Source organism: Triturus cristatus, chromosome 8 (assembly GCF_964204655.1).
Source record: "Triturus cristatus chromosome 8, aTriCri1.1, whole genome shotgun sequence".
In the NCBI taxonomy this organism is placed as follows: domain Eukaryota; kingdom Metazoa; phylum Chordata; class Amphibia; order Caudata; family Salamandridae; genus Triturus; species Triturus cristatus.
Genome location: NC_140591.1, coordinates 350,400,022 through 350,544,200, shown reverse-complemented (window position 1 = coordinate 350,544,200; position 144,179 = coordinate 350,400,022).

The window sequence follows — 144,179 nt, the reverse complement described above, 5'->3', positions numbered from 1 at the left end:
AGCCCCATTCAAATCAACTCTGTGAAACACAATGCTGGCAATGAGGAAGGCATTTGCCGAAACGCGTCTGCCAGGTGTTTTATTTTGTGACTTTGTACCAGTCTCTGAGTGGTGAATAAAGCTTTCCTGGAGAGGTCCCGAGCATGTGTCAGACCCGTTTCTATGGTAGAGGCGGGATTGGTTCCGGATATTGTTGCAGCGGTCGGCGCTGCATTACTGACACGCCTCTCGTTCTGGAGCACCGCCAATTAGCCGACAAGCTGTTTGGGGAAAGTGCTGAATGCACACGGCGGCGCCCCCCTGGCCGAGACAAGGATTGAGGTATCGGGGAGAGAGCAGCAAATTATTGCTGAACGGACACCTCCAGGCGAATATTATTACCATTGATGACGCGGCAACAGAGAGTGGGCGGCCTCACAGCTGACACAGTCAGTGCATTACTAAATGCGCAAACCGGTTACTGAACCTACGTTCGCTGAACGGGACTGCCTACATGCCCTGTTTGATGTGAGTTTTCGGATGTCACTTGACGGCAGGGGCTTTAGAAACGTCAGCACAATCGAATACCATACTGCAGATAGAGACTTTACCAGCAAGCTCTCTGATTGGATGTACGAGCACCAATAGGAAAACATCTAACAGTATGAAAAAGACCCATTCAAATCAACTCTGTGAAACACAATGCTGGCAATGAGGAAGGCATTCGCCGAAACACGTCTGCCAGGTGTGTTATTTTGTGACTTTGTACCAGTCTCTGAGTGGTGAATAAAGCTTTCCTGGAGAGGTCCCGAGCATGTGTCAGACCCGTTTCTATGGTAGAGGCGGGATTGGTTCCGGATATTGTTGCAGCGGTCGGCGCTGCATTACTGACACGCCTCTCGTTCTGGAGCACCGCCGATTAGCCGACAAGCTGTTTGGGGAAAGTGCTGAATGCACACGGCGGCGCCCCCCTGGCCGAGACAAGGATTGAGGTATCGGGGAGAGAGCAGCAAATTATTGCTGAACGGGACACCTCCAGGCGAATATTATCACCATTGATGACCCCGCAACAGGGAGTGGGCGGCCTCACAGCTGACACAGTCAGTGCATTACTAAATGCGCGAACCGGTTACTGAACCTACGTTCGCTGAACGGGACTGCCTACATGCCCTGTTTGATGTGAGTTTTCGGATGTCACTTGAAGGCAGGGGCTTTAAAAACGTCAGCACAATCGAATACCATACTGCAGATAGAGACTTTACCAGCAAGCTCTCTGATTGGATGTACAAGCACCAATAGGATAACATCTAACAGTATGAAAAAGCCCCATTCAAATCAACTCTGTGAAACACAATGCAAGCAATGAGGAAGGCATTTGCCGAAACGCGTCTGCCAGGTGTTTTATTTTGTGACTTTGTACCAGTCTCTGAGTGGTGAATAAGGCTTTCCTGGAGAGGTCCCGAGCAGTAGATAGTTATAGTTAGGACCTATTTTCCATTGGAAATCCGCAACATTCTATTCCCAATAAGTCTGGCGCCGATTGACGAATCTTCGCGAAATTTTCCAAACTTTTGGCAAGCTCTGCTCCGCTCCTACCCTGAAAGTTTTGTGGTGATTCGTCAAGCGGGGGCCGAGAACACAGGGGGTCCCTAAACACGGTTTCCCCATGCAATTTCCCATAGGATCTGTTGTCGCAGCTACAGCCCGAACTGCTGAACAGAATTACACCAAATTTTGCAAAGAGGTAGTCCTCAGTTCAGACTCATGCCTTTTGCATAAATGGTGTGACTCCGTTCAGTAGTTCCTGAGAAAATTAGGGTAAAAAAGTTAGTGATATCTATGGCCAGGGAGGATCCCCGCACCCTCCCCGAACCCTCCCGAGCATGAGCTGAATGCTAATTGGCTGCCAACACTCTGAATCAGGAAGTGTTTGCAGCCATCTTGTGCCTCGGTAGAACCGAGGCACAGGAAAACCACAAAAAAAAGGCGTAAAACGCGACAAAGGGGCAGGGTAGAAACACCCTGACCCCCTAGGCCTGCTCAGGGGGTCCCACAAGGACCCCCAAGGCCCCCCCCAAAAATATTTTTTTTTTAAATCGCGGGATGCGCGCATCCCGCTGACGGAAAAAAAACGAAGCGCGGGCACCCACGATTCGTTTTTATTTAGCCCCCGGGGGGGCCAACTGTCGGGGACAATATCTTTATCATAATGGGGGGCCCAGAGGGGCTCCCCAGCCCCGGGGACTGCCAACCCCCGGGGCTTTAATTTAATGTATGCGGGGGGGCTCATGGCTCCCCCACATCCCCGTGGACCGCCATCCCCCGGGGCTTGTTTGTTTAAAAATAAAAAAACCTGTGTGGGGGGGCTTGAGCTGCCCCACACGCCCCGGGGACCGCCACCTCCCCGGGGCACTAATTATTTAAAATAGGGGAGACCCCCAAGCCCCGGGGACCACCACCCCCTGGGCTTAAAATTAAGTGGGAGGGGGGCTGCGCGGTCCCCCTCCTGGAGCCAAAGATGGCCCTGGGGACCGCCAACCCCCAGGGCCGGGTCCTGCAGTGTCCCGGGGTTCCCACCCCCGGGACACTGCAGTTTGCAATGGCAGGGCGGGAGCTGCTTTGCTTCATTGAAGCGAGAGAAGGGAAACCTGCTCTCGCTTCAATGAAGCAAAGACGATTGCTTTTCCACATGGGGAGCAGCATGTTAGCTGCTCCCCATGTGGAAAAGAAATGCCGGCTCCCGCAGGAAGCGGGGAGCCGGCTGGACCGTGGGGGGATTGGGACCCCCCTACGGTCCCCAACGAGATGGCCAGGCCCCGGGGATGAGGTCCCTGGGGCCAGTAGTGGCCCGGGTGGGGGGCCACGTGGCCCCCTCCTAAAAATAAATAAATAAAAAAACAGCCCCGGGGGATGGGGTCCCCGGGGTCAAAAGGGGACACAGGAGGGGGGCAAGGCAGCCCCCTCTAAAAAACAAAACATTTTAAAAAAGGCCATGCCCCGGGGGATGGGGTTCCTGGGGCAAATTATGGCCTCGGGAGGGGGGCCACGCGGCTCCCCTTCTTAAAAAGAATTGTTTTTTTTAAACGGGATTGGGAGGAGGCCACGCCCCCTCCTTTCATCAACACATCACTGACTCATCACTGCAAACGCGCCCCCTGGCGCGTTTGCAGAGGGGGAACGAATTCCCCTTCAATACGGGGGGGTCCCTGGGTGCCAACTAGCCCACTAGTAACCTCCAGTATGCGCCAGGGGGCTGCGTTGCAGAGAGGTGTAATGAGGCCACGCCCCTTTTTACACCTCTCTGCAACGCAGCTCCCTGGCGCTTACTGGAGGTACCTGGTGGACTAGTTGGCTGCCAGGGGACCTCAGGATTGAAGAGGAATTAATTCGCCAACTTAAAACTTAAAACTTAAAACGCGCCACGGGAAGACTCAAAGCAAGACAAAGATCTAATAAATCCAAAGCCCATGGGAACCAGAAGAAGGGGGTGCTACAGGAAAGGACAACAATAATGGATATATCAATGGTAAATAAAACTATTGTAAATCTATCTTCAAGATCGCTAAGTGAGGCTGAGAAATCAACTCTTTGTTTAGGTTTGTCTTTTTGTCCAACAGAACTCTTCAATTATACAAACACCAGAGTTGACATATTTAAGTTTATACGAAAACTTAAACCTAGAAAATGGCATAATGTATATAGCAAGAAAAACAACGATGACATACAAGTAGAATCATATGCACCCAAGTTAACAGTAGGGGACTTAGAGACACTGCACACTGTCTATGAGTTAGGAGAGATACCTGCTGTTAGAGAACTTGAAAGAAATTTACAAGAACGTGATGATATCATTATGGATAGGGCAGCATGTACATCTTTTAGGCCCAAATCTGTCTTCTTGCCAGTGATGCCCCATGATGCAATTGATACGTTTCATGAGGTTGTGACTAAAGAATTAATAAAACACAAACACAAACAGACTAGAAACAACTTTATTCATTCTAACTTATCCAAAACACAACGTAACTTTATTGTTTCTCTAGCTGAAGACAGGGATGTAATCATCAGACCCTCTGACAAAGGGGGCAATATTGTGTTATGGGGGAGAGGAATGTACATTGATGAAGCAACCAAACAATTGGATGACACAACTTTTTACTGTTGAAGCAATACCAGTGAATAACATTTCAGTATAACAGATACATGGGACAAACTCACAAAGTGGCAAAGGGAAGGGTTAGTTACATGGCAAGAATATTGTTATCTTAAGAAAGATTAACCTAAATTTCTCATTTTATATCTGTTACCAAAATTACACAAAAATCCCACTATACCACCAGGGAGACCCATTGTTTCCTCTATGGGTAGTATTAATGAAAATCTATCCAAATATATTGACTTCTTCCTTAGTGAATACGTGACATCTCTACCATCATACATTAAGGATACAAAAGATTTCCTTAATAAAATGGACAAAATTGTATGGGAACAGGGTTTGATTCTCATTATCATGGATGTGAGTTCCCTCTACACTATAATAGATCACGATCAGGGAATTCAAGCGTGTTTCCATTTTCTCCAACAGAGAGATATCTCATATTTGGAGCACACGCACATGGTTGCAGAGATGATGAAGATTTGTCTTAAGAACAATATTTTCTTGTTCAACAACGATCTCTACAGGCAGGTGCGTGGCACCGCGATGGGTTCAAGTTTCGCGCCAAGTTCGCGAACCTCTTTCTTGGCAAGTGGGAGGAGGAGATTCGCAGTGAACACAATTTCACTAAATTCTTCAGTCTAGTCAAAGTATGGTTCCGTTACATTGATGATCTTTTTGTTATATGGAGAGGATCAGAAGAAGAGGCTAAGACCTTCATTGAACAACTTAACAACAATCCATACAACATCAAACTCACATCAACAATGAGTTATGTTGATATCGAATTTCTTGATACCCAGGTAACCATATGTGGAGGGAGACTAACCACAAGTCTCCATAGGAAAACAACAGCAGGAAACAGCTTACTTCATGCCCTCAGTGCTCATCCTGAGGCACTCAAATGGAGAATACCCTACGGTGAGTTACTGAGGGCAAAAAGAAACTGCAGTACCACAGAATCATTCGAACTTGAACAAAACAGAATGATTACCAGATTCAAAGATCGAGGTTACCCATTGTGGGTATTGAATAAAGCGATCAATAAAGTCAAAGATATCAATAGGGCTGACATCCTGGGAGATAAGGAGATCACTCCTTCCAAAGAAGTGGAATCCAGAATGATTACCACTTTCAATAAAGATTCGAAAAAAATACGCAAGCTGTTAGCTGATAATTGGAACATACTCAAATCTGATCCAATTATTGGCCCACAAATTGATGATCGGCCGAAAATAACCTATCGCAGAGGCAGAAACCTCAGAGATATTCTCATCAAAGGGGATATATCTGAAACCAGCAGCCACAATGTCCACAATTTGAAAGGTTTTTTCCCTTGTGGACATTGTAGAGCGTGCAGAACTAGCAAGATGGTGAAAGATATAACAGTACCTGGAAAAAGAAACTATACCATCACACAGTTTCTAACATGCAGTACCAACTTTGTTATATATGTACTCGAGTGCTCCTGCAAATTAAGATATGTGGGGAGTACCGTATGTATGGTCAAAAAAAGAGTACAGGAACACCTTAGGGCCATCACAAATGGGGATTTACATTATCCTATTGCCCGCCATTTTCAAGAAAAACATCAGTCAAACAATGCTCTATTGAAATGTTATGCCATCGAACAGGTCAATATGGGCAAAAGGGGTGGCAATAGAGAACTAACTTTGAGAAATAAAGAATCAAAATGGATTATGGAATTAGAAACCCCGTTCCCCGGGGGGCCATAATTTAGATGAAGAATTGGCAACTCACCTTCATGATTACTGAAAAATTTATGAACTTTGCAATTGAAGTGAAATGCAAACTTTTTTTGTCGTGTCTATTTTTCTGAACTGTGTGTAAGATTAAAAAGATAAACAATGTATATATCTTTTAACAAGGTTTTTTAACTTGTTTTGTTACAGGGATCAAGAAGGGACTCCCAAACTGTTTGGCTCGAAAAAGCTTATGGGTTCTCTTTCATCCCTGCTTATTTATAAGAGAAGTGACTTTCTCTTGAATTTGGTGTTGGCACTTATTTACACATTTTCTTTATGGATATAATTTAAAAAAAAATCTTTACATAATGTTTTCACTTTATACTTAGCAAATGCACATTGCAGAGTTATTTGAACATGATTATAGATCAGGAACTAACAAATGCGAGGAAGGGCATACAAAATGCTTCTCTGTGACCAGGTTAAATCAATAAGGGGGATATAAGGCACTAGTCCACATTCACCCAAACTGAGTTGATGTTAATATCAAATATCCTCTTGAACTTTTAACCATCTTTCATGAAATTATGTTTATGTCGTGTCATTTATTACGCACTAGTCGCAAATATAACGTGTTTTCGATTCATGAATTATGTGACACAGGATTACAGCCAATACAACAATTGTGTCAAAATAATGATATATAATAGTATGAACTATGTATTTGCCTTTCATAGCACAAGTTTACAATAATCTTATTATAAGAAAACAGAACTTGCTAGTTCCATTATGTAGTGACCATTCCAAGATGGCGCTCGTTTTGTTTGGTCATTTTGACTAAAAAAGCTGCAAGTGCATCGTCTATGTTTTGTATGGTTTATTTATACACGTTTGTTCGTCAGTATAACTATCGTGTGAACAAGACACCAGTGGGTGTTGAAACGCGTTACGAAGAATAAAGAAATTTGGCAATTCTCTGTATCCTGAGTGCGCTTTTTACTTCAACTTGGATTGTGATATTGATTTCCGGCGTTGGGGTACCTGCCGGCAATGCGCCACCCGACTATGGGATTAACCCCGGAAGGACCCTAAGATTCTTGAATATATATATATATATATATATATATATATATATATATATATATATATATATATATATATATATATATATATACATATATGTTCAAAGACTTCTCCCACCAGCCTTGAAGATCCTCCAACTGCCAAGGAAGTAAGTACACGAGCCTGCATATAGTGCAAATTATTTATTCAATGCCCAGAGCGACGGCCATAACGTTTCGGCTCCGTGGAGCCTTGTTCACATGACAGGATATATATATACATATATATATATATATATATATATATATGGACCAATGGACTAATCCTGCTTCCCCAGAACCAACCAACGAAGTTGACACGGACACGAGGCTGTAAGACTATGGCTTCTTTAATGGATCAGGTCACACTCAACCCGGGGACACGAGAGACGCATTTCTTTGTCAATCTGAATAGCGCCCTCTTGCAGTAAGTATATATCGTGTGATTCCCTCTAAGGACAATAGTAAATACTGAAAAAATACTTTCAAGTAAAATACATGAATATATGCAAATGTACACAATATACTGGTTTCGCAGCTATTATGGCCGGTAAGCAACATCTAACTATATATGCTGGGCACAGTGCTAAAACCACATAATGTGATTTCACCTAGACATTCAAAGCATAAGTACAAACAAATGCAAAGTAAAACTGCATAACATCGGCCTTTAAAGGAACATTCAACTATAAATACCTGCGGCGCTAATCACTCGTGATATTATGCCATTGTCTTCAATACTTAATATGTAGTTACAATTAAAAACGAACGACGCTACCACAAGACATGGCATTAGTTTGGCTCAAATGTTGCTTTGCCCTCTAAAGACAATAGTAACTACTGAAAAAATACTTTCAAGTAAAATACATGAATATATGCAAATGTACACAATATGCTGGTTTCGCAGCTATTATGGCCGGTAAAACAACATCTAACTATATATGCTGGACACACTGCTCGATTTATATATTATCTACTCGCGGTCGCCAGTAGATAGTTATAGTTAGGACCGTGTTTCCATAGGAAATCCGCAACATTCTATTTGGAATAACTTTGGCGCCGATTGACGAATCCTCGCGAAATTCTCAAAATAGGTGGGGCGCTCCGCTCCGCTCCTACCCTGAAAGTCTCGGGGGGATTCGTCAAGCGGGGGCTGAGAAAAGGGGGGTCCCAAAATGCGTTTTCCCCATGCATTTTTCCATAGGACCTTTAGTCCGCGCTACAGCCCGAACGGCTGAACAGAATTACTTGAAATTTGGCAGAGAGGTAGCCCTCAGGTCAGGGATGTGCCTTTTGAAGGTCTCGTGTAAATCTGTTCAGTATTTCCTGAGAAAATACCATTTAAATCAATATATATATCCATGGGCGCGCTCCGAGCGCGTACCGTAAGCTTACCGTACGCGCACACTGCCGTGCGCGAGCGCGATTCTGATTGGTTGTTAGATCTCAGTAAACATTCGAATCGGTCGAAACCAGGAAGTGTCGGCCGCCATTTTGTCTCTCGCAGTCTGAGGGGGTGAAAAACAAAGGTGGAGAACGTGAAAAGGGGGCAGAGTGGACAGTTCCTGACCCCCTAGCCTTTGTCAGGGGGTCCCAGAAGGACCCCCAGGGGCAAAAATTAATTTTAATTTTTTTCAAAAAATCGCCGAATGCACGTAGCATGCGCGTACGGCGTAAACGGAAAAATCCAATGAAATTCCCCCGTTATAGTTAGTGCAGGCAACTATAACTCACGCGACCGCAATCCTCTGTTGATGCTAATACTGTATCTTTAGCTATACATATATTACAAATATTTATTTTTCATAAAGACACATATGTCATCAGTGATGTAATATCTGACGTCATCAGCAGAGGATTGGGGTCGCGTGAGTTATAGTTGCCTGCACTAACTATAACGGGGGAATTTCATTGGTTTTTTACGAGTGAAATGTCCAGCTAACTATAACATGTGTGAAACCTATGGTTTTTTCAGTGAATTTGCAAGGTTTTTTAAATGCTAATTCCTAACTATAACGTGTGTGAAACCTATGGTTTTTTCAGTGAATATATATATATATATATATATATATATATATATATATATATATATGTATATATATATATATATATATATCTCAACATACCTGGTAGCACCAAAGGAGGGAGTCCACAGGAAGCTCTTGTAGGTCAATTTCTTTAATTATCGACCACCTGCCAGCTAGCACCTCACCAGACAACAGGCATCAGAAATCTTTCACCAGATGCGTTTCAGGAATCATTTTCCTTTCCTCAGTGGCAATACAGCAAGAATGAAAGTTACATTAATCGCGCACATTTTATGTTCCAACTACCTGCCTCAGTGGGCGTGGCTGTCAGCACAGCCTCATGGTTGCTGTAGTCCGCTTTCAGGTGTTCCCAAGTGGGTGCGCTTTCATTCCTCCAACTTCATACTTGAAATAAAACCCATGTGGGTTGGTGCACTATTCTAACGTGGTGCCAGCCCTGCTTTGTAGAAGTCGACTTGATCTTCATGTGAGCTGCAGCCCTGAACTGCAGCCGAACATTGCCTCCTCCCGAAATTTTCAGCTCCAGATTGGAGCCAGAACGGACCCGCTAACCAGCAGTGGGCCTCACTCCGCAGCTGTGCAAAGCCGTATTTATCCCAACATACCAGGTAGCACCAAAGGAGGGAGTCCACAGGAAGCTCTTGTAGGTCAATTTCTTTAATTATCGACCACCTGCCAGCTAGCACCTCACCAGATAACAGGCATCAGAAATCTTTCGCCAGACGCGTTTCAGGAATCATTTTCCTTTCCTCAGTGACAATACAGCAAGAATGAAAGTCACATTAATCGCGCACATTTTATGTTCCAACTACCTGCCTCAGTGGGCGTGGCTGTCAGCACAGCCTCATGGTTGCTGTAGTCCGCTTTCAAATGTTCCCAAGTGGGTGCGCTTTCATTCCTCCAACTTCATACTTGAAATAAAACCCATGTGGGTTGGTGCACTGTTCTAACGTGGTGCCAGCCCTGCTTTGTAGAAGTCGACTTGACCTTCATGTGAGCTGCAGCTCTGAACTGCAGCCGAACATTGCTTCCACCCGAAATTTTCAGCTCCAGATTGGAGCCAGAACTGACCCGCTAACCAGCAGTGGGCCTCACTCCGCGGCTGTGCAAAGCCGTATTTATCCCAACATACCAGGTAGCACCAAAGGAGGGAGTCCACAGGAAGCTCTTGTAGGTCAATTTCTTTAATTATCGACCACCTTGCCAGCTAGCACCTCACCAGACAACAGGCATCAGAAATCTTTCGCCAGACGCGCTTCAGGAATCATTTTCCTTTCCTCAGTGGCAATACAGCAAGAATGAAAGTCACATTAATCGCGCACATTTTATGTTCCAACTACCTGCCTCAGTGGGCGTGGCTGTCAGCACAGCCTCATGGTTGCTGTAGTCCGCTTTCAAGTGTTCCCAAGTGGGTGCGCTTTCATTCCTCCAACTTCATACTTGAAATAAAACCCAAGTGGGTTGGTGCACTGTTCTAACGTGGTGCCAGCCCTGCTTTGTAGAAGTCGACTTGACCTTCATGTGAGCTGCAGCCCTGAACTGCAGCCGAACATTGCTTCCTCCCGAAATTTTCAGCTCCAGATTGGAGCCAGAACGGACCCGCTAACCAGCAGTGGGCCTCACTCCGCGGCTGTGCAAAGCCGTATTTATCCCAACATACCAGGTAGCACCAAAGGAGGGAGTCCACAGGAAGCTCTTGTAGGTCAATTTCATTAATTATCGACCACCTTGCCAGCTAGCACCTCACCATACAACAGGCATCAGAAATCTTTCGCCAGACGCGCTTCAGGAATCATTTTCCTTTCCTCAGTGGCAATACAGCAAGAATGAAAGTCACATTAATCGCGCACATTTTATGTTCCAACTACCTGCCTCAGTGGGCGTGGCTGTCAGCACAGCCTCATGGTTGCTGTTGTCCGCTTTCAAGTGTTCCCAAGTGGGTGCGCTTTCATTCCTCCAACTTCATACTTGAAATAAAACCCATGTGGGTTGGTGCACTGTTCTAACGTGGTGCCAGCCCTGCTTTGTAGAAGTCGACTTGACCTTCATGTGAGCTGCAGCCCTGAACTGCAGCCGAACATTGCTTCCTCCCGAAATTTTCAGCTCCAGATTGGAGCCAGAACGGACCCGCTAACCAGCAGTGGGCCTCACTCCGCGGCTGTGCAAAGCCGTATTTATCCCAACATACCAGGTAGCACCAAAGGAGGGAGTCCACAGGAAGCTCTTGTAGGTCAATTTCTTTAATTATCGACCACCTGCCAGCTAGCACCTCACCAGACAACAGGCATCAGAAATCTTTCGCCAGGCGCGTTTCAGGAAACATTTTCCTTTCCTCAGTGACAATACAGCAAGAATGAAAGTCACATTAATCGCGCACATTTTATGTTCCAACTACCTGCCTCAGTGGGCGTGGCTGTCAGCACAGCCTCATGGTTGCTGTAGTCCGCTTTCAAATGTTCCCAAGTGGGTGCGCTTTCATTCCTCCAACTTCATACTTGAAATAAAACCCATGTGGGTTGGTGCACTGTTCTAACATGGTGCCAGCCCTGCTTTGTAGAAGTCGACTTGACCTTCATGTGAGCTGCAGCTCTGAACTGCAACCGAACATTGCTTCCTCCCGAAATTTTCAGCTCCAGATTGGAGCCAGAACTGACCCGCTAACCAGCAGTGGGCCTCACTCCGCGGCTATGCAAAGCCGTATTTATCCCAACATACCAGGTAGCACCAAAGGAGGGAGTCCACAGGAAGCTCTTGTAGGTCAATTTCTTTAATTATCGACCACCTGCCAGCAAGCACCTCACCAGACAACAGGCATCAGAAATCTTTCGCCAGACGCGTTTCAGGAATCATTTTCCTTTCCTCAGTGGAAATACAGCAAGAATGAAAGTCATATTAATCGCGCACATTTTATGTTCCAACTACCTGCCTCAGTGGGCGTGGCTGTCAGCACAGTCTCATGGTTGCTGTAGTCCACTTTCAAGTGTTCCCAAGTGGGTGCGCTTTCATTCCTCCAACTTCATACTTGAAATAAAACCCATGTGGGTTGGTGCACTGTTCTAACGTGGTGCCAGCCCTGCTTTGTAGAAGTCGCCTTGACCTTCATGTGAGCTGCAGCCCTGAACTGCAGCCGAACATTGCTTCCTCCCGAAATTTTCAGCTCCAGATTGGAGCCAGAACGGACCCGCTAACCAGCAGTGGGCCTCACTCCGCGGCTGTGCAAAGCCGTATTTATCCCAACATACCAGGTAGCACCAAAGGAGGGAGTCCACAGGAAGCTCTTGTAGGTTCAATTTCTTCAATTATCGACCACCTGCCAGCTAGCACCTCACCAGAAAACAGGCATCAGAAATCTTTTGCCAGACGCGTTTCTTGTTGTCTGGTGAGGTGCTAGCTGGCAGGTGGCCGATAATTAAAGAAATTGACCTACAAGAGCTTCCTGTGGACTCCCTCCTTTGGTGCTACCTGGTATATATATATATATATATATATATATATACATATATATATATATATATATATATATATATATATATATATATATATATATATATATATATATATATATATATATTCAACAAGGGATGAATACACGGCACACACCTCGATAAATTTCAGCTCTTTATTAGGACAAAAAGCTCTCCTCCTCCTATGCGTTTCAAACTTCCTGTTCTTGCTCACGGTAGTTTACAGAGTCCCATGTTTATTTCACTATATATACTCAGTATCTACTGGTGCCCATTATGAGGCATTGTGGTACTGCTACTTCTAAATGACAATGTAACTTTATTGTTCACATTCTTTAGGCACACACAGATATTTAACATTGTTTCAAGGCAGCATTGGACGATTTTATGCATTGTTTTTACCACTCCGTCTTAGATAAATGTAATTTAATACAACCTCTTTCCGTTTTTACTTTTCTTTGAACAGTGATGCTTGTATTGGTTATTATTCATCATCCGGCCACGATTTCGTATCAGTGCCTGTGATGAATAGTAATCATCTTTCACTCTGGGTTGGTGATCAAGGCTGAGTGCCCAAGTTCGCAATACTATTATTTAGCACCCAGTCGTCCTGTTGGTTAATAAGCAGTGTGTATCACATTGTTGCCCTAAAGCATGCAAATGCGGCTGTTTTGTTAGACCTTTTGTGGACTGAGTGTCCCACTGCGAAACTGCTAAGTGCATTTTATAGTCAATTACTATACCTTGCCTGGAAATCAATCAATTAATAAAAGATTGTTGCATTGTGGACTTAAAGGTGACTAAAGGAAGAAAATGAACTACTGGTACTAAAACCATACAATTACAATTTCAGAGACAACATTCTCATTGATGCAGCTTATAATTTACAGTTTAGATTTCGTCAATTGATCTTGTTTCTTTAGTTATAAACAAATTGTCAGTGTCCCCAGATAATATACATTTTGTTGTTCATAGGTGAACATACATTTCCTCATCCCCATTAAGACCTATGAGAATCTTTGTTTTTAGCCTGATAATTAATTTAGATTCGAGGCGTCTTAACTTGAGTGTTCTATTTCCACCCCTCTCATGTGGCTGGATAGTGGCCAGGCCAGAGTATTTCATGTTGAGCCAAGTTTTTCCTCTGTGGGTGGTCATATGTTTTGCCACGGCATATGATTTTTTTGGGTTGATAGTGGCTCGTATATGCTCTCATATCCTCTTTTTGAGTGGGCAGATTGTGCTGCCAATGTATCTTTTTCCACAATGGCACTCAATTAGATATACAACGTAGGTGCTATCACACTTTATGGTCTCTTTAATCTCAAATTTTCGCCCCTTAGGCTCTATGATTGATTTCAAATGTTGTCCTATCTTACAGGCTTTACAAACCATGCAATTCACAAACCCCTTTTGTCTTGATTGTAACCATGATTCTTGCTTTTTCATCACAAAGTGGCTGTTCACAAGTGTATTGGATAACGATGGTGCCTTCCTATATGAAACCAGTGGGTGATCTCCCACTAGATGGCCAATGTCCAGGTCTTTTTTGAGGACACTCCAATACTTGGTTACAATTTGTTTGATTTGAAAACTCTCTCTGCTGTAGGTCAAAATTAGTCACGGTATATTCCCCGATTCATCGACTCTTTGTTTGTTTTTGCATTTTCTATTATCTATCAGGGTCTCTGCCCGGGTTTTTAGTCTTGCTTTCTGTTCACCCTGATAGATGTCTCTGTGTTTGTACCCTCTTTGGAGGAATCTTTTCTAGGTTTCTTTGAATTTGATTTCCATTTCATTTGGTTCTGGGCAATTTCTTTTCACATATATATACATATATACACATTTATATTTATGATATGTATATTTATTACAGATATATATACACATATATATATATATATATATATATATATATGTTCATATATTCACTAAAATGACAAAGGTTAAAGTGACGTTCTAGGTAGGTGAAAATTTCAGTGAAAACATAACATTTGACAGTAAAAAAAACACCAATATTCACCAGTTATAGTTATCTCTAGTAACTATAACTCGTGCCCTAAGGTAACTGGGTAACTATACTTTCTGCCTCCACCATGCACAGTTTTGTCATCAATTAAATCATTGCAAATTTTGAATTGATGTTATCAATGATGTTATAGAACAAGTCATGAGTGATGTAATATGTGGGGTAATTAGCAGTGCATGGTAAGGGTACGTGTAATAGTTACCTTAGTGCATGAAGTATTTACTACAGATAACTATAACTGGTAAATTTCAGTGGATTTTTGAGTTGAAAAAGTTTTTTTTAATTGAAAAGTAATATTTTATTATCATACGTAAAGCCAACCCAGGCCCTGTGGCCAACACCTCAAAGGCAACCAACCACACGCTGCACATGGCTTTCGGACATGAGTGGCGTTCTTATTTGGCTGCAGGGCCTGGCATAAGCAAGGCCCTGCATCCAACCCCTGCAGGCAGCCCACCCACTGGAAGCAGCCAATCAATGAGAGCGTTCACCGGAGCAAGCCTAGGGCAATCAGAATACTTTGCTTTTTTTAATTGGGTTTGAGGGGCTCTCACGAGTCTCACTCAAACACAACTATCCTGATACACAAATATTTCTGATCCCTAATTTCTCTAAAACTACAGTATGGATTTACACCAGATCACAAAGCACACTTTCTCATCCAAGATTTAGCTTACTGCCAAATTTTGTGTAATTCCGTACAGCAATTTTTGCAGTAGCGCTATTCAAAAAAGTCCTTGAAAAATACATGGGTAGTTCCTTTTTGCGACGCTCTTCCTTTTTCTTTGCCTCTGCTTGACAGATCACCCCAGAATTTTCTATGCACAAACTCGGCAAACACTAGAACCTTTTTGGAAAGTTTTGTGGAAGATTCGTCAAACAGTGCCAAAGTTATCAACAAAACAATAAAAAGCACAATTCCTATAGAAACACTGACCTAACTATAACTACTTCCCTCCAGTACAGAAAAAATGGCTGAATGCGAGGGAGTCTCAAAGAGACCTTCCCTTAAGTCAAATGAAATACAAAAACCTATTTTGAGCGATGAGTACCACATTACCAGTGCCTGGTACTGGGGGATCAAGCACAGCAGCCCCTGTGGTTCAGTGTAGCAATACTAAAAGGAACAACTAAATTACAAATGTCTGGTGATAGACTAGACCCAATGGCCAACTGCCATTGTGCAGGCCATAGACACGCACAGTGGGGGTTTGCCGCCTTCAGTGGGTGGGCACAGGGCCAATCCATTGCAGCATATTCTGAAGTCTGTGCCCCGTGGGGGTTATGTATGCCACAACTGTAGTGCAGTTTAGGCACCTGGTATTGGTTAGGTGCAGTGCCTAGCTGCAGGCCAGGCCCTGTGTCCCACTGCATCGCACACAGCTAAATGCCCCAGGGAGTTGGGTACCGGGTGTCCAGAGGGGTTGTGCTGATAAAAAACTTAGAATAGGAGTAAAAAGAAAAGATATTCACTAAAAAGCAAAGGTTAAAGTCATAGTTAGTATGGTTATACCATAGCTTACATGTAAACCCCCAGAAAGTCATTGAAAAAAATAAAGGTTAAAGTGACCTTACAGTTAGGTGTTAAAATGAGATAAGAGGTGTGCCTTCTGTATTTTGCTCATAAGGACATTCCAATACACACTCTGATTTTGTCATATTTGGTACTTTTTAGCAACTATTCAGTTATATTTGAAATTTGCTGCTTCTGCAGTCATTACTCCAATTGGATGTATTTTCCAAGCTATGAGTGCTGCCATCAAATTTCACTGTATCCCCAGTTTTGTGCTTTTGTGCCACTCATTGTAACCTCTTTTAGGTTATAGCCCATCTGAATTGAAGTTCAAACCCTTTTTTCAGTCTCATGTGACAAAATAACACTTTGTACTTTCATTATGAAATATGGACAACTTAGGAGATATTGAAATACAGCCTTGATATGTAAGCCTACACTACCCACAGCTCTATTACAGAATGTGTTTGGGGGAGGAATGATGTATGTTCCTTCTTTTTGCACCCTTGGAGTTCTTTGGTATTATGCCTGAGCAGTCCCTTCTATAACATGGATCATGCCGGTGCACATCTTGCAACAAGTGAGACTATGAGGCACTGTTGCCTCATTTGCATGGGGGCAAAAACCCAAGCAAACTAGGTGACTCCTTGTCCCTGCACCCATGCTTCATTACCGATGCAGGAACAAAGACAAAGAACTGGCCAGAAGGCACGCATACGGAGCACCACATAGATGTGGCACACAATCAGTGTGTTTGTTCCCTGATGCTTCCCCTTTGATTAGTGGGACTGGGGTCCCATGGACCCAGAGTATCCCTCTGCAGACAGGTGCAGTAATACACTGTAATTGCCTGCAGGGGATATTTTTGCCCTCTTCAAAGAGCAGACAATATATCTCCAGTGAAAGCATGTTAACATCTTATTTGATTGCCTGCCTATCAGATTTCTGGGTGGGCATGGGCAGGCCTCCAGCTTTGCTTTCTTCATCCCACTCCGAATCATAGGTGCTGGTTACCTGCCTTTGACCATCAACCTCCGTTACTTGAAAGATGTTTTGCTGGCTTCCTAGTTTGTCTGGTATCTGAAGAAAAATAATACAACCAAAGCTCTGTTAGCCACCCTGGGCACAGTACACAATCTTACACATTGTTACGCTATATGAGGGTTACAGAATGGGTTCTATAGCTACATCTAGCAAGCACACCAGCGAGTCACTCCAGATCTGTATGACAGTCTGTGGTTTACTTACACAAGACATAAAAATGCTCACCATGGTCATATCTGGCTCAGATGATGGTGAAACAAACATGGATATAATAGAAGGCTACTCAGGGCTCTGGTGTGTAACAAAATGCATACATGCTGCATGCATATAATCCCTTGGCATGAAAACTGCAAGATAAGTGCATAGCATTACATGAAGAAATTACCCATCGATTTACTCTGAGGTAGTCATTCTCCGAGACAATACTATATGCATTTGAAACTTTATGAAAGTCCACAGCAGTTTACAAATCAGAAAGTTGTCAAATTATTCCTGAGAGAAAGTGACACTCTTACATTTTATAGGTATGACCTCCCTGGGAACACTTAATGAAAGATACACATTCAAGCCCTATTTCACACTGTGACCTGTAACATGAGGTTTTAATAGCCAGGTGAGATCCTACCACTGAGTAATGCCATACATTTTTAAATGGAATCAGCCAAGTATTTCAAACACTCAAAGATGGCTGCAGTGAGTGCCATCGACATCAATACTGACATTCTATGTCAGAAAAATGTGTACAGAAATGGTATCTGTAATGACTATTGTGTCCTAAATATCATTCACAAAAATATAATGTCATTGGGCGTAGATTCTCCATTACTAATTAAATTGGAGGACATTTTTAACACAATTTGTAGGACACAATATGTATATCAGACAGTATTCTCACAATTATATTGTGGTATCACTCCATGGTTATATTTATATACTTATATATAGGTCATTACATTAGTGGTGATCAAAATTGCAAATACGGTAGGCTGGTCACATTGCACATGGTGCATTTAACCTCAAATGTATGGTTAGTTGGGAGGTGTGCATATTGTGATACAAGCAGTAGCTCAAATGCTAACATATCCACCCTTCCTGCTATGAAACAATGTCAACACTGTGATTTTGTAGGTCTAAATTACTGGTATATACATTTTTTTCAAGCATTAATCTGCAATCGTTCACATTTAAATATTTTAAATTGCATTGGAGTGAATAGCACTCTCTCCCTTGGGCTCTTGCAGAGGATTGTAGCTTCAGGTACGCCACTGCTATAATCAGTGTTTGAGTAAAAAAATTATGAGTGCCGGTGCCCAAAGTGCTGCTTTGAAGTCCGCCGGCGGCTGTTTTAAATGTCAGTGAGCCGAACACCAAGGATGCATATTCATAAATCCATCTTAGGCCAGACAATCCCAGCCCCCTTATCTCAATCTTGCAGGCTCCTACTCTCTTCATTGGTGATGGTTTTTCCATCTTTCTGTTCTTCCTTTTTGCCCTCTCTTGCTCTTGGGAAATGCCTGAGAAGTAAAAAAGTTGCCCGTCCCCAAAAATGAGCGCCGTGGCAACCTTCAAATTTAGCACTAGCTAGAATCCTTTTCTGTAAAGAGATGAGAAAGAATCTTACCTTTTCTCGACCCGGAGGGACCTCTGTAGAAAGCCCAAGGCATTCACTGGAGACCACCAGCAATGGTAAGCCTAACCAGGGTTAGACTGGGACAAATATAGGTCAGTTTCAAACTTGTGAAACACCCTGTATGAGTATTTGGCAAGGTATAAAAGATTGCATACATTTCTGTTTGCTGTGGGCAAGGTTTGTCATAATGTCAAGGAAATCAACAGTGAAAATTAACCCACAAACTGCTAACATACTGGCCCACGCACTGATCGGAGAGGCCAGCCTATCTAGCACTGCCTGACTGCCCTACAGGCTAGTCGGACCCTGGCCTACTACTTTTTCACAGCCCTTGCTGGTGTAAATGTAAATGTAAATTGATACTTGTATAGCGCACTACTCACCCGCAAGGGTCTCAAGGTGCTTGTACGAATACCGCTGTGGAACCCATCCTGGCTTTCCCTGTGAGGCATCCACTCCTGGGCACCCCCAAGGTGGAGGCCAGGCATCCTTAGCGTTGTGGGGGCTGTTGTGGAGATTAAGCAAGCTATTGCCCAGAGTTGCAGAGTGGGACTCCATGATTGGAATGGCACCGAGGCAAGAATTATCAGGTCCGTGGAATTTTTGAGCCCAAGACCCACCAAGGTGGGGAATTGAACCCTGGTCCCAGGCTAGACCTCTGCATCAGGGTCTGCCGCTCTAATCATTGAGCCACACTTCTCCACTCACACTTCTGGTGTTAATCTCCAATGCCATTCTAGATCTCTATCTTTGCCTTTAAAGCAAGCTGCTGTTCCATGAAGCTGATGGACTTTTTAACAGTCAGTACCTCTACCACAACAAAGTTGGATGCCCTCTCATTCGGCTCCAGAGCCATCCTGAAGTCCAGATTTCTCCACAGAGCAGTAGGGCAGACTAGTGGGATGATGGTTGATTGTCATCACTGTCCTTTGGATTGCACAGGAATGTGTGTGATCCCATGACTGCATTGTTGAGTTCCAGTTATCATTGGTTTGTGTAAAGTCACACATTTTAGGAGTAATTGTACCACAGACTGATTATACAAGGGTCAAATTATGAAGATAGGATACATGAAAAATATATCCATGAAAATCAGTACTCTAAAAATAACATTGATAATTCAGGGATGATTTTAGAAATGAGCAGTGTAGGATATTGTGCTACTAGTTGAGAGGGTTGAAACCCTACTCAAGTACCAACCACAATCTATGTCTGGGTGAAATACGAGCATACCCCAAATGGACCTGTGCTTAACCCTCTTGTATCTTGACACACAAGCAGTGAAGCTTAACTTAGATGCAATGTGTTCATTGTTTATGCAGTAGTTCAACCAGTAATAACGTGAAAACACAACACAAGAAAAACCCACACGAATTTAGAACAAGAGAGTAGAATTTAATTAATGATTTTGAGACAAAAACAATAAAAGTCCAATAAGTAGAACCTGAGCCATGCAGTTTCAAATATATATGGTAAGTATTGCATCTAAAAGCACAAAGCGCCACTTGCAGTTATCTGGTCATGTGAGACCAGATGAAAGTCACAAGTTCAGGCCTACCGCGATGGAGTGCGGGCTGCATACAGGGACCATGTTAGTCCTGCTGAAAAGGTTACCTTCACTTTTCCTGCCTCTCCTGCTTATCTGGAGACACAAAAGACTAATGTCAAACCCTGTGTGAGTGTGCTCAGGCAGGGGCTTTGTGATGTGCAAGTGTGGTATGTGACAGCTCATCCCCCCTATCAAGTCAGAGGTGAGCCATCCTGGCAACACATATATGGCATTTTTCTCACTGTCTGGGAGAAATATACAAAGACAAACTGCCAGCTACACCTAGCCATGTGACCCATGAGACAGGCTTGAGGCACTAAATGGTTAGGACAAGAAAAATGTTTTTAAAAAGTGACATATTCTGAATTGTGACTTAAAATCCAAATTTACCATTAAAGAGGGTTTTAAATTATAATTCTTAAAACACCAAGCTCGACATTTGTACATCCTCTCAATTGAAAGTTAGCACTTATTAAATTTAATAAGGTAACTCAATGTTATCCTCTGGAAGAGGTAGGCCTTGCAGTAGTGAAAAACGAATTTGAGAGTTTTTCACTACCAGGACACGTAAAGGTTATGAGTACATGTCCAACTTTTTAAATACACTGAACCCTGCCCTATGAGCAATTTTGGGCCTACCCTAGGGGGGATATATATGTATTAAAAATGAAGGTTTAGGCCTTGGAAAAGGTTTATTTTGCCAGGTCGAAATGCAAACAAGTAAAAAAAAAGTTACAAACTGTACATAAAGGCAGCAATGGCAGGCCTGAGGCATGTTTAAAAAGGGCTACTTAAGTGGTAGCACAATCAGTGCTGCAGGTCCAGTAGAAGCATTCAATTTACAGTCCCTGGGTACATGTAATGCCAAGTACTTGCAAGTAAATCAATTGTGCCAATTGTATGTAAGCCAATTTCACCATGTTTAAAAGAGAGGGCTGGTTAACCGTGGTAAAGTGCGCAGTCCTAAAGCCAGCAAAAATGAAGTAAGCAAAGACAGGAGGATGGAGCCAAATTTATGAGTGTAAAGTTCCTTCTAGTAACTTATCAAATGTAGATGGGGTTCAAGACCACCAAGGCAGACAGCTTGCTATGGTAAAGGATATGGAAAATTTAAAAAGCATATTAGACTTGAAAAAAAGTTATTATTTTTTTATGTTAAATAATAATGTAAATTCATTTTATAAATAAGAACAAAATAAAAAGTGCTACATGGTTTCTAATTTAATTTTAAATTAAATATTTAAATAATTTAAATATATTAAATTAATTTAAAGCTATTTCCTAAAGTTTTATTTAAAAATGTAAATCTCACCTAAGGAAACATATTTATATTTGTTAAGCATTTTAATTTACAAGAAGTCATGTTTAGAATTAATTTAAATAAATCATGATAATTAAAAATAGTTAATTTACATTTATTTTCAAATAAATATGGTTATCAAAATATTCTAACCTATATTTTGTAACACTAAATTACATTAATAAACTGTTAAAAAGCTGAAATAAATGTATTTATTTTAACTCCATTTGCCATTGGGATCTATTTTAAGTCCGTCTCGATTATTTTCTATGAGAATGCTCAGTACCACTGGTTCACCATGTGTGGTGCTGGACATAATTCGGGTGCAAGGCTAGAACACATTTACAACTGTTTTGGATCCTTGGATGCAGTAACTTTAGAAGTTAAGTTTGTGTATAGCGATGGGCTTGCTCTTTTGTGGGTGGGTGTGTGTCTATCCATTACCCCATCCTTGGCCCTTTGTAGGCATCTCCTTACTCCTCCATAAATCCCTAAAACTCTCAATGTTAGTTATAGATACTTTTTCCAGCCACTCTACCTGGTCCCAACCACATTTACTACTATATAGTAACCATATAAGTGTGAGGATTACCGCATAGAAAATACAGTAGACATGGAGGTGGAGATTCCCACCTATAGGTTTGGGAACTGAATTTTGTAATAAGTAACAAGTACTATGGTAGTACTACTTTACATGCTACAAAAGCAGTTTGTGAATCGTCCCTAAATCAAGAGTTCCTCCACAACCCATTCCTCTATAGCTAGTGTGATGGAGAAGCTGAAGTCATCTCAATCGCAGATTGAACTTTATCTCCAAAAGTCTAAATGAGGAGAGTGGTATGATTGTAGTTTAGGGGTTGCCTGGAAAAGCAGGAGCTAACCCATGTGTGTTCTTTGCTAACCCTGGAAAAAAACATGCAGTTTCAGTTACCTTCAGTGGCAGTAGGGGCGCACCAGGCACAGAAATCGTTTTCTACAGTTCCCAAGCTTTTGTGCCACCCCACTATATTTTATTTATATATATTGTTTTGTGCATCACTAGGCATTTTATCCAAAGACAGAAGCCCAAATATAACCAAGCGGAAAAAATGGCCCACTATTGAAGCAGATACATAGGTACAGATTTACTAAGGATTTACACCAGCACAATAAAATACAAAGCAGTGCATGGTATTTACTATATAACGCAGAAGGTGGTAGTATTAAAACTATTTTTTCTGCAAAGCCCGATCAACTAAAATAGCTAGACAAATTTTTGCAACAAAACCTAAAGCATACTTGAAGCAGGCATGATATGTCACATTTGTTCTGCAGTGCACAGCGCACATTCAATGCACAGCATTTGTCTTGGTCTTTCTAGGCACTGGAATGGTATGGTGCCAGTGCACATTCTATTCTAGACAGAGAACACTTACCTCTGCCTCATGATGAGAGGCTGTGTGTCACACAGAGCAGCCTTGTTGGAGTGGCATCTAAGAGGTTGACAGCAGCAGCAGGCCAATCTTAGTAGATATGGATCAGCACTATTTTGTCTACCTTGTTCAACGCAGCACAGCACAGCAAATTTGGTTGCAGACCTGTATTGAGTGAAAAATCTGTGAATCTGGGTCGCAACTCCTATAGCATAAATGCAGCACCAGACCATGATGTCATGAAAAACGTCTGCCTAAGAAGGAAAACTGATAGAACTGTAAACGTAAACAATTATTACAATTAGATTAAGTGGGACCGGGATTCTATTAATTTTTTTTCAATGTAAAGATGTATTTTCCATTTACTTTCAATCTGTCGTCCACATGCAGGATGAGCTGAAAATAACCCTCTGTCACTGTATTATATTGGGAGAGAAATTTGTTATGTGATTTTAGTCAAATCAAATACAGAGAAGTCTTTTTCCAAGCTCCCCCAGTTTTGCTTTTCAAATCAAGGGGTATCGAGCTTCAAAAGGCCTAGGAGTCTTGGCCACCTGTCATGTTATTGCTCTTCATAGACCCTTCAGTTCTTCCTTTGCTTTCCAATAAGCCTAATGTTAATTTGTTTGGAGCATACTAGAGTCAATCAATCAAGTCATACTTGTAGAGCGCAACTTATCACCTGAGAGTGTATCCATGCGCAGTACTGCAGGTATCAGTCGAAGAGCAAGGTCTTCAGTCCCTTCCTAAAGTGGGTCAGCGAGGGTGAGGTGCGGAGATGGAGGGGGAGGGTGTTCCAAGATTTTGCGGCAAGGTGGGAGATGGCGCATCCTTCGTAACGGCAAATGCGTGGTATCCATGTGAGGGCAGAGTGTGAGGAGCCGAGGTTCCTGATAGATTTGTGGAAATACAGATGGGGGTTCACATATGTGGGGCTTTGGCTGCGGACGTCTTTGTAGATGTGAGTCATAAGCTTGAAATGGCATCTATTCTGGACAGGGAGCCAGTGGAGGTCCTTCATTTGCTAGGTGATGTGATTCCTCTTGGGGAGGTTGAGGCTCAAGCTGGCAGCTGCGTTCTGGATCATTTGGAGTCCTTTCATGAGTTTGGTGATGGTGCCTGCATAGAGTGCATTTCTGTAGTACAGACACCTGGTGATGAAGACCTGTGTCACCGTTTTCCTGGTGCTGATGGGGAACCACTTGAAGACTTTGCGGAGCAAGCGAAGCATGTGGAAGCAGGCTGAGGAGATGGTATTGAACTGACATTTTATGGAGAGTTCACTGTCCAGGATGATGCCGTGGTTGAGGGCGTTGTCTTTCGGTGGGTCCGACGTCCAACAGCCACCAGGAGTCATTCCAGAGGGCAGAGTGTCTGCACAAAATCAGAAATTCACTTTTGTCCATGTTGAGTTTCAGGCAGTTGTCCTTCATCCAGGCTGAGACGTTCTTCATACAGATGCAAAAGTTGGTCTTCGTCAAGACGAGTCCGCTGAAAGCAAGAGGTAGAGCTGGGTATCATCGGCTTAGGAGATGATGTTGATGTTGTGCGATCTGACAATGTCTGTGAATGGTGTCATGTAGATGTTGAAATGAGGGTTGGACTGAGGGTTGAGCCTTGGGGTACTCTTCAGAAGGTGTGCTTTTGGGTTGTGAGGTGAAGGGTGGGAGGCGGACTCTTTGGGTGCGCCCCGTGAGAAAGGATGCCATCTATAAGAGTGCGTCATCTGTAACTCCGATCTGACGTACTCGATCGATGAGTGTGTGATGGGAGATGGTGTCGAAGGCTGCGGAGAGGTATAGAAGGATCAGGGCAGCTGACTCTCCTCTGTCGAGTAGGGTGCAGAAGGCATGTGATGCGACAATCAGGGCTGTGTTGCTGCTAAGGTTGAAACCTGATTGGGAAGTTTTGGTGAGTTGGAGGTTGATTACCTTTTCCAGGACTTTATCAGGGAATGGGAGCAGTGAGATGGTGCGGTAGTTCTGGAGCTTGTTGGGGTCTGCAGAGGGTTTCTTGAGGAGAGGTCTCACCTTTGCGTGGTTCCTGGCATCGGTAAAGGTGGCTGTGGTTATGGAGGCGTTGAGGATAGTGTTGAGCTGGTGGCTGATCTTGTCTCTTCCAAGGTTGAAAATTCGGTGGGGGCATGGGTCGGTGGGTGCTCCTGATTGGATGAAGTTCATTAGAGTGGTTGTGTTTGGTGTGCTGAGTTGCTCCCAAGCAGTGAGCGCCTGAGCGGGTGGTTGGCAGTGGTGGTCGCTGGAATGCTGAGGAGGTTGGTGGGTTGGGGATCAGGGTAATTGTAGATGGTTGCTATCTTGTTGTGGAAACAGCCGGCCAGGGCGTTGCAGAGTTTCTGTGAGGAGGGCATTGGGTTTTCGGTGGCTGATGAGCAGGTGAACTCTCTGGCAATGGTGAAGAGTTCCTTAATTTGGTTGGTGCTGGTCTCGATCCTGTGAGTCAGGGCCTCCTTTTTTGCAGCTTTGGTAGTCATTGAAGGCTGACTTGAAGGTGGCAGGGTCGGTGTGGTCCTGCTGGTGTACCATCTTCTTTCCAGTTGTTTGCACCTGTGCTTCGACCTGGTGGGTGTACCAGCTGGCTCATTTAGAGGGTCTGTGCATTTTGGCTGATTTGGTGGTAGAATCTTTAGGCGGCACTGGTGATCCAGGAATTGAAGTTTTCTGCAACCTGGTCCAAGTTGGTGGTGACATTGGGCTATGTGATGCTCAGGGCGTTAGTCCATTGGTGCTGAATGACCTTAGTCCAGCTGCAGAATGGGGCACTGTGGTGATTGAGGGCAGTGTGGGGTGGACTGGCAAAGGTGAAATGTATGATGGAGTGGTCTGACCAGGTGAGTTCCGAGGTGGGACTGCATCTGATTCTGTTGATGGATGTAAAGATGGGGTCCAGCGTGTGTCCTGCTCTGTGTGTGGGTTCTGTGACCAGTTCTTTAAGGCTGATGTTGTCCATTCTTTCCAGAAGGTCAGTGGAGTTGGTGTTAGCTGTCAATGGGGTCATCAAGGTGGAAATTGAGGGCTCCCAGGAAGACATAGAGTTCTGATTCAATGGCGAGCCGGAGTTGAATTCCACAATGGCGTCACAAGAGGGGAGTTTGGTGTCCTGGCTGTCGGTATACAAGGGTGCCTTTGATGGTGGTTTTGTTGTCAGTGAGGAGCTGGAAGGTACTGTGTTCCATGCTCAGCGTTTTCATCAAAGTTGATGGTGCAGGTGATCAATTCCTTGTGTTTAATGGCTATGCCATCTCCGTGTCGATTGGTGCAGTCACTGTGTATCATCTTGTAGCCATTGGGTGTTGCCCTGGCGATGTCTGGGGCCAATGCTGAGGTGAGCCAGATCTCCATGGTGAGGGTCACTTCGGTGGCAAGGGTGGAGATGGTGCCCCAGACTTCGGTGACATGTTTGCAGAGTGATCTGCATTGATCAGAAGGCATCTGAGTTGGTCCGAGGAGATCGGAGCAACAAGGATGGCGCAGGGCTCGTTGCTGTGATGGCAGTAGGTCCTGGAGTGGAGGTAAACTGGCAGCGGATGCAGGTGAAAGGTCCAGCTGTGGAGCGGGGCAATGTGAAGCTACAGTTGTTGTTGCGTTTGGGGTCCAGGTCACGGAGGTCTGTGTATTTTGGGGAGTGTGGAGGACCAGGGTTCCTGTTTCTGGCTGCAGTCCAGGTGCAGATGGATGCAGATGGGTTTGCCTTTGCACGGCTTAATAGGTAGTCCTGGGGGTGTCAGGATTAGAAAATTGTAGGGAAAATACTGAGCCAAACAGAGCACAAAATACCAAAATAGAACAAAATAACAGCAGCTAAAAGAAACTACAATAAACCACAATAACAAAAAAGAAGAAAAGGCAAATGTAGAACAGAAAATGCAGAATAACAGTGCGCCTAACAGGTCTGAATCACCGGCTCTCGGAGCTTCATGCTAGGCAGCAGTCAGGAGGGGCTGGGCGGTAGCATTGAGGGGAGTGGCGCAGAGACCAGGGGTCAGAGGTTACTCACTGGAGGCTGTGTAGTGGCCTCCACATGTAGTCCTGGGAGATGAGAGGGGCTGTCAGGGAGGTGGGGGGGTGCTAAAAATGGCTTGAAAACAGCTGGAGCAGGCAGAGTACAAAATAACAAAATAGTACAAAATAACAGCAGCCAAAGCAAACTACCATGAACTACAATAACAAAAAATGCATACAAGGCGATCCAGAACAGAAAAAGCAGGGGGCGTGGCCGAACCACCCGTAATATGGCTGCGAATTGCTGAAGCTCTGTTCAGCATCGGAGGCTTCCGTGTAATACAGACCGCGGCATCCGCAGAAAATGATACTTTAAGAGAGAGACGGGTGCATGAACGTGGGGTGAAGAGGTATCTCTTCTTTTTTATGACTACTAGTGCTGTTTACCTCATTCTTTTTACCCCGCGTCGTGCACCTCCAATTGCGGCCACCATTTTGTCCGCACTGGAGCACGTCGGAGCTGTCTTTGCCTGCTGAGTGGCGCTGAGGAACGTGTGGCTTTTTTTATGACCTTGCAGAGGTGTGTGGCCCTACAACATTCTTTTAATATCTCTTTACTACCCACATTGTGTTAGCTGGATGCTAACAAATGGCACAAAACACTTGACTTTTGACACTTGAGTTTTGTGAGCTATTCCTACTGCAGCCTTTTGTATATTGTGCTTTTTGCCTGTCTTATCGTCCATGTTATTTATGAAAATTTTTGAATTTTCATCAGCAGTCTACCAGATGGCTTTTTTTCATACCCAATTGTCTTCACACAATGCATGTATATGGCTAACAGACAAGGTTGAATCCTTCAGACATTTGTGATGCAATTTATATAATAATACACTTAGTTCGTTCTTCAGGTTTTTGGGCCTCACCAACTATTTTGGGTTTGCGCCTATATTTTGGATATTACTTTTTGTGTGGTGCACGCTTATGGAGTCCTCTCCCGTCTCTACTTTAAAGGCTGCTACCTCATCTTCAGTCAGGCCTGCTTCTCGTAAGGATACAATTGCTTTCACCAAAAGACAGAAAAAGAATCCTGGTTTCCCTACATAGCGGCCTATTAGGATGGCGGTCGGAAATTCTCCCCGACTGCCATGGTAACAGGAAAAGACCGCGCGCACGGACCGTGGCATAACCGCCGGTCCAATTAGGATGCTCCGCAGTCGAAATCCGACCGCGGTGGTCGGATTCTGCTGATTAACATTGCGGCGGTTGCTGCTGCCAGCAGCACTGCCACGGTGTGAAAAGGAGCATGTCATGCATGTCACTGCATTGCATGGCAGGCACTGCACAGTGCCTGCCACATGGTACAGGGAAACCCCCAGTGCACCCACACCCCCCCAACACATTGGGGGGGCGCATGGGCCCCGGAGACATTCTCTGCATGCCTTTCCATGGCGGGTCCACCGCCACAAAAAGGCTGGCTACCGCCGGCATCATAATCATGCCGGCGGAGCCTGGCCCTGCACCGGCATCATTGCAGCAGTCCAGTTCCGCCCCCTAGGCATGCGTGCGGACTGGTACCGGCGGACAGGTGGCGGGCGGAGATTCTCAATGCTACGGTCGTCACCGCCATGCTAATGGGACTGGCGGTTTTCAGGGTTGCGATCGTGGGCGCATGTCCGCCGCCGGTCCGGCGATTACCACCGCCGGCCTGGCGGCGGCCATCCGTCCAACATCCTAATAGACCCCTCTACCTCTGACCTTGGAGGATCATATGGAAGAAATCAAACATTTGAAACCCTTTGTTATGGAGACTAATGTTACACTCCCAGGTATTGAGGAAAAGTGGTCTACGCTCGAGTCCAGGGTGTCTGATGTTGAACAATGATCAGTGATGTGCAAGATGCGGCCACCGAAACTGATAGTATGTCTAAGGAGATAGCGATTTTGAAGCAGCAGACTGAGGATTTGGAAAACGGGAATAGGCGGCATAATCTCCAAATTTATGGTATTCCGGGAGGAGCTGAGGGGCTGGACATGCTTGCCTTTCTTGACAAGCATGTCCCCAAGCTTGTGGGTTTTAAAGAAGGCACACACCTTAACTTGTAGCGTGTTCATCTGCTTCAAGTTCTGGCCGTCCTAGAGGAAGAATTGTTCTTTTTCTAGAATATACTGAGCTTCTGATTGTGTTGTCGGCATCTAAGCAAAGAAAACAAATGTTTTGGTCTGGTCAGAAAGTATTTATTTCTCAAGATGTGTCATGAGCAACTGCCGCTCGCCAGGAGGAGCTCTTATCTTTCCAGCCAACTTTATGATCTATGAGCGCAAGATATGGACTGGTCCACCCATATTTCTTTAAAGTCACTTATAAAGACTGAAATTTCTCTTTTGATTGCCCTGATGACCTGAGGAAGTTTATTCTCGGGCACAAGGGTGAAGCAATAGAGCTTGGGAAAACCTGAACACCTGAACTCCTGGTTTCTAGGATGCTTCTTCTGCTATGGGCCTTGATCTTCATGCTCTTTTATGAAATTTCATTTATTATATCTATAGTTTCTAGGTTTTAAATATTATGATATAATGGTAACATGTTTAATGTTAATGTTGATGCTTTATGGTTGTTCTCGTCAGTTAAATTGGTTTACTTTTTAAATATTATTGTCTAATATTCCCCTTTACAGTCATATGTTGTCTGCCCTGGACTTCCCCCATTGGTTTGATGTGTTGCTCTCCATATACCTCCCTTCTTATGCCTATTGTTACTCATTTTCCTCACGGTTAGTAAGTTGTTTTTGCTGATTTATATGTATATTACATCTCTATTGATGCTTTTCTTTCGTGTTGTCTTGTTGATCTTAGTTATATGATTGCTTGAAATGTGTTTACTTCTCTCCACGCTCTCTGTTTCTTTTTCATAGCAATGATTGTCTCCAATGATGTTTTCATACATTTTTTATAAATGTTTGCCTGTTGTCCGTCTTCAGTTTTGCGCTTCCCCACCTCCTCACTATATTCGTTTCACGAGGTATGGGTTTCCATTCTCCTCATGACTAAAGCTATTTGGCTTTTTGCCATCTTCAATATTTCAGAGACTTTGCTTTGTTCCTTATTTACTTTTCCTTTCTCCCTTTCTCCTTTCTCTCTTGCATCTTTCCTTCTGTTTTTGTTCTTGAATTTCGCTATGTTGCACAGTTTTAATTGATTTTTATGCTTGAATCATTTTATGTGTTTATATTCATGGAGAGTTTAATGCTGGTTTCATTCATTCTTTGGTTTTATTGGTTTAATACGTTTGTTAAAATAGTAAACTCCCTTAGGGTTATTTCATGGAATGTTAAGGGATTGCATAATCCTATTAAAAAGCAAAGAGTTTTGACCCATTTAGCTCGCCTTAAATGTAATATTGCTCTATTGCAGGAAACACACTTACTTGATAAAGATTTTACTAATTGCGCAAAAATTGGATTGGTCAAAGTTTCTGTTCCTCACCCCTTAACCACAAAAATGGGGTTATTATTTTGGTCCATAAATCCCTTCCCTTGATGGTTGAGAAAGTGGAAAATGATGCAGATGGTAGATGGGTTCTAATTCGTGCTATCTTACACCAAAGGCCTATTTCTATACTAAACATTTACAGACCCACAGGTATAGATGTACACTTTTGGAATCAAATGTCAGATATTTTGCGCTCCTGATCTAATGCTAATTTAATAGTTGGGGTGACCTTAATCAAATTGTTGACCCTTTCTTGGATAGGAAGTCTCAAGTTAAATGTGTTCCTAACAAAATGCAGAAAACATTTACACATTTTATTCATTCCAGGGGATTAGTGGATGCTTTGGGAATATATTCACCAGACATTTTAGAATATACCTTTTTCTTACCAACACACAAATCCCAATACAGAATTGATTACCTATTCCTTTCACCACCACTAGTTGCTTCACTTACACATGCTGAGATTGGGTCAATTCTAATTTCAGACCATGCTCCGGTTATAATGGATTTGGATCTATTGCCTGAGTTCTCTAAGCCAAACAGATAGTGGTTTAATAATAACTTATTGAAGGATAAACAATTTTTACAGAATTTGGAATGTTTTATAAAAGAGTTTTTTCTGCATAACATTACACCGGATATCCCATTGTACATTGTTTGGGATGCTTTCAAGGCTTCCACCCGTGGTCATATAATTAACTATGTTTCAATTAAAAAGAAGAAAGCGAATAAAGAGTCCTCTATTTTACTCCAGTCTATTAACAACTAGAACACTCATTGTTCACTACTAAGAATGATACTGTCTTACAGCATTTAATGAGTGCTAAATTTGAATTTAATAAAAGGTTTACTGAGAGGGCTGTCGGCACGCTGTTAAAAATCAACTCCACGTTTTTGGGGGAACGCGACAAGGCAGGCAAACTACTTGCTAATTATTTGAAAGTTACATTTCAAATGTCTAAAATTGTTAAGATTTTAGATGAGAGTGGGAATCCTCTTTTTAAAAACATAGATATTTTGAAATGCTTTACTGACTTCTATACAAATCCTTTTACACCAGACCACTTTCCCACTGACGAGGCACTGGATTCCCAGTTTCACTCTCTTCTGCCAAGACAGCAACAGGTACATGATCTTTCTTTTCTAGAGGAGCCTTTCTTGGCTGCTGACCTAAAGTCTGCTCTTAGTGCTTTACCTAAAGATAAAGCTGCGGGTCCTGATGGCTTTACTGCTGAATTCTGCTCTTGTTTTTCGTATCTTTTGTTTCCCCACTTACTTACTTACTTTGTATCAGTTTTGTCTCTCACAAAATGAAGCTAAAGGGACCTTTTTAGAAGCTATGATGTGTTTGATCCCTAAAAAAGAAAAGGAGCCCTCCTTATGGGCCAATTATAGGCCCATCTCCCTTATTGATTTAGATTGCAAGCTTTTCGCCCAGATTCTATCAATTAGGATTTCTCCTCTAATTCCTGATATGGTTGGATTTGAGCAGACTGGATTTGTCAAGGGTATACACATGAATGACAATTCTAGGCTGTTTCTGGCTATTTTACATTTGGCTTCTTCTACCAGTATGCCTATGGCTGCCGTGACTTTAGATGACGAAAAGGCCTTTGACTATGTCAATTGGAAGTTCATGATGCAGGCCTTACAATGGAATGGTTTTAGTCCAACCTCTCCTAAATATTTAAGCTTATTATATTCCTCACTGATGACGTCTGTTTTTTTAAAAGGTTCCCAATCTTCATATTTTCCCCTTTTAAGTGGTACAAGACAGGGATGTCCTCTCTTCCCATTGCTTTTTATTCTATCCTTAGAACGCTTCTTATATACTTTAAGTAATTCATCATAATTTCATGGCTTTCAACATAAAGATACTGAGATTAAGTTCTCAGTCTATGCTGCCGATGTGATCCTTTATGTCTTTCAATACGAAACATTAATCCTGGCCTTTACTAATCATATATTCTTGTACTCTAGTTTATCTGGATACAAACTGAATTTTTCAAAATCTGAAGTACTCCCTCTCAATAAATATTGTTTGAAGAGTATGTTCGATGGTACTGGGCTTAAATGATCTTCACACAGCATCAAGTGTTTGGGGATTAAATATTCTACTTCCATAGAAAAGACAATCCAGATCAACTTGAAAGAAATTCATCATAAGATTCTTCAAATCACAGAAAAAGGGTCCCCATTATATTTATCTTGGTGGGGAAGGTTACCAACTATCAAGATGATGTTTTTACCTGTCATTAATTTTTTAATGTTACCTGTTAAATTACCAGTGACATTTTTTAAGTTATTAAATACATCAATTACAGCGTTTTTATGGAATGGTAAAAAAGCGTGCATCTCTTTAATATCACTTTGTAAACCCAAGGAGTTGGGAGGTGTAAATTTCCCATATTTTCAGCAATACCATAAGGTCTTTGTTTTAAAACAGGTCCTACCTTATATAGAAGGCATAGACTCTTTACCCAATATTTGGTGCAGATTGGGATACTCACTAGTGTCACCATTTCCTTTTTATTCTTTACCATTTTTCTCGAAACCTCCAAGAACTTTCTCTGCTCCACTCATTAAGTATTCAAGTTTCCTGTCTTCCCTTATCTTCAAAAGGTCCTTATCCCTGATACAACAATTCCAGAATCCTCCATATAGCATAGCAAATCTCTCAAAATTTCGAATCAAACTATCTTTTGGAAAAATTGGGCCCTGAAGGGTATATTTCAAATCAAACAATTACTGTGTGACATAACTCCTCTTACTTTTTCGGAAATTCAAAACAAATTTGCTATTGCCTCTAGTTATGCTGTTAAATATGAGTCTCTCAGGAATGCTCCTAGGCAAGCCATCTCCACACTCACTCAGTCCCTATCTCATACAAGCTCCTTGCTTCCTGCTCCAATTGTACTTTTTTCATCTCTTAAAGCTTCATATATATATATATATCTATTCCCAACTTTCTCGCCTTGAACTTCGACCCTTATCCTGGGAAACAGACAAAGTGGACCAAATTATGCTGGTGCTATTTTTATTTAATAAAGTGCCCTGCACCAACCGCCATTACGTGTTTCGGTCTTCCAGAGACCTTGATCACATGACGCGCTTCAACTTCCTTCCAATGCATTTAAAGTGACAGTGCATGAGCCTTGTGACTGAACCAATAATAGACATAGAAGAGTCAGTGAATACATCAGCACAGATGGGCTACAGATAACGGTAATTTCATAATTGTAAAATACATATGAAAACAGCATGATATTTATCAATAAATATACATCAAATATAAAATAAATATTTTAAAAACAGATGCATAAGCTGTTAAAAAAACGTTAAATGCAAAATTGCAACTAAAATGGTAAAAGGCATGGTGGAACAACCCACATTGGTAAAATATACACTAAAAGAGTTCTTAAAAATAAAAACCCTCTCAAATGTTGACAATTTCGTTTATCCAACGCCTACCCAAATTATTGATTGTGCTTTGATGTTTAATTGATAATGCCCAAATGGGCCTTGTATGACCTTCAATGTCTAATCTCTAAAAAAGTGCATGTGCCTAATAAAGTGTCACCTAAAATATACAAATGTGCAAACGATGCAAATAATATAAAGTTAATATTAAAAACAAATGAAAAGGCAGCGACATTAGTCTTATATGTAAATGTTTGTTCACAACTTGGGAATTAAAGACAAGTATAAAAATCCTCACTAGAGTTAAGGCCATGAGGTGTTTTGCAGTCTAATTCCACTATAAATCTTGTCTCAAAGAGAGCTTCACGATCACCCCCACGTCTCATAGGCGGCATTGTATCCACCACAAAGTACCTGAGGAGACCAACATCTTTTTCATGAAGCTCTTTAAAGTGCCTGGCAATGGGATAAGTTTGATCACCATTGGTGATTGCCCTTATGTGCTGGAGAATCCTCTTGTGAACCTGCAACTTCGTGCTTCCCACGTAACGCAGGCCACAAGGACACTCCAGCACATAAACTGCAAACTCTGTTTTGCATGTTAGTTTTTTCTTAATACTGATGGGCTCATTTTTCAACGGTGTCTCGTACTCTGTCTTGTTATAATATTTACAGGCCTTGCAAGTTGCACATCTACAAAAACCCTTACTGGTGTCCAGCCAGGAACTGCTTGATCTTAACTCAGGGCTACTCTTAACCAGAGAGTTATTCATTGTCCTTGCCCTCCTGAATGTTATATTGGGAGATTTTGTTAAATTAACACCCAATAAAGGGTCATTCTTGACCAAGGTCCAATTTCTATTTACTATCTTACGGATAGCCTTATGCTGGTTGCTATAGGTCAAAATGAGTCTCAATGGTTGTTCAGATGGTAAGAGCTGCTTTGACTGAGCTTGGCAAATTAGTGCCTGCAATCTATCCATCCTACTAGTTTTTTCTATGGCTTGATTGATTTCGCCTATAGAGTAGCACCTAGCCAAAAATCTTCTACAGCTATCTTGCTGGGCTTTCTCACATTCGGAATCAGTGCTGCAAATTCTGCGAATTTGCAGCATTTCACCATAAGGGATGCTGCAAATCAAATGTGCGGGATGATGACTTGTGGCATGTAGTAATGTATTGCCGGCCGTTGGTTTCCGAACCAATCTAATTTCTAGATTGTTGCCGACAATCATTACTTCTACATCCAAGAAAAAAATGTAATCCCTGTTGAGTTGTCCACTAAAGTGCAGATTCAAGCTGTTATCGTTGATCCCCTCTATAAAATGGAGGGCACTCTCTTCAGTGCCTCTCCAAAAATAAGCATATCGTCAATGTAGCGATACCAACGTATGACATGTTCAGACAAAGTATCAGCAAAAAACACTTTGAGGACCTGTTCTTCCCAGAACCCCATATGTAAACAGGCGTAGTTTGGGGAAAAACATGTCCCCATAGCCACGCCTCTTATCTGTTGGAATACCTGATTCTGGAAAATAAAATAGTTATGTTCAAGACAAAATGCAATCGGTGCTAATAACATTTTGTTGTGTTATTGTACAGATATTGGTCGAGTGTCCAAATAGTATTTAATCGCCTTCAGTCCATCTCTGTGATTAATGCTTGTATACAAAGACGAAACATCAAGCGAAATCATGAGATAATCTGATTGCCATTTGATACTTGTCAATTTTCTCAATAAGTCACTGGTATCCTGCACATAGGAAGGCAAGCTTTTCACATGTTCCTGCAAATAGAAATCAACGTACTTTTCCAATATACTGTTACAGGCAGATATTATAGGCGCATTCGTGAGGAAGAAGCTATCCGGGAAACATCAAGATGGAGCCCCGGGACGCGGCAGCTCAGGTAAGTAATTTTTTCTTTATCTAATGATTATAGTAATTGTAAAATGAGGGAGGGAGGGAGGCGGGCGGCGCGTAGTGGGGCTACGTGAAGTGTGTGGGTGGGCGTATATTTGCCCCCACTCCGTAAAGTTTCACGTAGCCTCACTACGCGCACTACGCCCAGGGTTGTTTCCGACCTGGATCGGAATCGGCCGCTAAATGGGACACGAAAAACCATATGCAGTAGATATGGGTGAGCAGTCAAAATATTGTTTTTTTATATCGACCTACAGTAATATCGAGTTTTTAATATTGTAGGGAGAGAATATCGATGTCAAGAATATCCGTGACCAGAATATCGACCTTAAGGTAAGTAATATTGGTTTTTTTTATATCGAAGTAAGTAATATCGAAGTTAGTAATATTGAAGTAAGTAATATCGTTAGCAAAAATATCGTTGTTAATAATATCGATATTTATATTAGTGTTATGTATTTGAGTAAGTATTTTATATGTATGTTTAATATTTTTTGTAATGTATTTTAATTATTTTAAAATATATTGATTAAATGTTTAGAAATTAGTAATTTTTTTAAAGTAACTTTTGCCTTTTATTATCGGAGCGGGTTGTGGGATTATAGGGGAATAGGGTGGGACGTAATTTAATTATAATTTATCAATTAATATGCTTTATTTATTGGTATTGATTATTAATGTATTGTTAATTAATTATTAATTGGTAACTATTTTTTATTAATTGATTAATTTATCATTCTATTATTTATAAATAATTTATATTATTTTATTTATTGTTATTGTTAATTAGTTTATTGTTAATTAATTATTAATTGGTAATTACTTTTTATTACTTGATTAATTGATAATTAAATTAATTATGTTAATCGTTATGTGTAGTGGGTTGTGGGTTTATAGGGGAATAGGGTGGAAAGTAATTTAATTATAATTAATTAATTAATATTTTTTATTTATTGTTTTTGATAATTAATTTATTGTTAATTAAGTATTAATCCTTAATACATTTTGATTAATTGATTAATGTATAATTATACTAATTAAAATTAATATATTGTTATTTTTTATTTGTTGTTATTGTTAATTAATTTATTGTTAATTTATTATTAATTGGTAATTAATTGTTATTAATTGCTTAATTGACAATTACATTAATTGTGTTCTTTTTTATGTGTAGCGTGTTGTGTGTTTATGGGGGAATAAGGTGAGAAGTAATTCATTGTTATTTAAGTACATATTAACTTAATTGTATTGGTATTTATCATTAATTTTTTAGTTAATTAATTTTTAATATGTTATTTATTTTACAAAAAACATTGAATTAATAAGTATGTTAATTTAACCCCTACGCTATCCTACATTTTCCACACTGTTACATTCACTGGAGTGGGAATAGTAATTTTAACCCCTACGATACCCAGCACTTTCGCTACTGTTGCACTCACTGGAGTTGGAATAGTAATTTTAACCCCAACGCTATCCAACACTTTCCCTACTGTTGCACTCCCTGGAGTGGGACTAGTAATTTTAACCCCTACGCTATTCAACACTTTCCCTACTGTTGCACTTATTGGAGGGGGAATAGTAATTTTTACCCCTACGCTATCCAACAATTTCCCCACTGTTGCACTCCCTGGAGTGGGACTAGTAATTTTAACCCCTACGCTATTCCACACTTTCCCTACTGTTGCATTTATTGGAGGGGGAATAGTAATTTTTACCCCTACGCTACCCAACATTTTTCCTACTGTTGAACTCCCTGGAGTGGGAATAGTAATTTTAACCCCTACACTATCCAACTCTTTCTCTATTGTTGCACTCACTGGAGTGGGAATAGTAATTTTTACCCCTAAGCTATCCAATACTTTCCCTACTGTTGCACTCCCTGCAGTGGGAATAGTAATTTTAACACCTATGCTATCCAACATTTTCCCTACTGTTGCACTCACTGGAGTGGGAACGGTAATTTTTACCCCTACGCTATCCAACACTTTCCCTACTGTTGCACTCTCTGGAGTGGGAATAGTAATTTTAACCCCTGCATTATCCAACCCTTTCCCTACTGTTGCACTCACTGGAGTTGGAATAGTAATGTTTACCCCTACGCTATCCAACACTTTCCCTACTGTTGCACTCACTGGGGTGAGAATAGTAATTTTTACCCCTACCCTATCCAACATTTTCCCTACTGATACACTGTTTAGAGTTAGAATAGTAATTTTATTACCTCCGCTATCTAATTTTTTTGTATAATTTTAGGTAATGTAGTATATAATTAATATTAATACGATTAAAAATATATATATTTTTTTTTAATGTGTTATATATATATTTAATTTGTATTTATGTTATTGTTTTATGTGTATAGATGTATTTATAATGTATATGATATTCTTAAACAATTATAAGTTATTCAAATAATTATTAAAAATTATTAGTAAGTATATATATTATATATTAAATGTATATGTTTAATTTATTTTTACATTATATATATTACTTATAACATTTTTTTAAAATTTTATATTTTTGACTATGTTTCTTTTAATTATATGTATTATTTACTTTATTTTACATTATTTGTTTAACTTAAATAAAAAACGATATTTTTAACAACAATATTTTTGACATCGATATTTTTTTTCTCAATGTGTTTGTACTTACCATAATGTAGATAGGATGTCGATATTCTTGACTTCATTATTCTTGTGTCGATACATCAGTAGGCTGATATTCTGACGTTCGATATTCTGTCAGTAATTCGTAGATATGGGGCTAAAAAGGCAACGATGGACGAAAGATGTTGCGCGAGGCCTGATCCTGTTGTTTTTTCAGATCTAGCATTTGACATCTAGTACTTTGGGCATGGAGTGTTCTCTATAAAATTTGAAGCATGGCCAGCCCGCATAATAGCTTTGTTCTAGGTGCAGCATTAGTGCATGAACCGCTGCTGCCCTTGCTTCATTTGTTTTGTGCATGTCAAGCAAGATTACACTTCAGTCACCAATGATGTACCTAATCGATGCTTGATGTAAGCTTGCCATAGGTTTCGCCTTTGCTATTCAGACTGTGTGCGCCGACTGAAGATTGTGTATTAGAACGTGGACTTGTGTTAAACACTCTGCTGGGCAGTGCTGGCTGTATCAGCCTAGGTGATTGCTGGTATGTCAAGGTCACACCCCTGTCAAATGATATGACTGTCCTCGAGGTATATCATGGTAGTATCCTAATCCATATATTAGTGGTAGCTAAAATGCACATTTGTCTCCGGTTATTAACCTTGAACGTCTTGTTGTAGGGTGTTTAATGGCAATAGTACGACATCCTGTTGTGCCATTGACTCAAAGGTCCACTACTTTCTGTGAAATCATCATCAGTGTTAAAAGGAGGTGTGATGTCACTTTCTGTGGTAAGGGTTAATATGTCCTGTGATGTCAATTACCCTACCTTTGTTATTTCAGTGAAACGACGTCCACAGGTTTTTCATCCGAGTCTTGCTGTACTTACTGAATATTCTGCTTTGCCCGCATGCACCTCATGCATGGCGAATTCCTCATGACCACTCAGATACAATAAATAAACTGGGAAGAAGGGTGGCCGTTAGTGTGACTGCTGCTAATTACAAATTGAAAGCCCTGCTACTTCTGAATGTTTAACAAGCACATGTCAAATCACTACAGTAGCATCATTCAACTTTCTATTAATGTACAGGGCCAGTAGATATAATTGAACTATCATTGATTCATTTTTTGCCATACAGACTTATATTTTCTTCTTCTACATAGTATTTCCAGGTTGCTTTGTATAAAGGCTTGACATACCTCACTGATCACACACATGGCAGTCTTGGATAGCTACAATTGGAGAAAGTCTATCCTAAAATAATTGCTCACACCTACATTAACAGAAACTACAGAATCTACATTTAGTTCTAGACCTATGCCAGCCGTGACAACCAAGTGATATTGTACCAGCTACAAAATATAATGTGAACCCCCTGAAAAGACATTATATGAAGTCATACCATGGAGTGTGTGAAACAATCAGAAAGGTGTTTAACACTACAGCATTTCAAAGAGATTCCAGCCCATCCAAAAGGGATAAAGAAACAAAAAAACCTGCTTCGGCAGGAACAGTCCCTGAGAAGCTGAAAAGGCGGTGCCTCTTCAACCGTAAGGTCACATATTCATTTGGGATCAGGGTACCAAAGTTGGTGCCTTCTCTTACCCAGGGCCTAATCTGGAAGAAGCAAAAAAATGGTTGCCGCTGAGCAATATTCGTGGACAGCAGTTTGAGAGAACTATTGGGGGAATTTTTAGGTTTACCACAGTCTATGGGCCCAATTCACAGAGGTAACGTTAGACCAAAAGTCTAACTTTGCTACTTTCTGGTAATCATAAAGGTAAGTTACTACTAATAAAGTTACCTTTGTGAATACCAAAAAGCAGCAAAGTTAGACTTTTGGTCTAACTTTACCTTTGTGAATAATGAAAAGTAGTAAACTTTCACAAAAGTGTAAGTTTACCTTTGTGAACCGAGCCCTATAAAACAAAGTGCTCTCAGTTGAAAGTTATGGTGCAGATCTGTGAGGGTACTTACATTGAAAGTCACTACAGATTATTGAAAAAGATTTATTGAAGAGGGTACTGGTGGTGCCATGAGATATCTTAAATTATATGTCAGAAGGAGTTGAGATTGGATTTTTTGTAGGATTTACTTAGGCTCCACCCTTCCTCTTATGGTGAGAAGTGTGAACCACACCTGAGATATCCTTAAATAGGCTGACATTTTGAGATGTGTTAACTTTAGATCATGCAAACAGTATTCCTTGGTAAAAGTATGTAAAAATCTGGGTAGATTATACATCTAAATCCTTGGTTAGTTAAACCGCAAGGGATGTTAAAGCCTTGTTTTTAGCCACTTGTGACGAGAGAAGGGCCATGGCGGAGACATTCAAAACTAGTGTGATCATCCACTCATATGTGCTAGACAATGAAGGCTTCTAATTTTATCTATATTCAGAGACCAATAGCCATGATAGGTTCCTGTTGACATGTTTTTGCCGGGATATTGCACATTAGTAGTAGCTTTAGATTTCATGGGAGTTGCTAGCAAGTGGGACCATGTTGTCTATTCTGCTAAGTCTACTTTGTACTTTTTTGCAGAGCAAGTTTAATACAGTAGCAAGACAAGTCTCTGCAAAACCTCGGTTTACAAACACCTCTTTGAGACATCGTAGACCAGCTTGATGTTTTTAAAGAGTCTGCATCCTTTGGTTGTTTGTAGTGCTGTGGTATCTTTCATGTCTCATGCCCTAAAGATAAGGAGAATGTTATATTTTATGGATTTCATATTTTGGCTTTCTTATTGCCTTAAACATGTTTCGTCTTAGTTTTTAAATGAATTATTTTTTGAGTTTTTTGGATTTTTTATGTTTTTTTATAACTGAAATAATGATTGATGACTTGATGTTATGTTCGGTTGTTATGTGATGCTGCATTATGTTATGAAGAACGTATGACATATTATGGTAGAGACCAGTTTCTGTGCTGCAGTGAGTGCACAATGTTCCTGCTCACTTGCAAGGGGCTGCCACAGTCAGTGTGCCATAGAAGGTGATGCTCATTATTGTCTCCTGGGTGATATTGAGGTATCTTTATTGCAAGTGCCTGAACTGGATTAGGTGTAATATACCGCAGTGTCTTATAGCTGATTGTTGGTGCACCATGAGGGGCAAATATGCATGTAATCAGGCTCGACTCCTCCGTAATGGCGGAGGAGCATCACCCCACAGCCCGTGCCAGCAGACGATAAATAAAATAATGATAACGCAATGTAATTATTATTTTATTTATGCTGTCATGGCAGGGAGGAGTGGACTGGAGTGCACTCATAAGTGCGCATGTGTGTTTGTCCGGCTGTCCGAGGCTGGCCAAAGACACATGTGCACGTATGTTTATCCAACCTGGCTGTGTTACACAGCCGGGCTGGAGAAACAGCACAGACTCCAAGGCATCATCTGAGTGGCAAACGAGGCAGCTCCTACCAATGCTGGTGCCGCTCTCTTGCGAGAGCAGCACCTGGATTGGGTGTGGAGCCTGTGCCCGAGGGCCCGTTACCTTCTGGCAGTCAGTCGACGAGAGGAACAGTGAGGCAGGCGGGAGTGGAGCAGCAGGTAAGTCTTTTTTTTATACTCACATTTTATTCCCCCCATCCCCAATCTGCCTCCCTCTCTACCCTCAGCCGTCCTACCACTTTTGGAAGGCGGCAACTGCCACTGCAAGTGATTGGATTTAGAATTTTCTTATCCAGGTTGTGACTGAACCAATATTGGGTCACTGAGAAGGGCAGGCCTTCCGGGTTGAGGCTCTCACTATTTAAACCACCCGGGTCTCACAGAGGTAATCTTTCCTGAGAAGTGCTTTCTTGGGATAGGCATTTAACTCTAACAAGCATTAGGTAGATAATGCATGGCAGGGCACCGCTCCTGGGCTACCTCAAACATAGCACTTAGCCAGTAAGCTAATCAAAGTTTCCCACATACAGATTTTAGGCTTTAGGAGGAATAGAAGGGGCATGGGAGCATCTCTCAGCACAGTTCACCCCTTAGCATTATGGTGAATGCAGTTCACTTTAAAAGTTTACTTGAATTTTTGCTGAAGTGTGTCACCATAGTTGGTGCAGGTCAGTGCTGTGAATCTCTAGACCCATGTGTTTCTGGATATATTCCGTCATCAGTAGAAATAAAAAATGAAATTAATCTGGGGTTACTGAGAAAGTTGCCACAATCCTCTTGAACCAATTGAATACTGAAATTATAATTATATGTGCACTGAAGACAAACTTGCCTCAACAAATCTGTTTGGCTGGTTTGCGAGTTTACCTAGCACCTGCTTCTGCTGCAATTATCTTAATTGTTTACTAGCCTTTCTTTTGAAAAACAACTTTAAATATTAACTGAGAACAGGCTTCTTCCACCCCTGATTTTTCCATAACTTAATCACTTCCAAAGAGTATAAACTGTGCTGGAGCTCGTTTTAATAAGGACGGACTACTCAAATGCAGCCTGTGTTGGTATCCCAGAATATCTACTACACAGACTTCAGTACTTTGAAATGCAGCACACAGATAGATGTTTTGGGTCTGGAGTGGAAGGCATTCCCATGGGCTTGTCTGAACTTCACTGACTATCAGCTGCAGGAACTGGTTTGATTCAATGAAATTAACACAAATAGCTGCACTCTGTTGGATCAAGGGTTCTTTGTGAGAACCAGATACACAACAGCCTGGCTGCAGTTGGCTGTACAGAGAGAGCAAAAGTGTTACAGCAAATTTCTGATGAATAAATAATGACTATTTGGCGACATAAATAATTTGCATTTGGAATTAAATTGCTGCACTCAACATAACTGTTTCCAGAAGTTGGAAAGTTTAATACTCAACCACATCTTGATATTCAAAATATGACTGTTTTCATTAGTACAGCCTCCACTCACAGCAAAATGTGTACTGAAATACTATTGAATGCAATATGTACTGAGACTCTTTCATTTCCTTTCATAATAAGAATGCCCTAGAGGAAGTTCTCCTTCCAAAGTTACTGTTCAAGGTTCTTCCTGTTCTTCCTGCCTGAAACTCAGTGAGCCTATTCATTTCATGTCTGTCATTGATTTATATGTAAACGGATTTGCACTGTCACACCAAACACATTAGGGTGGAAGGGTTCTAATTAAAATTCATTTAGAGGGTGTTCTTAGGTATTGTTGCATTGTGTTCTGTATTATTATGTGCTAAGCCGGTGCATCATGTTGCTCACCTCATGCTGACTGTGTGATTTTTGTTGTCAGATTTTCTATAAAAGAGGGCTCATTTTGAAGTGAGTCATGTTTTATGTTCCTGATGATTTTCGAGCAGACCCATGCTAGTCTGTCTCGAGCTTAGGATTTATAATCATTTTGATATTTGCTTTGAGGCATAATTTAATATCAGACCTCTTGTTGCATTTATTTAAGCTTTAAGCTAATTCCCTATATATGAGATTATTATGATTTTGACCGAATTTTTGCCTTCTGTATAATGGATATCTTTAATAAACCTTAATGATTTCCAACTTATACCTTGCCTCAAGAGGACTTATTTAACTGACTATGCTATTTGATTTCTTGACAATCCTAATCAATTTAGGGGCACATTTCCTCATATATTCTTGAGAACAACACCCCCTGATTATTTGTAGGAGCTTTATCCTTAGATTATCTGATAAGAAAGCATAATCAAAAGGTGAAGTAGGAGGGGAAGTGTCATTCCAGCTGTATGCAGTGGGACAAAGGACAACAGCTACCCAATAGGCATATTTTGTCTAACAGTGCTACAAATATCCATGGGGCAGCCCTCTGACTGTAACCGCTTGTGACCGCCAGGGACTGCCCACACTTGGGGACACTAAAATCTCGCTTGATCTCCCCAGTTGGCATTTTTAGGAGCCTCATGGGAAAAAAATTCCTCCTACGTGCAATTGACTGAATTTGGTCGGAACTCCGTGTTACAAGAGTAACGTGAAGTTGCTAAATTCCAACATTTCCGTTGGGCGGAATGAGACATTCCCCCCACCCTTAATACAATGCAATTTTAGGTGACAAATATGCTCGTAAAATTTGCATGGGCAACATTAATACACCGCAATGAAAAATGTTGTTGCAAATAAACACTGTTTACTATAAAGAAAAATAAATATCTACTGAAATTCTCCTTCACTACGTACAACATCAAGGACCTACCACAAATGCAAAAGACACTGGGGCATATTATCAAGCATGGCGTTAAAATTATCACCGCTTTAGCGGCAGAAAACTACCGCTAAAGCGGCGATAATGGGTTTGATAATATGCCCTTGAGAATTCCAATAGAAGCCCATGTTGACACCAGAACATGGCCTTCTATAAGAATTCTGAAGGGCATATTATCAAGCCCATTATCGCCGCTTTAGCAGCAGTTTTCTGCCGCTAAAGCAGCGATAATTTTAATGCCGTTTCTTGATAATATGCCCCACAGAAAGTCTAGGAAAATAACACCAATGGCATAGAGCTATAGCTACTCTGTGCCCTCTGATACTCTTCCACATGCTGCAAATAGAAATTGTCTAGTGATACTCTCAATATTTTACAAATGTTATCTGGAAGACATTACAGCAGGTGCAGATGCTCTCAAGCTTTGAATGGTATGCTTTGTCTAAATTCTTCTCACGTCTCAAGAAATCAGCAAGCAATGAGTGATGGTTTAATTAAGTACTGACATCCTTCTCTGAATGGAGTCATTTGAATCCACATGCTTCAAAGTAAAGAAGCCCCTGACCCAGCACTACACATACTACAATGGAAAGGGTATCTAATTCTCAGTGTACGTCTGTTGTCTAGCCAGCAGCGGATTCGTGTAGGTAACAGCGGAGGGGCGGTGGGGCCAAGTAAGGGGGTATTTTGAGGGAAGATGCAGAGGGAACATTTAATAAATAAATAATTTTCCCTCTGCATCGTCCCTTGAAATCCCCCTTTAAACGGCTCCACTGCCCCACTGCTGTTACCTGCATGGACTGCGCCTGTGTCTAGCACCTATTTTCATGACTTAATGTACTTGAAATGTTTATTTGGCCAGCAGCATGATGCACCTATATTTAACATCGGCCATGCATTCAGACTTTGGATATACTGTAAGTACTGACAATTTGTACTACAAGTTCAAGTTACATGAAACACATGTTTGGGAGTTTCCAAGGATTACATTTTCTCAGTTGTTGGTGGAAATAGAATGAGAAAATCCAAAACGTTCAGAGTAATTGCATGATGTGGTCATTTACTCACATGGTGCACCGCACACTAAAATACTTTGAACAAGGTAGGGAAGTAGATGCACAATGGTTATTAAAGAAAGGCGTAGTAGTCACAAAACCTTTTTCTGGTGTAAGTGTGACAACTCTGGAAAAAGTAATAATTGACACATTTGTGAAGTATGCAATATTTACAAACATTGTGGGCATAGTAAACGACAATAAGGGATGTGGCACACACAGACTTAGAGGTCCATTAGGATGAAGGGTGGAAAAACACCCCGACCGCCATGGAAGCGGAAAACAACCGCCCGCCGGCTCCGTGCGAAAACCGGCAGCCAAATTAGCATTAACCGCCCAAAAAATCAGACCGCGGCAGTACGAGGCCCAGAATAACCACCCGTAGTGGGCGGAGATGGCCAAAATCCATCTGCGGCGGTCGGATTTGCGGCGGAAAAACAACAACCCGCCACAAGTATAGCGGAGACACCGCCCCAGAAATTAGTATACCCCCGACGGTCCCGCGGTACGTGCCACCGTCTCCTACCGCCGCTGTCGTACAATGGGATGAATGGGAGAGCCAGCGGAAGAGCTGAAGCACAGCCACCGCGGCGGACGAACCATCAAAAATATGGCGGACAAAGCCAAACCCCCACAAGAAGGCCAAAAAGTGCACACAGAAAACTAGACATGCCTCCCAAATACACAAAACACACCCCAGCAACACCCCAATTGGACACACCCACATAGCAGTGTATAAAACCAGCCCCTTCACTGATCACAATCCCTTGCAAAACACCAGGAGAGAAGGGACTCATACCCCAGCTGACAGGAGAGGCAAAGGACACAACATCACCATCCACACCACACACAGCACCACCACCACCTCCAAACCAGCACAACTAACACCCTCTGCATAACACACACAATACACAGCACAACCACAACCACCACTCACACCCCTGCACCCACAATCACTTTGCACACCACACACCATGGCCACACAGAAAATGCCCAAATTCACTGAGAGTGAGTTGAAGGTCATGGTAGAAGAGATAGTCAGAGTGGAACCACCGCTTTTTGGTAGCCTGGTCTAACAGACACCATTAGCCCCAAGGACACACATGTGGGCTAGGATAGTCCAAAGGGTCAATGCAGTAGGGACCATCCCAAGATCAAAAAAGGAGATCATGAAGCGGTGGTATGACCTGAAGAGGGTGGTCAAGGAGAGGAGGAGCAAGAACCGTGAGCTGGCTCAGAGGACTGGCGGTGGCCCTCCCATTCAACAAAAACATTTGCACAATCCGAGGAGAAGGTGCTTGCCATACTGCATCCAGAGAGTCTCACAGGAGTAGCCGGGGAAGTGGAGGCTGGTAAGTACAAACAAATGACTACCGCCACTCTGCTATGTACTGCCTTGCACAACTACAAAGCTACACCACCTAGTACACACACCATCCATCTGCACCACATACTCACAAAAACATGCCTCACAGATCCAACATTCACCCACTCCCATTCACCACAAACATAGCTAACAACATAACCATGGGGGCATGTGTACAGGCAGACAGCACTACAATAACCACCAGGCCCCCTAGCCCACACCAGAGCAAGATGGATCCCTCCCCCACCCCACCCAGGAGCAGTTGGAAGCCATTGCAGTACAACAAACAAACTTACAGGTAGTTAGCCATCTTCACAATGAGGGTGTTTGTGTTAGAGAGGGCTGCACTACTACTCCCAACATTCCCTGTGTCCCACATCTCAGCAGGATGGATCCCTTCCCCACCTTCCCAGGAGCAGTTGGAAGCCATTGCAGTACAACAAACAAACTTACAGGTAGGTAGCCATCTTCACAATGAGGGTGTTTGTGTCAGGGAGAGCTGCACTACTACTCCCACCATGCCCCCTGTCCCACACCTGAGCAGGATGGATCTCTCCCCGACTCCACCCAGGAACAGTTGGAAGCCATTGCAGTACAACAAACAAACTTACAGGTAGGTAGCCAGTACGTGCACCCACCCATTTTTACCATATTAAATGGTGCCATATGACAACACCAGCCCTCACATTGCACAAAGAGCCATACCTACCCCATTGCCAAGCACAGTGTGCACACAGGTAAGCCAAGGAAACTGTCACAACCACCAAAGTGTGACACACCAATGCACAAGTAGAAGAAAGCCTGGGCACATTCATGCACAACAACTAGTTACATGTGCATCACCATGGGGCAAGTGCAACAAGGACCATTCTCAAAATATGAAAGCATGTGTGGTTGCACAAATCAAAATATGCACATGACAGGACAAAGGGATGCAGGAGATGACAATGGCCAGTCCATGGCCAGATGTGATGTCTGCTAGGTCAGACAACTAAACCATGAGTCCACAATTAAACACATGTTGTGCCAGGCCCTAGATGGCAACAAGTCCCAGTAAACCTCAATTGGACACGGTTCGCATGGTATGACCTGACACCTCGCACCATGGACAAGTAATGCTTGTACCACTGTATCATGTCAGGGAGCACAGTACTGCACACAGTCAACAATGTGATGATATGTCAATTGTACAGTGTACAATGATAGATACCCTATAGTACATCATGCCTTGGAATGCCCTGAACAGAGTAAGCACCAGTCTTTCAAATGTCATGCCTTAGAAGCAGTACCTTGCGATATCAGAGGTGGCAATCGTGAATTGAAACTGCGGCAGGCAGAAGCACGTTGGATTTTGAGATTGCGAGCGGTTGACAAGGGTATTAATATCGAGAATGAGCTACAATACTTTTTGGGTACATAAGCACCCTTATCCTTTGACTGCTCTACCCTGCCTTATACGAGGATTTCTATAAGTTAATAACATAATACAATGGGGTTTTTGAGCACTCTTGAACAACCCTTTTGAACCTCCTTTTGTCCCTCTCTTGAGTATCTCCTCTGTATGGTAATGATATGATGATTTTATCTCTCCCTCTTTATTGCTTTTCTTAAATGAGCTTGTTCACAAGATATATGATGTTTATCGTAACACTGATTGACTTGACAATGTGAATTTACTACTCTTCAACTTACTGTGTACTTTACTCTAGTAGGATCACCTGTCTTTTTGGTTTTTACTTATGACACACTTATTTCTTTTTTCTTTCCTTTCTCTTTGTTTATATCTTTAACTCTTGTCTATGATTTCACTTAGTTTATATGGTTTATGTTACTTTGCCCTCTTTGCACCTCTTGTTTTAATTTTTACCAGTACTCTTCAATACCATATTAGATGTGCATTGACATATACAATCTGGCACACACTAGGGGTTTAATTTTTGGTCTATACGTTTCAAGAGACTTGGCTACTGTGTTGTTTCCCGCTTCGTGCTTGTACAGAATGTGTCTTTCTGATCCTGTATTAGTTAACTGGCCCGTGTCCCTCGGGGCATGCATCAATTGGTAAAAAGGAAAACATTATGGTGCCGATCACGATCCGGTAAAAACCTGGTACGAACCGTCGGACGGAGCATAATCTCCGTCCGACGCGTACCCGGTCGTCAATTTTCACAAACAAGGAATTACGATTCGCACGGGTACACCATCACCGTACGAATCGTAAAAAAGCCCGACCGAACCAAAAAACACCTACCAATGCGATCCGGGAAAGCGCCGACCTGACGTCGGGACGCTCGCAGCCAGCCATTCACGACCCAGGAATCACTATTCGCACCGACGTCACCCCGCACGGTGAATATTTTGCGGCAGCCAAAAACTGCCGGGAAATCAGGACGACGCGAACAAGGACCACCAGTACGCGACGGACAGACAGGACGACGCGAACAAGGAGGACCAGTACGTGACGGACACACAGGACGACGCCACCAAGGAGGACCCGTACGCGACAGGACGACGCGATCAAGGAGGACCCGTACGCGACAGGACGACGCGAGCAAGGAGTACCAGTACGCGACGGACAGACATGGACCCGAACCTACGAGTCATCCCTGCCCTCATAGCAGTACACCTCCTCTACAGGTTACGACGCAGACGCCGCAGAAGGTCAGAATAACTAAGGGAGGGGGGAAAGTGGGGTGGGGTGGGGGTGGCACGACCAGGGCAGGCCACAAAACAACCACATAAGTCACACACCACACATGGCCTGGACATACCTGACTCCCATGCCCTGGTCACCACGAGGGGGTGGGGGCGTGTCCTGATAAGCCAGCGACCGCCACAACGGAAGTCCGTCACCACGCGAACCGGCAACACAACCAGACAGGTACGTCCCGTACCCACGCCTGAAGAGCGTGGGTACGAGTCAGACCACGCCCACACACGTCACCCCAACAATGGCGGGACGGATCGCACCCACGTGGCAAAGGCCTGGGTACGGGCCGCACAAACATCACATAGCGTGGGGACGGATATGTACGGACCCTACCCCCAACCCGTATGCAAGGAGCGTACCCCCCAGCCCAACAGTGTAAGTACGACCCGTACCCCCACCCGCGTATGCATGGAGCGTACCCCCCAGCCCAACAGTGTAAGTACGACCCGTACCCCCACCCGCGTATGCATGGAGCGTACCCCCCATGCCAACAGTGTAAGTACGACTCGAACCCTCACCCGCGTATGCAAGGAGCGTACCCCCCAGCCCAACAGTGTAAGTACGACCCGTACCCCCACCCGCGTATGCATGGAGCGTACCCCCCATGCCAACAGTGTAAGTACGACTCGAACCCTCACCCGCGTATGCAAGGAGCGTACCCCCCAGCCCAACAGTGTAAGTACGACCCGTACCCCCACCCGCGTATGCATGGAGCGTACCCCCCAGCCCAACAGTGTAAGTACGACCCGTACCCCCACCCGCGTATGCATGGAGCGTACCCCCCATGCCAACAGTGTAAGTACGACTCGAACCCTCACCCGCGTATGCAAGGAGCGTACCCCCCAGCCCAACAGTGTAAGTACGACCCGTACCCCCACCCGCGTATGCATGGAGCGTACCCCCCAGCCCAACAGTGTAAGTACGACCCGTACCCCCACCCGCGTATGCATGGAGCATACCCCCCATGCCAACAGTGTAAGTACGACTCGAACCCTCACCCGCGTATGCAAGGAGCGTACCCCCCAGCCCAACAGTGTAAGTACGACCCGTACCCCCACCCGCGTATGCATGGAGCGTACCCCCCAGCCCAACAGTGTAAGTACGACCCGTACCCCGACCCGCGTATGCATGGAGCGTACCCCCCATGCCAACAGTGTAAGTACGACCCGTACCCCCACCCGCGTATGCAAGGAGCGTACCCCCCAGCCCAACAGTGTAAGTACGACCCGTACCCCCACCCGCGTATGCAAGGAGCGTACCCCCCAGCCCAACAGTGTTAGTACGACCCGTACCCCCACCCGCGTATGCATGGAGCGTACCCCCCATGCCAACAGTGTAAGTACGACTCGAACCCTCACCCGCGTATGCAAGGAGCGTACCCCCCAGCCCAACAGTGTAAGTACGACCCGTACCCCCACCCGCATATGCAAGGAGCGTACCCCCCAGCCCAACAGTGTAAGTACGACCCGTACCCCCACCCGCGTATGCATGGAGCGTACCCCCCATGCCAACAGTGTAAGTACGACTCGAACCCTCACCCGCGTATGCAAGGAGCATACCCCCCAGCCCAACAGTGTAAGTACGACCCGTACCCCCACCCGCGTATGCATGGAGCGTACCCCCACCACACCAGTGTAAGTAGACTCGTACCCTCACCTCGAATGCATTGAGCGTACCCCCACCGTGTATGTTCCAAGCGTACATATCCTGAAATCGGAGGTGTGTGTGCAGAGTCCACCCAGCAGTGCCCTGAGACAGGAGGGGTGTGTGCAGAGTCCTCCCAGCAGTGCCCTGAGACAGGAGGGGTGGGTGCCTATCACTCCCAGCAGTGCCCTGAGACAGGAGGGGTGTGTGCAGAGTCCTCCCAGCAGTGCCCTGAGACAGGAGGGGTGGGTGCCTATCACTCCCAGCAGTGCCCTGAGACAGGAGGGGTGTGTGCAGAGTCCTCCCAGCAGTGCCCTGAGACAGATGGGGTGGGTGCCTATCACTCCCAGCAGTGCCCTGAGACAGGAGGGGTGGGTGTGGAGTCCTCCCAGCAGTGCCCTGAGACAGGAGGGGTGTGTGCAGAGTCCTCCCAGCAGTGCCCTGAGACAGGAGGGGTGGGTGCCTATCACTCCCAGCAGTGCCCTGAGACAGGAGGGGTGTGTGCAGAGTCCTCCCAGCAGTGCCCTGAGACAGATGGGGTGGGTGCCTATCACTCCCAGCAGTGCCCTGAGACAGGAGGGGTGGGTGTGGAGTCCTCCCAGCAGTGCCCTGAGACAGGAGGGGTGTAACACATGTGTGTGAGGCCAGAATTATCCACATGCATACTGGCTACAAGGGAACATGTCCCCATGAACTCATGTCAACAGACTCCACACACAAGTACAGTGATCACCAAGGATGCCACGATTGTTGCAGGTGGACACATGGCCCTGCATGCATGGCCAAAGTAGAAGGGCTCCGTCACACACACAGCTCATGTAGACACAGCTCTGCGCTAAACATTGGGAACACCCTGCAGGGAAGAAAGCTGGGTACACAGAGGAAGGAATACACCCTGGGACAAGTGCACCATGCAGTAACTGCTTACATGAACAAAGAAAGTTAGCCAACACCTTGTGATGGCACACAGATCCCAGGGTCCCACCAATGAGCAGTACACTACTACACATCCCACACACCCAAACCCTTACACACCACCCAAAACCATGTAGCAGCCCCACCAACACCAATACCAGCATAGCAGTAGTGTGATAATGAAAATAAAATTAAGCTTTATTCAGCATGAGCACAATGTCCGTGGATCGCAGGCAGTTCAATCTTCACAAAGCCCATAGGGCAGTCAATGATTCTCAGCTGGATGGGGGACACAGTGGGATGCGTGTCCCCTACCTTGCCTGCACAGTCAAATGGCATCGTCTTCCACACTGGTGAGGGCATCAGGGGGGGGGGAAGCAACAGGCACCGCAGGGACATCAGGGCAAAGGGGCGGCGTTGTGGGTGCAGGGATGGAGGACTCCACCACAGGGGGTGGGGCAGGGCCAAAGGCGGAGGCCAGGATGGCACTACACACCTTTGCAAGGTCCTCCAGGGAGTCCCCTGCACCCGAAGGGACCTCAGGCCCCAAGGAGGGGGGGGGTCAGAGGGATGGGTCGCAGCGCCACTGGGGGAGGGTGGAGACAGGGGGGGAGACTCAACCACCCTGACCGGGGACCTCCTTGACCGCTTGCGTGGTGGTGTAACCGTGGGGCTCAGGGACAGAGCGGCCATGAAGGAGTCCTTGGGGGAGATGTGGCCAGGAGAGCTGAGGGGAGGGGATTTGGAGGGAGTGGACTGGGTGGAATGCGGACTCCCACTATGGCTGCGTGTCACACGTTTGCCCCCCGACCCAGTGGGTGTGCCTACCTCACCCTGTGTGTGCGTGTCAGGAGGAGTGCGGTGGACCTTCCCTGCTGGTGTGGTGCCCGTGTCCGTTGATGTGGGTGCATGCCGACGTCTGGGTGTACGTGGGACAGGCATGGGAGTGGGATGTGTGGATGGGGCAGGGGTAGGTGGGGGAGGTCGCGCTGCAGGAGACCCACTGCTGCAGTCAGTGTGGAGTCGATGGACCTCAGCAAGTTGCGTTGGTCAGCCTGCGATGAATGAATGCCCTCCAAGAAAGCCTCGATGTTGGTGAGGGTTTTGCCGTGGGCATGGAGGACATTAAGGATCGCAGCCTGACCAACCTGCAGTTGCCGCTGGATGTCCACAGACTCTGCATTGGCGGCAGCAGTGGAGACAGGGGCAGGGGGTGCGGTGCCTGGCAGGAAGGAGACATGCTGTGACCGGGCACGCTGGGAAGGGACACGAGCAAGTGGGAGGCGGCTGATGGAAACTGAGGGGGCGGTGCGAGGTGTTGTTCCGCTGTCAGCTGCTGGTGCAGCCTCCGCCCACTCGGAGACATCGTCCTCGGACCTGTCAGCTTCGTAGTCTGATGTGCCAGTCGACAGGTCCTCGGCCACACTCTCCTCCGCCTCTGTCCCACTCGATGTGCCAGACCCGATGTCACGGCTGGCACTGGTGCTCGGTCCCTCCGCCTGGTCTGTGTCCATGTCTCCCTCTGTGTCCCCCGACGATGCTGTGGGCAGGGTGGAGAGACAGAAATTAATCAGACACCTGTACACATCTGTCACATGAGTCCAATCTACATAGGTAACATTGCATAGCCTGAAAAGGAAGATCCCTAACATCTACTGAACAGGGTACCGATGTAGGGCATGAAACACACAGTTGGTTGAGCCACCATGCCACTGAAATACCATGGAGAGCATGAGACAATAGCTAAAGACAGGAAACGGAGTCTGACATAGCACCCAGGCCCTGGGGACAATCCAGCACTGCATCTGCACCACACAGCGTTGGCGAAAATACCGATGACCAGGGACCATATCCATGAACTTGAGACACATGCTGCATAGGTAATGCTGAAAACATGCCCAACATGACTCGGTCACTGCACATTGCGTGTGTGTCCAGACACATCACACACTGCCCAGACCCGGCAAGTGGAAATCAGGATTTGACACATAGGCATTGCCCGCCTCAACAAGACCCTACACGAGGCAAATTGTTGAGACACAGGTGGCACCAACATCTCATAGTCTGGGTGATACACACAGGGGCAGGCAAAAAGCAAGATTGGACGCCAAACAGCCAAGGTGCGCCTGTACAAATAATGAGGTACCAGTGCCCATCCTCAGATGAGTATAACAAGACACACAGGCACTGGCAACTGTGAGTATGAAGAAGGACAATCAGGTCAGGCTGCACAGTGGACACCTGTACAAAATAGCACGTCTATATACATGGTGACAGGGGACAATGGCACAGAGCACAACCTACGCTGTAGACACTGAGATTGGCCACGTTTATGATGACACATACACCACTGAGGAAAAGGTGCCCCAGGGGACAGTAGTGGGCACGCAACTACATGCTACTGAATGGTAATGACTGCAACACACGTCACCATCCCTGCACTATGTGTATCGCACACTCATGCACATCATGTCACAGGCCACTACATAGGACATGCGCGCTGTAAGGCATGACACATGAGAGACCAACTCCCATGTCTGGAGTCAGCATCAGTGCCAACTGACATGGAACCCACATGCAGTGAACTTGACAGTGCACAGGCAAGGTCCCACAACCTGTTACACACCACCCCCACACATGATGCTACAGTCATTGTTCTCGTGGACAAAGCGCCACCCTACATTACCTTGTGAAGGAGTGACTACACACAGACCAGGGAGCACATTGCAAGGAGGGGAAGGGTGGCAGGGGCACAGCGCTATACTGGGGCAAACAGGATCTGCACAGCACCCTTAAACCCTGCCAGTGAATTCATGCTACTGTGCCCTTACAAATGCCGGTGACACACAACAAACACACATGTACCTACCCCCTTCCGGCTGCTGCATCGCCTGTAAGCGCCTCTCCAGGTCTGGAAAGACCACCGGCAGCACACGCCTGTGGAGGTGGCTCAGACGGCAGCGGCCGCAGTTCTTGTGGCTCTCAGGTGAGTCCCCCAGCAGGAGCCGTGCAATCCTCCGCGTCCAGCACCGGATATCCTGCCAGCGTTTCCTCACCTGGGGCAGGCTCCGCCTCCGACCATCCACACCCCTCACGGCACTGACGGCGGTCAGCCAGATCTGCTCCTTGGCAGTGGCGCCTACCTGTGAGGAGGAACAAGTGACACCACATCAATACACCAGCCACATGTCACAGAGAGGCATATGGGTACAAATTAGCTGGTTACAACAAGGCATGTCATGCAGCCAACGCATTGCACCTTTGTCATAGGGACATCATCCCCTGGTGAGGGAAAAAGCAGTACGTGCCACAGTGGGTACACAGGTGGAATGATGGCAATGTCACAATCAATGATCAAGGCTCACACTGTGCATCACACCCACCCCTCCTGTCTCAGGGCACTGCTGTGAGTGATAGGCCCCCACCCCTCCTGTCTCAGGGCACTGCTGGGAGTGATAGGCCCCCACCCCTCCTGTCTCAGGGCACTGCTGTGAGTGATAGGCCCCCACCCCTCCTGTCTCAGGGCACTGCTGGGAGTGATAGGCCCCCACCCCTCCTGTCTCAGGGCACTGCTGTGAGTGATAGGCCCCCACCCCTCCTGTCTCAGGGCACTGCTGGGAGTGATAGGCCCCCACCCCTCCTGTCTCAGGGCACTGCTGTGAGTGATAGGCCCCCACCCCTCCTGTCTCAGGGCACTGCTGGGAGTGATAGGCCCCCACCCCTCCTGTCTCAGGGCACTGCTGGGAGTGATAGGCCCCCACCCCTCCTGTCTCAGGGCACTGCTGGGAGACATCAGGCACCCCCCCCTGGGACCCCCCCGACAGTACATGGCATGTGTGTTACACCTGGACGCAATGGCAGAAGTCACAGTCACAACATAGGGACAGTCTGTGGCAGTGGCCTATGCACTCACCTGATACCCTGGTCGCCCATACAGCATGGAGTACTGTGGGAGGATCACATCCAGCAGAGCCATGTTCTCCTCCAGGGTGAATGGCTGTGTCCTCTCCACAGCCCTTGACATGGTTCCAGGGAATCAGTCGCAGCAGCTGGGTCGACGAATGCAAAGATGTGCAGGCAAGTGCTCCCTCATGGGACCTGGCTGCCTTATATGTGCCCTTCTGCCCAGTCTCATGCACAGGAGTACAGAGTGATTGGTCACTCACATTTGCATCCTATGCTTCCACCAATCACTTCAAACCTAGCAGTCTGTGGGTTCTCTATCGGTTTCATTCTCCTGCATGATGTCAGCCCCACAAACACATTGCAACAAAGTAGAAGAATTCCAACTGACTTCTGCTGTGCACCTTCCAGAACAATTTCGAATTTTGAACTTGGTCTCCATGACAACCAGCATGCATGTAGGCCTTAATACTTGTCCCCTATGTACTTTGGAGCATCACACACAGGTACGATGCGTTTCGGGGCCCTAGGGCACCCCAAATGCATGGCAACGGCCCGTACATGCCTGCCTACGCTCTCCATCACTATGGGTCTGCACGCGTATGCGTACTCGTAGTGTTACGGACCGTACACACGCATGTACGCTCTCCATCACTATGGGTCTGCACGCGTATGCGTACCCGTAGTGTTACGGACCGTACACACGCATGTACGCTCTCTATCACTATGGGTCTGCACGCGTATGCGTACCCGTAGTGTTACGGACCGTACACACGCATGTACGCTCTCTATCACTATGGGTCTGCACGCGTATGCGTACCCGTAGTGTTACGGACCGTACACACGCATGTACGCTCTCTATCACTATGGGTCTGCACGCGTATGCGTACTCCTAGTGATAGTGAGCGTACATGCGAGTGTACGGTCCGTACCACTACGGGTACGCATACGCGTGCAGACCCATAGTGATAGAGAGCGTACATGCGTGTGTACGGTCCGTACCACTACGGGTACGCATACGCGTGCAGACCCATAGTGAAAGGGCCGTACACACGCATCTACGCTCACTATCACTATGGGTCTGCACGCGTATGCGTACCCGTAGTGGTACGGACCGTACACACGCATGTACGCTCTCAATCACTATGGGTCTGCACGCGTATGCGTACCCGTAGTGGTACGGACCGTACACACGCATGTACGCTCACTATCACTATGGGTCTGCACGCGTATGCGTACCCGTAGTGTTACGGACCGTACACACGCATGTACGCTATCTATCACTATGGGTCTGCACGCGTATGCGTACCCGTAGTGTTACGGACCGTACACACGCATGTACGCTCTCTATCACTATGGGTCTGCATGCGTATGCGTACCCGTAGTGGTACGGACCGTACACACGCATGTACGCTCTCTATCACTATGGGTCTGCACGCGTATGCGTACCCGTAGTGTTACGGACCGTACACACGCATGTACGCTCTATATCACTATGGGTCTGCACGCGTATGCGTACCCGTAGTGGTACGGACCGTACACACGCATGTACGCTCACTATCACTATGGGTCTGCACGCGTATGCGTACCCGTAGTGGTACGGACCGTACAAATGCCTGTACGCTCGCCATCACGATGGGTACACATACGGCAGCACTCCCACAGTGATTTGGAAACATGCACAGGCCCTCTCAGCAGCAGTACGGCGGTTTTTACACATCACTGTGGTGATAGGCGACACACATGTAGGAATAGGGCGGACATACTTGTCCATGGATGGACATACTTGTCCAGGAATGGACATCAAGGCATCGTCTGTGCATTACTACATGTGTGGGGCACAGGTGTCACAGGCTGTGATGTGGAACATGCCTCCTGAGTGGAGAAGGCACCAGATGTATGATGAGATGTGTACATGTGTACTGTGTGAGGGTGCAATGTGTGCCAGGCATGCCCTTGACTCCTTTGACATGTGTGCATGTGGGACTGCGCACTTGGGGTGAGCGTCACTGGCATGGCACGGACACCAACACACGGAAGTGTCCCATGATGCCCGGTACAGGGGTCATGACACATGACTTGTCACTACCCACAGTGCACAATGTGACTATGTCATATATGTGTCCGGGATTTACATCAGGTTGATGTTGTAGCACCCTCAAAAGCTGCAGCCGTTGCAGCAACCAACATGTGGCTGTGTGTAGATTGTCATTGCACACTGTTCCCAACACCATGCCACATGTGTTATCGGATGTGAGGTGCACATGTATGCATGGGACACGGAGTAGCGTGACAAGGCCATGTCAGCAAACTCACAAGGAATGTGTGGTGAGTCATGACATGTGCACCTTCATGGCAAGGTGTGTGGGCTGGACTAGTGTAATGTCATGTGACCTGTGGCTCCAGTGTTCCGCTACCAGTCTCTGCAATCGGCATCACACTTCTGCTGATGTGTGGGTGTATGTCACTCCTGTCTTGCGTCGGGCAGTGCACTTGCACTGGGACACAGCTATTTCCATGCCGTGGCATGGGGAGGTTCTCAATCACCGTGTGTAGCTGGGTCTTGGAAGTAGTGTCACCTTGCATCCATACGTGTCCTGGGCATGTAGCACATGCCTGACTCCCTATGTGGCATGTGTGTATTGCCAGATTTACATGTGCTCAGTAGACATGAGTTGTTCTCGTAGTGCACTCACTCTTCCTTGTCACTTCCAAATTACTGCAGAGCGCCTCCTGTTGCCCGAAGAATTCCAGACTTGGCTACCATGCAGGAGAATGACAGGATCCGGCTCTACCGCTTCACCCAACCGTTGATTCTGGAGCTGACGGCGAGACTGGCACCACACCTGCAACCGCAGCACAGGTATCCGACGGCACTGACACCCCAGCTGAAGGTAATGGCTGCCCTACATTTTCTGGCCACGGGTACCTTCCAAAATACCATAGCTCATGTTGGTGGCATGTCCCAGAGCATGTTCAGCGGTGTGCTGCATGATTTCTTGGAGGCCATGTTGATTCACCTGGATGACTTCATCAAGTTCCCAACCCCTGAACAGATGACTGAGGTCAAGCGTGGATTCTATGCCCTGGGAGGGATGCCCCATGTCATTGGGTCCATAGATGGGACACATGTAGGTTTGGTACCACCACACGCACGGGAGGTGGCGTACCGCAATCGGAAGCACTACCACTCCATCAATGCCCTTGTGGTGTGTCTGTCCAATATGGTGATTTCACATGTCTGTGCTCGTTTCCCAGGATCAGCACACGATGCCTACATCATGAGGCGTAGCGGGATGCCTGATATGATGATGCAGCTGCGCAACGAACGGGCATGTGTTGTTGGTGGGTACAGTCTGTCTGTCCTGTATTCTGTATAGCCGACCAGCACGACCGCTACACCAGTTCTAACGATGTCCATGTGCTTCCCATGTAGGGGACGCTGGCTATCCCAACATGCCTTGGCTGCTGACACCTCTCCGCAACCCCATCACGCCGGCCCAGCTCCGCTACAACACCGCCCATGGCCGGACAAGGCGAGTGATAGAGAGGACGTTTGGCATGCTGAAGAGCCGATTCCGGTGCCTCCACAAGACCGGCGGTGCACTCCCTTATGCCCCGGCGAAGGTCTGCAAGATCTTCATGGTCTGCTGCATGCTGCACAACATGGCAGTTGAAAGAGCTGTGCCACTCATCCTGAATCAACATGACGAGGACCATCCACCCGTGGAGGACGAAGGGCTTGGCAATGGGGCTAGTGATGTGGAGGATGTGGAGCCGCAAGAGGACATCCGGACTCGGCTCATACGCGACTTCTTTGCTTAGTGGTGAGTACCAGGGTCTGAGTGTGCACGCATTGGTCCCCGTGTGGCATGCGTTGTGATGTGTGTCTCCACCTGCATGTATGGCACGTGGGTCAGAGGTGTGTGTGGGTGTGTCACTGGAGTGATGGTGGCAGTGATGGTAGTATTTCCCCAGTCACAATTGTGACCTAGCATGTTGTCATCCATACATGTGTCGATTAACTGCACATGCAAGTGGCTGTGCTTTTTGTGGCTGACTTCTTGTGTGTCTCTCTTCCCCAGGTACCTGCGCATGCCGTTTGCTGGTTGCATTGTTGTGGCACTGCTATTCCTCATGGACATGACATCGTGGGCTGACTCAGCGTTACAGGCACGGACACGTTTGGAAGTCTCCATGGGGTAAGGGATGCATCTGGGGTGTATTGGGTGTGGCAGTTGTTCACAATGTGTGCACACTGCCCCGGTCGGGGTTTGGTTCCTCTGCAGACATGTGGCATCCCCATGGGACACGACATGCAGCTGGGTACACCTGAATAGATGGGCTGCCTGGTTGTCAGTCATCAGTGATGGGATAGTGGATTGTGATGATGGCATCAATGTGTGTGACACTGCCCTCGGACACATACGGTTAACATTGTCTTGACATGGCGTGGGACTTCCACATCAGCGGATGTATGGTGTATGGCAGGCTCTCCGTGAGCAGCTGTGGGTGTTTAGCTGTTAGCCGACGCTTGTGTGCCAGTTCCCTGGCTATCACGCATTTGTGCTGCAGAAGGGGGGTGCCAGTGTTGGAGCCACATGTTACTCCACATGATGTGTTCATGTGTACTTCAAGTTGCCTCTGCAATACCAATAACATGACTAATAAAGGTGTCCCTATGCCTCCAAGGTGCCTCTTCTCAGTCAGTGCTGGTGTGTTGGCACGGTGCATCCTGCATGTCTGGCATGGTATTCCCTGATTGTGGCTATGTGTCAATGTGTCGAGTGGCAAGATGCAAGCTGTGTGTGTGTGCTGAGACTGTGTATTGGGCATGATGTCCATGACTGTGTGGGTATTGTGACATGTGCCATCCCCATGCATCCAACGTTGTCCATGACCCCATTCTCTGCATCCACCGGACTCAAGCTTGCAGGACATGGTTCTGCCACCTGTCTACACATACCTGGGTGCCCCCCAGGACACGGGCCAGGATCCCTGACCTCTGCGCATGACTGTTGCTGTACTCAATGTGTCTGTCAGCACGGTTGTTCGGCCCCCCCCTCAGCTGGTTCTGACCATCACGGGTGTGTATGGTGCTCCATGTCTGTCTTGCCTAATAAACTGTGACCCATGTGTCCTGTGCCAGACTCAGGCCCCAGGGTGTGGATGGTTGAAGTGAACAGATGACTCAGGCATGTTTAGACTGTACAAGACACATGTTAGGTAATATTGCTACCAGCAGGCATCTACTCTTAATAGTGTGATTTATTATTGGGGGGGGGGGGGGACAAAGTGAGGGGCTTTCCGGGATTAGGGAATCCAAAGTTCAGTAGGGGAGTTGGTGTCCTTGCCATTGGAAATCCTCAGAGTCCATGCCACAGTCTTTGTCAACATTGGTCAGCCAGTGACCAGCAGGGCCATGTGGCAGAGAATGTCTCTTGATGCTGTGATGCTGTTGCTCCAGTGGGCCAGGTGCCAGGCCAGGTGTCCTGGGAGATGGTGATGTAGCAGCCACCCTCACGGTCCTTTCCGTGGACGACCCGGCTTCCTGCGGGGAACCTCAGCAGCACGCCGTGACGATGTCTGGGATGCTCCGTCGGATGTTTCCTCCTCCTCCTCATGATCCCTCCCTGTGGGTGGTGATGTTCTCCGCCTTCTGGCACAGGGAGGGTCGGCCATGGTGTCGGCCATCCGACGGAGTTCAGCGTGAATCCCCTGGGACGCCGTCACTTGCTCAGCCTGTCTGTCCTCCATCCTCCGTTGGTGTAGCTGTAGACAGGCTATTAGCTCCGCATGTTGCTGGGCCTGCTGGACCTTGATCCCCTCGAGGACGGACACAACCTGGGCCATGCCCGTGGTGTCCTGCCGGTATGAGTCCAGGATGTTACGGACATGGGAAAATACCGGATCCCCAGCCAACTGGTCAGGCTCGCGCCTCCGCCGTCCTCCACTCCCACCACCCCTGCCCACTTGCGTCTGGCCTGCACTTGTGGGAACATCGGGTCTCCGGGACCCCTGAGGGGTGGCATTGGCGTTGTCGCCTGCCTCCTCCTGGGTGCCCGGGACACCGTGTCCCTCCTGGCGAGCCTGGCTGCATTGTGGTGTTGGGGCAGGGATCCTGGGTGTCTCCTGGGATGTGGCAGGAGTGGGGGTGGTGGTTGGCACAGTTGTACCTGACGCAGGTGCTGCAGGTGGTTGGACACCAGAGGGGCCAGGTCGGTCGGGGTCGTCCGCAGAGTGGTGAGAGTGGTCGCTGCCGGTGGGATCGGTCTCCTGCAGATCCGGGTCCTGTGAGTGTTCCCCCCCAGTGTTGGGGGGTGCAGCACGACGTTGACCTGTGTGTGAGAGAGAAAATGTTAATTTTGATCCATGCAACATCCATGTTTCATCCGTTACAAAGTTGGCACATTTCCTCTTGGAATTAGGATCTGTCTTGCATTCCACTCACAGTGCACTTGTGCATGGGTGTGTCCCTTGGCCACCAATTTGGCCCCTTTAACTATGTGTGGCACAGTCTTACTTGCTGCGTCAAGTGTGACTGCAGTCAGCAGTGGAGTGTGCATGTGTGGCGAGCCATGCATTTGCGCCTTCCTTGTAGCACTGTACATGTGCACATGGAGTGGATCCACACACTTATATGATGCAGGTGGCTGTCCTTGTGCTCGTGTACAGGTTGTGACATGGCCCTGCGTTTTGCCATGATGAAGAGGGGGGGTTCTGGCACTGGCCACCCTTGTCTACATGCACGCAGTCCACCTGCTGACGAGCAGACATTCCCACACACCAAAGGACTGATTTGCTCTCCCTGTGTCTCCCTCCTTCTCTGTCCCCCTCTCCCTCCCTCTCTGTCCCCCTCTCCCTCCCTCTGTGTGTCAGCCTCCTCCCTCTGTCCATCTTCCTGTGTCTCCCTCCCTCTCTGTCCCCCTCTCCCTCCCTCTCTGTCCCCCTCTCCCTCCCTCTGTGTGTCAGCCTCCTCCCTCTGTCCGTCTCCCTCCCTCTCAGTCCCCCTCTCCCTCCCTCTCAGTCCCCCTCTCCCTCCCTCTGTGTCCCCCTCTCCCTCCCTCCGTGTGTCACCCTCTGTCACCTTGGCCCAGATTCCTGGGCACACACTGTTAGCAGATCTTTGAGTGGCCCTTGGCCTGTTGATGTGAGTTTGTTTCTGATCTCCAGGCACCCATTTTGTCTGCTGTGTGTCTGTGCGCTGCTGCTGTGGTGGTGTGTGCTGCCACTCTTTCACAATGTTGGCTGTTCATTAGCTGCTGTCATGTGCAAAACAGTGCCTTCACCCCCATGTGTTGATGCAAGGCGTCCGCCATTTGCTGGCAAGTCATTCCTGTGTTGGGACACAGTGTTTGTCTAGCTGTGACCTAGGCCATATGGGCAGAGGGCATTGTTGTCTGCTTTGGAGTCGCACTATGTGATTCTTGGTGCCCAGCCTCCCGCCATCCGGGTTACCGTGTCATGTGTTGTTGTCTTCTGTGGCCTGTGACTTGACATTGTCCAGCTGGGTGCATGGGGCATGGTGGCAGCAGTGGCATGTGCCTGCTCATGGAGTGTGGTTGAGTCATGCGATGGCTTGTGGTGGTTGCGTGCCTGTTATTAATTTTGGTTGTGGTTGCAGTTCCCCCCATGTGAGGTGCGTTGTTTGTGTACTCACCCGGGTCTCGGAGTCCTTCTACTCCTTCAACTGCCTCCACCGGCAGTATGGCCATCACCCTCTCCTCCCAGGGATGGTACTGTACGGCTCTGCGGGAGGGCCCTCCTCCGGTGGCGTTGGCCTGGTCGTGTTCCTCCTGCCTCTTGGCTCTGACCCTCCTCCGCAGATCGTACCACCTGTTCTGGCAATCCTGCTTGGTCCTCCTGGTGTCCGCAACAGCATTCACAGCATCGACGATGGTCTGCCACATGGCTGTTTTGACTGCCTGGCTGGTGCTTCTGACCAATGTTCCAAAGATCTGTGGCTCGACTCTGAGGATTTGATCAACAAGGACCTCCAACTCTCGGTGACTGAACTTTGGATTCTTGGTAGTGGGCATGGTGAGGGATGTGGGTGGGGATGGTGTGGGTGTGGGGGGTGTGTGGATGTTGGGGGGGGGTGTGGATGGTTGTGTGTGTGTGTGAATGTGATGAGAGGGTGTTTGTGAGGGTGGTCGTGTGAAGGTGTGCAAGTGTAAGATGTGGTGTTGCTTGTAGTCTGGTTCTGTGGTGTCTGGCAGCAGTGAGTCTGTTGCAAAGGCTCATGGTTTGTGTGTGTGGGCCCTTTTCATTGGTCCATGGGTGGGTGTGGCAGTGTTTAAATTTTGGGTGGGTGTGTTATAAGGAGTGGTGGTGTATTGGGCCTCTGTTTGTTTTTGACAGTTGCAGGTCAGTGATTGTGTTATTTTAGTGGTTGTTGGCCATGTTTAGTGGCTGTGTGCCTTTCGAATGGTGTATTCTTGTGTTGTTTTGTTTTGTCCTTGTTGTGTACGTGCGTTTTGAGCGTGTGTACGGTGTGTACATGGGCCATTTGGTTGTACGATTATGTCCTTGTGTGTGGCTTTGTACGACTCGTACATGCGGTTGTGATGTTGGGGCATGGGGTGCGCTCCGTACTTAGGAGGTTGTGTTGGGGGTGCGCCAGGAACGTACTGGGGTGTAGGTACACGGGGGTATGACACGTACTGGGGTGGGGGTGGGGCTCGAACGTACTGGGGTGTACATAGACGGTGGTACGACACGTACAGGGGTGGGGGGGTGTACATTGACGGTGGTACGACACGTACTGGGGTGGGGGTACGACTGGAACGTACTGGGGTGTACATAGACGGTGGTACGACACGTACAGGGGTGGGGGGGTGTACATTGACGGTGGTACGACACGTACAGGGGTGGGGGGGTGTACATTGACGGTGGTACGACACGTACAGGGGTGGGGGGGTGTACATTGACGGTGGTACGACACGTACTGGGGTGGGGGTGTGGCTCGAACGTACTGGGGTGTAGGTACACGGGGGGTACGACACGTACTGGGGTGGGGGTGCGACTGGAACGTACTGGGGTGTATATAGACGGTGGTACGACACGTACAGGGGTGGGGGGGTGTACATTGACGGTGGTACGACACGTACTGGGGTGGGGGTACGACTGGAACGTACTGGGGTGTACATAGACGGTGGTACGACACGTACAGGGGTGGGGGGGTGTACATTGACGGTGGTACGACACGTACTGGGGTGGGGGGGTGTACATTGACGGTGGTACGACACGTACTGGGGTGGGGGTACGACTGGAACGTACTGGGGTGTACATAGACGGTGGTACGACACGTACAGGGGTGGGGGGGTGTACATTGACGGTGGTACGACACGTACAGGGGTGGGGGGGTGTACATTGACGGTGGTACGACACGTACTGGGGTGGGGGTACGACTGGAACGTACTGGGGTGTACATAGACGGTGGTACGACACGTACAGGGGTGGGGGGGTGTACATTGACGGTGGTACGACACGTACTGGGGTGGGGGGGTGTACATTGACGGTGGTACGACACGTACAGGGGTGGGGGGGTGTACATTGACGGTGGTACGACACGTACTGGGGTGGGGGTACGACTGGAACGTACTGGGGTGTGGGTAGACGGGGCTATGACACGTACTGGGGTGGGGGTGTGGCTCGAACGTACTGGGGTGTAGGTACACGGGGGTACGACACGTACTGGGGTGGGGGTGCGACTGGAACGTACTGGGGTGTACATAGACGGTGGTACGACACGTACAGGGGTGGGGGGGTGTACATTGACGGTGGTACGACACGTACTGGGGTGGGGGTACGACTGGAACGTACTGGGGTGTACATAGACGGTGGTACAACACGTACAGGGGTGGGGGGGTGTACATTGACGGTGGTACGACACGTACTGGGGTGGGGGGGTGTACATTGACGGTGGTACGACACGTACTGGGGTGGGGGTACGACTGGAATGTACTGGGGTGTACATAGACGGTGGTACGACACGTACAGGGGTGGGGGGGTGTACATTGACGGTGGTACGACACGTACTGGGGTGGGGGTGTGGCTCGAACGTACTGGGGTGTAGGTACACGGGGGGTACGACACGTACTGGGGTGGGGGTGCGACTGGAACGTACTGGGGTGTACATAGACGGTGGTACGACACGTACAGGGGTGGGGGGGTGTACATTGACGGTGGTACGACACGTACTGGGGTGGGGGTGCGACTGGAACGTACTGGGGTGTACATAGACGGTGGTACGACACGTACAGGGGTGGGGGGGTGTACATTGACGGTGGTACGACACGTACTGGGGTGGGGGTACGACTGGAACGTACTGGGGTGTACATAGACGGTGGTACGACATGTACAGGGGTGGGGGGGTGTACATTGACGGTGGTACGACACGTACAGGGGTGGGGGGGTGTACATTGACGGTGGTACGACACGTACTGGGGTGGGGGGGTGTACATTGACGGTGGTACGACACGTACTGGGGTGGGGGTACGACTGGAACGTACTGGGGTGTACATAGACGGTGGTACGACACGTACAGGGGTGGGGGGGTGTACATTGACGGTGGTACGACACGTACTGGGGTGGGGGTGTGGCTCGAACGTACTGGGGTGTAGGTACACGGGGGGTACGACACGTACTGGGGTGGGGGTGCGACTGGAACGTACTGGGGTGTACATAGACGGTGGTACGACACGTACAGGGGTGGGGGGGGTGTACATTGACGGTGGTACGACACGTACTGGGGTGGGGGTGCGACTGGAACGTACTGGGGTGTACATAGACGGTGGTACGACACGTACAGGGGTGGGGGGGTGTACATTGACGGTGGTACGACACGTACTGCGGTGGGGGTACGACTGGAACGTACTGGGGTGTACATAGACGGTGGTACGACACGTACAGGGGTGGGGGGGTGTACATTGACGGTGGTACGACACGTACAGGGGTGGGGGGGTGTACATTGACGGTGGTACGACACGTACTGGGGTGGGGGTACGACTGGAACGTACTGGGGTGTGGGTAGACGGGGCTATGACACGTACAGGGGTGGGGGTGTGGCTCGAACGTACTGGGGTGTAGGTACACGGGGGTACGACACGTACTGGGGTGGGGGTGCGACTGGAACGTACTGGGGTGTACATAGACGGTGGTACGACACGTACAGGGGTGGGGGGGTGTACATTTACGGTGGTACGACACGTACTGGGGTGGGGGTACGACTGGAACATACTGGGGTGTACCTAGACGGGTGGGGGTATACATATACGGGGGGTACGTGTCGGACGTACGGGGGCTGGGGGGAGTGTTGGGCGCGTATGCGGGCACATGTCTCCATGGTTGCTATGGGTGTTCGGTGCGGACGGTGTTTTTTCCATACGGTTGTACGCTCGGACGCACGGGATGGATCGTGATTCCTCGGTCGGACTTGGATTTTTACGTTTGTAAGGTAAATCGTCCGAGGACGTGTCGGACAAATTTTCCGACCCGAGGACGTGTGGGGAATGATTCCCAGTGCGGTTCGTATGGACTTTTTACCATGCGAATCGTGATTGCCAGTTCGTACGGCACTTGTACGATTCGTACGGTAATAAGACCCGATACGAGTCGCACGGGGGAATTTTTTACCGGATCGTGATCGGCACCTATGTTTCTATTTGAACTCCCGGTAGCCCTCCGATCACGCGTTTTCATAGTAAGGCTATGTTTGTGTTTGATTACACAAGATACGTTCACCATTCCATTATGGCGCTTACTGGGGGTGACATATGCTGACCCACGCAGTCCGCTTTCTAATGAGGCCTTATAATCCCATCTGAAGATGGCGCGTGTTATAGACGCCAACGCTATCACGAAAGGTCTTGATTGAGGACCTGACTAGGTCGCCTGCAGGTAAGCGTCGTACTGTTACTCTACTTTTAAGACCCTTTATATGGAGCGATTTAGTTTAGTTATACGACCCTGTGCTGATAGATTGTTTATTTAACTCTTTTTTTTAAACTTTTGCAATGAGTGGCTTGTTACACGAGGATAGGTTACTGTCCAGCCAGTATAGTTATTTTGTTCTCTGACATTGTTAGCTTCTGCTAAGCCCGTAGTACATATAGGTTTTATTAATTGTTCTTTTTTATTTAGTTGAGGTTAGACTTGCAATTTGATCGGCTGTGGCTTTTGTGATATAAGACATGTAGACAGGTGCCACGTATATTCTACCTTTTCCACCTACACACTCGGTCGTTATATTGTATTTCCTGTTGTGTACCCTTCTGAGTTAAGTCTTTACCCTTGTGTTACAGGAAGCATGGCTTATACTTTACCTGACCATTCCTAAGAGACTTACAGAGAGCTATTCAGATACGACCATTTCAATAGCAGTGCACAATTATATTAGGTATGTTGCTTTAATATACGAATTTTCTGTTTTAGATGTTGGTTATTTTTAATGGAATCTCACATTATTCAATTACTGATGTCAGTGTATTTTCTCCTTGTGATTACAGATGTTGCGTTCAAGTATCCTTAGATTTGCACTTTCATATATTTGAGATTTGATGAACTTTTGGTAAGTGTACTTACCACTAGATGGTTAGGCTTAGATTGCATGGTCCTTAACGATTTCTAGGCAGATACGGTCTATTTACGCTATGCCAGCTTCCCTTCTTCACACTCTACTTCTGCTTGTTTCTCTTAGTGTACACGTTCTAATCATGAACATATCATGTACTATTGTGACTTATTTTTCTTATTTTCTCTTGTACTGCTTTAGTATTTTCACACATGTGTCGTTGGGTTTTTCTATATGGTTACACATATAAATTTTACCAAGTTCTTTTTCTTTACTTTTCTCTTCCTCGGTGTAGTCCCTCTTTCTTTTTGAATACCAGGTACTCTTCACTTATATTTCGGTGACATCTAAAAACTCTTTTCTTCTCCCTTTCTGGTTACTTGTTAGTTTCATTCAACCTATTGAATACTAATAAAGAGGTCCTCTCACCATTTTCTTAGACGAATGTGATCCATTAATGTTTAAACTACAACAGTGAATCCTTGTATCTATTTGGAATCAGATTGCAAATGTAGTTATTTCTTTTGCCTCTAGCCCTGATGAAGTCCATGACTTATAACTGTCAGGACGAAACACGTGTTGGCTTGGCCTGATGGCATGCAGTGAAGATTGTACTTCGGAATAAAGACAAGACATGAACAACTTGCATTAACAAAGGATTACTTTATTGAATCATATCTGGACTTTGATTTGTGCTCTACTTCAGAACCACTTTGCTCGGTTTTCAAAGTTTGTTTTTGTACGAGGTGAACTTTGTTCATCATTTACGACGTCAGTGGTCGTCGTACTGTTAACTTTGCAGCAAGGGTTCTAGTTTGATATTTGTATTAAGATTTTCACTTCCCTGCGCAATTTGTCCCTACCACTGTGTTTTGCTGTTTATCTACAGTACTGCACACAGTCAACAATGTGATGATATGTCAATTGTACAGTGTACAAAATGTGAATGACACACAGCTAACACAAAGCTTGCTGGGTGCACTGTAATGACCATTTCCCATCTGACCCACAGGTGACCAAGAACTCACTGCAGAGGACAACACCAGTAACCTGCAGAGCCAGTCTCCACCCCCGGTACAAGGACTCTCGGATGTTGACTCCTAGGATTCCGTGGACGATGACCTCGAGGCTGGCCCATCTGATGTGCCAGGGAGCAACAGGTCCCAGGACCCCAGCGTCCCCCCCCACCAAATCTGCGGCAACAACAACTCCACAGCAGACCCCTGCTGTCACGGCCTGTGCGGCCACCGCCACCACCACCAGTGCTGCCGGCAACACCCTCCCTGTCCCAGAGGATGCCCTGCACACACCAACGATGGAGGAGGGCAGGGAGAGGATGCGGTTGCCCACAGTGGTGAGGCAACATGTCCGTGGAAGCAGGGCAAGTGGGAGGGGCAGGGTCATCCAGGGACACCAGGAGGCTGGGACCCACTCCCTGGAACACATCACCAGAGGCCTGGGCGCATACAAACAGGCTCAGGGACGAACAGGCCGGTCGGACGATCTGTTGCACGAGCTCATCCTGCTGATGAGGTCCATCGACAGATGCATGGGACAAATCGTGGACCTCTTGGGCCAGCAAGTGGCGGTACTGAGGGGCAGGCATGCGCCCCAGACAACACCTCCGCCTCCCTCTGGTGGGCTGCACAATGACAGTTCACCATCCTCCCCTGCGCCCACAGAGAGGGGTGAGTCCTCTGATCCCACTGGTCCTGCAGCAGGGCCCATCACTGCCAAACGACAAAGGGGCCGTCCCAAGAAGACCCTGGGAGTATCTGGATGCAAAGCACCTGCCAGACGCAAGTCACGGAGCCAGCCATGATGGCAACCCTCTCCACCTCTGCATTGACTCTTTGGACTGTCCTACCCCACACTGCCTTGTGAATGGCATCTGCCTGTTGGACTGGGTCACCACAGCAATGTGGTGACTACTCGACCATCTCATCTACCACGACTGTCAACTCACTCACCCCAATGGAAATGTACACCCACCTTGCATCTCACCATAGTAAATAAAATATCCTCACACACATGTTGTTGTGTCTGCCCCGTCTTTATTGCAGGGTGTACAGTCTTCAACATGATCTCAATGTACCAGGACCATGGGCTGTATGTAGGCAAGGAGAAGTCGAAGGCACCTAGGGAAACACAACAGAACAACTGTCACTGGTCTGGGTGTGGCACCACAGACATCACACAAGCCCTAACACCAGGATAACCCAACACACACTTGTCCAATGGCCCCCAAGTGTCAACATACACGTCCCGTTGATGTTCCCAAATGACATGTCCTAGAAACATTTCCAACCACCACTGAGTCTACAACTGGCTGATTCTACAATTCTCACATGCTCCTTCACGACAACAGCAATCTCATCAGACAATGGGTATGTTGCATATTTCCACCCACCGTCAAGTGAAGTAGCGGGTGATGAGCTGTTCACGCAGTTCAACACCTTCCTCCTCTCCACTCTCCTCATCACTGGACATGGCTTGGTTTGCAGGCTGGGGTCTTGAGTCCTCACCATCATCCAGGAGCAGGGGAATCTCCCTGCGAATGGCTAGGTTGTGGAGCATGCAGCATGCAACAACAATCTGACACACCTTCCCGGGCGAGTATGCCAGTGCACCTCCGGTCTTGTCCAGGCACCGGAAACGTGACTTGAGCAGGCCAAAATTGCGCTCCACCACACGACGTATCCTCCCATGGGCCTCATTGTAGCGGACTTCAGCTGGGGACCTGGGATTGTGCAGCGGGCTCAGCAACCAGGGACGGTTGGGATATGCAGAGTCACCTAGGTATGACAAACACAAATAGACATTGCAATGTTGCAGAGTCTCAGGGGAGCAGGTCACACACACAGCATGCCACATGACTAGGCATACTCACCCACAATCCATGCACACTCTGGAAGAAGATTAGCCATCAGCTGGGGCACTATGCTGTTCCTCAGGATGTAGGAGTCGTGGGCCGAGCCTGGGAATTTGGCACACACCTGCGAGATGGTCATATCTGCCAGGCACACCACCTGCACATTGATGGAGTGGTAATGCTTGCGATTGCGGTAAATGTACTCACTTGCCTGTGGTGGCACAAGAGCTTTATGGGTGCAATCAATGGTCCCAACAACATTGGGGATGTGTCCAAGGGGATAGAAGTCTCCCTTCACAGCTGGCAATTCAGCACCCCTGGGGTAATGGATGTATCTGTCCTTGTATAGCATCATGGCGGACAGTACATCACGCAGCACCATTCTGAACATTGGTTGTGACATCCCACCAGCGCTGGCCACAGTCTCCTGGAACGATCCTGTGGCAAAAAAATGCAGGGCTGCCATCACCTTATAAGTAGGGGTGAAAGCTGTTGGATATGTCTTGCGTGGCTGCAGGTGGGGCTCCAACAGATCACAAAGGGTCTTCAGGGTGGCTCTGTCCAGGCGGCTTTTGCGTATGATCACAATATCCTCCATGTCCTCCAGCACCGTCAAGTGACGAATCAAATTTGGCCTCCTCCTATTGGAGTTGACAGTGGACACATGTCAATACAATACACCAAGAGATGTGCACAGCATATCACGTTCTGGAGGACACAACGACAGCAATGACTGACATCTAGAGTGACTAACAGACCAGCTTACATGGAGGGACACCTTCAGCTACACAAAGGGCACATGTGTGAACTTACACAGGACAAGTACCTCAAACACCACCTTTGGCTATGTGAATGCACATAGGGATATGGCCACAGTACACATGTGCATGCCTGGGAGTCTAGCATCCAGCATATGTGTAACTAATCAAAACCACTGTCTCCTACCTAGCTGCTGTACCGGTCACACCTAGATGCACCATTCCAACCTGGCACACATCCACCACACAATGACCACAGACAGTGCTGGAATGATGAATGTTTTCATGAGCAGACATGAGAGGCTAATTAGATCAACATTCATCGAAACGAGCATTGCTGTGATTGACACTGGACCTCAACACATTGACATGTGTACACATTGTACAGTCTAGGACTACACTGTCCTGCCTACACCAACATCAAATCCTCAAGTGACATGTGAGTGGGTACAGACAAATGTATGTTACACACACAGAAACATGGCATGTGTAGCCATTAGTGGAGTAAATTGAACACTGGCATCGTGTGCACAATGATGTGCCATTGAACATGTTGGCACTATGCACTGTTGATGTGTGACAGATGGCCATCGCCATTGCATGGCACCCATATCGCGGTAGCTACCGCCTGGCACCAGCGGTGTGTCACCAGCACCCTCATTCACACCAGTGCAGTAGTCATAGGCATGGAGACATGTGGAAATGGCGGTTGGCATGCTCCGCCACCAGAATGGCGGTGCCTCGTGTCAATGCATGGCACCCATATCGTGGTAGCAATCGCCTGGCACCGGCGGTGTGTCACCAGCACCCCCATTCACACCAGTGCAGTAGTCATAGGCATGGAGACATGTGGAAATAGCGGTTGGCATGCTCCGCCACTAGAACCGCGGTAGCGCACCCCAGTCCCCAGAGGTGTTACACCGCCATGGAGCTCACCCTAGAGCCAATGGGAAGCTCGATAGCGGCGGCATGATGCAATTTTGAAGGAGGGGTCATGGATGTATTTGAAAGAGGCAGACATGGACCACCAATTGCTGCAGCTTGGCACCTTTGAAACGACCCCAGGGGGCTATATATGTGGGAGTGAGCCTCACATTGCCACTGCTCACAGAGCCTGCTGCCTGAGGCCCATCACCTGCTTCTGCCTCCAGGGACTGCTGCCTGGCACCCCTCACCTGCTGCTGCCTCCAGGGACTGCTGCCTGACACCCCTCACCTGCTGCTGCCTCCAGGGACTGCTGCCTGACACCCCTCACCTGCTGCTGCCTCCAGGGACTGCTGCCTGGGGACCCTCGCCACCAAAATCCCCTGCTGTTGTCTCATGTCCACAGTGATCGCAAGGACAGAGAAGATCCGTGCCAGTCCCTTCACGAGCGAGGAGCTGGAGGTCCTGGTGGACGAGGTGCTCACACAGTACCCAAGGCTATATGGTGCCCCAAATGTTGTGGTGGGTCTTAAACAGTTTTGTGGTAGGGCAGGGGGGCCACACATGTAGTGGACTGATGCAGTATGTGCCTGGGAGTGTGGGGTAGTGTCATGCACTGCCTGACATGCTGTCTCCAGTGGGAGGGTGTGTGTACCCAATGCCACAGCTTTCCCTCCCTGCACATGTAAGTATGAGTGACCTGTGTTGTGTTGTCAGCCATACAGTGACACAGAAGGTTGTTCATGCTGTAGTCAGGACAGTGATTGCTTGGCTGGATGGCTGTGTGTGTCCCTGTAGTCCATCTCATTGTGAGCCCAGCTGGACAGCACAGTCCCCATCTACAAAGACATGGACACATCACTTCACTTGCAGAGTATGACATCAGTCTTTTCACATTGCACTCCAGCTGTGGCCCATCTCAGCACTGTAGATTGCACACAACCGCCCTTGTGAAGGGCATTTTGCATTTGTGAGATCATGTCCCTCAATGTGACATCCATGACACAGTTATCTATTCACAGGGCAGGGACATTGAGGTCTGCACAGTCTTGGACACAGTGGGTCACCCCCCAAACACAGGTTGATATGTGATGTATGTGTTGCTCAACCCAACAATTGACTGGAGATGTGGGCAGGCATGTTTCAGTGCTGGCATCCTGCATGTGTGTGAGATGTGCAGGGACTGTGTTCCCCCTCACACCTGCATGCTTTAACATCAGCTTTTCCCATGCAGGGCTCACATGTGGGCTGTACTATGGTCCCTGATTAATCTATCATTGGATATGTGATTTTGTTGTATCTTGCTGCTATACTGATAGATGTCGGTACATGGCACTGTGTACCTGATCATTTCTCCCTCTTGTCTCCCATGCCTGCAGCTCAAGATACACCAGCGTAAGGCCGTGTGGAGGGCCATTGCAGCGAAGGTGCGAGCCCTGGGGGTCTCAAACCAACGGCGCACCCACTGCCACAAGAGATGGGATGACATCAGCCGGCTGGCAAAAAATGTGACAGAGATGACCCTGGGGCTGCTTCCTCGCACTGGGCGTCTGGCACGGCGCAGCATGACACCACTAATGGGGCGCATCTTGGCGGTGACACAGCCTGAGCTGGATGCACGTTTGAAGGAGCATCTGCAGCAAGCCAGGGGTGAGCATTTGGGGAGTCTGACTTTGGATGGGAGTGGCTGCATGTGTACAGAGCCTGTGCCAGCGCTGGCCTCTGTGATGTTGGTAGTGTGATGCTGTGGCATGTAAGTAGCTGCTGGCCTGGGTGCCTGTGGCATGCATTTGCCCTACCTGTACTTACAAAGTTGATTTGGAAGCTGTGCCTTCACATTACATTCTGAGTTCTGCTCTTCAGGTTTCTTCTGAATTGGTGTAGTCTTGGGAATCCAATGGGAGGGAACAGCAGTGTGCCCAATCTGACTGTGCATACATCAATGCATCCATTGCATGCACCCATATTGGGGAGGGTTAGATATCTTACAGCAATGTGCAGCATTCTATTGTTCCCAAGCTACGACATGGTGGGTGGCATGGACTAATGTCCATTGTGGACTGTCATGTTGTAGTCTGGGTCTGTGTTGTCCCCTCCTGTTACATTCAGTTCTGTCATTGGCAACAAGTTGTGTGCCCCCATCATGTCCCTAGGTGTGCTCAGAACTAGTTGTGTGTCGGTTTGAACAGAGCCACAAGCAGGGTGTTGTGCTGTGTGGTCATCACATGGCTCACTCATGCCTGAGTTTCCAGTTTCCATGCACTGCTTGAGTCTATGTAGTGAGTTGGCACGATGTGATTGCACAGGGTGGTGTGCAACATGTAGATTTGCTCAACTTTTGTCATGCATTGCTTACATATGTTTGTTCTGTTTTTGCCACTGACCTGACCCTACATCTCTCTCTCCCATGCAGCATCACCTGTGGTTACGGAGGGACAGGAGACGGACACCAGTGGGGGTGAAACTAGCACCACAGCTGCCCAGGAGCCCAGTGACACAGATGTCACCAGCGCATCAGAGGGGGACAGGAGTCTGCTGGAGGAGTCCCAGTCTGAGACGTAAAGCACCACATCATCTGATGCCAGCAGGGATGCATCCATGTTGGAGGGCACAGGGAATGGGGACTCTGCATCGACTTCCACCACACAGTGGCCATTGCCCACCCTCCCAGCCACTTCCTCTGCTGCTGCCCGTGTCCGCCTCAGTAAGAGGGGAAGAGAGTCCTTCACCCCTGGCACCGCTGCCCCTGTCCCCCCTGCTGCCATCTGTGCTGAGTCTGTGGACCTTTTGTGCCAGCTGTGTGTAGGCCAGACTGCTCTCCTAAATGCCTTCATTGACCATGACAAGAAATTGGCCCAGTTGGTTGCTTTCATGGAGGGCATACATTTTGACGTGGGTGGGCTGCACCGGACAGTCCAGGCTTTGTCATTAACACTGACGTCTGCCCTGCAACAGGCACATTCTCACAGTCCAGCTCCAGTCCCTTTGTCCACCACATCTGACGATAGTTACCACGGTCCACATACATTCAAGTCACAATACAGCACACGGAGCACACAGCAGCAACAACCCAAGTGGTCCTGTGCTCAGACACCATCCCCACAGAAGACCAAAGGTACCCCAGAACACAGGGAGAAAAGCCCGTCAGGTGGCACCAGGGGACAATCAGCAAAGCAGCAGACCTCAGGCACACATGCCTCAGTGGCATCCCCATCCAAGGACTCTCCTGCCCCTAAGGCATCGCGCAAAGATAATCGTACAGTGTCTGTGCCCACCAAGGAGGTGGTGCATGCCAAGGGTACACCTGGGACGGGCTCAAAGGCAGTATCACCAACCACCTTGACTCCCATTCCAAGCCCAGTGAAGCAGGGGCCGGAGGGGACTGTAGAGGTGACACCTAGTAAACAGGGGAAGGGGGGCAGAGGCGAAGCAAAGCAAAGCGTTCAGTTGGGTCCAGCACATCACCAGAGGGGCTGCCAGCGCCTGCACCTGGTGCAGCAGTGGTGGTGTGTGTGCCTGTTGTGCCCACACCGATTCCCATTGACCCCAAGTCAGGCAAGCCATTTAGGATCCCCAAGAAGTGGAAGGGCAACCCTCCACAATCTCCCAGCCACACCGTGACTCCCGTCTGCATGACTCCACCTCCATGTGCCACTATACCACCTGGTCCAAGCAGCCCTCCAGCCTGCCAAGACACTGATCGCTCTACCTCAGCTGTTCCACTCTCTCCCCCTTTAAGAGCCCCAACAGTCCCCGAGGCACAGCCAGCTCCCAGTCTGCCTGACAGCCAAGTCTGAGTGGTAGTCACCCTCACACACCTGTGTCTCACACAGGAGGGCCTGTACTGCACATTGTTGCCCCTGACTGTGTTGCTGGCCATGGAAAGGTACAGTCGCACACATTCCCTGTGCAGCTTCTCATGGACATACTCTGCACTCTGCCCTGGCCACTAGCCTTGTTGTTCACTGCTGTTTTGCCCTTGCCTGTGCAGCTTGTCATGGACATACTCTCCACTCTGCACTCTGCCCTGGCCACTGGCCTTGCTGTGTTGGACTTGCCTGTGCAGCTTCTCATGGACATGCTCTACACTCTGCCCTGCCTACTGGCCTTGTTGTTCACTGCTGTTTTGCCCTTGCCTGTGCAGCTTCTCATGGACATACTCTGCACTCTGCCCTGGCCACTGGCCTTGTTGTTCACTGCTGTTTTGCCCTTGCCTGTGCAGCTTCTCATGGACATACTGCACTCTGCCCTGGCCACTGGCCTTGCTGTGTTGTCCTTGCCTGTGCAGCTTCTCATGGACATGCTCTACACTCTGCCCGGCCTACTGGCCTTGTTATTCACTGCTGTTTTGCCCTTGCCTGTGCAGCTTCTCATGGACATAGTCTGCACTCTGCCCTGGCCACTGACCTTGTTGTTCACTGCTGTTTTGCCCTTGCCTGTGCAGCTTCTCATGGACATACTCTGCACTCTGCCCTGGCCACTGGCCTTGCTGTTTTGCCCTTGCCTGTGCAGCTTCTCATGGACATGCTCTGCACTCTGCCCTGCCCACTGGCCTTGCTGTTCACTGCTGTTTTGCCCTTACAGCTTCTCATGGACATACTCTGCACTCTGCTCTGGTCACTGGCCTTGTTGTTTATTGCTGTGTTGGACCCTTCCCTGTGCAGCTTCTCATGGACATGCTCTGCACTCTGCCCTGGCCACTGGCCTTGTTGTTCACTGCTGTTTTGCCCTTGCCTGTGCAGCTTCTCATGGACATACTCTGCACTCTGCCCTGGCCACTGGCCTTGCTGTTTTGCCCTTGCCTGTGTAGCTTCTCATGGACATGCTCTGCACTCTGCCCTGCCCACTGGCCTTGTTGTTCACTGCTGTTTTGCCCTGGCCTGTGCAGCTTCTCATGGACATACTCTGCACTCTGCCCTGGCCACTGGCCTTGTTGGTCACTGTTGTTTTGCCCTTACCTGTGCAGCTGCTCATGGACATGCTCTGCATTTTGTGCCTTGCTCTTCTCTTCTCGTGGGGCCTATCTGTGCAATATGTGAATAAAGACAGTTGCTCCAGTTGTCTATTTTGTCAGTGTCCTTACTGAATAAAGTTATTTTGCTGTGTGTAAATGGTTTAATGTGCCACATGGTCTGTGTGGTACTTCAACATGTTCAATGTTTGGTCTCACTTGCTCTCTTTTTTTCAGGGGTGACAGGGTCTTCAGTTCTTCTTGGCCCAGATACTTGTGGTGGCAATGGTGTCAATTTTGAATGTTTAGCAGTAGTCATTTACTTGATTAGTTCATGTTGGCTCTATTACACACATGTCAGGTTGGGGGGCACTGCCAGCACAGGGTGGGTGTCTGCACACAGTATTGCAGGCAGGCTGTCCAGGGTCATCATGTGTGTGTTGTTCCTATATGTGTGCCCAGTGGTGTATGTGTATGGTCATCTTGTGATGGCCAGTCATCCTAGTCCCATGTCTTACATTCCATGTGTGCTCTTGGATGGCCAGGTAGTGTGCAGTGTGAAGGAGGTTAGTTTGTGGGGAGTGTTGATGTGTGCATGCCTCTGCAATGTCAACTACACACATGTGTCACCCAGGAGTTGTGTGCCTGTTGTTTTGATTGTTCATCCCTGTGGATGTGGTTGTATGCCCATGTGTGAGTTGTATGTTGTGCACTGTGCAGAATGTTTGTGTGTCCTTGCAGTTCTGTCTGACTCCTACTTGTTATTTTTTCACTTGTGAGTATGCAGAGGGTGTTACTGGCAATTCAGTGTTGTGTTTTGTTGCACATCCCTGTGTCTGGTGGCTGTTTGTGGGGTCTGTGCAGACCTGCTGCTCCACACTGCCATTATGGTTGTGTTTTCTCATGCCTTTCTGTCCTATGGTGCCTTCTTGCCTCCAGTGTGGCATGTTGTGTGTGTTGTCATGCCATCCCCTATCTGTGCTTCAGATGCATACCCATTGTGGGTCTGCACTCCCTCTATTTGTTTATGGTACACTCCTGCCATGTCCCCTACTGACATGCAGTACACTTCACTTTGGTGTGAACTGTCCCCTTGGTTTGTATGTGTGTGTGCCTCCCCATGACTTCATTTGTGCCACTGTGCTTTGTGGTGCAGTTCTTTCTCCAGGGTCAATGTGTCACTCAGTGCATTTCCCCAATGAGTCATGTGTGATGTTCTGGTGCTGTTTGTCAGTCATGGTTGCTGCTATGCAGTTCAACTGTGGGTGCTGCCCAGTCCTGTGGTCAAGTTGTTTCCACCTTTGTGTCCCAGACTTGTACATCTATTGGGTGTTGTGTTGGATGTATGAGTGTTGTTTGTGTTATTGCTTCACTTCCTGGGTATGCTGTTGTCTTTATGCTGTGCTGTATGATGTTGTGTGGGTTGCTGTCCTGTCACTGATGTCTGGTACGCTTGGTGTGCACACACAGCCTGTTGTGCTTGCTGTGCTGTGTGTATGTTGCCTTATGATTGCCTGTTGTGCATCCCCTGATGTCGTGCTATGTTTGCTATGTGATTGTTCTGCCTGTGCATCTGTTGTTTGTTTGCTGTGGCTGTGTTGCTCTGTGATGGTGCACTTCTTGTGTGTGTTGTGGAATGTTGTCTGTGCATTGTTCCTGAGTGATGAGACTGTGCACTCCTGTTGTGTCTGTGCTCCCATTGCCTTTTCCCAGTTTAGCTGCACAGGGCATGGGTTATGTATTTGTTTCCACATTTGTGGTGGCATCCCTGTGTGTGTGTGTGATGTTTGTGGCTGAGCCCAGGGTGTGTGGTTGTTTGTGTGTGTATTGCCTGTCAAGTCTTGGCAGCCTTCAGTGTGTTTGGCACTGGTGTTGTGTGCTGCTGGTGTGAGGGGGGTATGTGTGTAGGTTCTTACTGGTGTTTTTCAGTCCTGAGGTGTGTAGATGGTCCCTGTGTGTAGTGCTGTTTGTGTACTCCTGTGAAGTAGTTGTATGTATGTGTGGCTGTTCCCAGTTTGACTTCAGGGCCCTCCTTTCACCCTTTCATCCTTGTGCCTACACATGGTTTGCCTTGCTGTCCCCCTGTGTGGTTGCACTGAGCTGTCTGTGGTTTGATTTCACTGACTGTGCCAGCCATGTGTGCTTTGATGGTGTGAGGGTGTTGTGCTCTGTTCCTTGTGTTGATGTGATGTACACATGCTTGTTGTGTGTCTCCATGGCCTTCCATTTGTGTGCAGCCCACTTTGGTGTCTCTATTTGTTGTGCTCCATTGCTGTTGGCATGTGGGGTGTGTATGTGTGTGTTTGTCAGTCTGTGATATGTTTGTGTGACTGTGCAGGCTGTGTGTCCATTTGGATGTTGGTTCCTTGTATGTGTTCATTTGTTGCTTGTCCTCATTTATATTTCCCTGAGTGCGGTGTTGTGTGTGTTTCCTTGGCCCTGTGCTACTGTGCTGTGTGTTGTGTGTTCCTGTGCAGCCATTCCTGCAGTGTGTGTCTCCATGATTGTTTTTTGTGTGGTGCAGGGTGTGTATTGCCCTGGCTTGTTGTTGTGCATGGGGTGCACAGGAGGGGCACATGGCATGTGCCTTCATGGGGTGTGCTTGTGTGTGGTGGGAGGGGGTGTGGCCCTGTGGTCTTTGTGCCCTGCCCATGCCTGGCACTGGCCCTGCCTTCTACATTGCGCATGTATTTGCTTGTGTTCGCCGCTGCGGTTACTTGACCGGGACATTGCTGCATGGTGGCGGTAGCTGTGTGTCCTGGATGCAGCGGGGTGCATTTGTGGCAGGTGGGTGAAATGTGGGTGTCCTTGTAGATGTGTCCCTATCCCCCCTAGGGTGTCTGATGTGGATTTGGACCCTGTGTCAGGCCATGGGTTGTGTGGTGTGTGTTGTGTCATTGCGTACATGCGTCGTCGTCCGCGGCTGTCCATGAGTTCCTGGTGATGTAGCAGGTACAGCACCGGAAAGACGTGTGGAGCTGGGTCCATGGCGGTCGTGACAGGGACTCTGGTTTCGTGCTCCGCTGTCGAGTTTCCGCCGTCTCTGGTTGGGCTGTGGTGCGTCTTCTTGCTTGAGTCATCCTAATTTGTGGAGCGGGGCAGACGTCATTCCGCACGGCGGAGGGTCTCCATTGGCTCCCACCGCTGCGGTGGCGGGCACACTTTGATGGCGGTGCGCGTCGGTACCGCAGCGGTCGGGAATCGGCCGATGTTTGACGATACTAATATGGCGGGCGTGATGTCCGCTGCTGGCGGGCGGAAAAAGGCATTTTTCCGCACCGCCCTACATCCTAATGGACCCCTTACTTTTTTGGTTTAGATTAGAAAAAAGCATATTGCCAGGAGAGTGGCATAGGTGGAAAAAGCAATGTAAATTAAATGAAAACCCAGACAGTTGTAAAATGGTGGGTTTTGTAAACATGCTATTTGGCATTTGCATAAGTACCTGTGCATCTAACTTAGAAAGGAACTCGCTATGATTCAGTGATGTGGAAAGAGTTAGAAAGTTTATCATGATTTCTAGTTGCCACTATGTTTCTTTTTAAAGAAGAGCCATCTAGGAGAAAATGTGTTTTTACTATTTACAAATAATTAAGGGCCGGATGTATGAGTCACAAACACTGATTTACTGAGACACTGTTTGTGATTGCCAAATGGGTCGCAAAGGACCTGCCTCATTAATATTCATGAGGCAGTTCGCATTTTGCAGCCCATTGTGAATGGCCAGCACTTACAGAGATGGTGATCTGCTGGAGTCAGCAATAAACCCCAATAAAGCAGTTTGTTTTAAAATGCAGCCCTTTTTCCTTAAAGGAAAACAGGATGCATTTAAAAAAAATAATAATTAAACGTTTCAGTTTCGTTTTGTAAAAGGAGGCAGCAGTCACCACTGCCTGCTCTTAAAAAACCTTTTCGCTGCCAATCACAGAGGAGAAGGGGTCCCCATGGGGACCCCTTCCCATTTACAACTGGCTTACCACCAATTTGAAACTAGTGGTAAATGCTATCTTACATTCCCCTGTAACTCGCTATTAGAAAGCAATGCCCTTGGCACGCGCCTTCCTAATAGCAACTTGCAAAACCTCTTTTGCGAGTTGGTAACATGTTACGGATTCGTAAAATTGGTTTGGTACATGCTACAACCATTTTTATCGGTCACAAAGGGGCCGATTTGCAGTTTGCGACCGCTTAAAACGGTTGTACATCTGGCCATTGGTTATTAGTTGAGAGGGGTGGAAGTCCCACACATAGAATAAACATCATCCTTGTCTGGGTGAACCACAGAAGTTACTAAGTTTACGTGTGCTTAAGCCTCTGGCAGCTTGGCACAATGCAGTTCAGGCTTAACTTGGAAGCAATGTGCAGCACACAAACAGTACACACAACACAAGAAAAATCTCAAACCAAATTAGAAAAAATAGAATAAATTCTGATAATTAAAATGACAACAAAACAAATTTAATCTAATCAGGATAGAGTTATAAATGTTTTAACTTTTTAGTGAAATCTAACACCTAAAAGATCAAAGCGCCAACCGAGGGTATCTGGACACGCAAGACTGGGTCAAAGTCTAAAGTTAAGGCCAACTGCAATGGAGAGCAGGACAAACACAAGAGGTGGATTGGACCTAAAGTCGGCTTGCCTGTGAGTTTGAATTTTTTTTTGAAAATGTTATTTAGAAGGTAGAATCTAAATAGGGCAGGGCACCAGGCTGTATCTGAGGATGAGTCGATGATGAAAGGGAGCCAGTGGATGAGGTCTCAGTAAAGTTGTTGACAAAGACTGCAAAATCTCGAAGTGAGAGAAGCTGGATTTCTAGGCTGAGGAGGTTGTCTCTGTCAATGAGGTGCTGGTCGTCGTTGAGCCCAGTGAAGAGTTCTGCCATTGGACATAGAAGTTTTTCTAGAGCTCGCATTGACCATGCGGGACAAGGCTTCAGGATGTAGCCAAAGAGGTCTCCATGAGGCTGGACACCATTGCCGGGATGTACCACTGAAGAGGATTTGCGGCTGTGGAGAAAAATGTAGCAGGAGCTGTGGAGAAGTCAATTCCATTGGTGATGCACCTTTGTTGGATCAGCTTACAGGTAGGTTCCGGTCTCCTGTTCGCTATCAGAGCAGATTTTGCACCACTTGGGGGCTATGACTCCCTCTAGCAGGGACCAGCAGCAGCAGGCAGGTAAATTGTAGGGTAACTCTGGGGGTTCTGGGTTCAAGGAGCAGGTTCAATCTTCCTTCCTCAGGCAGCAGTGCAGCAGGACAGTCATTTCAGCAGCATGAGAGTCCATTCTTCAGCAAGGTAGCAGGTCAGTCCTTCCAGCAGCAGTGCAGTTCTTCTTCTGAGTCTTCTACAGGTACAGAAGTGATCTAAAGAGTGGTTCTGGTGTTCCAATATTTATAACTGGTGCCAGCGTGCGCGTGTGTGTGTGCGTGTGTGCGTGGGTGTGTGTGTGTGTGTGTGTGTGTGTGGGTGTGTGTGTGTGTGTGTGTGTTGAGACTCACTGTCCTACTCCCACATCTGGTTCTAGAAAGTTCTTCCTTTCCCTGTCAAGGACCTAAAATATCTGGGGGACAAAACGCTGGTGGCAGGTTCCTTTGTTTGTGCAGGGGGCAAAGCCCTTTGAAGTGGGGCAGGGTACAGCTCTGCTTACAGCCATCCTGGCTGGATGTCCCATCCTGTCCACAACTAGTCTTCTTTGTGTCACTGTCTGGGAGGAAAACACAAACCCGAACAGAGAGCCATTAATATTCATGTGATCCAGGACACTGGTAGAAGACACAAATGGTAGGGGCGGGAAAATGCCAACATCCTCAAAGTTGCAGAAAAAGAGTGCCCAAGCTGTCACGTATAAGTGCTGTTAAAGTTATTTAACAGACTAAAGACCATTAAATAAATGATCTAGACTCTAAGCACTCATTTGCTAAGTCATTCACTTTTTTAGTAATAGACCTGCATTATTACATGAATCAGACACAAAGTGATACTTGAAAATTAGTACACATTACAACAATACATGTGACAAAACGTAACTTAACAACAAAACGTAAATAAACATTGTGGTTGACGAGGCAACAAGGACTGAAACCAACAATGATTGCGTACATTAAAAACCAGTCTGAATTTGCAATACAATAGCAGCAAGTGGACAATCTTTGACAGTCAAATTATCTAAACTAATGAAGGTGCTGCTGCACACGGGGGAAAGAGGTTACGCCTAGTAAGTAAGGATTTTTGCAACTTTCCTACACAGGCAAACTTAATTAAATGCAGAGTTCCCCGTGTTGCATAATGCCGAGGACTTTCGATTCCCAAAGTGGTTTAGGGGATTCTCTTCAGGGCGTAGACTGGATTATCTAACGAAAAAGGATGGTGAATTATTAGAAAAATTAGATCTCTAGATCTCCTGAACGCAAAGCGTTTACGATTGTTTGTCATGTAAGTACCTGATGAAGAGATGGGATTCAATCTCTAGGGCGCAGTTCCAGTGGGCCAAGGAAAATTGTTGGTGACTCAGTCTGGAATATTAATAGAGTTTGTTTGAATGAGTATTGTCAATAACAGTACTCTCATATAGTTCCTGTAGGGAGCACAAAACGGAAACTTACATTTTGATCTTTTGGTATGGGCCGGTTGGGACCTCGCTATAAGTTTAAGAGTGGGTGGCAAGGCAGTATTGAATCCTTTCACAAACGCATTGTGGGTGATAAATTAAGGAAGTCCAATTACACGAAGGAACCCAGATGGCTACATAAATTGCAGAGTTTGAATTCCTAACGAATCAGGCTTACTTATATTCATTGAAAGTGAGGACTGCATCTCACTCGCAGATCACTGTCGTGCTGTGAAAGTAATGCAAAGAATGTGCGTGTTTTAAAAGGCAACTTGCAAATCTGTTAATTTAGCGTCTGGTTAGGAAGCCTCACATGATTACTTGATTCGGAGGTTAAGGTAGCGATAACACTTGCCTTGTTCTCTCTTCCATAATACAATATACTTCCGGGTATCAGGCCCTTAAATACCGATCACCCAACATGGTGCATTCTGGGAAAGTGAGTTCTAAGGAGGGACACCTGTGATTGCAAAGGATCTGAATGGGCACAATCATCCTAGTATTTACCCAATTCAGACATTTCGTTTAGACCTTAAGTGATGCTGTTTAATCTTGCTATCATGTAGGCTTCTTTTCTTAGTAGGAGTGACTCAGTGTCGCCACTCCTTGGTCCAAGTAATTTATTTAATGGTCTTTAGTCGGTTAAATAACATTAACAGCACTTATACGTGACGGCTTGGACACTCTTTTTCTGCATCATTACAAGGCCCTGTCCAGCTGCCTAGGGCCAAACCCCTTCTTGGCTATTAAACATCCTAAAAGTAGCATTTTGAAAATTGGGAATTAAAATCTAACTTTACCTTTATAAAGTATTTTTAATTGCAATTCATTTGAGTGTAAACAACATATCTCTATCTGCTCACAATCCAAAGTTTGCACTTATCAAATGTAAAAAGGTGACTCAGTGATAGCAGTGGTCCTTACCAAAGTGAAGAATGATTTTTCACTGCCGGGACATGTAAAGCTTAAGTACACATGTCCTACCTTTTAAATACAATGCACACTGTCCTATGGGCTGTTTAGGGCCTACCTTAGGGGTGACTTATAAATTGATTATTAGGCCTGACAAAAGGTTTATTTTGCCAGGTTCCAATGTCAGTTTAAAACTGCACTACATGTTGTGGTGGCAGGCCTGAGGCATAATTTAAAGTGCTGCTTTAGTGGGTGGCACGATGAGTGTAGCAGGGCCAGTAATAGCATTTAATTTACAGGCCCTGTGGACATGTAGTACCATTTAATAGGGGTTCACAGGTAAATTAAATGTGTCAATTAGATGTAGGCATATTTTACCAAGTTTTAAGGAAAGGGCACAAGCATGGTAGCACTGGTTAGCAATGGCAAAGTGCACAGAGTCCTAAAGCCAACAACGACGAATTCAGCAAGAGAGGAGGGGTGAAGTCAAAAAGATTGAGAACCTGCCACCCAAGGGTGTCAGTTTTAACAGCCAACATTTGGCTACTTACACAGGACTAGTGTCAGCACAGAGAAAGACTTAACAGGAGACAGCTGAGAGTTTTGAATTTTCCAGATGATCAGGTAAGGTTAGATTTGGCATTGCGATAAGGGCAAGGAATTCCAGAAATCCAGTGCCAAGATTAACTAATACATGTATAGCATGGCATATTTAGGTAGGAAATACTTGTGAATCAGTCATGCACTCATAAACTGATAGCCATGCAGAATGGTAATTTGTGCCCATAAAGAGGAGTAAATTGTGTACGTCATAATCTGTGCTCAGAGCCTTCAGGCCATAACCACATACCCATCTGAACTCCAAAAACAGAAGACGAACATAAAACTGAATTTAACAATCTTACAGACCGATTAGTTTAATAAATAGCGACGCAAACATCTTTTCTAAAATTCAGGCGAATCGTTTAAGTTCCATGATTGAGAAAGTGATCTAGCCCCGCCAGGATGGGTTTATCCCAGGCAGAGGCACTGCCGAACATATTCGCAGGGTTGTTACACTGTTTGATGGTACATCTGTCACACGAGACCCTATGGCGCTTATCTTGCTAGACGCATAGAAGGCATTCAGTAGGGTCTCGTGGGGCTATCTTTGGACCATTCTTGAGAAAGTGGGGGTTGGAAAGAGGTGTGTTAAAGCAATCCAAATACTTTATAGGAACCCCAAGATTCAACTCCGGCTGATGGAAGGGCAGAGTGACCCAATTGATATCACACGGGGGACAAGACAGGGGTGTCCATGCTCTCCCCTCCTATTTGCATTTTATATCGATCCCCTTATCAGGAGAATTGAGGCAAATAAGGCAATTCTCCCTGTACGACTGAATGGATTTGACACTAAGATTTTGGGTTACGCAGATGATCTGGCAATAACCACTACAAATCCGTCTGGGGCCTTGATGGAGATAGAGCAGGAGGCAGAATGCTGTGGAATGATTTCAGTCTATAAGCTCAACAGGGAAAAGACACAAATTGTAGCAAATGGCAGAATTTCTATCCCCGATTTACGGGTGAATTGAGTCTGCCACCTATCTTGGGGTTATCATAACATCAGATTTGAGCAAAGTTGTTGAAAAAAAATCTTGCCCCTGTGATTCACAAAGCAAAGAAAGACTTTGATAGACTTAATAATTTACAGCTCTCTATTGTGGGACGTTGTAATATTATTAAGATGCTGTTTCTGCCAAAAGTCTTGTATTTATTTAGAACAATACCAATAAAGAAATGGACAGGTTGATTAATTGCTTTATTTGGGCTCAAGGTAAAACAAGAAGAGCACTCAGATACATGACCTTATGCAGGGCAAGGGGGGATTGGGCAGTCCCGGATTTAAAAACGTACTATTGGGCTGCGGTGATCCAATACATCCAAGGGTTATTGAGGGTAAAGGTCACTGATCGATGGAGGAATGACGCTCCTCTGGACGTATACTAACTACTGGTTGAAAAAGAGGCCCATAACTGGCTTTTGAGATTCACCGAAGCCAGCTACTTTAAAAAAGTCAAATTTAAGACCCTTGGCGCAGCAGCTGCAATTTGGACTGGTGTTAGAAATAAGCTGGGGTTAGAGAGAATGAATTATTATACTGTTCTGTTCGAGAACTCATCCCTCCCCGAAATTTTTCAGGACGGAATTATGCGACGTTGGGACGCTCTGGGGGTGAAGAAGATGGGGGATCTTTATGACTCTGATGGAATAATTACATTTGAAAGAGCCCAAACTCTTTATAACCTCGATCGCAGGGAATTTTTTTAATTCCTCCAGATTCGTTCATCTATTTCACGGAAAAAGGGGGGAGAGAAAGCTTTTGATAGAGATCCAGTTATGGACGCAGTTCAAAACTCAGATGGGTGTTCTATCACCCAGATTTATAGGGAGCTGACACAACCACAGGGCGATGATTTAGACAAACACTTTGAGAAATGGCAGCGGAAGCTGAATGTTGAAGGGGAGAAATTTATGATGTCACTTAAGTTTGGCAACACGTTTTTAAGAGCTGTGAGTCTTCAAGCCCAACATTTTAAAACAATTTTTTCTCTGTATCATACCCCAGCTAAGATTGCTCAATGGGAGGGACGGAAGGTATTCTTTGCCCCCGTTGCCAGGGCGACGACACAGATTTAGTTCATATGTTTGCTTCTTGCCCGGCGCTGGAACCCCTTAAAAGAGCTATAGAACAATTTTTGGGACGAAATCTGAGGATCCAAATAAAACTCACTGCAGAGCTGATGGAGCTTGGTGTCGCTTGGCAGGGTACAGTCTTAGATCATCGCAAATTTATATTTCTTGCCATGGCGGTGGTCAGAATATGTATTTCTTCTGCTTGGTTGGACCCTAACCCCCCTCATTCCAACAATGGCTTTCAAGACTCTTAGCTATGTACAACTTGAAAAAGGGACTGTATGAGAAGAAAGGGTGAAAGGCTAGGAAACTAGGGAAACTTATTTGGGCCCCTGTTATAGACTGGAAAATAAGAGAGGAGCTCACTTTCGGTACAACTCAATGAGCTAAATCTGCTTGAGTGAACTATTTTTCTGTTTTGTTTTATGTGTCCTAATAATGTGTCTGTGCCTGTAAACTGTGCTATAATCTTGTTTATTATTCCTTTTTTTCTTTAGTTTAAGATCTATCAATTTGGAACTCCCTGTGTTTTGGTTTGCTTTTGCTTGTTCTCTTCTATGGATAAATTTGTGTTAATTTGTATATAACTGATGGTGTTTAATAAAAATAAAAAAATAAAATAAAAAAGGAAATACTTGTGAATCAGTTGTGCACTCATAAACTGGTAGCCATGGAGAATGGTAATTTGTGCCCATGAAGAGGAGTAAATTGTGTATGTCATAATCTGTGCTCAGATCCTTCAGGCCATAACCACATACCCATCATAACTCCAAAAATGAAAGATGAACATAAAACTGAATTTAACAATCAAAAAACTGAGTTCACCTTTCTTTCCACAAAGCCAAACAGTGAAATGCCATGGAACTGGCACAAACATCTGAACAATATGGAAATCTCATCAAAAACATCTCATCAGCTAAATCCCTATATATTGTAAGGTGCTCAAAATGCAACTTGGACTCCTGCACAAAAGCTACATGTAAGTTTGCCAGTCACCATCTCAGGACCAGAAGTAGTACTTTAAGATCAGACACCTTCTCCCTAGATTTGACCTGAAAATATATTTAAAGCTATGGTCATAACCAGACTTGAGTAGTCCACCAAAGTCTTAACTTGCAACTCTAAAAGCTGCCATCCCTTTTGCTACTGAACTGATTAATCAACCAATCAGATTCTTGAAGAGCGTAACTATCCACCCATAAGGGTCTCAAGGTGCTGGTGGGGGGGGGGAATGTAGCAGATCAGTCGAGGGCACTGCGGGTCTGTCAAAGAGCCAGGTCTTGAGGTCCTTCCTGATTTGAGGCAGTGACAGTGATTGCCTGAGATTGAGAGACTATCGCCTATAAAAATAAATTTGACCACATCACCCCAAAACTTCCGTTTCTAAACTGACTGCCACTCAGAGCTTGAATCTATAAAAGTGATTGCATCACATATATTGTCAACATTCAGGATCCCAAATTTGCGTCATATGCAGTAATTAGTGGGAGTGAAATGTGCACCTGATTTCAAGTACCAGACAGATTCTGTAATTTTTGAAAACCATGAACATTGCATATGTTTACACCTGTTTTTTGCAATTTGCCCACTTAATTTGAATAGAATCCATCTGCCAAAAATTAGGAAGTCAGATATCTATCTTTACTGACCATGGGGCATATTTACAAGGAGGCGATAATAAATTATCGCCGCTTTAGCGGCCGTTTTCGGCCGAAAAGTGGCGATAATTTCATCGCCTAATTAGCAAGGTCACGCTAACTCGTGAAACCTTGCTTTAGCGTGGGGATTCCTAACGCCCAGCTTTGCATCTCTAATGAGATGCAAAGGGGGCGTTCCTGACCTGACATGATGGGAGAAATGTCATTAAGCGACATTTCTCCTATCAACAAGCCCCACGCTATGAAGCACAGCGGCATGAAAAGTAGCGATAACCCCTGTTATCGCTACTTTCCTTACGCCTGCTTCAGGACTGACTTAGCCATGATATCCTATGGAAGGTGGATATCATAGCTAAGTTTGTGAGTCCCTATCAACAAGCTAACGCCACATTTCGTGAGATTATCGCTGGGTTTCCAGCGATAATCTCACGTTAGGCAGTTAGCGCTAGGATTTTATCGCTTTTGAGATAAGCGTTACTAATAGCACGCTATCTCAGCGATAAAAATCCACGCTAGCCGGCGATTATTATACTAGCGCTAAGTGCGCTTAGCGATAATTATCGCCGGTTGTTGCTGATATGCCCCTCAGAGAGTGCTGTTAAGGCTGAAATATTTTAGTTGTGATGTATCACATTTTTACTCAGCTACTGTGTGTGTGTGAAAGTGGTAACAATGGCTAGACATTGAAGCTTCTACTCTTTAATTCAGTATTTACTATATATGAGTTACATTCTGGGGGCGCAAAAGTGCCAGGCCCTTGATATTTTTGTCATTCAGTGAACTCGACACTCATCGGCGCAAACGCTGGATCACATACAATATCTAATGCTGTGGTTCATCCACACCAAATGAAAAAGTTAGACCAAACTGTGATGCTCTTGCAAATTGTTCTGAATTGTCTGCATCCACTTAGAAAGATATCATCTAGCTCTATGACATATGAACATATAGTGGTACCTCATTCTTCTGATAGAATATATGCATTCAGGATTGAGTTGTTTGCTAAAGAGATTATGGGGCATATTTACAAGGCGGCGATAGATAATTATCGCCGCTTTTGCGGCCGTTTTCTGCCGAAAAGCGGCGATAATCTTATCGCCTAATTAGCAAGGTCACGCTAACGCGTAAAACCTTGCATAAGTGCACCTATTCTTAATGCCCAGCATTGCATCTCTAATGAGATGCAAAGGGGGCGTTCCTGACCTGACATGATGGGAGAAATGTCGCTAATCCTATCATCAAGCCCCACGCTATGAAGCATAGCGGCAGGAAAAGTAGCGATAACCCCTGTTATCGCTACTTTCCTTACGACTGCTTCAGGACTGACTTAGCCATGATATCCTATGGAAGGTGGATATCATGGCTAAGTTTGTGAGTCCCTATCAACAAGCTAACGTGAGATTATCGCTGGGTTTCCAGCGATAATCTCAAGTTAGGCAGTTAGCGTGAGGATTTTTATCGCTTTTGAGATAAGCGTTGCTAATAGCACGCTATCTCAGCGATAAAAATCCACGCTAGCCAGCGATAATTATCCCAGCGCTAAGTGCGCTTAGCGATAATTATTGCCGGTTGTTGTTGATATGCCCCAAAATTCGGGACCCGACTACTGACCTACTTTGGCGCACAACCGGAAGGTGAAAGCTGAAATATAATCAGGGCCGATACCTTCTAGGTATGTTAAAGCTATGTTCTGTACTTTAGAAGGTGCACTTCTCTTGAGGTGGGTTATTGCAGTCGGCTGGAATATTGGCGGGTTCTTTGGTACACATCATATAATTATTACATACATTTACATCTTTACTCCTCATACTTCCTCCGGTACCGTGCAACCTAACTTATCTCAGAAAACTTTGTTGGACTGGGACACCGAATACCCAGCCTTTTCTGATAATAGCAAAGGAAAGTTGTCCACTCCTTGCAAGGTGTACTGATGCTCAAAATGAAACTGCAACAGGTGAATAAACATCCAGTTCACACAGGGCTAATATCCTGTTGCTAAATTACAGCAATGACAGCTGGCATGCATTTAATAAACTCTGTAAATGAATAAAGAGGAGAGACCGGAGAGAAGATTAGTACAACAGCACTAATTAATGAAAGATGTATTCTCTTACAAAAAATAAGAAACAACAGGAGCAAGGTGTGATGGTGCAAGATGAGCTAATTAATATGTAGAGTCAGAAATAAAGGCTGGCCAGATTAGAATCGAGTCATGCAAAACAAGTCAAGCAGCTCGTCGTGCTAAACATGAACAGGAAATCTAAAATAGAACCTAGAAGGAAGGAACAAAAACCCACAGTAGGTCACTAAAAGCAAAACACCAACATGCCAACCAATGTGCGAGCAATGTTGCACCTTGAATATTTGTCCTCGCTGTTTACATATGTTATCTTCCTGTTTAGATTTACTTCCATTGCATAGTGCCATGAACTAAAAAACATCTAGGCGCAAGTGAACTAAAAAACGTAATTAGCAACCTGAGAAGAAGGTTTATTTGAATAGTGCTTTTCCATCATTCCTAAGAGCCAATAATTTAGGCAGCTGGCAAATACTCAATAAAAGATAATTCCACAGGCACAGCAAACATATAATCACCTCAGAACAAACACCTAGTAAGAGGAACAAACGGTTCATAATGATTACATGGGATTCAAGCTTCATCTAGGCTGGGACCGGTGAGAGGTTGCTTCTGTTCCATGTCCGTGGACTATTAGTTGTTTTGGGGCCAGGCCATGGGTGCGCTGCGTAAGGTTTTTTCTGTCTTTAGTGGCAGAGTGGGCAAAATAATGACAGACTACGATAATGCCAATATTAAATGAGAATACTGCGATTTTTTCGAGCGATTCTCCAATAACTTATGTGTTTTTTTAAAACAGAAAAGCCTGAGTACAAAGACAGGTGGCAGGAAGGCAAACTCTCTCACGCATGAAAGATCAAATCAAGAGCCTAGGCATCTGGATTGATCATTCTCTTATGTTCAGTCACCAGGCAGCAAAACTCTCTGCAACCTGCTTCGGGCTATTAAGGATGCTGCATAAGGTTCTTCCCCTTCTCCCTTTCCACGCTAGAAGGATTATGGTCCAAGCACCGATCCTTTATCGCCTGGATTATGGTAATGCTTTATACCTTGGAGCACCGTAGTATACCATCAACAAGCTCCAAGTTATACAGAATTGTGCTGCCCGTAGACTTCTTCAGATTCCCCGCTGGCACACTGCCAAACAGGCATTAAAGAGCTTGCACTGGCTGCCTATCAGACAAAGGATCCAGTTTAAAGCTATGTGTCTGGCTCACAAAGCCTTCTGGAAGAATGGCTCTCCCATTCTTCAGTCACTGATTACCCCCTATCATCCGAAGAAAGACCTTCGGTCTTCTGGATCTTTTCTTGCCCTTCAACCTAGAATAAGAAGGGCCAGATGTGGTGGCTGATCCTTTTCATATAATGGTGCCATTGGATGGAAGGCTCTTCCACCAACTACGGGAGGAACCTAACCTTTTATCCTTCCGCAGGTCACTAAAAACCTGGTTGTTTTAAGCTTCCTTCCTTGTCTCCTGTTCCTTGCCTGTCTGTCCTCAGCGCTGGGAGGCCTACGGGTAGCCATTGCGCTTTATAAATTTAATTTCATTCATTTCATTCATTCATTCATTCATTCATTCATTCATTTCATTCATTCATGTCCCGTCAGCTGTATTAAGTACATTATAACCTATGACGCTTGTAATATGAATAATGGGGCATCTGAAACATTTTGACGGAGTAGCCCAACTCTAAGGCCTTATTATGAGTTTGGCGGTTTCAGGACCCCCGTACTCACTGTGGCAGTCAGACCACCACCACCACTACTGGGGGTCCATCCATCATAATATGATGGTGGCAGTGGGACGGCAACAGGACTGCTGCATCCGCAGAGATTCAGGATCCCACTGCGGTGGCAGTGCATAAAGGGGACTGAATATGCTGGCAGTACCAATGCCATCACCGGCGAGTATATTAGGACCTGCATATCCACAACCCTTTTCATGGCAGGGACCCAATCATGCAAGTTAGGGGCTGAATCCGGGCCTAGGGGAGCATTCGGGGGTGGATTTGCACCCTAGCTCCTGCACGGTGTGGCATGCACGACATGGTGCATGCCACACCATGCAGGAGCTTGATGAAGGCCCTCTCATGGCAGCGGTTTGCTGTTAAGTCTCTCCTATGATCCGAATGCAGCTGTCACTGTCAGACTGCCTCCTCACTGCCCACCCACCCCTGATTAAACTCATAATTTGGCAGGCAGGCTCACCACAGCCTTGGCTCCCATTCACGCTCCCATGTGAAGAACGCCGAAGTCACAAAAAGGCCTTTAGTAAAACCCATAGTCTTCTTATGGGAACTGCAGCAAATGCATTTTTAATTCAAAAAGCAAAAGTATAAATACATTATTGGGCATGGACTCTGTGACCTGGAGTACTCATGGGTGCTCGGCATCCATTTTGAGAAGTATTGACAGTTTTATTGAGATCCCCAAGTGTGGGGTACTGCCTTGCATTTCACTGTGATGCCAAGAACCTCTTTTATAAGATTTAACTCACAGGGAGTAACAAGAACGAGCCATCAAGGTTAACTCTTCGAAGATAACGTAGGTTTACTCATATATAGTAAATACTGAATTAAAGAATAGAAGCTTCAGTGTCTAGCCATTGTTACCACTTTCACACACACACAGTAGCTGAGTAAAAATGTGATACATCACAACTAAAATATTTCAGCCTTAAAAGCACTCTCTGAGGAGCATATCAGCAACAACCGGCGATAATTATCGCTAAGCGCATTTAGCGCTAGGATAATTATCGCGGACTAGCGTGGATTTTTATCGCTGAGATAGCGTGCTATTAGCAACACTTATCTCAAAAGCGATAAAATCCTAGCGCTAACTGCCTAACGTGAGATTATCACTGGAAACCCAGCGATAATCTCACGAAATGTGGTGTTCGCTTGTTGATAGGGACTCACAAACTTAGCCATGATATCCACCTTCCATAGGATATCATGGCTAAGTCAGTCCTGAAGCAGGCGTAAGGAAAGTAGCGATAACAGGGGTTATCGCTACTTTTCCTGCCGCTGTGCTTCATAGCGTGGGGCTTGATGATAGGAGAAATGTCGCTTAGCGACATTTCTCCTGTCATGTCAGGTCAGGAACGCCCACTTTTCATCTCATTAGAGATGCAAAGCTGGGCATTAAGAATAGGTGCACTTATGCAAGGTTTTACACGTTAGCGTGACCTTGCTAATTAGGCGATAAAATTATCGCTGCTTTTCGGCCGAAAACGGCCGCAAAAGCGGCGATAATTTTCTATCGCTGCCTTGTAAATATGCCCCTAAGTCTCTTTAGCAAACAACTCAATCCTGAATGCATACGTTCTATCAGAAGAATGAGGTACCACTATATGTTCATATGTCAAAGAGCTGGATGATATCTTTCTAAGTGGATGCAGACAATTCAGAACAATTTGCAAGAGCATCACAGTTTGGTCATTTGGTGTGGATGAACCACAGCATTAGATACATTTTGTATGTGATCCAGCGTTTGCGCCAATGAGTGTCGAGTTCACTGAATGACAAAAATATCAAGGGCCTGGCACTTTTGCGCCCCCAGAATGTCACTTTTTTTATGTTCCGGTGGCGCAATGTGCCACCACATATTTATAAGTCCACGTAAAGCCACTATATGTGGCTTTTCAAGGCCTTATAAATATCTTCTCCTTTCACGCAGAAAACTCAGTGAAAGGGGCTTTCCATGGGTGTTGCTGGTGGTGTTCACACAACACCCATGGAACCTGACACATTTCCAGATTTATGAGGCATCGTAAACCTGGGAATGAGTCAGAGCCTAATGCCACCCCAGGAGTGGCGTTAGGGAGGGACAACAAAGAGAAATGAAAACATTTCTCCTCCTGCTTTTATTTTTCTATGTGTGCTACATTGTGCAGCAGACATAGACATATGGAAAGTGCCTGAACGGTTTGATTTTGAGCAGGAAGGGTACCTTCCTGCACAAAATAAATCATCTCTGCAGCACACGCATCCTTTTACCATGGTGCAAAGGTGCCTGCATTGGTGCACAGTAGCCCATTGAGTGCCGGCGCTGGGGGAAAGGACAGGAATGTGCCGTATCATATAGATACAGCGCATTCCTGCCCTTTCCTTTTGCGCAGCAGGGAGCCCCAGTTTTTTAATATAATGTGACATGAATATCATGTCAAAAATATTGTCAGCATAAAAATGTTGAGTAACTGAATGTAGAGGGTAGAAATATAATTTTTTTAGGTATATAATATCGTTGTTAAGAATATCGTGTCTAACATCCCTTACTCTAACATAGTTGCAATAAATATTGTTTTTTGATTTAAATAATGTGTTTTAGTTAATATAATAATTTTAGGTTTTAGTATAATTGCTGTTTAGTTTTTACATTTATGTATTAGAAATGTAAGTGTTTATTTCATATTTGATGGGTAATTTATAATTTAGTTGTGGGTTGTTAGGGAATTAGGGGCGTAGGGTGGAAAAAAGTTACATTAAAAATAATTTACATTCAATCTTGAGTATTTTTTATTCTAAATTAAATCTTTAATTGAATAAGGATATAAAAAAATAAGTGTCATTTATTAATTTTATGCAAATTTAAATTTTTAAATCGGTGTTAATAATTTATATATTAGACGCCAGGCATGGAAGGCCTCACTTCCGAATTTTATCAGACCTAATCGAGTTTGCTGGTCTAACATCTCTTGGAGGTGGTTCAGGAGGTCTGACAGTTCAGCAGTCTGCTGAGGTTTATGCAGGAGGCTCTTATTATTATGTTGCCTAAATCAGAGTGAAACCTGGAGTAAATGAGCTCATTTCGCCCATTGATTATGATCAATAGTGATGTTAAAGTACTAGTGAAGGCCCTAGCTAATCGGTTGAAGACAGTGATCCCCCACTTGGTCCATGATAATCAATGTGGTTTCATCCTGCACCATAGCACCCATATGAAAATGCTTACATTAAATCATGTTATGCACTCTGTATGGGGTTCGATACTAGAGGGAGCATTGATTGCTTTGGATATTGAGAGGGCTATTGATAGCCTGGATTGGGACTACCTCTGGGAGGTGGTGAGGTGGATGGCATTCAGCTCTGTATTTGTCAAACGGGTCTCTCTGATTTATGCAAGCCACTCGGCAAGGGTCTATGTCGCCTGGACCATAGAGCGAGGTAGAAGGCAAGGTTGCCCACTCTTTCCATTACTGTTTGCATTGGCAGTGGAGCTCCTAGCAATCTGCTTGCAGGCTGAGTTGTGGAGATGGCCATATGCATGGGAGTGACAGATCACCTGGTTTCTTTATACGCTGAAGACACCCTTGTCTACCTACAAAAGCCTGACATCTTGGTGCAACTTTTTCTGCAGAAACTGTGAGGATTTGGTGAGGCATCTGGTCTCCAGGTAAATCAAAGTAAATCACTAATATTCCCCCTGGTAAGACTGGAAGGTAGGCCCCTGGAATCCTTGCCACAGATCGGGCTGTGAGTGGGAGCTGCAGACGCTTAGATATTTGGGATCAAAGTGGCATATGCAGCCGAAAAGCAGAACTCCCTCAATATGGGCACGGTACTAGCTGGGCTGCAAGCTTCGGTGGCATTTTGGCAAACATTGCCGCAGTCGATAGTGGGTAGAATCTCCCTGGCAGAAATGGTATTGCTCTTGAGATATTTGTATATATTCCAGAACTCGCAATTTTGTATTCTTCGGAGCACCTTCAAGGAACTTGATAGCCTACTGGTGGAACTAATCTGGGCCGGTAAGCGCAGCAGGGTGGCATACAAATTCTCAAGCTAGACTCTGCACAAGGGGGTCTGGGACTACTGGACCTCGAGCTCTATTTCCAGGCATCACAGCTATAACACGGGGCAAGATGGTGTATGGAATGAGATAACTGGGAGAAACAGCTCCTAGCAGGAGCCTTGGGTGAGGGACACCTGCCATCCATGTTGATGGCAAATTCACAGCGCAATAAATCTCACCCATTCATTGTTCAACAAGTCACTCAGGCATGTGGGGGAGCCATCAGGAGGGTGTTTCCAACGGTACTGTTTTCCAGGAAACTTCCCATAGTGTTGATACTCCATTTTGCGGACCTCAGCCACGAGTTATCTTTGGCCGTGTGGAGGGAAGGGGCTTGTGAGTTGCTTGGAGATCTCTACTTGGCTGATAATTGTCTTACATTTCAAGAAGCGCAGGAGATGTTTGGAGTGGGGCTGAGACTGTTCTTGAAGTTTGCAGCCCTGACTAGGGTGGCAAGAGGACTTTGGTCTGGCTTCCTGGCTACACCGTGAGAGGCCTGTATGCTGGAAGTAATCCTGGAACTTGGACCTTCTAGGCGATTGGTGTCCCATATATACTGAGCCCTAAAGGAGGACCGATCCCAAGTTGACTATCGCACGTGGGGTGGTTGGGAAGCTGATCTACAAGAGTCCATCACTAACAAAGAATGGAATATGACTTGTGCCCTGGTGAAAGAAGTATCCAGTAATACCCATTTCAAATGGGCTCACTTTTATGTCCTGCATATAGTGTACCTAGCACCTACAGGACACTATGGGAAATACACCCCACCCACACATTATTTGGAGTTGTGGCAGTTCAACCCAGTACTGGCAAAAGGTGATCAGCCACCTACAATGGACTACCAGTAATGACCTAGAGATCAAGGCTTAACACTGTCTGCTGGGCCTCATCCCATGCCCCAAGGATGGTAGGGTGCGATATAGATTTGCTCAGTTGGTATTTTCTCTGGCCAAGCGTAGGGTTGCTATCAGGTGGATGTTTGCACTTGGAACCACAATACTGGCATGGTCCAGGGACCTGGTGGGCTTTGGCAGAATTGAGGTGAATGAAAGAAGTTGGCACTGATGAGCACCTGGAAGATGATTGTAGGGAGTGGAAGAGTATATTGCATGAAGTGACGGAGGCAGTGGGAGATGCGTCTGCTGCTGAGGCTTTAGATGGGGCTGCTCAACACCCTTGATGGGACAAGTGGGGCCATCCATTGAGGGGCCATCCATTGAGATGTGGCTGTGCATGGGCTATGGTGCACCATTGCCCCTGGCTTGAAGTGAGCCATATGAATGGCAATGGCAATGTAGTGGGCCCTGCCTGCTGATCTAGTGGCGGGTGACATGACATGAATTGTCCCCACAGGGTTATCAGCGCATATGAGAGGGTGGGGAAGACCCATGATGCTCTATTGTGAGGAGTTGTTGGTCACCTTTCGGAATAATTGTATGAACATGATTTGAGATAATGGCACCATGACTTGTACGTTCAATGCACTAGCATAACTGCATGTTGCTGACAGTGACTATGTCACTAGTTGTTTTTATTATGTTATGTGACAAAAATGAAAATAAAACATTTAAATATATATATATATTAGTAGCATGTTAGGTTATGTTCTGTGTATTTGTGAAGCATACTATCACCCTTGAGTGTATTCTGGCGCTGAGTATGTGTGTGTGCCTGGCCCAGCCTATAGTCAGTTGGTTAATTGAAAAGGCAGGTCTTCAGATTCTTGCGGAATTCAAGAAAAGAGGAGGATCCTGTGATGTGAAGTAGGAGCTCAGTCTATGATTTAAGAGCGATGGAAGAAAACAACCATCCTCCTGATCTATTTCTGTGTATGCACGACATGTGTGCAAGTAGGGGTCCTGTGGTGCAGTGATGTCTGGGTGGTTGGTGTAAGGGGTTTGAGGCATTTCAAGGCAGATGTGGCCTAAGTTGTGTATTGCCTTGAATGTGTGTGTAAGGAGCTTGAAACGAGCATGTTTTTGTATCAGGATGGTTTGTAGTCTTCTGGTGAGTTTCTTGGTGATCCTGGCATAGAGGGTGTTATCCATGTCCAACTTGCAGGTGACATGGGCATGAGTGAAGTTTTTTCTAGGGTTGCATTGGAGTCATCTGAAGATGTTCAGCATCTTCACGGTATGAAAGCATGGTGCAGGGAAGATGTTGACCTAGCCATTCATGTCAAGTTTGCTCCCGTTGATGATTTTGAGGGTCCCGGCTTGAGTGAAGGGTGTGGGTCCAAGTTCAGCTGGCCACCAGTTGAATGGTGAGGTGTACTTGCCGAAAATCACTACTTGTCCGTGTTAAGCTTGAGACAGTTGGCTTTCATCCAGTTAGCGATTTTGGTCATAGCCAAAAGGAAGGGTGGAAGACGGGAATTAACTCAGAGTTCAACTGGTAATTTAACACATTATATCAAGATCAAGAGAAATAAGGGTGGTGCACACAAGGGAGGAATGTTCGCCCTACATTCACAATTTGGAACCAAAAGAGGTTCCAGTACAGTGACTTCGGTCATGCAGGCGGTGAACTTGATTCTTGTGTTGGGGGTCTTGTCTTAGGGAGAGAGTATCAGTTGCATGTCATTTGCATTGAAGAGGATGTTGATGCAATGTACACAGATGATGTTGGCCACAGGAATCATCTATGCATAGAAGAGGGTGGGGCTGAGTGATGAGTCCTTGAGGCACTCTGCAGCTTCAGAGTGGTAAAGTGCCAGGCTGACAGTTTGTGTTCTATCCGTTAATGAGCAGAGCCATCACAAAGTGGGTCCTTGGATGTCAATCACATGCAGGCACCAGATGAGGATGTGAGACTGTGTTAAATGCTGCCTAGAGGTCAAGGAGAATGAGAGCTGCCATGTCTCTCTTGTCAAGTATCTTGCGGATGTCATCTGTGGCAGTGATGAGTACTGTTTCTGTATTGTGGCTGGACCTGAATCCAGACTGCGTGGCCTCAACAAAGCAGGGGTTGCTGAGTTGGTTGGTGAAGTATCGGTTAGTTTATTTCTCTAAGACCTTTGTGAGGTATGGAAGCAGAGAGATGGGTCTGTATTTCGAAAGCATGGTAGGGTCAGTAGATGGTTTCTTTTAAAATAATTATTCCTAATAATGAATTGAGTAATTGATACTTAATTAGATATATTCTAAATGGTTTACTTATTAGGTCAATTATTTGTTTTACTTGAGTTAATTATTAATATATTTGTAGGTGGTTTTCATATTAATATTTGCTACGTTTATTATTCTTTCAATTCCATTTATTGTGTTTAAGTAATATTATAAAATAAGCATTCTTTTCTCAAATTTTTTGTATGCTTTTTGTTTGTAGGTTGTAAAATGACTTATTTTTATTAATGTAAAGTTTTATTTGTTCTTTATTATTATTTTTTCTCAGATTAAATAGTGTTTTTATATATATAGCATGATTTATTAGTTTTTTGTCATGTTTTTAAAGATTTTGTTCAAATAATATTAGAATGTTATATGTAATCCTTCCAAACTCCATAATGTTTCTTACTTTTGTTTAAACTGGAGTGGGATAGTAAATCTAAACCCACCGAAGTCTACCACTTTCCCTACTTTTGCTCAGATTGGATTGGGAAGAGTGAATATAACCCCTTAAGAGTCCAACACTTTCTCAAATGTTGCTTGGGGTGAAGTTAGTAAATGTATACCCTTCAATTCCCAACATTTTCCTAACTTAGATTAGAGTGGAAATAGCAAATCTACTCCCTCCTCAGTGTAACACTGTCCCTACTGTTGCTTAGAATCGAGAAGAAATAATAACACCTCCGTAGTCCAACACTTTCAGTACTGTTGTTTAGGAAAATTAATTTTTTAATTGGAATTATATTCCCAATATTCTGCCAAACAACCGTCTGGTTCTTTTGGACTGATCTCTAGATGGGAAACTGATGTATCCAGGCTGGGCATGTTTACAGGTGATGTGATTATCAGCAATAGGGTCTCCAACATCAGGTCTTTCCCCCCGGTGACAATAAATGAGGTTCAAGGAACAAAAGTAATGGTCTTAAGTGCCAGTGCAACTGGTCTATTTAGGTAGCACTGATGATGAGTAAACAAATTCATCTAGTTATACAACACCAAATACTTCCATGCCAGCCAAACAGGGCTTATTTAACGAAACTCTGAACAGTGACAGGTGCATTCTTGATTCCAATGGTAAAATGTAATCAGTAAGTGAACCTTTTAGACGTATAATTCTGACTTCATCATGCCACCATACATTAAATAATTCATGCAGTACACACTGATAATTTGAAACTACTCTTGTAAATGGTAGCCACTTACTTGTTAATTAGCATTAAGTTGTGGCATGAGCATCAGTATTTGTCACAAAAAGAAGTCTACAATAGTCTACACAGAACATTAGTTATGCACTGTTAATTTTAGAAGCCACTGCAAGTCATTGACTTGTAGAGTAGTAAAAGAAAGGGCAGCCTAGGAATATGAGTAAAGACGTACACTAAAAAGGCATTCCTATATCTTAAATGGGATTATTGTAACATACACATGTAGATTTACCCAGCATCTACCAAATAAGTAAAAAGCTCAATAAGTAAGTGCTGCAAAATGCCAAAATTCTCAGCTACTGCAGCAGGGGAAGGAGTGGTTTTAGGCAGTGAAAGTGTACATGCCAGTTTGGCCAGCTGTCCACGGCCAACCAAACTGAGCCCTTTGATATCTCCAGCCTGTTCCTGGGAGAGATCATCAGTGTTTAGGGGCACAGACTCCCAGTCCCTGCTGGAGCATTAAATGGACCCTCTCCGCCAAATCCCAGCACTTCTCTCATGATTGGAGTAATTGCATGAGAGGAGTGCTGGGATTGTGTAGGGAGTCTGGGAGCCTGTGCTCTTGGGGATTGTAGTGCCAGGAGCAGTGAGGCGCAACACCACAAGGGAGCAGAAGTTTGTGGACTGGCAGCGAAAGGTAAGTGTTTAAACTATAGTATTTATTATTTTTTCCACTGCGTTGACCCGCCAAGTCAGATTGGCAGCAGCTGCTGCTGTTTCATGCCTACCTGCAACTTTGCCCTGGCACCCTGACTGTACTTCAGTCTGCACTGGAAGGTATGCAGGCTATTGCATCTGGTTTCGTAGTAACTGCAGAGAAGCAAGATATGAAAGGGGGAGTTAATGGCAATCATTCAGTGAATACGTGAATAGGAGGAAGGGGTAGAGTGGGCTCTCCCACTGGAGCCTCCCCTACCTGACCAGAAGTCCATGGCACCCCAGGTTACAGTGAAACAAGAAGGTGCTTGCAGTGCACAAGATCATACCACTGTACCACTGATTCTCTGGATGTTTCCTGACTCTCATACAGTTCCTGGGATATTACAGTTACATGAAAGCATACTATTGTGGTATACAAATTTCTAACATGCCCACTTCAATGAGTTATAATTTTACAGTGCACACACATGCTAAATAAAATGCATCTGATGGGTACTCACAGACTCAGGGCATCCTCACATGAATGACACAAAGGTGCCCATGTATAGCAGGTACAGGAGAGGATATCTTGGCCCCTCTGTATTGCTTTTAATTTAGTTAGGAGTAGGGATGTGCAAAATGAGCTTTTATGTAATTACTCAACAGTTAGGGGAAAGTACAAACAATTGCACACAATTATGCACATAATTATGCAAAATGCAAATCCAGCATTATCACTATATTTTAGTGGGAAATTCACACTTGTGTCAACCTTTGATGCAAATAAGTATTTTCTCTAAATATTAAGCTCAAAAAAGTCAATTGCCACGGACATAATTTTAATTTTGCTTGTGCATTGTCATAAAGCACTTTGCTTGTAAGAATGGTCATAAGACTTCTTACGTGGTGCCAGAAAAGACTGAGATTCTCAATGTGCAGAGACAGTTTCTGTGTGCTACAACAATGCTTTCTTTTCCTCTCACTTGTCTGTATCTCAATGTAGGGGAGGAGTTGTCTCTGAATAAGGGCTCTGTGGTGAGTAGGATATAAAATGTATTATCTGTGATATTATACAATAAGGATATAATTATTGTGTAATTATATTATTATAATTATTGTTTATTATCACAACATATATACATGTCTATTGATATCTATCTATCTATCTATCTATCTATCTATCTATCTATCTATCTATCTATCTATCTATCTATCTATCTATCTATCTATCTATCTATCTATCTATCTATCTATCTATCTATCTATCTATCTATCTATCTATCTATCTATCTATCTATCTATCTATCTATCTATCTATCTATCTATCTATCCATCTATCCATCCATCCATCCATCCATCCATCCATCCATCCATCCATCCATCCATCCATCCATCCATCCATCCATCCATCCATCCATCCATCCATCTATCTATCTATCTATCTATCTATCTATCTATCTATCTATCTATCTATCTATCTATCTATCTATCTATCTATCTATCTATCTATCTATCTATCTATCTATCTATCTATATATATATTTCGAACCAAGAAAGTTACTCCTTCTGGGATGCTGGGACCCGAGGAGGGTGGCGTATATGCCGGCGGAGCATGCCGGTTATTAATATCCAAAACCAAAATCCTGTAAGATATGCTCTCGGGAAGAATAGGACAAGTACAGAGTAGATGTTGCCAAAATGTATTCCACACAACGCGTTTCAGCCGAAACCTTGATCACGTGTGAAAAACACAGCGAAAACAAGTACTAATAAAGTTTTGAAAGTTAATGGTAGACATGGAAATAGGACTGTGAATCCAAACAAGTGAAGCAACTATGGCAGACATTTTAGAAAGGGTCAAATGAAATGAAAACATAATGCAAATTATATCACACATTGCGTCCCTTCCAAATTTATGTACTGATAAGCTACGTGGTCTGGAAATCAACACAAAGACATTGAATGTGTCGTCCTGTATTAACAGCCATATTAAATCAAACAGCTGAGCAGTGTATAGAACATCAGTAAATAATGCATATTATAGAAGACAATTTCAATAAAATATGTATATGCATTTAAACTTTTCTAGATATGAGATGAAAATAACAACTCTAGCCAGCGATTTAGAAAAGAAATGGCAAAATAGCCATTGCGCACCAATGTCCGATTGTAGAACACCATGTGTACATAATGATAAAACAATGTCCCCAGATAGCGAACAACAGGTATACCATCAAAATAGCAAAATGACTCAGAAACACTGATCGCTACATATCATACATATATGTCAAAGCGCACTGCAATAGTGATGTACTAAACACTGTCACAAAAACATAGCAATTACGGGCTAATGCGCCGTTATCGATCAATGTTAACCCATATGAAAAGCCATAACAACATACGGGTGCGAAAAAGATAGCTCCTGGGTTGTGTTTCAGACCACGTCAAAATATAATGTGTAAAATACACCTACCAGAAACCTGATTAGTGAAAGCTAAATATAAAAATAGACGTGATGAAAGTGAAAACCACTCAGATGAAAAGGGTAGGTTGCCCGTGACGGTGAAAACAAGTGATAGGGCCCCTTCCTTTTCTCCTATAAGAAAAACATAATCAGAAAAACACAAAAAGCTAAAAATCATACTTTGCATATGATTGTGGTTGTTATAAAACACATAATCCTAGCAAATATGTTTTACATCACATCTAAATGGATAAATAGGCAGCAAAAAAGAAAGAAAAAAGAGAAATAGCAGAAGAACATAACAGTACTGCATAAGATTTATATGTAATGCAGATAAAAAAAACAGTAACATAGAAAATGCTCCAGTACTATCTCTCCATATTGCAGCAGATCCCCAGATAGGTCCACAAAAATAGAATCATCAGGACCCTTCCTTTAAGTGAATGGATAATTCTTCATCCACATTGAGTCCCCCTGGCCTCTTGGTTTGGAAATCTATGATGTAACGGGATTCCCGTTGCCTGAGTGTGAGAGTTCTATCACCAGCCATCGGGTTTTTCGGAATATGTTCCAAAATCAAAAAACTAAGATCAGAAACATTAGAGTAGTGTTGGTCATAAAAATGTCGTGCAACTGGATATTTGGGGTCATTATTAACAATGGCCCTAAGATGTTCCATGACCCTTTTCTTGGCAGGACAGGTAGTACTCCCAATGTACCAGAGCGTACACGTACACTCAATAGCATAGATGACAAAGCTGGTGGCACATGTCAAGAACTGTGTGATTTTTTTAACTATGCCATTATACTCCAACTTTCCTTTGTACTTGCTGTAATCACATGCTTTGCAGTGGCCACACGGATAAAATCCAACGAGGCCATGATCATTGAAAGTGGGGTAATGTGTGATATCGTTCCTGACAACCAGATCGCAAATGTTCCTATTCCGCCTATAGGTAATGTTGGGTCTATCTGCTACACTGTTTCCCAACACGCCATCCATTTTCAAGATGTCCCAATGTTTGGAAAAAATGCGTCTAACCTTTTGCGATTCAGAATTATACGTGAGAATAATGCGTGTAGTGTCACCTGCTTCATCTGGTGTGTCCTTAGTTATCTCATTCAACGTGTGGCTCCGATCAACCTCCTCCGCTCTGATTTTAGCTTTCTTGAAGACCCAACTAGGATAACCTCTGGATTGAAATATCTCAATTATGTTCTCTCTTTCCATATTGTAGGCTTCAACATTATTACAATTCCTTTTGGCCCTCAGCAGTTCTCCATAGGGTATACTCCACTTGAGTGCCTCTGGGTGACTGCTGAGGGCACGAAGGACACTGTTCCCTGCCGTGTCCTTAAAAAAAAGGGACGTGCACAGCTTACCCTGTTTTATTTCCAGACATACATCAAGGTAATCTGTTTTCGTGTTATCAATGCTGCCCGTGAGGTGGATATTATATCTGTTGATGTTTAATTTGTCAATGAACCTCTCGGCGTCATCCCTGGTGCCACTCCAAATGATGAACAAGTCATCAATATAGCATAGCCACATGATGACCTTCTGGAGGTCAACAGTCAGGGTACTGCCCTGAAAAATCTCCTGCTCCCAGTAACCCATGAACAAATTCGCGAAACTGGGAGCAAAGCAAGAACCCATGGCAGTACCGTTGATCTGCCTGTAGAGGACGCCATTGAAGGCAAAAATATTGTTTTTTAGACAATAGTCGATCATTTCAATAATCATCCTGCTATGTTCTCGATATTTAAGGGACCGTTGTTTCAGGAAATGTTCACACGCTTCCAAACCCTGTTGGTGGTCTATTATAGTGTACAAACATTGTACATCCAAAAGAATGAACAAGTATTCAGGATTCCAAACTAAATCATCAATCTTGCCTAGGAAATCCTTAGTATCCCTAAGATAGCTCGGCAATTTGACCACAAATTCCCTTAAAAAATGATCAACATATTTAGAGATATGCTCGCTGACACTGCCAATAGAGGCTACAATAGGACGTCCTGGAGGTCTGATACTGTCTTTATGTAACTCAATGATTTAAGAGCCTGTCTTTGTATGTGAGAGAGATTATCTTGAATCTTACGAGGCTGTCTCAGGTTTTTTTGTCTGAGGTTCATAAGTGCCTTGGTAGCGCACTCATGAAACGTGTCTATGTTGTCATGAGGTAGTAGAGGTACAAATGTTGACTTGACCCTAAAATCAGTCTTAACTGAAGTCCCCACCTCTAAATCCATACCTTCAAGAATCTGAGTGATGTTACTCAATACATCCCTAGGTGTGCACTCTTGCTCTAGTTCCACCATAGTTATACGGGTATCAATATCCCCCACCGTGAGGTCACTATTGCTGCTGCCCGTAGTATGCTTGTTACTTTGGTTCTGACCCAGTCTCTTAAATTTATGCCATATTTTTAATTTAAGTTTTCTCACAAACTTGAAAAGATCAATTCTCGTGTCCGTATAATTAAAAGTGGACAAGGGACAGAAGGAGAGTCCAAGACACAGGGTTCTTTTTACTACATCATTAATCAGTCTCTTGGACAAATTAACAACAGTTTTATTTACTGTGTCTGTATCCATCAGTAGTTTTTGTTGGAGCGAGTTTTGCGATTTCCCATTGCACCCCTTCCCCTGTTTGTATTGCCAGCGTTGTCTGAGTTTCTTTTTTCTGTTGCGGCGTTTCCTTGTCCTCTGCCTCTCCCCCTTCCTCGTCCCCTCGCTCGTGGTGGTGGATTGTTCCTTACAGTTTGTCGGTCTTTCTGTTAGACCCCAAACTCGTCTAAAAAATTCATCTGATGAGGATTACGTTCTTCTCCTGATGTGCTGCCTCTGGATACGTCCGATTCTGTATCACTCACAATTAAATTATCCGTCACAGTGTTGGCAGTATTATCCACACTAGATGATATGTCGTGGACCTTGTATATATTATCATACTTTTTGCTAAAAGTCTATATTCTGCCACACTCGTAATCTGCATAATCACGATTCATTTTTCTTTGTTTCCTTGCTTTTATTTCATCTTCATATTTGGTAAGGCGCTCTTTCATCGGGTCAAGGAGTTTATTCACTGTTACTCCATCCGTTATTAGGGATAACTCAGTCATGATTTCTTTGATAAATGTCAAGATATATTCTCTGTCTTGCCAGGCATATTTGATCAGATTTTCCATCATTCTCTTAGAGCTTATGCCATTCCTCTAACATCTTGGGGTTGGGTGCTTCGTACGTAGGGGTGATAAAGATTCTAAGACCCCTGGGTGCCATTGCCTGATCAACATAGTTTTGTAGTGAGATAGCCTCCCACCATTTAGATATTTCAGTACGTTTTAACTTCTCCAATTTCTTAACTTTCTCCTACAAAGATTGAGTTTTGGGGTCCAAAGTAACAGTATTCAATCTGTTCGTGCCACCTGGTTTTCTACTGAAAAGTCACAGTCATGGGCAACCTACCCTTTTCATCCGAGTGGTTTTCACTTTCATCACGTCTATTTTTATGTTTAGCTTTCACTATTCAGGTTTCTGGTAGGTGTATTTTACACATTATATTTTGACGTGGTCTGAAACACAACCCAGGAGCTATCTTTTTCGCACCCGTATGTTATTATGGCTTTTCATATGGGTTAACATTGATCGATAATGGCGCATTAGAGCGTAATTGCTATGTTTTTGTGACAGTGTTTAGTACATCACTATTGCAGTGCGCTTTGACATATGTATGATATGTAGCGATCAGTGATTCTGAGTCATTTTGCTATTTTGATGGTATACCTGTTGTTCGCTATCTGGGGACATTGTTTTATCATTATGTACACATGGTGTTCTACAATCGGACATTGGTGCGCAATGGCTATTTTGCCATTTCTTTTCTAAATCGCTGGCTAGAGTTGTTATTTTCATCTCATATCTAGAAAAGTTTAAATGCATATACATATTTTATTGAAATTGTCTTCTATAATATGCATTATTTACTGATGTTCTATACACTGCTCAGCTGTTTGATTTAATATGGCTGTTCATACAGGACGACACATTCAATGTCTTCGTGTTCATTTCCAGACCACGTAGCTTGGAGTTTGGAAGGGACGCAATGTGTGATATAATTTGCATTATGTTTTCATTTCATTTGACCCTTTCTAAAATGTCTGCCATAGTTGCTTCACTTGGTTGGATTCACAGTCCTATTTCCATGTCTACCATTAACTTTTAAAACTTTATTAGTACTTGTTTTCGCTGTGTTTTTCTCACGTGATCAAGGCTTCGGCTGAAACGCGTTGTGTGGAATACATTTTGGAAACATCTACTCTGTACTTGTTCTATTCTTCCCGAGAGCGTATCTTACAGGATTTTGGTTTTGGATATATATATATATATATATACATACATATCAATAATTATATATACGTATATTACTTAGTGAATTTCACCACTAGGAAGTTATAGTTAGGTCTGCTTTTCGATAGATGAAGATATTTTTTTTTGTTTGCTAATAACTTTGTCCCCGTTTGATGAATCTCCACAAAGCTTTCCCAGAGTGTATCCACCTCAGTTCTTTCTTAGAAAGTTTTGACAAAATCCCCATGCATTTTCCATAGACTTCTTTAAGAAGGGCTATAACAAAAACTGCTGAACAGAATTATACCAAAATTTGGCAGCAAGCTAGATCTTGCTCCATAGACTGTGCTTTTTGTGATTTGGTGTAAATCCGTAAAGCAGTTTCTGAGATATTTAGAGTTAACAAAATGTAGATATTTGGAAGGTTTGACTCGCTAGAGTCTCAGAGACTCTCACAGGAGCACCAATTTAAAAATAGAGTGTTTTGAATGGCCCAGGATGCTTTATTTTCCTTGAGTCAGACTCCCGCGAGCGCACTGATTGGCTGCCAGCAACATGAGAAAAATGTTGCTGGCAGCCATTACAGGACTTTAGGACTAAGTCAGTACCCTGTCCTGAAGTTGTAAACACATAAAGTTATATGGGGCCAGGGTAGGGATACCCTGAATCGCTAGGGCCTATGGGGGGAAATGTAAGAAAATGGGGAGGGGCAATGGGCCCCCCTATCCCAAGTCTGAAAAAGCCTGGGAAGCCCAACCCTGGGGCCGATTCATTTAAGGGGGGCCATGCGAACCCCCTCCCTGAGTCATTAATGGCCCGGGGGATGCCATTCCTCGGGGTAGGCTCAGATGCTATGTCCTAGGGAATTCACCCCTGGGACATACCGGTTTCCCTGCCCACAGTGGTGCAGGCAGGGAAACGTGTTTGGTCTCGTTTGGCTTCCACCCATTGGAAGCAGCATTCTCATCTGTTTCCCTACCCACACTCAATCAATCAATCAGGGACTTGTAGAGCGCACTACTCACCCGTAAAGTTCTTAAGGCGCTGAATGAAGCATGCAGGGAAACAGACGATATTATTGCTCCTACCCACAGAAGCATTAGAAGTTGCTCCCTGCAGGCAGGAGCAATGCTGGCTCCCTCTGTATGCAGGGAGCCGGCTGCGGCCACAGGGGCCTTGGGGCACCCCCCCACATTACCCAGTGACACTATGGTGGGTGCCCTGGGTAGGCACCAGGACACCCACCTTTTATTGTGCTAGGACTTGGGGAATGCAGTCCCCAGGGACGAGGTTGGCCAAAGGAGGCGGGCGTATGTCACCTTACCCATAAAAATTGCACTGGGGCCCGGTGATGGAGTCCCTAGAGCCAAATTTGGCCTGAGTAGGGGGCTGTCTGCACTTCTCCCACTAATAAATGATGCTGGACCCCAGTAGGGGTGGGGTTCCCAGGGCCAAATTGGCCAGGGGAGGGGATCCGCATTCCCCCTCATCTATAAAAATTGTGCTGGGGCTGGGGTCCCCGGGGCCAAAATTGGCCCACGTGGGGTTCCTCGGGTCCTAAATCGGCCTGGGTGTTGCTTTCCTCTCCTCTTTATAAACCTAATGTCGGGCCACAGGGGTTGGGGTCCCGGGGCCGCAGTCAGCATGGAGATGGGGGGACGGATGCCCCCCTTCCAATGAAAATTACACCAGCCCCTAGGGTGTGGGGTCTCCATGGCCAAAATCAGCACGAGGTTGCGGCTGCATGCTCCCTTCCCTAAAAATTATGCTGGGCCTCAGGAGATGGGGTCCCTGAGGCCACAAATGTCCCAGGGAAGGGGGCCACATTTGCACCCTCAAAAGAGCATCAAACCCCGTAAGAATGGGGTCCCCGAGGCCAAAATCGACATGAGAAGGGGGGGCTGCATAGCCTCCTCCCCCTCAAAAGAACACCAGACTCTGGGGAATGGTGTTTCTGGGACCAAATTGGCCCCTCTTCCCCCCAATAAATGATGCGGGCCCTGGGGGATGAGGTTCCCAGGGAGGGGGTCTCTCTCCTTTATTGAAGAGAGTGACCCTGGGGGATGGGGGTCCCCAGGGGCTAACAATGCTCAATGAGGGGGGTACAATCCCCCCTTCTCCTTTGATTAAAAAACAAATGGCCCTGTAAGATGCGATCCTATGGTCAACCACCCACTGAGTATGGCTGAAGGTCATGTACAGTGTGGGGTTGGCTGTATGGAGGGGGCTGGCTGCAGCCAACCCCCACCATGCATTAGAGATGTTATCAGTTATGTCCTAAATAATGTCATAAAACATGTCATGAGTGATGTCATATGTGAGGTCATAAGCAGTGCATGGGGGTTTGCTAACTAAAGCTGGTGAATTTCTGTGTTTTTTCAAGTTCAAAATGTTAATGTTGTCTTTGACAGATGCACAACCTATAAAATTACTTTAACCTTTGTTTTTTTCAATGAATTTCGACGGTTTTCTTTAAAAAAAATTAAAATAGATCTTTTTTTACACCTAACTATAATGTTACTTCAACCTTTGTTTTTTTCAGTGTATTTACATATACATATATAATAGAGTGGCAGTTACCCGGCAACCACTCTGTAGTTATAGCTAGGATTCCGAGAGATGGAAATTCCTTGGATTTTAGTTAGGTAATGAATTTGCCCCCATTTGACAAATCACCATACAACTTTTCAGACCTATTCATGTTTTATATTGATGCAAAGTTTTGAGGGGATTAGTTGAGGGGGTGAAAACAAAAAAGTGGGATCCCAAAACACCTTTTTCCATCAATGCACTTTCCATAGACTTACTAGTCTACCACAGTACATGCAGATGACAAGGCAGAATATGATTGGGTAATCAAAGCCTTTACAAAATTTGAAGAGACCCATGTTGATTAGCTCACTCTTAGGCCCTTATTACAAGTATGGCAGTCCAGGGATCACCGTACTTGTGGTCTAACCACCACCATCTGTCTTCCCTAGTATGAGTTTGGCAATGGGTAGGCCACAAGACCGCTGCCGCAGCCGGGATCAACCATCCCTCTTTGGCGGCAGTCTGACAATGGCCTGAATATGCTGGTGGTGCCGAAGCCGGCACCGCAGACCGAATCCACTGCCCTTTTCATGGTGAGGCCCAAGCCATGAAAAGGGTAGCTGACATGCAGGTAGGGGGGCCTAACAGGGCCCCGGCTGAATCTGGGCCGGGGGGCATTCGGGGGCACATGTTGTGCCCCCCTGGCATTGCACCCTTGTTCCTGCACAATGTGGCATGCAAAACATGGTGCATGGCACACCGTGCAAGAGTTTGCTGCAGGCTCTCTCATGCAGTGGTATACTTGTTAGGCTCTCCGATGAGCTTAACATACCACCTCTGTGAGAGCACGGTATGCCCGCCCTGGATTAAAGTCATAATCTGGCAGGCTAGCTCACCATGGCCTTTGTGGGCTTCCTGGGACCGCGGCAGTGGTAGTCCCAGCTGGCAAAGTCGTGATAAGGCCCTTAGTCTGCGTTGTGGGCTTAAGTGGGGATATAGTCGCTAGTCGCTAGTGGGTCGTATGTGCTTAGAAAGGTAGGTAAAAGTAGTTTTATTACTTTATATATTTTTTAGAAGCTTACAGAGTACTAGAAAGTATTTCAGTACTTTAAAAAAATAAAAAAATAAAAAAACACTACTACATTATATCTACGGAGAAATATAGTGTAGTACAGTGTTTCTGTAATTTTTGACATATTTTTCAACAACATTTTGGGGGATTTAGACTCAGTCTGCATTCTCGGTTTTTAGGGGAAAATTTAGTGCACTACATTATACCTAAAGTTTTTTTTTAAACTGTATGAAATATGAAAAACACTGTGCTGCACAATTTTTCCCCTTAAATCCTAGAAAGTAGACAAAGGTGGCAATTACGATCCGGTAAAAAAATTCCCCGTACGACTCGTATCCGGTCTTTTTACCGTACGAATCGTACAAGTGCCGTACAAACAGCCAATTACGATTCGCATGGGAAAAAGTCCATACGAATCGCATTGGGAATTATTCCCCACACGTCCTCGGGTCGGAAAATGTGTCCGACACGTCCTCGGACGATTTACCGTACAAGTGTGAAAAGTGAAGTCCGACCGCGGAATTACGATCCATCCCGTGCGTCCGATGTTACAACCGTATGGAAAAAACACCGTCCGCACCGAACTCCCATAGCAACCATGGAGACATGTGCCCGCATACGCGCCCAACACTCCCCCCAGACCTCCTATGTACGAGTCGAATCCCCCCCATCCCCCGTACGTTCGAGTTGACCCCCCCCAGCCCCCGTACGTTCGAGTCATCCCCCCGTGTATGTACACCCGTGTACGTGTTGTCCCCCGTGTATGTACACCCGTGTACGTGTCGAACCCCCCGTGTATGTACACCTGTGAACGTGTCGAACCCCCCCGTGTATGCACACCCGTGTACGTGTCGAACCCCCCCGTGTATGTACACCCGTGTACGTGTCGAACCCCCCCCGTGTATGTACACCCGTGTACCTGTCGAAACCCCCCCTCTACTTCATGACACACCACTCCACTCTACACCACTGCACTCCACTCAATGCCACTCTATTCTACTTCACTCTAAGCCCCTCCACTCTAAGCCCCTCTACTCCACTGTATGCCACTCTACGATACTATACTCCACTTTACGACACTCTACACCACTTCACTCCACTGTACTCTATGAGACACTACTTGAATCTACTCCACTCTATAACACATTGTAGAGCATGCCACTCTATGACATGCCACTCCACTGTACTCCCTGAGACTCCTCTCCATGAGATGCCACCCCACTCTTATTCCCTCAATAACACTCTACTCAACTCTATGCCTCTCCAATCTACTCCATTCCATGACACTGTATGACACGCTACTCTATGACATACCTCTTCACTCCGATGTACAAGACGCCACTCCATTCCTAGCCACTGCACTTTACAACTCTCTACTCCGCTCTATGCTCCTACACTCTACTCAACAGACACTGTATGAGAGGCCACTCCACTCCACTCCACTCTAAAACACAGCACTCCACTCTCACTCTACACCACATCGCTCCACTCTACAATACTCCACTCCACTCAGCTACACTCCATGCCACTTCACTCTATGCCACTCTACCATGCACATTGACATTTCAAATGCCACAAGCGTTGTTATAAATGTTGTAATTTCACATGGTATAAGTGATGTAATATGAAAGGGTATAAGCAGTGCACAGAGAAGGCACATGCTATAGTTAATGCAGTGTAGTTAGCATGTTGAGATTACTGTGTACAGATTGGTGCAAGTTATGGTAATTTGAAGGATGAGCATGAATTATGAATTAACCTGTGCAGTTTAAGCTGGGTTTGATTAAAAAGAGTAAATGATAAATTTTGGTTATAACTAAAACTTTTGAATTTCTTATATTTGTGTAGTATAAGTTGGGTTTGTATACATAGAATACATAATGATGCCCTTACTATAAGAAAATGTTAACCTTTTTTTAAAATGAAAAACATATGTATATATAATTTAAATAATATATTGATGTACTTAAATAATAAAAAGTAATATCAATAAGAATAATAAGAAGAGAAAGGTAAAGACTAATAGTAACATTAAGAAGAATAAGAGCAAAAAGAAGAACAAGAAGAACAAGAAGAACACAATGCCAGGTTCTCAAAATAAAATGAGCTGAAGATGGAAAGATGGATGGATAGGCATAACAGCAGACAAGTGCCATTTTAGAAGGCCAGACATCTTGATCTTTGAATGTTTGGGCGCATATTACTTGCCCTGAATTGTAGGGAGTGAGCAAAGCAAATAAATGGGACATCTTTTAGGGGTTTCTCCTCCCAAGAAAATTTTGAAAAGTGTGAGGTGAAGTCATGCATTTTAAATAACAATGTTCACATAAAGTTTCTAAAATGCCCTAGATGTTGCAAGGGCACTCATTAAATATTCAAATCCTTTCATGGTGTGCTAAGCCAATGAAACCTGACATACCCCAGTTTACCCCATTGTTTTCAAAATATGGTATAGGTGCCCCCATATGTCAAAACTGCCTCCTTTGTGCCAGGGCCAGTGTTTTTTCCATGGTTACCCCGATCTTAAATGGGTTACCCCTTATATAAAAAATGGTGTAAAATATGCCAGTGCCATAATTTTTCAATTTACGTCATTTATTTAGCGTAGATGACCCTTATGTCAAAAATTACCTCAGTATGTGAGTCCCAGCATTTTGTTATGTTGCCACCTTCCCATATACCAGGGAGTACACCTTTATGCCAATAATTAACTCCATTGTGCTAACAGCATTCTGCTAGTTGGTGTCCCCATCCCAATAAATTCCTCAAGCAAGCCATTATTTTTCCAAGGGTGCGGCGGATGCCATGGATTACCACTAGTATGCAAGTACCCGTTATGTACCATTGGTGATTTTTATACCAAGAATTACCCATCAGTGTGCCAGTCTCAGGATTTTGCAACAGGTGTTGCCATGCAGCGAATAGCTTCTAGTATGTTGCTCTGGGCATCTCTTTAATAATTGAATTACCTTCAGTATGCCAGGGCCAATGGCAAACTAACAAGCATTACATCATTTTCTCCTTCACACTCCCGCTCATATTCACTCTCTCACACTCATGCTCCCACTCACTCTCACTCACACTTTCTTACACCCCTTAAACTCATTCTTATTCATTCTCAATCACTCACTTGCATTCACTCTTAATTTCAATTATTCTCACTCATCCATACTAACTGATACTCAGGCCTCGCTAGACGAATGCTTTGCTCCTGGTTTGCTTCACGTTTGTGATGCAAACCCAGCAGAATGTATTACATTGGGATTCACTATCCAACGCAAATCAGAATCTCAAAGTAAGGCAAAGGTGCGCTATGCAGTGCTTTGCATTACTTTGCGTCAAGGGTGCGTCCCATGGGTGATTCCCATGCAACCACCTATGGGTTTACATTTTGATGCAACTCCACACATTGGTAGACAGGAATTTGCACCAAAATATTACACCTCCTCGAGGCAAGCATAACAAGCAGAAATGTTTTCCTTTCTCCCAGTTTTCCCAACTTTGTATGCGTGCTGCATTGTATGGTCCAAATACAAAGTTGAAAAAGCCTTAAAGTACAGGGTTTGTACTGGCACACCCCACTTCAAGTACAACATCTATGCTTCACAGAGTGCACACACCCTTGCATTGTGGCACAAGGGTGTATACATTGATACACGGCTGCCAAAGGTGCACCAGAGCCCAGAGAGAGAATGAACGCATTACATCCTAGTAGACAGTAGTGTATGTTTTCCCTCTCCCTTTGATGCAAGGCACGAATATTACTGTGGTACATTGTTGCCTTGCGTCCAGGAATAGTATATCTGGGGCGCAATCTTACTCCCTACCTGCCATTGACTCTCACTCACACACTTATGCTTACACATACAGACGCACTTACACGCTCTCTCTCACGTAAACACATTCCACCCATAGGTACGCATATGACATACATTTAAAACCATTTTTACTTACCAAGGTCCCATTCCAGTTAAGTGTGCTCCATTTTTTATTACAATATTATTCACTATTAGTACAATGAAAAACAGGTAGGAAATAAGGCTGATTTTGACACCTCTGGAGCCAGAGGTCCCCAATGCAGTGCCAGGGGTCACAAGGGTCAAGCCAGGAGTCCTAGCCGGAAGTGAAATAGTCTTCAAACCCCACTCTGCCTTCTTCACTTGCATTTTAAATTGCATCAACTTAAGGGAAATAAAATGAGGGTATTGCACGTTGCCAGAATATAAAAACGTAAAGCAAAGGGCTAGCGTTTCCGAAGAATCAAATTATCTTTCATGAACGACAACGCTCACATCTATTCAATTGCATCTTACTTGTGGAAACGGACAAACAATGCATAACTGATGCCCCCAGTCATGGGGTGCTGTCCTATCATAGAGTGACATAGTTTGTCAAAGACATCAGAAGCAGTGGGAAGTAAATATATCCGGTGGCAGGATCATTATTTCACCGCTCACAGGAGGCAGAGAAACCCGCAAGCCTCAGAAAGAAGCGAGGCGCAGCAGCATCTGTTTGAAAATCCTACAACTGAAGCACAGCACTCGGCAGTGTTTACCATTGTATTGAACTCTTTATTTGCTGACAGCAGAGAATAACACTGCGTTCACGTTATTAGCTCCAAAAGGGCTGTCAACACAGGGGCTGGATTTCAGATGAAGCAATGACAGCTGAAAAGAGCCTGTGAAAATGCGAGGCTTCTCTGTAAAGTTCTCTCTTCTTTCAATTGGATGATGAAGTCGGGGAGGAGTATTATTCCTCCCGATAAAATGCTCGCTGACTTCGCGTTCCCTTGTTTTTTATCCCGACAGAATTGGGCAGTGAGAGGGACGCATGGCGCTAAGCCTGGGGTGCTCTTTTGGTCAATACGAGCTCAAATTCCAGCAAGGCTGGTTCATCCTTCACATCTCAAGACTGGCAAATTGAGCACTGTGGATTGATTAACAGTAATTTCTTGTGCAGCGGAGAGTATTTTGTTCCATATAATACTTGGTCACACCATCACCCTTTCTACAACCACTTAAATCCCTGCTGTCTTTTTCTATCACGTTCATTGCAGATATAAGATTTAAAGCAAGAGCTGTCCCGCGAAAATATACATCTCAAAAAGCAATTAGTAATTTTTGCATAAAGGTAATGGAAATTAGATTTAAAAATGCTGTGGCCCAGATTGTGAAGAAACATGCTGCAACTCAATTTTTCCACTGATGAACTATAGCTTGGAAACAAACATGTTGCTGTAAATGTCTTTTTAGTACTGATCACTTGTTCTTTTGAGAAAATGTATCAGAAGAAGGAAAAGCTAGTTCCCATTTTCCCCATTTAAACAGCAGCTGTAATGATACTCTGTGACGAATAGACCACTTACAATGCATGCGATACATCGCATGCCATTACAACGGGCCATTACAATGACCGGGTTGTTACATTGCATACCATTACAACGCAAGTCGTTCCAACGACTTGCTGTAGGGGGCACGCTGGGTTTTGAAATAGTGTAATTTACTATTCCAACTCCAGTCTGTGCAACAGTAGAGAGGGTGTTGGATTTCAAATCCAACGCCTTCTGCCCCCTACAGCAAGTAGTAACGACTTGCGCTGTAATGGTTTGCGATGTAACAACGCGGTCATTGTAATGACCGCGTTGTAATGGCATGTGATGTATTGCATGTGTTGTAAACGATGTTTCCCCTCTACGACCTGTCTTTCACCCTGAAAGCTTACTTTGGCATTAGGAATTGCAACTTATAACAGCATAACTCTACCGTAATAAGTAAGATAGAGAGGTACTTTTATGCGGTGATTGTGGACTTCCATGTATTACAAAATAAGTTTTTGTTAAAAACATAAACATGGTTAAGAACAGAGAAGAAACCCATTTTCTTAAACTAATAGAATATGTCAGAACTTCAACTGATGAATCAAAAAGTATCACCACATCTCCCCGGCACTGAAAGAACTGAGATGGCTCCTGATTGAAGATCGCTGCAGCTTCAGAATGGCTTGTCTTACCCACAAAGCCCTACACACTGGAAAACCAACCTACCTCGCCGCTAAACTCAAAAAGGCAGAACGGATAAGAAACCTCAGAAGCTCAAACACCCTAATCCTCATCTCCCCAAAGCCCGCAAACAAAAAACTCTGACATGCTCCTTCTCGAACAACTCCCCGAAAATCTGGAACTCCATATCTGTACATATCAGGACAAACCCCTCCTTCTTGAGCTTCAAGAGACAGCTAAAGGATCCCCATCTCAACCGTCACCGCAATTAGTAAATCATCATTAACCCATTGAGACACCATCTCCACCCTCAGTTCTCTTTGGAACCCCTTCCTGTTATTTCTCCTGTTATTTCTACTCCCCCGTGCTTAAATATTGATTTGACTCAATTCAACGTAATTATTCTGACTATACCTGTTAATCTGGAGGAGAACATTTAATGTTTGATTCAACTTAATAGTTTTGATACTACTCATTATTTTGATGTTGAACATACATTGATGTAAGGAGTTCTGATACCTTCTGGCTCAGCCAGCGCTATATAAAACTCTTAAATAAATATATAGATACATCAGACATACAAAACCAGAACCTTAAGAGGTAGGCCTTAAATTTAAAAGATGGAATTTATTCTTGAGGAACTATCATTTCAAGCACATGTTAAAATACAGGTGTATTGAACACCCAGTTCAGGACTAAAAAAAAGCATCGTCTGAGTAATTCCTCATTATCCAAGTTGTTGTAATTTGATATTACTGCAAGTCTCTTCCGGTGGCAAAGTTATTCAATATTGCATATTATATCAGGGCAGGATGTAGCAACAGCTGTTGAGGTAATGGCACACAGGACAGCCATCAAAACTAATCACTTCCAAGGTTACTGTAAGCCATATTGGGTGAATGCGTAATAACACATACACCTGCAGAGCGCGCTGGACTTCTCCTTTTGAAGCAGGGTAAGGCCTGATTTGCATATATTTGTTTCATGTCTGGAGTGGCACAGTGGGCAACACAAAATAGACAGGATTGTAGTCCTTAGCAATTGCCAGAGACTAAGACATCTGCAACAATTTTACCTGCCACCTTTTGTTGCTTTAGTCTTGAGGGTGAAGTAATAATCTACAGTCTATCATTCTACACTCTGCTTGCGTAAGCAGCTCCTCCAAGAAAAATTACATTTCTGCATGTTTATAGTGAAGAGATTGTTTATGAGTTTACTTCCTGGGTTCTCTGACATGCATAGCAAGGAAAGAATTACCATGTGTACAGAATATAGTTTCAAAAATATCGAGGACCGAAACATGGAGAAGGTAGGTGCAACCAGGTAAGTATAGATTTACCATAATTAACTCCACATCTACGTACCTTGAAGATATATGTATCATACATGTGAAGTTTCTGCTGCTCCTGAGTTGAACAGAAGAATAAAAGAAAAATAGACTGAACATTTTCATTTCGGAGGCCCACTGGAGGGCTCTTTATTGAAACAAACACTTTGACACAGCACAGAAGCTGACTAAAGGATAAGGAATTTTGAAAGTGCACTACTGATCCCAGCATGCAACACTTAGTTGATTTCACCTGTGAGGCCCACTGAGGGCTAATTAAATGGAAATGCAGAGGAGAGTGCCTTTTCATCATTTCTGTGCGGTATCATCATGCCTGTGATCAAGAAGCTGAGTGCTTTGAAACGCGTAAGGCAAATAAATGCATCTGAACGAAAATGGCAGTTTCCTGTAAATTCATCTGCTCTTCGAATGTTTCTTCAAACTGGGGAAGCTTTGTTTGATGATATATATATATCTATATTTATATCTATATATATATATCTATCTTCTTTTTTTTTTTCTTCAATGTGGTTTTGTTACCGGATCGCTCAACAGCGGGTGCAGGCGTTGGGCCAAACCAATAGCCAAAGTCAATGTTATAACAAAGGACGCCGCACTCTGGAACTTGTCTTTTATATGTTTTATTGAACAGAGATGTCAAATTATCGCAATTTCCGCGAGCGGAACGGAATTTTAGCCCAGGCCTAGTTTACATACATAAGATGGTATCTGTCACAAGGTGATCTGTATTGAATTATATGGAAACTACATGTCCCAGAAGTCATAGGGATAGTGTAACGACAGGAAATGCAATAAACCAGATGAAAAAAGTAGTGCCACCTACCGTGGGAAAGGCCGCCAGGGCGAAACGCGTTGGTGTGACAGACTGGGCTCTGTGCAATAAAACAAAAAAAAGATAAGTTCCAGAGTGCGGCGTCCTTTGTTATAAAAGAAAATCTATCTATCTATCTATCTATCTATCTATCTATCTATCTATCTATCTATCTATCTATCTATCTATCTATCTATCTATCTATCTATCTATCTATCTATCTATCTATCTATCTATCTATCTATCTATCTATATATATATATATATTACCTACTGGCGGTCGCCAGTAGGTAGTTATAGTTATAGGACCACGTTTCCATAGGAAATCCGCAACATTCTATTTTGAATAACTTTGGCGCCGGTCGACGAATCCTCGCGAATTTTTCAAAATAGGTGGGGCGCTACGCTCCGCTCCTACCCTGAAAGTCTCGGGGGGATTCGTCAAGCGGGGGCTGAGATAAAAGGGGGGTCCCAAAACGCGTTTTTCCCATGCATTTTTCCATAGGACCTTTAGACACAGCTACAGCCCGAACGTCTGAACAGAATTACTTGAAATTTGGCAGAGAGGTAGTCCTCAGGTCAAGGAAGTGCCTTTTGTAGGTTTGGTGTAAATCTGTTCAGTAGATTCAGAGAAAATTGCCTTTAAATCAATATATATATCTGTGGCAGCTTACGGTGCGCTTATGGTGCGCTTACCGTAAGCTTACCGTACGCGTACGGTGGCGTGCGCAAGCGCGATTTTGATTGGCTCTTAGATCTTAGTAAACATTCAAATCGGTCGAAACCAGGAAGCGGCGGCCGCCATTTTCTCTCTCGCTCTCTGAGTTGGGCAGCAAAAACGAAGCCCAAAAATGTGTAAAGAGGCAGTTTCTTGAGATCCTAACCACCCAGCATTGATATAGGGGTCCCCAAACAACCCCCAAGCCCAAAAAAAAATTTTTAAAAAAAATAAACTATCCACATTCTCCCCACCCCGTGTGCAAATGGTGCCCAAAGAGCACCATTTGTGCATGGCTTATTATTATTTTCGGAAATTAACAAAAAAACCATTTCACAAAGATGCGCATAATATGTCCCCCATGTGCGCACGGTGCGCGAAGCGCATCGTGCGTACATGGCCCATCCCGCATAACGTGGGCACGCGGTGCGCGCAGCGCATCGCGTGACCACCGTGCGTGGCACGGCACTAACTGCGTAAAGTGGGCACGCGGTGCGCGCACGGAACGAACTGCGTTAACTGGGCGCGCACGCCACGAATGGCGTAAAGTAACTTAGCATTTAAAAAACCGTACAAATTCACTGAAAAAACCATAGGTTTCACACACGTTATAGTTAGGAATTAGCATTTAAAAAACCTTGCAAATTCACTGAAAAAACCATAGGTTTCACACATGTTATAGTTAGCTGTACATTTCACTCGTAAAAAACCAATGAAATTCCCCCATTATAGTTAGTGCAGGCAACTATAACTCACGCGACCGCAATCTTCTGCTGATGACATATGTGTCTTTATGAAAAAAAAATATTTGTAATATATGCATTGCTAAAATTTAATGGAAGAAGACATGGGCAAATAAGTGTCTAAATACAGTATTAGCATCAGCAGAGGATTGCGGTCGCGTGAGTTATAGTTGCCTGCCTCACTGATGACATCATAAAATGAATGTGTGTTTTTCTGAAAATTACATATGTTTTATATATGCATATCTGAAGGTCGATGGAAGAATAAATGGGTATATAAGTGTCTAAATGGATGACTTGTTTTTGAAAAATTGATTGTATAACTGACTGATTAAGTGTATCTTAGTGAATACATGGCTTAGTGAGTAATGTTTAAATATGTAAATATCTGTATCAGTCTCTCACTTTGTGTATAAGTGGCTGCATGGGTTGGTAAGGAGCTACATGAGTGTCTATATAGGTTATTAGTTAGTTTTTTGAGTATCAGTATGAGTGTCTGAGTGTCTGTATGGTTCGGTGGGGGGTATTACGTAGTGCATAGGTGCATGAATGAGTGACTCACTGTTTGTATGTGTTGACGAGAGCATGTGTGCAGGACTGTATGGTTGGATGAGTGTGTGCATGGATGTGTTAGGAGTGAATGACTGTCTCAATAGTGTCTTTATGAGTAACTACATATGTTTTAAAATAGTATATGTGACTATTGGTGTATATAAGTGAGTGTATGTGATATTGAGAGACTGGAAGAGTTCCTGTATGAATAGGTATGTGTTTCTATAAGTGATTGTTTAAAAGACAAAGTATGTGTAAGTTTCTGTTGAAGTAAGTGTGGTGGTGTGTGTATAACTGTATATGCAAGTAAATGGATGTTTGATTCTTTATTAGCATGAGTGACTATGTGTGTGAGTAACTCTATGGATGAGTGGCGTTGTGTGACAGGATGTATAGGTATATGAGTACATATGATGAGTGAGTACATGTATGAGTGACTGTATAGGACTGTTGGTGAATGAGTGGATTTGTATGTGGATCTTAGAATTACTGAATAGGTTGTTGTAACTGGTATTGGTATGTCCATTGTTTTGAAAATTTTAGTTTCTATTTTTGAATGTGTGTATCAAAGGTTATATTAGGGGGAGAGGAGGTCTGCCACTCTATCACAAGGATGATGTCATCAGTGAAGTCATCAGTGATGTCATTTGAGATGTCATCAGTGATGTAATGAGTGATGTCACTGACTATGTCATGAGTGAAGTAATATGTGATGTCATCAGCAGTGCATTGCGGGCGCGCAAGTTATAGTTAGCTGAACTAACTATAACGGGGGAATTTCAATGGTTTTGTACGAGTGAAAAGTCCAGCTAACTATAACGCCCCTGACACCTATGGTTTTTTTCAGTGAATTTTTAAGGTGTTTTAAATGCTAATTCCTAACTATAACGTGCCTGAAACCTATGGTTTTTTCAGTGAATTTCAAAGGTTTTTTAAATGGTAATTTCTAACTATGCCTACAGAGATAGGACATGTGAAGAAAGAAGAAAAAACGCACAGAAAGAAAAAAAAGAAATGCCGAAAGAAGCAACAGAAGTCCTCAAAGACGAAGAAAAGTGCAGGAAGAAGGATAAACTGCAGAAAGAACAAACAGAAGAGCAGAAAGAAGCCTTGTTGCAAAATCATCCTGTACCCTCAACTTTTTCAGACGGATACTGGTGGTAACTGAGTCTGACTAACCAGTCCTAGAGCCAGTGCTATGTTAAAAGACACTCAGAATATAGTGAAAACACCTACATACACTAGGGAACACTATGCGTTGGGGTCCCCCTGTGATTAGCATGACCTCCTCTGTAAGCACCAAGTATATAATAGGGCACCGGATTAAAGCAACCTCTTAAAACGCGCCACAGGGCGTGTTTGCACACGTCACCTCAGGCCCCGTCCCCTCCCTTCCCCACTGTGAAAACACGCCCTGTGGCCATTTTAAGTTGGGAGATTACGTCCCCTCGAATACTGAGGGTCCCTAGGGTCCAACTAGACCACTAAGTACCTCCAGTAAGCGCCATAGAGCTGCGTTGCAGAGAGATGTAAAAAGGGGCACGGCCTAGACCATCTCTCTGCAATGCAGCGCAGTGGCGCTTACTCGAAGCACCTAGTGGGCTAGTTGGCCACCAGGGTCCCTCAGGGTTGAAGGGGAATTATTTCCCCAACTTAAAACGTGCCACAGGGCATGTTTGCACACGTCACCTCAGGCCCCGTCCCCTCCCTTCCCCACTGTGTAAACACGCCCTGTGGCCGTTTTAAATTGGGAGATTACGTCCCCTCGAATACTGAGGATCCCTAGGGTCCAAATAGACCACTAAGTACCTCCAGTAAGCGCCACAGAGCTGCGTTGCAGAGAGATGTAAAAAGGGGCACGGCCTAGACCACCTCTCTGCAACGCAGCGCAGTGGTGCTTACTGGAAGCACCTGGTGGGCTAGTTGGCCCCCACGGTCCCTCAGGATTGAAGGGGAATTATTTCCCAAACTTAAAACGCACCACAGGGCGTGTTTGTACACGTTAACTCAGGCCCCGTCCCCTCCCTTCACCACTGTGTAAACACGCCCTGTGGCCATTTTTAGTTGGGAGATTAAGTTCATTTTAATCCTGAGGGTCCCTAGGGTCCAACTAGCCCACTAGGTACCTCCAGTAAGCGCCACAGAGCTGCGTTGCAGAGAGGTGTAAAAAGTGGCATGGCCTGGACCACCTCTCTGCAACGCAGCTCAGTGGCGCTTACTGGAAGCACCTGGTGGGCTAGTTAGCCGCCAGGGGCCCTCAGGATTGAAGGGGAATTATTTCCCCAACTTAAAACGCGCCACAGGGCGTGTTTGCACACGTCACCTCATGCCCCGTCCCCTCCGTTCCCCACTGTGTAAACACGCCCTGTGGCCGTTTTAAATTGGGAGATTAAGTCCCCTTGAATCTTGAGGGTCCCTAGGGGCAAAATAGCCCACTAGGTACGTCCAGTAATCGCCATTGCAGATAGGTGTAAAAAGGGGAACGGCCTGCACCACCTCTCTGAAACGCAGAGCAGTGGGGCTTACTGGAAGCACCTGGTGGGCTAGTTGGCCCCCAGGGTCCCTCAGGATTGAAAGGGAATTATTTCCCCAACTTAAAACGCGCCACAGGGCGTGTTTGCACACGTCACCTCAGGCCCCGTCCCCTCCCTTCACCACTGTGTAAACGCCCCCTGTGGCTATTCTAAGTTGAGAGATTAAGTCCCCTTGAATCCTAAAGGTCCCTAGGGTCAAACTAGCCCACTTTGTACCTCCAGTAAGCGCCACAGAGCTGCGTTGTATAGAGGTGTAAAAAGGGCGTGGCCTCAGAACACCTGACTGCAACGCAGCACCCTGGTGCATACTGGAGATACCTGTTGGGCTAGTTGGCCCTCAGGGACCCTCAGTATTGAAGGGGAATTAATTCCCCAACTTACAACTGGCCAGGGGGCGCGTTTGCAGAGTGCTGCAAGGAGGGGGCGTGGCCTCCGCCGCGATGCCGGTCTTTTATTTATTTCATTTTTTTAAGAAGGAGGGCTGTGTGGCCCCCCTTCTTTTTCTAATTTATTGGCCCTGGGGACCCCATCCCCCAGGGCCTGCACCCTAATTTTTTTTGTTGAAAAAAATTAATTTGGAACGGGACCGCATCGCCCCCCTCCCAAGGTCTTAATCGGCCCCGGGGACCCCAACCCCCGGGTCATGGCCTTTTTTTTTTTTGTTCTTTAGGAGGGGGGCTGCTTTGCCCCCCTCCTCAGGCCACTTATGGCCCCGGGGACTCCATCCCCGGGGGCCAGCCTTTGTTATTTATTATTTAAAAAAAATATATATTTATAGAAACACCTAGGACATGCTGGACAAACCGTATGTACCTATCACCATGAAAATGTGCGTGATATTCATTAAAAGGCGACTATGCATACAATGAATCCACGTGGAATGTATTTACAGAGCTAGTGAAGCTCTGACGTGTCTGACGCCCTACCTTGCCTATTCCCGGCGCCCCCACCGGTGGGTACTCTCCAAGTAGACACCCTTGTCGTTTATTTATACAAACATGGGTAGCTATTGACGGGCACATTTAATATACACGCACACCAAGCCATTCAAAGGGGATTCGACAACAATTCGAACAAACTATGCATGAAACTCCCCTCACGGTTAATAAAACACACATCCACCGCCAGATGTGTAATACATTTTATTTTACTCTCTGGAAAGGAGAAAAACCTCACTTGAGAGTCACAGCGTGCTCCTGGCTGAGCCCAATGCTGTGTTACACCCACCAGTGCCCGCCGAGTGCCACACACCTCTGTGTTGTATTCCACCAGCTAGTGCGTATGCTATGACACTCTATAGCCCATGTGCACTGTAACACCACCCCGTGAATATGTCATGCCACACTTGCCTTCGCACGGGTTATATTGCCCCATCTAACGTGCCTTCCTCAATGCCTATGTTATAACGCACAGCGCTATGCCATACATATTACAATCTGGGAACCAAATCTTTGTCACAGTGCATATGCAACGTTACACTCCCCGGCACATATTTTATATTACAACTTTAGAGACTAGTTAGGTTACACAACACTGCCCTGTGCATATTACACTTCAAGGCGCATATCGCATAGCACGCGCAAGTGCCTGTGCTATCTCACGCTCTCCAATGAATCTGTCATTGCGCACAATGTATTGCATATTATATTTCACGTCCCGGTTCATCTTATATCACACTTTTTGGTGCATAGTTTATACCATATGCTATATCTAGTTTTAATTTTCAATCGTGCTCTCAGGACTATGTTCTATATAACACTACGTCCACCTACCCTTTTCACGGGCATTACATTTTGCGATGGGGGGTTGTGGGTCAACGGGTGTTTCTGAAAAGTGAGCCCGGAGTCACAGACACAAACGTCCTCTTCTTCCTGAATAAAAGTGAGCTTATGCTGCATACTTGTTCATATTTTAAGTAGTTCGCACAGACACACATTTAAACAAAATGAAGTTCCTAATACCCACCTTCTCTGAACAGTTAGCTTGCTGCCCCATCCACCTCCTCCCTATCCTCTGTTGTCTGAATCCATGGACTAGCCTCCTTCCTCCTGTCATGCGTGGTCTGATGTGCTGCCACTGCCCTCCATTTAGCATGATGTACCAGTCCATTTCTCCTGCCCTCCATTGCCCAATTCTATGGCCCATCACTGACCTCCTGCTTAGCCTCTGTGCTTAGCTTGCTGCCCCTATTCTCCTTTCCCCTGCTCTCCGATGTCTTTGTGCATGCCCCTGCTCCATCCTTTTTGCCCACCGTGTTCCATGGACCTGCCACTCTTATCTACTCTGAGTGTTCTGTTGAGCTCCTCCCACCTGCCTAGCATTGTCAGATGACTGTAACCTGTCCCTGCCACCTCCACCCTGCCTGTCCACATGCCATGCCCCTATCCCCTTCCTCCTGTCCTCCATGGTCCATTTTACTGCCACACCCTTCTGCCCTCCCTGGTCTGTTGTGCTGCAACTGCTCCTCCTGGCTGCCCCGTGCGGTCTGTTGTGAGGCCCCTTCCCCTGAACTCTCTTGTCTGTGCCCAGGTCCTGACCCTCCCTTCTATCCTCCATGGTCCTTTGTGCATGCCCCTGCACCCTCCTTCTTGCCCATCATAGCCATTGTGCTGCCACTAACCCTCCTGCTTGCCATGCATGGTCTTCTGTGCTGCCATGGCCCCTCCCACCTTCCCTGTGTGGTCAGAAAGCTGCCTCTGACCCCCTCCCACCTCACCTCCATGGTCTGTGTGTATGCCATCATAGTCTCACTGTTGCTCTCCATGGTGTGTCTTGTTTCTAGTGCCCATCCTGCCTGACCTCCATGGTCATCTTGCTGCTCCTGCCCTGCCCCCTTGCCCCCAGCCCTCTGTTTCCATGTGCAGACCCCTATTCTCTCCCTCCTGGCTTGTCTGTTCCATTGTATTGCCACTGATCATTCCCTCCTGCCCTTTAAGGTCTGTTATGCTGCAGCTTTCTCTCCTGTCTGTCCATTATGGTCAGCTAGCTACCAGTGCCTCTTTCACCTCTGTTCTCTGTTGTCCATGTACATGGTCCTCTCCCCTCCCTATTCCTTTCTATGGATTGTTGTGCTGCACTCCCATCCCGCATGCCCTGAGTGGTGTATTGTGCTGCTGCAAACCCTGATGCCTGCCCTGTAGGGTCAGTTTGGTGCACCTCTCCATGTCCCTCCTGTCCTCTGTTATCCGAGTCCATGTCCCTACCCCAATTCCTCCTGCCTACCATGATCCAATGTACCATACTTGCGAACATTTTGAACTTTGTAAGAGCGAGATTTTGAAAAAAAACTGGGGTATTGATTTTCCCCTTTGAGTTACATTGAAAAAGAGGAGATTGTAGACAGGAGACAGATCAAATAAAGCCCATTTGAGCTTAAAAACATTGGACGTTTCCTGGCAGAAATGGGTCCGTTGGCATGTATGGTTGTACTACCACTGCCTCTTCCTTCTGCCCACAATGATCTATTATATTGCCACAGCCTCTCTTGCCAGTCCTGTATTGTTGGTTTGTTGCCCCTGCCCCCCTTTCCACTGCCCTCCATAGTCTGTTGTGCTGCCACTGCCCTTCCTGCCTGCCCAGTGTGGTCAAATTGTTGCCTCTGCACTCTCCTACCTGCCTTCAATTTCCAGAGTCCGTGCCCCTGGCCTCTTCCTCTCAACAGTATCCCAATGAACAACTAGATTGCTAACATTCTATATTTAATAAAAAAGTTCGGAACGCCTGACGTCATCTTGATGTAATGAAAACTGTAATACGTAGAGCATTTCCTTTAGAAATTCCATTCATGAGAGGGTCTTATTTGCATCAAAATTATGGTTAGTACTCTAAAAAACTAAAATGAGGACATATTTATTGAGTTTTCAAATAGCGACAAAGAACTTTTAAATTATTTGTAATCTTTATGTGTTTTTTATCCAGTTGAGACCACTTGATTAAATGTTGCACTTAGGGGAGAGGATGTGGTGTTACTTCCAGAGCTGCAGACTTTGCAACTGGGGAACCAGGTTGGAGTTTCTGCTTCAGCTCAACATTCTGGGATTCTGGTCAAATCACTTCGGGGCATATCAACAACAACCGGCGATAATTATCGCTAGGCGCACTTAGCGCTAGGATAATTATCGCCGGCTAGCGTTGATTTTTATCGCTGCGATAGCGTGCTATTAGCAACGCTTATCTCAATAGCGATAAAAATCCTCACGCTAAGTGGCTAACGTGAGATTATCGCTGGAAACCCAGCGATAATCTCATGTTAGCTTGTTGATAGGGACATACATACTTAGCCATGATATTCTCCTTCCATAGGATATCATGGCTAAGTCAGAAAAATACCAGATGTAAAAAAGCAGTGTTAACCGCGGTTAGCGCTGCTTTTTTGTCTCTAACAGGGTTAGCGATATTCTTGATAATAGGAGAAATGTGGCTTAGCGACATTTCTCCTATTATTTTACTCTGGAACGCCCCCTTTGCATCTCATTAGAGATGCAAGGGGAAGCGTAGAGTAAAAGGGTGCTAACATGCGAATTTGCATGTTAGCACCCTGTTGTTGATAGGGTGCTAGTTTTATCTCTGCTTTTTTGGCTTTTAAAGCCAAAAAAGCAAAGATAAAGCCCTTGTTGATATGCCCCTAAATCTCCCCATGTCTACAACCAAAATGAATTTGATCTTGTGGTATGTAACCAATGCTCATGTAAAGCACTCCAATACCTGACAAGTCTGCACTATATTAAACTGCAAATACACAAAAAATAAGTGTTTGGCACACGTCTGTCATTGGGCTACATGTGGGCTACATCTGGGTGATATTTGTGCTGCATTTGGGCTCTTTTGTCTCTGGTGGCCATCTTGGGAGATTTATTTGTTATGAAGTTTCCTAATTTCCTCATTCACTGCATTCTCCTCAGTAGGAAATGCTTTCAGTTTTTTACTTTGATTCCATCAAGAAGGTATTCAGATATATCACACATTTGCCATAAATTCTGAATGTTAGCACTCTAGTTGCACATTAGATCACTGTAGTAAAGCTACTGCTCACCATGGAAGTCTGCTGCTGGTATTAAAAGTGCATGTTTCAGTCTGCATATCAGAATCTTTTAATGAAATAGAAGAGGATTTGAGAAGTCACTCAAAATGTGCCCTAATTTTTCTTTCTTCAGCACTAATCATAATTTCTATGGCAAAATGAACCCCCTCATTGTGTTCCTTTTTAAATTAAATGTTTTAAGTGTTACCAGTTTACTCCAATCAAGATGGCTTCAGGTGTGCCATACTTTTGTCATAAGTAAGACAGTAAGCGCTCTAGTTGTTCTTAAGAACACTCTGGGACATTCTGTCATTGGGCTATACTTGGGCTACATCTGGGTGATATTTGGGCTATATTTGGGCTCTTTTGTCTCTGGTGGCCATCTTGGGAGATTTATTTGTTTTGAAGCTTCCTAATTTCCTCATTTACTGCAGTCTCCTCAGTAGGAAATACTTTCAGTTTTTTACTTTGGTTCCATCAAGAAGGCATTCAGATGTGTCACACATTTGCCATAAATTCTGAATGTTAGCACTCTAGTTGCTCATTAGATCACTGTAGTAAAGCTACTGCTCACCAGGGAAGTCTGCTGCTGGTATTCAAAGTGCATGTTTCAGTCTGCATGTCAGAATTTTTTAATGAAATAGAAGAGGATTTGAGAAGTCTCTCAAAACGTGCCCTAATTTTTCTTTCTGCAGCACTAATCATACTTTCTATGGCAAAATGAACCCCCTCATTTTGTTCCTTTTTAAATTAAATGTTTTAAGAGTTACCACTTTAGTCCAATCAAGATGGCTTTAGGTGTGCAATACGTTTGTCATAAGTAGGACTGTTAGCGCTCTAGTTGTTCTTTAGAACACTCTGGGAAGCTGCAGTAGAACACAAAGGAATCAACTGACAGTCTCTGCCCTTGTTGGATGTACATGTTTTACTGAGAATGTCAGACTTCATTCTCACATGACTGAGAAAGATAATGTGAATTTACAGAAAATATGCTCTCAGTTTAGCTTATAGATCACCTTCCAAACCTCTATGGGAAAAGCATACGAAAATTGTTTTCTCTCAAACATGATTCATGATATCACAGCAGAAGGCTTTTTCACATGGTAAATTCATCTTAGAACACACCACAATTCCTAAAATGAGTATTGTACCATCAACAAATGATTTATAATGTAACTAAAGTTTTAAAACCTTCTATTAACTGCAATGCTTTTTAAGGAGGTGCTATCATGTATATTGGTCCTAAGATGGCTGCCAACACTTCTTGGATGAAGTACTGATAGCCAATCAGATCTCACGATGAGATGTGTGGTTAGGCTCCGCCCAGATATAGCTATCTTTTTAACTCTGATTTTCTCAGGAACTACTGAACGGATTTACACCATTTAAGCAAAAGGCATGAGTCTGAACTGAAGACTACCTCTTTGCCAAATTTGGTGTAATTCCGTTCAGCAGTTCGGGCTGTAGCTGCGTCAACAGGTCCTATGGGAAAATGCATGGGGAAAATGCGTTTTGGGACCCCCCTTTTTTCTCAGCCCCCGCTTGATGAATCACCGTGAAAGTTTCAGGATAGGAGTGGACCAGAGCTGGCCAAATGCTTGGAAAATGTCACTAAGATTCATCAATCGGTGCCAACGTTATTCCAAATAGAATGTTGCGGATTTCCTATGGAAAATAGGTCCTAACTATAACCACCTACTGGCGACTGCCAGTAGGTAATATATAGATATATATAGATATATAGATATATATATATCTTCAATATAGGACTATTCCAGTTTCACCAAATAATCATTCGGCACTCCAAGGGAAATTTGGTCACTCGGTCAAGTTATTGTTGGACGAAATCACATCAACGCGTTTCAGCAGTCTCACGCTGCCTTGTTCATGATGCCTGAGCGCCATTACATTTCCATTAAAATACTGAAAGGCAATGAACGACATCAACAAGGGACTCAACTCACAACAATCAATCAATGCTCTACTGCTTGCACAGCAGCCGCCATTTTGGAACATGTTTGTTTTGAATCAAAATTCATTTATGCAGCCTGTTGAATTCATCATCCCTCAGTTTTTAAACCTTTTTATACAGGAATAAATGTTCGAATAATAACATCAATTGCACACACAAAAAGAACTGGGGGTCTAATGTCAAGCAGCACAGGAGAAAAGAGAAAAATGTCCAAATGTCCATACAAAAGATCAACATAGCCAATTCCACAGCAGAGCATGGATTTCGATCAATCTTACTCTTGAAATGGAGCATGGATTCGTATCAATCTAGCTCTCTTGATCATTCATATCATTTGGTCATCCATCCAGTATAAGAGGACTGTCTCTTGATCATGGAGACTGCCTCGCTGGTCAGAAGCTCTATTGCTCAATTGGACTGGTGGATATCGACCTCACATGAAGAACAAAAAAGAGTTGTATCCAAGATGGATAATCCTATATAGTACAGTGCAAAAAAGTGAGTGAAATCTAAAAAAGGGTTGTGGTGAGAGAAAAATCCTGAGTGTTGCATCTACTCATCACACCTTTATTAAAAACAGTGCAAAAAAACTGTAGCAGTACTTCCTAGTGACTGCTAGTCGTAGGTCAACATGTTTCAGCTATCCGGGTATACTACCCATGGCTTTCTTCAGGACCTGTGTCTGTCTAAAGCAAGCTACTGCAACCAGTGTTCACACTACCAATAGTGAAGTGTACAGAATCAAAAACAAACAAAATGCAATAAGTGAATCAAGGTTGGAATCAATACAACCTCAGTAGGTTCCAATCCTCTGGATCACAGGGTGCAAACATCACCTAGAGAGATAGAACATTTGTCACACACAACTCAAAAATCACCTGTGCTATTATAAATAAGGCCAGCAATTAAATGTGCCTTCTCATTACGTAAAAGCATATGAATATTGCTTACCCAACGTAATCTGGGATTACACCTCACCTACCCTGGAACCTGTCTCAGGCGAATGAGGCCCGTTCTGAAATAAGGGTAACAGAAGAAAATCTTCAACAAGACCAAATCTCATTAGGATAATCGTATAGTCCAACTTAGTACATGTAACACACGGTGTCTAAAAAAGTACACCATTCGATTCTTTGGGACAAGCTCATTCCTCGCAATAGAATATCTAGTGCCTGTCAAGCTACATAGAACTAGTATAGAAACTGTATAATCACTGACCAATGACCTTACTGGCCAAAACAAATAAAGTAAAGCGTTTTCATAGCCTACCAATACAGCCCATGTTAAACTGAATGGGTTCTTGAAAAAAGAACAAGTTCAAAATGGCTTAGAAGTCAAGCCGGTCTATGGACCCTTCAACAGGGGCCTTAGCAAAGCCCTGCATTCAGTACCAGCATAAGCGCTTACCTGTCCGTCGTTGCCCCAGGTCTCTCTGAACAGGGTGGGAGGCAACAACTGGAACAGGAAGCGCGCTTTAAATAGTCGTTATCGGCACAGCTGAAATCAACTGGTAATTACCGGTGTAAGAATAACAAGACGTGCAGCCACAAAACGCCGGCCTATGCAAATGTAAGCGTGCCCCTCTACGGAAGAAGCTGTATGAGAATAGCGTCTATCCGAGAACTCCAGGATGATATCATCCAACATGGCATTGTAGTTCTATTTATTAACCGCAAGCCATTTGTGAGAGACCGCCGATAAATCATGCAATTTCTTGGATCTTAATCAAATACACACAGCCTGCATATTATCCTATATCTCAAGTAGTGTACACTCTTAAAGCTCACCCGTAAACAAATGTAAGTAAGCCCCTCTGTGGAAGGAGCTATATGAGAGTAGCGTCTATTCGAAAACTACGGGATGATATCATCCAGCATAGAGTTGTAGTTTTTTGTTCAACGCAAGTTATTTTTAAGAGACCGCCGAAAAATCATGCAATCTCTTAGATCTTAATAAAATATACACAGTCCACGTATTATTCTACCACCCAGTATAGTGTGCACTATTATAGCAGCTCACGCCACTAAAAAGTGGAGCGAGCTAAATCCTCAATCTCATCATATTAGAGGACTCCAACAAGCCTCTTGTGTATGAAGCTACAAACGAATGTAACCGCTATTGACATTGCAGTAGAATCGTCTGTAATACACCGCACTAGCACACACATGTCATAGCAACAGATGACACGGAACAGAGTGAATTGCAACAAAATCAAAAATAATTGCAACTATCTGGTATCAGTACACCAAAAGACAGTGGTATGTTACATATTCTGAATCCTAAAAGGACAGAGCAAACTCAACTGTCTTAAAAAAACAAATAGATCGAAACTCTATTCAAGAGTATCATGCTTGCTAGTTTGCAAATTTAGCAAAAATGATAGTATATCGTACCACTACCTTTATGAACATATTTCAGTTTCCATCTTACTTTTATGGAAAGGAAATACGGAAGAAACGTCAGGGCTAGTCTGTCAAGGTACATGGGCAGCAACCCTACACGTTAACATAACGCATACTGGATCTATGGCGGATAAAGCATTAAAAGATATCCTGTCCATAAAACTTTATCAAAAAACTTTATCACTTTTTAACCCTTTTTATACAGGAATAAATGTTCGAATAATAACATCAACATGGTACATTCGCAATTTAAATAATCAAACAATTTGGATTTTTATAGTCAGCAGAAACCTTGATTTCTTGCATTTCTTATCCAACATTTTTCGTTGATTGTGTTTGAAATTACATCATAGTACATGATTCCAATCTTTAAAAAAGGTGACAGACATAACCCGACATGTTATCATCCGATTTCACTGCTGGATTCGGTGGGAAAAGTGGCAGGCCGTATTATATTAAACCGTCATCAGCAATGGGCCAAACATAATGATGTAATATCGGACCTACAACTTGGCTTGCATTCGACAGTGTATGTAACAGTAAATTGTGGAAGATCCTCGAAGCAATGGGGTTGACCGTCCCTTAATCCACATCATAAGAGAACTTTATTCGAATGCAAGAGCCAGGGTACGTTATGGACCGAATGGAGAATACACAGCACCATTCCCAGTGGAGAGGGGGTCAGACAGGGTTGTGTCCTGGCACCCTTTCTGTCTACCCAGTATACCAACGGCCTGGAAGGAGCTATGCTCGAGGGGTGCCAGGATCTACCACAGGTACATAAACGATCAATACCTGTCCTACTCAATGCAGACGATGCAGTGATAATGGCCCAAACACCATTGGAGCTACAACGGGCCCTCAATAAATACAATGAGTATATGAAAAGCCTTGACCTAAAAATGAACGTTACCAAAACGTACATAATGAATTGCGGGAGGGCTGGTAGAAATCAAAGGACTATTTTTATTGAGAACTAAAAAGTCGAAAACACAAAGACATATCTATATGTAGGCATTCTTATAGACAATAAGGGCATGTGGCAACAGGCCATAAAGGCCAGAAAACTTTTGTTTATGAGAACTACAACAGCCCTTGTAAATTTTTCACAGAAGTTGGGAAAGAGGCCCCCAATGGAATTGATCAAGATCTATCAAGCCAAATGTGTCCGTGCAGTAATTTATGGGGCTGGGATCTGGGGGTTATTGTAACGTATCTGAAATACAGAGAGTGGAAAATGCGTTTCTTCGTTATTTATTGGCTGTCCCCTGATCAACGTCAACCTATATTTGCCACACTGAGCTGGGGTTACAATATATAACAGACATAATAAGGGTGCAACCAGTTTTATTGTGACATCGTATTTGGACCTCAACAAAACGACCTTCAATCAAATGGTCCTAAGTGACACCCTTAACTTAGAGGAATCCCTAGGTATTAGGTGGCTGAAGTATATCAAAGATTTTATGACGGATTTGGGACAGCCTGAATGTTTTCTTAATCCTTCACTGATGTTTAAAATCCCCAGGAAAGTTTTTAAAAAATGATGTATGTCTCACTTGGAAGAAATCAGATATGCCAGTGAGGTCCTTGAACCAACAGTACAAACAAACCAGATGATCCTTTCTTCTACTGCAATGCAACCATACTTAATTTATTATATAACTAAGTACGATAGATTTGTTCTCACACGCTTCAGACTTGATGTTTTTTACCGATCAGTATCTTTTCCTATTATAAATGACTGGTCAAAAAATGTAGTAAATTGCCCATGTGATGGATCTTCATCTCAACCGACAATCCATGTTGTTTTATTTTGTAAATATTATTCGGACCAAAGAAAGAGGTGGAGCCTACCTATTTTGAGAATCTGGGGCTTGAGGCAATGTTGCCCTGCTTATCTTCCACTGCAGTTTTTAGACAACGAATGCTATACAAGAAATATTGCTCTTTTTTTTGAAAAATCTAATCAAGTACAGGAAACGACATTGAATTTAAAAAAAATGTATTTCAACTGGGTGTTTTAATAACTGCGACTCATATTGAGAAATTATGTTTTTACGCTTAACGCAAAGTATGAAAAAGATAAAAATCTATTTTGACTTTCTATTTAAAGGAATTTTTTTTTTTTAAATCGGTTGTATTGGAATTAGTTTAATGTTTACTGTGCTATTGTGCTTTTATGGATTTGTAATCAAAACGAAAACCGAATAAAGCTACATTTTGATTTGATTTGAATCAAAATTCATTTATGCAGCCTGTTCAATTCATCATCCCTCATTTTTTAACCTTTTTATACAGGAATAAATGTTCGAATAATAACATCAACACATTACATACGCAATTTAAATAATCAAACAATTTGGATTTGTCTTGTCAGCAGAAACCTTGATTTCTTGCATTTCTTATTCAATATTTTTCATGATTTTGTTTGAAATGACATCATAGTACATGATTCCAATTAAAGTGCAAGTGCAAGAGATTTATCAGAGCTTAATTCAAACAATTTGCTTTGCAAGTGCCTGTTTCATAAAATGCAATTTTTGGCAATAAAGTGCTACTGCTTTTAGTGCAAATTAATTAGTTCTCCTGACTGCAATTTATACAATCATCTTCAGATCTTCGTTTTTTTCTGAAGTGCAAGTGCTTTATAAATATATTGTTTCATACCCCCTCACAGGGAATGAAAAAACTTTAATATATTTAAAAACAATTATATTGCACATGAGGAAATGAGAATAATATAAAAAAATAAAACAAAATTTCTAATGATTAATATCATCAAAGATAATTTAAAGTGCTAGTGCTTTGGTAAACCAGGTATGATTCAGATGTTTACCATTTTCTCCATCAACCTTATATACTTAAATACAGTACAAGGATTACTAAAAGTGCAAGTGCTAATTTGGTATATTATTTTTCTACAAACACAGGTTATGGTTTAGAAAACTAAAATATCTAAGAAAGAATTCTATTAGAAAAATACATTACGTATACCTTTTAAAAACTTTCCTTTATACAAAAAACCTATTCGTCCATAAACTTTTTCTCATTCCTACTTGTAATCTTGAACTCTGGCGCTGTTCACTAGGCCAATAATTATTCTAAAACATTAATTTCTATCATATTGATTGATTGTATTTTACGTCCCCTGTATTACAGAGTCATTCACAAATATTAAAAAATTAAAAAACAAAAATGAGATTAATGGTCTTTACTATGTGCAGATTTCTTCTTATTCTCTTTTCTCCATCTTTTCTCTTAATACAGGCAAGTATATAGATCCTCATCTACGTTTAACCCATGAGGTTCCTTGCTGTTGGACTCAAGTATGAAATACGTTTCTAATTTCCTGAGCTCTTTTTCCCTATCCCCCGTCTTCTTTTCCTGAGGATTTCTGCTATACAGGTATACTGCAAGCTCAAGGGTGTACTTTGGTGATGGGTTTCAAAATGCCTTGCAAACGGATAGGTCCTGTCCTGATTTATAATCGCTCTCCTGTGTTGCAGAATTCGTTTGTATACCGGCAAGGTTGTACTTCCTATATAAATTTTAGAGCAAGGACACTGCAATAGATAGACAACAAAGCTTGATCTACAGGTCAGGAAATGTCTGATAGTAATTGCTTTATTAAAAGATTTCCTAAAATTTGTGCGATTCATGCCATGTTGGCACGCCTTGCGTTTAGAACACTTTCTTGATTTTTCTTTTCTTATCTATCATTTTTCCTCTGTTGCGTTCTGGATGGCTCGAACAAAACTTTCTGTCTTTCTAGATTCCTAGCCTTGGTGGCTGCCCCTTTTATTACATCAGGCAAATATCCTCTCTGGATGAATCTATCTGTCATTTCTCATTCTATTATACAGTACTCTTCTTGATTGCTACATGCCCTTCGTGCTCTATAGAACTCCCCAAAGGGGATGCTCCTAATCAAGGGTACATGATGAGCACTACCCGCGTGGAGGACAGTGTTTCCAGCAGTAGCTTTTCTAAAAACTGTGGTCTCTAATTTTTCTCCTACAGATTTTACCCGAATATCTAAAAAGTCTATAGTGGTCTTACTGTGTTGTCCTACAAACTCTAGATTGAGAGAATTTTGGTTAAGGTCCTTGATGAATAATTCTATACTTTTCTCCATGCCCTGCCACAGCACGAAGACGTCATCAATGAACCTAACCCATAACAAAATATGTTCTGACCAATGTTCAAGGGACGAGCCTCCGAGCACCTGCTCTTCCTACCAGCCAAGATGTAAATTGGCGTAACTGGGGGGCGAAGCAGGTGCCCATCGCAGTTCCTTGTTCTTGTAAGAAGAGTTCGTCATCAAAGAGGAATATATTTTTCGTAAGGCACCACTCCATTAATTCTAGAATCATTTGATTATGTTTCAGAAATCGTATCGGTCTCCTATTTGAAAGTGTTCAGTTGCTTTGAGACCATCCATGTGCCTTATACTCATGTACAGAGTAGAAATGTCAAGAGTTAACAGTATCATAGTGGTTTCATTCCATCGTACATCATAAATGCATTTAAGGAAGTCCATGGAGTCTTTAATGTATGAGGTCAATGATCTTACAATTGGATTAAAAACATTGTCAATGTACCTTGATGCATTTTCGAACAAACTACCACAAGAGGAAATTATCGGTCTCCCAGGTGGACTAGTGGTGCTCCTATGTACTTTTGGGACCATATAGAATACTGGGATATTTATATATATTTATATCTATATTTAAATATGTTACATTATCGACCCCCAACCCTAAATCCTACCCACCCTAAACCCTAAAAAATACCCTTGCTACCCAAAAACCCATACTCGACCTAAACCCTAAAAATATCCTTGCCACCCAAATATCCTTGCCACCCTAAAACCCTTACCCACCCTAAACCCTAAAAATACACTTGCCACCCAAATACCCCTACCCACCATAAATCCTAAAAATACTCGGGCCAACCCAAATACCCTCCCTTTCCCTAAACCCAAAAAACACCCTAGCACCCCCATACCCCCACCCACCCTGAAACCCTAAAAATGCTCTTGCCCTTATATATCAGTTGTCACCCTTATATGATATATATAATATATTAGGGCACCTGGAACCTGCCTGTTGTGAGTCCTAACCCCTAAGTGGTGCCTCACCAGCCCTGGACCCTTAGAAGTGGGGATAAAAGTGCTCTGCGGTTCCCATCATAACTAGGGGTGGGCGGAATTTGCGAAAGTGACTTGCGCAAATTATCGTGAAAATGTTACAAATCTCCGCAAACAAGCGGAAATATCACGAAGATGCAGACGTTTTTTTCCCGTCCGTTCGCGGTATTTTCTGCATGGTCGCGGCTCGCCAACTTACCCATGCGGTTGCTTGTGGGCACGGCGATCTTGTTTTCACTCTTCTCACGGTGCATGATCGCGAGAAGAAAGATGTGATCGTGCGACCAATGACATTACTGCGGGAGCGAACTGTCGCGAGACAGCGCAAATGGCTACCAACAATCCAACATCTTGTGGAGAACGCGACCGGATCGGGAAAACTTGTTGGCGAACGCGGGGATTCAGGTAAGTCGATCGCGCACGCGCGAGAATGTATTATTTTACAGCGCGAGCAAGAAACAAATTATCTCTAAGCTGCGGAATGCGGAAATTTTGACATTTTCGCGCTCTCTGCGGAACGCAAAAATGTCAAATTATCGCAATTTACGCGAGCGGAACGGAAATTTAGCCCAGGCCTAATCATAACCATCACGGCACAATGCAACCTGATACAGCCGTGCAACTTCTCCTCAGAATCCCCACAGCGCAACACAACTTAACATGGGCTTTGCCTCATAGCCCTCATAGCTCCTCATCCGAACCGATGCAAAGCAATACCTCTCAACGTAGGACCCTGCATTGCTCATCGGAGACTACGGTGCACAAATCATCTCGGGATGAAAGACCTCGCATCACTCCTTATCATCACCGCTGCGCCACACAAAGCCCTTCATTAAGGACATAATATACAATTTCCAGCAGGCCAAACCTGGTCCCTGTATCAGCCGGTGCTCCATTGCAGTCAGCCTGAACTTGTGATTTTCTTTGTCATGGTCTGGAGTGACCAGATAACCACAGTTGGCGCTATATCATTTTAAAAACAGTTTTTACCAAAACCTTTAAAACTGCATAGCACTGATTCTACTTATTGGATTTTTGTTGTTTTGGTGTCAAATAATGTATTACAATGTACTCTATATTTCTAAATTGGTGTGGAATTTTTCCTGTGTTGTGTTTTTTCTCTATAGCTGTTTGTGTACTGCATAAATATTTTACACATTGCCTCTAATTTAATACTGACTGCCTTTGTGCCAAACAACCAGAGGTTAGGCAGGTTAATTTATCGACTTGTAGTTGTTCACCCTGACAGGGATTGTGGCTGTTGCTTGAACAGGGGTTTACCCCACTCAACCAACAGCCCATTTTCTCACATCTTCAGGCATCTCCACCTAACGAGACAAATCTACCCATAGGGCAAATCCAGTTCCGGATTTCTCTTTCTCCTTTTCTGTGTTTTTCCTTCGGTTCCTGTGAAGGGCGTATCATTTCCCGGATAACTCAATGTAGAGATTTAGGGACAGCAGGGGTTTTGATGGGTCTGAAAACACAGAACCTGTAATGTGGGAACAAAGCCAATCTACCAACACAACATAACCTGGCTTTGAGTGAGGTCTAGAACCTAATGAAAGCAGGTGCATGCATTGAGCAAAACACAGAAGTACATTTGTGGGATTTTTCTACATGGATTATGAGAACTTTTCACTAGTTTAAACATATTTATTGATTTACCCTTGGATAGTATCTTTGTGTAAAAATGTGTACTGGTGTCTCTGGAATGCATATCTCATGCAAGACACAATTAAAAAAATATATATTTTTATTTTTATGTAGTTCAAAAGACATAGAACAATAAAAAAGATGCAAATGCTGCAAAGAACAATATACATATAGTTCATTACAGAAAAAACATATTTCCTTTACTTCAATCAGTGCTGTGCGGCCAATGTAAATCATTAAAAAAGGAAAAAGAGACAAACACTGGTTATATGGGCATGAAATTAGGCAGATTTAAGAACAGATAGCTAAGACCCTTCGGTTTTTTATGATCGTAAATCCCAGAGTGCCGCTGAAGTGTCTAAGATAGATAGTGATAATACAACCAAGGGTATATATACACTACACACACCTGTTACATAAAATTCATCACAGGAGTTAATATACCAACAGAAAAAACACAATTAGGCACTGACTTGGTGTTCATTATATCAGGGGAAGTTGAGACGTCCAGGCAATTAATGGCCCCCAGATCCTCTTTCCATTAATCCTGCTCTTTCTGCCTCTCCGATCATAGGGCGCTTTTTTATAAATTAAATGTATGCAAGAAAAGACCTTTCCACTGCTGGAATGTCAGGGAGAAGGATCTAGCCAGGCTGAAATGACACAGAGTCTAAACACTGACATTGCTATAAACGTAAGCTCATCCCCAATTTTCCCGTCTTGTTCAGTAACACCTAATAGCATGAGCTGCGGTTACAGTGGGACATCTTCTTTCAGTACATGCTGCAAAAAGCCAGATATTTCTTGACCAATAGGCTCGATTATTAGGCATGTAGTGAAAATATGAACCAGACCTGCACTGTGTGTCTTACACCTGAAGCACTGAGCCCCTTCTGTTCCTCCCCACTTTGCTATTTTTGCGGACGTGATGTACAGGTTGAAGAGGGTTTTAAAACGTTGTGCCCATAAGTTTGCAGAACATAATATGGAGTTGCCCATCCCAATGATTCCAAGAAGCGAGAGTCCTGGAGCCCAAGCCAGTCATTCCATTTCTGCCCATTCTTATCCATATCGTTCGACACCACTTCCATCATACAGTTATACAGTTGTGAGATCGAAGTGCCAGAGGACCTTATTAATAATTCGATCAAGGGTACCTTTAAGAAGCAACTAACTCCACCCGCTTTTTTGAGAAGAAAGTCCCTTAATTGTAAAAATTGAAAAGAAATCTCGATGACCAATGTTAAATCTTTCCCTTACTGTTTCGAAAGATGCTATATGGTTCTCCGCCAAAATATTCTCTATCATGTAAAACCCCCCTTTTTCCCACCTTGACAGACAATAATCTTGTAGAACCTTTGTTGCGAAATGCAGCAATCAGAGTCTTGAACCGTGTTCTTTTAAAATAACTTGGTTTATAAACCTTTAAGAGGCACACATTAGCCCGTGGTCCAATCAGCATCTCGTAAATTGATGTGATAGAGCTGGGACCATATTCTTCACTTGACCTGATTCCAAAGAGGGGCCAATAGTATTGCAGAGATGCAGCGAGGTAATATAATTTAAAGTTAGGAAGCGCCAACCCGCCTCTGTCCCTCAGGAGGGACAATCATACGTTAGATCTTCTAGTTCTGCTATATGGCCAAATGAATCTCACCACCTCTCTCTCGATCAACCTGAACCAATCATTGTGTATTTCCAAAAGGATCGTACACAAAACATACAATAATTTAGGTAAGATCATCATTTTAATCAAATTGCATCTACCAATAATAGACAGCTTTAAATTAGGCTCACGCAAGACACCAATGTTTCATGTTTGTTCTCTGGTGCAAAGCTTAGCATAACGTGAAAACAACTTTTTTAGCTTGATTACTACCTATGGCATTATCAAACAGAAACTATTGGTTCTCTCTAGGAATTATTTAGTCATACCTAAATTAGATCAACAACAGTGGAACCTCTCACTAATGGAACTCAAACACAC